The following is a 118545-nucleotide window of genomic DNA, read 5'->3' as shown; positions in this document are numbered from 1 at the left end:
AAAAAACATTCCATCTATTTGGAAGAAGACAGAGGAACTACAACAGACATAGAAGGTTTGGCCAATAATTTAGAAGTAGGCAATTTCAAATGATTTAACTTAGCATCTATTTGAAAAGCTATAGCAATAGCATCATGAATAGAATCATGTCTAAGTAACTTCACATCACACTTCAGTTCAGGCCTAAACCCTCCCAAGAAATAACTCTTTAACTCTTTAATAACAAAGGACTCAAACCAGTTGTTCTGTTAGTTAGCTTTCTAAATTCTAGCACATGGTCCTTGAGAGTACATGTCTGTTTAAGTTTAAACAAAGCTTCAGCGCAATCTTCAAACTCGGAAGAACTAAATTCACGACAGAAAGCTCTTGTAAAATCCTCCTAACGAGGTGTTATCTGTAGCAGTCCATCCATCTGAATCACTAAAGGACTTCACTCTCTAGATGAAATAAGACAACGACCACCTTCTGACGATCTAGCGTGCTATAAAACAAAGTATTGCTTTGCTATGTAGATCCAAGTAAGCGGATCATCTCCTTCAACAAAGAGAGGGAAATCCACTTTTTGCCAATTAGTCTGTTGCATCGTACATTTACTCTCATTTCATTTTAATCTACGAACAGATCGATTCAATCCAGGATCTGCATGATCTTCTTCATCAAGTGAACTGGAATCAAGACGTAATAAGTAACGACGAAGGTGATTAAAAGCCTTCAACTTATCTTATCTAAGAAAGAAAAAGATTAAGTGAAGGTTGGAGGAATTTATGGATGAATAAAAAATGTCATACCTAGTCAACATGACATATGACATACAGAGGAAAGAACTTCCTATCGACAATCCAGAGAATAGTCAAACTAGGAAGTCAACTAAGAAAAAGGGAACAAGAGAATCCCAACAATCACACATGATCTGAGGAAGCAGGTACCTAGGCTCAACCGAAGGAGGAAAGAATCCACAGAGAATTTCGTAACGACAATCTAAGGAGGATTGAAAGTCAAACTAGAAAGTTGTTGGATGAGGACAAATCCTCATATTGCAACAACTTCAACGATCTCAATATGAGGATCAAGAAGGATCCTAATATCACAACACAGGATCAAGAGGATCCTCGTATAACAACCTCAATGTCAAGATCTCAACAAACACATTTTATATAAAAAGGTACCATCCACTTGAGACAAGAGGTATGCACTCTGTATTGCATCATTAGATTATTGATTTTTCTTGAGAAGACATTGATTTGAGCATTGGAGTGTCCCCGGGCCACGAAGGGCCGCACCATTGTTGTTCTTGCAGGTTGGAGATTTCACCGTCTACGTCATAACTTAGACCTCAACTGCTGATATCCAAAGTCATGCAGATTTTTGCAATCACAGTAGTAGTGCAGTATAGTTCACGAGAAAACTTAAGGATCTGTAGAGGGTTCTAAAATTAAGATTTGAGCTAAAAATAAGGAAATAATAAATTTAAAGTGAATATGTAGAGAGTAATTTACGGGTCCGTATATAGACTTGCCCTTTGATAAATTACACTTGAGGGTCACTTATACTTTATAGCACCAACGGATTTTTTGTTACAAAGTCATCACTCATTGTTCCAAAATGAGACAATTTAATCACTCGGGCAAATTTAGCACAGTTACGGTAAGGAGTTTAGTTAATGTGGTATTAAGTCAATAATTTTGGTCAACAAATACTTATGCGGCAATATAAGCTATTTTAAAAAGTGTCGTGTTTGTACTACACTGATGTGGCAATATAGCATTTGGTTAATACCATTAAAATTTTACCAAACTAGCGAGATGAATTAAAACCATTAAATTAATTAATAGGGAATAAACACCAAGTCACCAATGATGTAATAAATTCTCGCAAGTGCACAAGAGTCTACGAATAGTATAGTGTATGCAAGCACGGGGTCGATCCCATAAAGACTAGCTAATCTAATTAATGCACCTAACTTGATGAATGATTGAGAAAAAGTAGGAGAATGAAAGATTGATTGATGTAAAGAAAATAAGAAAGCAAAGAAATACAATTCAGATTTTGTATCCAATAAGAGAAGAGCACTAGGGCAATGATTTCATTTAACAATCCCATCACAAGTATTCAATTAACAAACACACAATTATGGTTCCAATTCAAGGGTTGATTCTTTCTTAAATATGTTGGTTCGTTCATTCACAATGCCAACAAATATTATTAATAATGGATTAATCCTATTCGGTTCGCAGTCATTAACCCAAGGCTAATAACTCATTACGATCTAAAGAACTATAACAACCAATCAATTCCCTAGACCTTGTTCATGGCAGTCAACAATTGATTTCCTTAATTTTGGTTCCACTAAGACAAGTGAATTCGATTCGTTCATTAGTCCAAGCTAGATGAGCCTAATTGAGTATTCAATTGGTGATCAAGCAATCAAATAAATAATAGAATATAAGCATGGTAATTAAAGACAATAATCATTGAACCAAAATTATGCATCCATTAAATTGAAATACTTGCAATACTCATACTAGGCTACATCAAACCCTAGCAAAGAGGTTTAGTTACAACCCATCATCCAAGGGACAAAAACAAAATCAAAAAGAGAATTCATAGAAAGAAGATGAAGGAACCCCTTGAGATTGATGGAATTGTTGTTAGCTAGGAAGCCTTGAGTCCTTGAATGCTTGTAAAAACTTGGAGAAAAGGAGTTTTGCTGCTTGAAAACCCAAGAAAAAGAGTGTCAAACCCTAAACTTGTTGCTTCCCATTTATACTAAGCTTTAAGAATCAAGAAAACCTAATTCTAGACAAATTTAGAAAACTGATCTGTCAGAATCTGCTTGATCCTTCTGGGGCGCTCAAACGACTGAGTTTAGTCCTTCTATTCCTACAAGACATGTACATGGCCGCTCAAGCGATGATATGTGCTCAAGCGGCCATATAACTCTCTCCTAGTCCAGAATGGTGCACCTAGAGATATAGATCCTTGTGCATGGATCCCTCCGCCATGTATAGCTTGTGTGATACAATTTCATTTGTCTTTGTCTCTTTTTATTTCAACAAATCTTCGCGCTAACGCTCTTATGTCAAAAACACAGACAACGCAGGTAATACCAACTCAATTCCATCAAATTTACCAAAAATGATATAGAAAATACGCACAAACGTGTGTATAAATATATGCATATCAACCAACCTTGCAAATTGACATGAACTCGTGATCGGAATTGGACTCGTGGTCGCCGATTCCGAGATGATGCAATTCTTCTCCAAACTCCTTAAAGAAGGACAAAAACCTTTCTCTCGCACTTGTCAAATAGAAACTTCATTTCAGCAGTGTTTTAAAAATCATATATGATTTCGTGGATGGAAACAAAGGAGAGGATAAAAGGCAGGAATGGTCGCATGAACCAAAAATCATATCTGATTCCACTAGAAGCCACGTTAACCAAATGCCAGTAATCAACCATTTTAATTTTACAACCGTTGACCAAATGTCACTTCAGCATTGATCATGCCCTCTACTATAGCAAATCTGATCGAGTCCCTTAAAAGTCTCATTTTGGAATAATATGTGACGACTTTGTAAAAAAAAATTCGATACTAAAAATGTAACAACCCCTATCTTTTGATACTGTAAAGTATAATTAATCCGTTACTTTGATCGTAGTCCCAACTCCCATCTAAAAAAAATGACCCAAAGCCTATTTTCCTCAAATGATATTTCATTAAATCGAGATCTCATTTCAAGATCAACTCCCAGCACTAATTGATTAAACAATAAGGGGCTCACTATCATATTGCAGTTGCCTACCATGAAACCTTTATTTTATTTTATTTCATTTTAAATTTACTCGACTTCTAATGTTTTCAAGAAAAATAAATAAAATAAATGATAAGATAAAAAAATGTTACCTTGTTAAAATGTCTATTATTTCTAAAAGTTGTTGTATTTGAATTAATTGATGATAGACATTGTGAGAAAATAAAAAGCCTCAAACAGAACCTCCTTCCAACAATTAGAGGATAGTATAATAATTATTCAAAAATAAAAATAATATGTTTATAATTATGCCTAGAAATTACTACTTTTTTTTATTAAAAAATAAAAAATAATATGTTTATAATTATGCCTAGAAATTACTACTTAGAAAGCAATGAAATCCATTTTTTTTCCTTTCTTGGAAAAGAAATCGTAAAATTAGGGATAATAAAAAAGATTATAAATTACTATTTAGAAAGCAATGAAATTCATTTTTTTTTCCTTTCTTAGAAAAGAAATTGTAAAATTAGGGATAATAAAAAAGATTATGGTCATTATAGTAAATCACGACCAAATCCAAATGGGTAGGTGCAGGATACTTCAAAAAAAGAAAAGAAGCAGGTGGGCGAAGGAAAGTCCTAGAAGAGCAGCGCTATTTGAAATGACAAAAAAACACATGACCCAATCACACACCATCTGTGTGTATATATATATATCTATAAAACAGTCGAAATCCGGCTCACTCACTCACTTTGCAGGTCAACAGATTCCTCTCTCGCTCTCTCTCTATATATCGCTGAAGGGGTGTTCTGAGGTAAGCTTGTTTATCTATTTTGATTGTATGGATCTTCTGTGATCTCTGTCTCTTATGAACTGTTGATCTGTTCGACTTGTATTTCTGCTTTTTGTTTGGTGTGAAAATTAGCTTTCGCTGTTTGGATTTTCTTTTTTGTTATTTAATGGATCTGTAGTGGATTCTGTGACATAGTGTGATCTTTAGATGTGGATGATTGTCTCGTATGTTTTTCAGTGATTTGTTTCATCGATTTAGCAGCTTACTTGAGAGAGAGTGATCTTTTCCTTGGATTTCCTTTTTTTTGGCTCTGCTGCTTGTGATTTCAACGATTTAATCATAGATCTTTAAAGATTTCATGGTCAACTTACGCTTAGACTACTGATACTATTCAGTATAAAGTCTAGGTTGAATGAAGTACTAGAACAAGTAGTAGAGTAGGAATAGGGGGATGTGGTGTGAGCTAGATGCCTGGAGGCGATAGGTTGTGTCTTGGAGTTGAAGTATTGGAGTGAGATGGAGCACAAGTTCTGCAACTTATTTTGTAGATTTAACAAATAAATAATTTCAATTAGTTGAGTCATGTAATTCTGGTGGTTTTTAATACTGATGTGAGGAGTCGTTTGTTTTCCTCTGTACTTTTTTTTAATCATAGGTAGTACTGCTACTCCTAAATTACTTGTTTTTTGCTGTGGACTCTTATTTATGCAATGATATGAAGTAAATTTTTTTTTTCTGTTTGTTCTGTTAGATCACATAGCACAATGGTGAAGGCTGTAGCCGTTCTTGGCAGCAAAGAGGGTGTCAATGGAACTGTCAACTTTACCCAAGAAGGAGATGGTAGTTTGATATGCTGAGGATTGGCTGTGTTTGTTTGTACTATTTCTACTACCTCATAATGTTTATATCTAATTTTTTTACTTAACAGGTCCAACTACTGTTTCTGGAACCCTTTCTGGACTTCAGCCTGGGCTTCATGGTTTCCATGTTCATGCTCTAGGGGACACCACTAATGGTTGCATGTCAACTGGTATTATCCAATGTCTATTATTTGAACATTTCATTAGCTTTAAGGGTAAGTTCAAATCTTAGAACCATATTTGGGGAACTCTTCCACAGGACCTCATTTTAATCCAGCTGGTAAAGAGCATGGTGCGCCCGAGGATGAGAACCGCCATGCTGGTGATCTTGGAAATGTCAATGTTGGTGCTGATGGTATGCTTCTTATTGCAGTCGTTTATAGTGTTTCTCAACTGCATACATATACCATAATCATTTTCGTTGCTTTTGAGGTTCTTTTCTGGGTGTTTTGTATTTAAACTATACTGCTAGGAGCCTAGGACTCATAAAAAGTGTATAAATAAACTACTAGAGCATATATTTTTTATTTGCAGTGTTGATTATATTGGTTTACCGCAGAAGTTAGAATTGTATTACAAGCGCTGTAGCCTTTTTCTTGCTTTTGGCATTAATGTCTGAGTGTTTGGCACTTTGGCTATATCTTTACTGCTAGGACTCCCAAAAGGATAGAAATAAACTAATATAGCTTATATTTTGATTTCTCGGGTTGATTTTATTGGTTCATTGACTGGTTTATTGTGTGGCTCAGGCACCGTCACATTTACCATTCAGGACAGCCAGGTTAGTGCTGCATTTCCCTATACTTTTTCCCCATGTTCATGTTTCCCTTGTCTGTGTGCTCAGCATGACATACTCAAATTCTTTGTGGTTAAAAGCTCTTAATTGTACGCGCAGATTCCATTAACTGGGCCACATTCCATTATTGGAAGAGCTGTCGTTGTTCATGCTGATCCTGATGATCTTGGCAAAGGTAACCGAGGGTTCTCATCTTTGACCTTTCTTTCCAAGACAGTTGAATTGATTGGTGCCTTGTGTTTTATATGGCTAGCATAACTAGTATGAGCAACTAGTAACAAAATGTTTAATCTTATAAATATTTCAGATTTGTATTAAAATTTTGATTGGCATTGAGGATTATATAGTCACTTTGCTGCTGAACTAGTTGGCTACTGTAGAGAGAAATTCTCTATTACTATTTTACTTTTTAAGGCTGACGTCCTTTTGGTTCTCTCTCACCGTTATTTTCCCATCGTTTTAACATTGTTAAGTGTGACAAAGGTTGATTTTCATTTTCCAATCATAATGGTCTTTGAATGTAGGGTAGTGTTTCTTGCATCACAGTTCTGTTGAAATTGCTTCTGCGATTTTATTACTGACCTCCAAGAATGTGTGGGACATATTCAGGTCAACCTAGTGCTTTTTTGTACTGCATGTCATTTGACATCATTAGTGGCAATTGATGGGAAGAATTTTAGTATGAAAAGCATCTTCGCTTTTCATGCCAATTCTGATGGGAACCTTCATATTTCCTGTTTTATGGACATTTTAACCCTGTGTAATGGGTTACTGATTGCTTTTTTCCCAGGTGGCCATGAGCTAAGCAAAAGCACTGGAAATGCTGGTGGCAGACTAGCATGTGGTGAGTATTTGCTTAACCTTGAAACAAAATTGCTTCACTTCTTTCAGTTGGCGTTGCTTTAGGATTTATTGATTCAATTGCATTTCTTGAGCATAAACATGGACAATGTCTTCCATTTATGAATTAAGATTGTATCTGCCATCTGTCATCTGTCTTGTAAGTGTTGATACCTTCTCTTTGCTTGTTCTTCCTTCTCTTTTTGTGGCTTTCTCCTAGTTTTTGTCTCGTATGGTCGGTTGCTGATTGTATTTGTTTTTGAAAACCGAGTGCATATGGTGTGTACTTGGTTTGAGGTGTGTCAATGTAATATGCTGAATGTATTGGAAACATGGATTATATAGCTTCCCTGGATATTTCTTGTTCTCCATTCCTACTATCAATTAAAGGACTGATGATGTTAATTATCTATGCCGCAGGTATTATTGGTCTACAAGGATGAACTGCTTTCTCCCCGTCGACAACGTGATAAATAAACTGATGCAGTTCAAATATGTATCAAACCTTTTGAGAAACTTAATTAGACATGAGACTCCTTCAATAATTGAGTGTGAACCGCCATGTATCTTGGTTGTGCTGCTTTTGTGATGTTGGATCGTAAACTTCGTTTCCATGTTGTTTTCCTTAATTTGCTTCGTAGCTCTGAATCTGTTCTTCCTGGCTAGTGGTAAAATTAATTATCCATAGATATGCATAGAAACCCCATGGCCAAGGTGATTTGTTCTTTTGTTTTTTAATGCTACTACAAATAAAATTATATGTACCCTTATAAATTTTAATCATTGAAAACCCTAATGTTAGCCCAAGAAGCACAAACAAGGTTTGTCATTGTATTGCTCGATTCATTTTGAGAACTTCTATTCCTTGCGAATGGATATCGTCTTTTAAGCCTAATTGAAAACCTAATTGGCTCCAGGAGGTTGTAACGGTAGATATACAGTCGATTTCTCTTTAACAAAATCCATTCCCTCCTTTCAAAAAAAAAGAAAGAAAGATCGACCTTATTATATGATCCTTGAAATGAGATCCTCCAAATTCTGAAGTCTTATAAATCATTTTTAATAAGAGACAAAATTAAATGAAATATCTTTATGAATTGAATTGGGACAATTATGTGAATCTAAAAATGGTGGAAAAAATTATTTCTTTATTTTTTGGATTATTCTTTCTACCTCCAAATTTCTCCTACCTGTACCATGCCATATTCATGATATCCATAAAATTAAGATCTTCCAAATTCTGAGTATAAAGTATTCTTGATAAGGGAAAAAATGTCGAAATCTAAAAATAGTTGGAATTCTTCATGAATCTCAATCTCTCTTTCTATAAAAAAAAAAGTCCATAATTTGCATTGATGAACTTAATTACTAGTTTTAATCCTTGAGATACATGAACATCTCAACAATTATTATGGATGGCCTTGTGTATATATATATATAAAAACCACACTCCTCTGAGTATGACAAAACTCAGTTGACTCAATATTATTATTCCTAATGGCCATGACAAGAACATTCAACCTGATTTTCTTTGCACTCTTGATCCTAATTTTTGCATCTTGTAAGTATGCTTCTTATTTTCTTTCAATGTTTTCTTACTTATAATACATATATATATATATATAGTACTATTTTTTTTTAATCTTTTTGGTTTTAATTATTAATAAACACAGGCAACCCATCTGGAGTTGAAGCAAGAGATGTGTGTGAAGTCTGCAAGAAAACCTGTGGTTGTCTTGCATTCAAGTGCTATGATGGGCTTTGTGAGTGTCTATGCAAATGACAACCAAAGTCAGAAACCAATGTGCTTGATAGGGATTATCTTGTTAATCCCTCCACACAATTCATTGTTGTAATTTCCCTTTCTGGTATTGAGATTTTAATAAATAAAGAAATAATTTCATTTTTAATGATTTTTATAAATTATATATTTCTTGCAATCTGGGTTGAATCGGTTCATGGAGTTTTAACAAGATATATAATTTCAATATAGCACTAAAAAAAGAAAGTAAACCCATATTACAAACAAAAATAATAAATAAAAAAATAAGACCCTCAAAATGTGACCCCCAAAAGTCTCCCCAAATCTATGTGACATTAAAATGATCATTGATTAAAAACACACATGTAAGATTCACTTCACATCCAACACTCCACATTAAAGGTGGGTCTTTTGGGGTCACTTTTTGAGGGTTTCAAGCATTATCCAAAAAATAAATAGATAAACATAAGATCAGGGAATGAGAAACTACATAAATTTATTGGGAAAAGTGTTAAAATGGTCATCAGACTTTCACAAATGGGTCGAATGAGTCCATAAACTTTTTTTTGTGGCTATTTGAGCCCTTCAACTTATAACTTTGATGTCCGTTAGTCCTTATGGAAATTTTCTGTTAAAAAATGCTTATGTGGAAATTAGAATTCGGAGTTGGATTTTCGAGATTGAATTTTTCGATTGGTTGAGAAAATAATTGGATTGATTGAAGCAAATGGGACAATTTTGTGGGATTTTTGTCGAATTGAAGCTCAGACTAGCTATGGAAGCTCCTTCAAGATAGATGCTATGATATTGTTTTTTTTATAGAGTTTGTTTGAATGATCACTCTCACATCAAACACTTAATGGCATAATGTTGTCACATCAGCATTTTTAACAGAAATTTGCTATAAGTATTAACGGACACCAAAGTTATAAGTTGAAGGGTTCAAATAGCCCAAAAAAAATTCATGGGCTCAATCGATCCATTTGTGAAAGTTTGAAATTCATTTTAACACTTTTCTCTAAATTTATTCTAAAAGACTCAACACATATATTGGTCAAATTAAATAGGTAATATAAGCCAGCACTTTTCACAACATATATGTTTAAAAATGATTTTATCATAAATTGGTGTAATCGATATCAAAATTTTGGGATAAAAGATTTGATAAGATAATGATGAGGATATCTTATGCCAAATAGGATGGTATTGTAGGTGGTTTCTTTGACTCGAGAGTAACCCAATCCTACCGACCCAAATGGAGAAGTTGAGATGGGCTTAATGGCTTAGACGGAGCAAGCCCATCATGAGTAATCCTAGCCCATACCCAATTTTCGAGAATGACTGAAATTAGAGATAAGGGGGTTTAGTTAGTTAAAACCCTGTTGTTACTAAATGTATCTCGATTTTGTTGATTTTATTTTGACTTTATCTTTTTAAGACCTATGATTTTTATACCTCACCCCCTCACCATCTCTTTCTTCTTCCTCATGAGCACCCATGGCCAACCATGATGTTCTCACCGTCCGAGCACCAATATGGTAACCACTACCACCAAATTGAAGCCTAAGCCACCGCGAACTAAACCCGATCAACCTCGATGAGTTTTGTCCACCGTAATCACCGAAAATCACATTCCAAAGTCTATGGCCATCGCGAGAAAAGTCGTCCGATTTGGTAACTGTTAGAGGAAACTGACACCACCTTTGTACTCCTCGTGATAAGGCGCTTTCATTCCGCCCATTTCCACACAAAACTCTGTTGGAAATTGACAACCCGAATTTGATCCCAAACAAGGCATTTTTGGATGATTTTGGTCTCGAATACAAACTCTAAGATAACTATGAGCTGGAATTTTACGTTTGCGACAAGTTTCAACTCGAGAATGAACCCCCAATAGACGACAATATGATTGGCAATAACAAATCTGATTACAGGTTATGTTTGTAAAATGTCTCAGAGTTATGTAATTTGGGTGTATTTATAAAAGTTTAGAGTTATAATGGGTTACTATCAACAGGGGTGCATTTAGTAAAATTCGAGTGTGACTAAACCTTTCCATTAGAGATTGAATCTTCAAGCCCAACCGAAAACAATGGACCAAGTTCAATATATAGCTTCAAACCCATTAACTCACATAGAATTACTGCATCGGAACTGTTACAGAGCAGGGAGAGATCGAGCCCCCGACAGAGGAACACCATCACACCGAGAGAGAATAGAGAGAGAGAGAGAATGGGGAAGGAGGTTTCGGAGAGCTGCGTGGATAGTCTACTAACAGAAATGGTTGCTTCCTATTGCGATCGGTTCTACGCCAATAAGTCTGAGCTCGCCGCCCGCCGGATCGAGGCAATTGGTTACCAGGTTGGCCACCAGCTCTCCGAACGGTACAACTTCACTCTGCTAATCAGAAACCCCCTGTCAATTTTCATTCTCTTAATTTTCTGGGGTGGAGTAGTGCTTTCATTGTTTGTTATATTTTGGTTGAATTTTATTTTTAATCTTTGTGCTGTTTGGACACTGAGAATGTGAAAGGCGTTTAAAGGGAAAAAAAAAAATTAAGGTTTAACTTTTCAAGTTGAATTGCTTTGCTCGAATCTGGCCAGTTGAATTGCCTTTGATTACTCTGAATTAACTGTGGATATTGGGAAAACGCTCATGATTGGACTCTATTTTTCTGTAGTTTGTAAGCTATTTATCTGATGGAGAAATTCAAGATAGGAAGGCACTGCACTCAAAATTAGATACTACTACAGTTACATTATTTACTTGCTTTGAATTGGTTTGGGGTCCTCTGCAAACTTACAATCTTTAGGCATCAGCAGCATACTAGTAATTATTCTCTCCAGTTATGGGTGAGTGTTTGATGAAATGGGACTTCAGCACCTTAAGTTTCGTCACTTGTCACCAATATTTGTAATGAGAAGTTTTTTTTTCTAATGTTATGGACTCGAGTTGATATGAAAAATGCATCGTTTGATATGTATTTGATCCCTGAGGACTGATCTAATAAAATGTGACCTTTACTGCTTTGGATACTCCATTGAGGATAAGATGCTACCTGCAATGACATGGCTTAATTTGTTGGCAGGTATACAATGGAAAGGCCAAGGTTTACTGATCATTTAGAGGCAATCAAATTCATCTGCAAGGATTTTTGGTCCGAGGTTTTCAAGAAACAAATAGATAACTTAAAGACAAATCACAGGGTAAGTTTTAAGAAATGAAAATGGATTTAAACTTGTATTACTGTTCGCCTTGAGCAAGAAGTTTGTGTTTGTCTTGTAGGGAACATTTGTCTTGCAAGATAATCGGTTTCGTTGGCTTGCTCACATGTCGGTAGATCCTTCACTTGAGAATGGCGGGGCATCTCAAGATCCTTCTGATGCTGGTGAAAGCAAGGCGGCACAAGCAACAAGCATGCATCTCTATTTCCCATGTGGAATCATCAGGGGAGCTCTTTCAAACTTGGGAATTCCTTGTGCAGTTTCTGCTGAAGTATCCAACCTTCCTGCATGTGAGTTGCGAGATATCAGGAGCTCAGATTTTAACTAGCTTTTTGATACTTTTCTTCATGCAAATTAAATTTTATTGTGTTCTATGTTCCCTGTTCCCTCTCATACGTGACTTCCAATGTGAACTAAGCTTCGTTCAACATATAACTTCTTTGTTGTTGGCATCACATGCCCTGCACTATAGCAGATGTGCCTTTTGGCACCCTCAGTTGTGGCTGATCTCCATTCAAATTCTGTGATCAACTTCACTGGTATAGTTATTTGATCTGGGAATGTTTTAGGTACTGACTTCCACCATGTGCTGGTCATTTTGTATCCTGGCATATTAGTATGCTTTGCTGATTAAGGAGCTCGAAGTTTTTTAACATATATCCTAACACAACTTCACTGTAATGGTTAGCCATGAGTTTAATTCAGTCATTTTACTCCAAGAATTAATAAATGGTTCTTGCCATCTTCTAAACTCCCAACATGACCTCCCTACCTGCCAGCACTCATACTGTGAAGCAATTCAAGCTAGTTTATTGTTATTTTTCAATCATCTGTAATGGTTAACAGCTTTTACTGGTCATGAACTTTGTGTAGCGCAAACATTCAAAGTCTGTCAGTTGATCTTTGAATCAGTCAGCTTTTATTTTTTAATTTTTAGCTCTCAAGTGATGCTCTCTTTTTCTATGTGGCATTTCTAGTGGTTCATAATTCTTATCGCTGATTCGAACATGAAATTGTCAACATTTTCTCGTTTGGAATATATTGCTGTTTTATTTACTTGTACATTGTTCGTGGCTTCTCATTGTATGTTGCTGTAGAGATATTTCTCACTCTTATCTGCATATACAACTCTAATGTATGTCAATGTAGACTCTTACCTTCTGTCTCATGGTTTCTTGTTCATATCATTCAAATCCAAGACAATTTTGTGGGCTTGAATCTGCATGAGTTAAGACAGCCTTGTGCTATTTGTTTCATAATTTTAGCAGGCCCTTTCTTGCATTTTTTAGGGCTATCATGGCAACCCTTGATCCCTTCTTGTTCCCCAGTAGCAACCCCTGATCCCTTTTTTCCCCAATAGCACCCTTGTTCCATTGTACTATATGTTTCATAGTATTAGAAATATGCTGTATCGCCAATCGGTGGACGACGGTTTTTATTAGTATTTGACGTTAGATCTACAGGAGGACTCCATCCACCCTTGGATTAAAGAAATTTAACACCTGGACACATAGAAGGACGGGAAATATAATCTGTTGAAGGGAAATGTCTTGTATAACTGAAAAACTGTACATGCCTTCTGATTAGTAGTTGCAGGGAGAGATTGAGGCTCAGGACTTATCGGAAATTGTGATAACATATTGTCATTCTTTAATCAATTTTCACTGGATATTCAGGCTAGGATCAGATGTGTCAAGACTCTTTACATCAGATAACAGTTGGCATCTGGAAACAGTTCGCTTTATATCTTCACTCAAGGTCCCTGTATTCTGTAAAGATACTATTTCGTTTGGATGCTCAAAGAAAAAAATGATTATCTTCTGATTTACTTTTTTTGGTACTTGCTTAGGAGCTTGCCGCCGTAGAAACTTCTATTGACTCAACATGTGTAAACAATTGCCGATAACTTGCATTCTTGCTTGAAATTGTCATGAAGTCATTTCTTTATCTGTTCAATAAAGATGCAGCCTTTTATGTTCTGTTTGTTACTTTGATTTCTTCATTTTGACGAACACATTTGACACCTTTGATGGGATTGTTCTTGTGCGTGCACAAACAGGTTCGTTTGTTGTCCGGATAAAGGCCTGAGTACCAGTCTTATGGGAGTGGCGTTAAGGTGGGATTCAAATTTGATGGCAGATTTGAGGTTAAGCACACCGTAACAAGCCGAGGCCATCTGTTTCTTCCTTTTCTTCCTTTTTTTTATTTTATTTTTATGGAGATGTACTGTGATTTTGTTTTTCTTTTACATGGTAATGTATTGGATTGAGGTTCTGAAACCTGATTTTTCTAGTGTAAGACAGATTCTGAGAATGAATCTTTCTGAGGTGGCTTAAAGCCTGAGACATTCTAATAGTTCATCTCATTTTTTATGGCAGCATTATATTCTATACCACAGTTTACAAAAGTTGTTTTTGATCTGCTACGGTGGAAATAAAAACTTTATTAGCTTTTTCTTGCTGTAGTTCTTTGTTCTCTCTTTTTGTTTGGTTTTGAGAAAATTATGGGTCTTTTTCCTTTGCGATAATCAACTTAATATGTAAAATCAACAATTTCATGGATTGATTCCTAAAAGATAAAGAGTGCATAAAAAAGTAGTGTGGAAAAAAAAAAAGGGACCATTTCATTGATTAATTTGTCTGTTCTTTGAAATTCTCTTTCAATCCTCATTTATTCTTCAACATGTTATCCTAATTCCGGGAAAGGGGTTCCAATTGTAACTACAATTATCCCCTAGAGTTATCTAAATCATGAATTAAAATGTGTTTTTGAGTATTTGGGTGCATAATGTTAGAATATAGTAGACTTTGAAAAAAAAAATCATAAATTCAAAATTCTATACTTTATATTCTAAACCTTAAAAACTAAACCCTAAATAGTAAACTCTAAACACTAATTCTTAAATTCTTATACGTCATTTTTTTTTAAAAAAAATCATGATTTAACATATTTTTAGAGGAGAATTATATACATATGACGAGGTTCCAATGTGTCCCTGTCCTACTAGATGAACCTTTTTTTTTAATGAAGGAAAATACATGTAATTGGGATGAGTAATGACATGTTGGAGTCCTTGCATCGTATTGTAGGCTACTCATCCCATGGGCCTCAATAAAGATTAATAGGGTTTTATAACAAGTGAGCTGACAAATAGTCAAATGAGTCGCACTAGTCCTAAAATCTCAATATGTTCCTTGATGATGTTTAGTTGTATCTTCAAAGTGATTTACAATTGCACCCGAGTTATTAATTGGAGTGGTAAAGATGGTGTGTATCACCCTGATAATCAGGGTTCGAATCCTCCTCGTTTCAAAAAAAAAAAGATTTACAATCCATTAGTTTTGTTGGCCAATGGATGTTGAAATCCACAAATTTGTTGGGCCATGGTTGTTATTTTAGCTACAACGATATAATTTTGTTGACCATTTTTTAATAGACCTAGTAGAGCAAATCCATTATCGGTCAATCAACCCATTATCGATCAATCGATATTTTACCATCAACCGACCCACAAAATCGGGCCAATAATGACAACCGATCCATGCATGTATGGCTCGGTCGATGGTCCCTATAATACTCAAATGTCGGTATCGACCAACTGATTATTAAAAGAATTGGGCCAAAATAACCCAAATTTTATAAAACACAAAGTTGAAAAAGCCCAAATATTTAAAGTCTAGAAGTTTCTTCTCTCGAAGTCTCTCTCACTCTCAAGTCTCACCGTCACTCTCTCTCCCTCTCTCAAATCTCAATCTCTCTTAGATCTACAATCTCATTATGTCTCTCACTCTCTCTCTCATCTCTCAAATCTCAATCTCTCTCAGATCACCACTCTCCACTCAAGCGGACAGAACTAGAACCAGAAGAGAAGGCAATGTCTAATCATCTACGACTCTAAGAGACTCAGTCACCCTCAGTGCCACTCTCGCACTCTTGCTATCTCGCAGACTCGTAGTCTCTATTTGGGTCAAACGGGATTTTGTCTTTGCTTTGGGATGAGATTTCATCTTTGCTTGGGATGGGATTTGGTTTTTTCTTGGTGTGGATAACCAGTAACCACCATGAATTTGTGCCATGGTCTTTGACTCTTTTCATTGCCATTTGACTTAGGGATTTGAGATTTCCATTTGATCCATTTGCGATTGTTGATTTTGTTCCTGCTTGCCTTATTTTATGGAGAACTCAAAACTGTATGCCTACTGTAGTGCTTAGTAATTGGTATGAGTTATTGAGGTTGGATGTCAACCATTACCGTCGGGTCGGTAATGGTTTTAAATATGGTGAATAGTCGGTTGGTCGGGTCAGGTCAATAATTGGTCGATAACCAACCGACCCAATCCACTCCCAGCCTTAAGAATAACCACAATGGTACCATTTTATTGGGTCATGAGTATTTATTGTTTTAGAGCAAACACAATGGTGACTTTTTCGAAGGGGAATGGGTAATGTATGAGAATTTGTGTTTTGCTGATGTGGTTGTATTGAGAGACGTGTTTTGTTGATGTGGTTGAGCCAACAAAATGTATCAATACAATGGTATAAATTTGTTAGCTTTATTTTTTATATAATAGAAGTGGAGTTCAACATTGATTTTCATGTAAATGTGATGTGTTTTGTTATGAGACCCACTTTTTTTTTTTTGTCCCGTTATGAGACCCACTTAGAGAGCAAGTATATGAGCCAACCAATCTTTATGTCTCCTTGCTTGACCCAAGAAAATAGGGCCAACAAATTGATATTATTGTGTGCACCGTTTCATCCATGACCCATAAGTTTTTCTAAAAGGTAGACCCATGGACTAATAAAATTGCATTGACGCAAATGCTTTAAAATTTGTTGGGCCATTGATCAAAATATGGGCACAACATTGTCATTTTGGTGGCTTTGTTTTGTTGGACCAAGCAAGCATGGATTTTGCTTGGCTCATATGCTTACTTGGTTTATGGATTTATGTCATGTATGGGCCCACTTTTGAAGAAAAATTTTATCATACTCTTGACAATCTAAGCAAACAAAACTACACCATTGTGTGAAGATCATATCCCTTCCCATGCCATGTTACTAAAACACAATTTCCCACAATTCTAATGACCCAATAGCAATAACACCATTGCAATTGCTTAGGGGACATGGTATTTGGCTAGCCCTATTGTTGGCTTCATTTGGGATCCACTTTGATTACTACTCTTACAACTACACAAAAATTAATATTGGGCCCCACCTATATTACATCAAAAATAAGTCATCAAACTTACACAATTGTATTTATATATTTTGTCGGCTCAGTCATATCAACAAAATACTCAACCACATGAGCAAAACACATTCCTCCATATATTTTGTTGGCACCCACAAATTTTTACCAGTGTGATTGTTATCAGGGCTCGTTTGGTTCAATATATTGCGATATTAATTGTGATCTATTTATAAGTGGTCCCATTGTGATAATGTCATTACAAGGTAATCCATTAAAGTGTTTGATTTATAAAATGGAAATGTATTTCATTTTTAGTGTTTTCAAAAGTTACCCTCCCATACATTTACATATATTAAAAACATTATTGAAAAAAAATCAAAAGCTAATCCTGAAGCCTGGCCCTAGATCGATCCTGAACCTCGGCATGACTCAGGCCCAATCCCGAACCACGACATGACTCGGACTTGGACCCCGACCTGACCCAGCCTGACCTAGTCCTAGATCTTGACCTTAATCTCGGATTCCATATCCCCGCCCTAACCTCGATCCTAGATCTTGGATCCCGATCCCGATCCCAACTCTCAGGCCTGATCTCGACCTCTATCCCGTATCGCGGACACAACTAGACCAGATCTCGAAGCCCGACCCATGCCTGACCTAGAGCCACTCAGCCCTCAAGCCCAACCCGAACTTTAATACGTAAGGATACAACTATAAATAATTTATAATCATTGGAGATATATTTGTCCAAGAAATAAATATTTGATTTTGTAATCACAATACCAAATTTTAGATGGTAATTCTTGTTTTTGTAAGGAAATCATTACCAAGTAATTAGATTATACTATATTTTTAAATTAATGATACTAAACATTATAATGTAATGTGAATACAATTATACCAAACAGGCTCTTAGAGAAAATAGGAGGAAAGTACACTTTTGACCACTAAGAGATGACTCCTGTTATAACTCAGTCTCTCACCTTCCGTTTGTTTCACTTTACCAACTCATTTTACACGCTTCACGGATAAATTTTTTATAAATTCGGTCAGTCAAATAGCTGACATGGAGTAAAAGTCAAAAAAATATTTTTAAATAGATATTTTGCATAGGTGAAAATTTTGTATAAATTTTATTTTTATATATACATGGCACTAGGAGAGAGATGGAAGAGTAGAGAGAGAAATCACCTCCACCCACCATCTTCCTCTATTCCTCACCGACCACCCCACCCCCATTATCTAACCAGGCAAGGGACATATGGTGGTGGATACACATCCACCTTCCGATCCTAAGCCAAACACCCTACAAAACAGCCAGTCATCTATCTTCTTCTCCTATGAGCACCATTGCCGCCTCCAATGGCAACTTCGTCGTTCAACTACCATTTCATACGGTCAACCTATCGAAAAGCTTCCCCAGAACTTCACCATCAAAACCCAACCTAGCCCAGCCGCCAACAACCTCCAATTTGGCCAGAAAGTCGCATAGAAGTCGCAAAAGTTTGTGTAAAAAAAAAGGCCCGATCGGGCCATCCGAGTCACCTGCACCGGTGACCACCACCACAATCAACTCCCCAACACGATGCCGACCATACCCACCCACTTTCCCCCTCAAATCTACAGGTAAATTCACTTTCCAAATGTTTCATGTTTCATGTTTCATGTTGGCGTGGGAATTGGTGAAGGAATAAAGAGAGAAGGTGGTGGCCTGAAAGGATGTGCCAATTCCACTTTGTTGACAGATGAGAAGAGGATTCAATGATGGTAGTGAGGTTGACCGACACCAAAGTGTGTGTAGTTACCCCAAGTGTAGGGTATCGTCAAATAATAAACCGGTGAGTCCGGTATCGATCCACGAGGAAGCAATGCAAATTTGAAGTGAATGATATGCAAATGAATAGCTAACACTAATAAATGCAATGAATATCAAATAAAAGCGAGTAAATGAAATGGGTCGAATGACTCGGTAGCATGAGCAATTTTGTAATCAAAGTAAGCACGAATTGGATTTAAAACAATTAATTAAAAACCTAGTCTCTAATCCGTCCCGGTGGCTACTCGGTTCTCATACTCAAGGTATCATTGCAAACACACACAACCATACACAATGTATTGTATGATACTATCAATCATGCATATGCAAAGAGAATTAGGATATAAGACTTCAATTCATACATGTAGGCCATCGGGTCTCTTAATCTACGATGAACACAAAGGGATAAACACCTAATATTATGGATGAATGTTCCCCCTTGGGGCTCGGCTTGGCTAACACCCTAGTTTCACACTCAAAGATCAATTAACCATAACTCTCCCATGCACATTCCTAAATTAACCCAAAACCCCATCATCAATACACATAATTAATAGCTATGCAATGGAAAACTCAATTAATTAAGGAAATCATGCAATGGATTTAACAATTCTCAATCAAACACATTAGATGCAATTCCTAGACTAGACAATCCAAGAATACAATCAAATATGTCATTCTCATGTATCCAATCACACAACTATCACGAAATTAAAAGAGAAAAATCGAAGCTACGATTCTTTGAGCATACCTTGAGTAATTGAAACCTTGCACCCACCGTTCGGGACTAGAAACTAGAAAGAGAACTTAGCAACTCATTATAATGAGAATAAACATCAATTTTATAGATGAAAACCAATGTTTACAATCAAGATCACAAGAACTAAGTAAAACCCTAGAGAGAGAAAGAGAGAGAAAAACTATGGAGGCTAGATGTTGTAGAATGAATGAATGAGAAAGAAAACCCAAATCTTAGGGTTTTCCCCTTTTTTTACAAGTATAATGACCTATTTACCCTTACAAAGCTTTCTCCCATTGGTTACATTTGAGAAATACCCAAAAACCCAGCTCAATTAATCATTCTCGGAATGCAGAAATCGGGCAACTGTCCGGACGGTTGAAATCTGTGTGGACGATTAAACCTTCTGGTTCCAACAGTCCAGACAGATTATAGGGTGTTTGGACAGTTTGTGCAGATTTTCATTTTTTGCTGTAGCTTCATGATTCTTTGACCTTTTTGCCCTTGGATTCAACTATCCGAACATCCAATGAAGGTGTTCGGACAATTCTTCATCTCTATGCACTTTTTTTCAGTCCCGAGAACTTCCAACTTTGTCGGTTTAATCATATTTTCTACAAAACCAAAGAGAAGTAACTATAAGAGTAAAATTAACTTATTTAAACATAAATACATTACTTAAGATACTAGAACCCCTATTTAGATGGTATTAGGACCTCAAAATAGAGGTCCGATCAGAGATTGAGGCAGAGGAATCGTGGAAGTGGAGGGATGGGATCGAGAACTCAGGTCGGTGAGGGCTGTAGAGTTCATTGGCGTGTGTCATCATCCAATTGAATTGCGCAAATGTATTTTTTAAAAATAAATTGTCCCATTTCCATATAAGCAAGTGTCAATCCAGTCAAGGAAAGAAAATAATTTTTATGTTCAGTCAATATGCCAGGTCAGCGTGTTGACAGACCGAAGTGATAAAAAACCCCAAGAAAAGGAGTGTTTCGCTTTCACTCAAAAACTGAAATTACAACGGAGCTGCACTCGTGATCGCATACCCTGGAGAGGTACAAATTCGTTTCTTCTCTCTTGCGTTATTGATCCTTTAGTTAAGCAACATTGCCTCACTTTAGGGTTTTCTTCTCTTGCATTATTGGTCCTTAAAAGTTAAGCAACACAGCCAGTTTAGGGTTTCGTTCTTAGTGAAGTTGGCATTGTTGGGGATACCGATTTGTTTTTGTGATTCTCGATTTTTGTTTGGTTTGTTTGCATGTGCACATATCTGCTTCTTTTTCTGAACTAGTTTTCTTTTTTTATGTTAGGGTTTCGCTTTAGGGTTTTTGGGGTTGGTAGTTATGGAGGACATTAAAGCGGAGCTAGAAATTGCTGATTTGAAGTTGAAATATCTGCGTAAATCGTTGGATCAGGTAAATGCACAAGCTTCTTCAATTCTATTGTTCACTCTTAAATGGAGAGATTTGGAGGATCACTTTGAGAAGACCAGAACTTCAGTTGAAAAACAAGCACGAGAAGTTTCCTTGCGGGAGAGGCAACTTGGGGAAACCACATTATCGTTGGAACAACGCAGTAGAGAAGTTGAAAGGAAAGAGAGAGATTTGGGTGATGTGCAGAGAAAGGTTGATGAACTTTGTGCAGACCAGGAAAGAAGAGAGAATCAGTTGGTTTTGATTCGTAGTTTGATTCAAGAGTGCACCGAGGATATTCGTCTGAAGGAGGAACAATTGAACGCGGTGCGTAATTCACTTGATGATTCTAATGGGAAGCTTTGTTCAAAGGAAAAGCAGTTGAATAATTTGCTTGAACGTATTGAGGAGTGCACTGGGAAACTTTGTTCAAAGGAAATGCAGTTGAATTCAACAAACAAATTTATTGAGGATTGTGATGGGAAGCTTTGTGCAAAGGAAAAGCAATTGAATTCTATCGTTAAATCAATTGAGGATCACACTGGGGAGCTCTGCTTAAAGGAAAAACAGCTGAGTGGAGTGCATAAATCAATTGAGGATTGTAATAGAGAGCTTGATTCGCGGGAAAAGAAATTGAATAGATTGTACAAATCAATTGAAGTTTGTAATGGGGAGTTTGAATCAAAGGACAAGCAGTTGAGTGCTCTGTGTAAATCAATTGAGACTCGCAATGGCGAGCTTTGTTCAAAGGAAATGCAGTTCAGTGTGTTGCGCAAGTCAATTGAGGATAGTTATAGGGAGCTTGTTTTGCAGAAAAAACAACTGGCCTAGTGCAAGATGAGATTGAGGAATGTCGCAAGCAACTTAATTTGAAGAAGGAGGAGCTAAAGTCTGCAGAGAAATCTGCAAAGGAATGTTTAGGGGAGCTCCATTTAAAAGAGAGAGAATTGGGTTCAGTCAAAAGAACCCTTGAAGAACGTTGTAGGGAACTTTCTGCCAAAGATGAGGAGCTTCGTTCAAACAAAGGACAACTAGGTTTGTGTCAATATGAGCTTGAGGAATGCTGCAAGCAACTTAATTCGAAGAAGGAGGAATTGAACTCTTTGGAAAAATCCTTAAAGGAGTGTAACGGGGAGCTCCAGTTACAGCAGAGACAATTGGGTACGGTGAAAAGAACCCTTGTGGAATGTTGTGGAGAGCTTTCTGCAAAAGATGAGGAGCTTCGTTCGAACAGAGAACAGCTGGGTTTGTGTCAAAATAACCTTGAGGAATGTCACAAGAAACATAATTTGAAGGAGGAGGAGCTGAAGTCTTTGGAGAAATCTGCAAAGGAGTGTTCAGGGGAGCTCCAATTAAAGGAGAGAGAATTGGGTTCGGTGAAAAAGACCCTTGCGGAATGTTGTGGGGAGCTCTCTGCAAAAGATCGGGAGCTTCGTTCAAACAAAGAACAGCTGGGTTTGTGTCAAAATGAGCTTGAGGAATGTCGCCAACAACTAAATTTGGAAAAGGAGAAACTGAAGTCTATAAAGAAGAAATTGAATATGCGCCAGGGATCAATCAAGAATTCTCAAGCTGAACTTCATTCGTTAAAAAATGAACTGGATGGGGTCAACAAATCGAATCAGGAGTGCACTCAAGGGCTTGAGTCGAGGAAGAAACAAATTGATCAAAATCTCACTAGGGATGGAAGAAACTTAAAGTTGTTCTTGGCTAGGCATTTGAAGGATCAGGATTCACTTTATGCTGAAGTCATTGCGACCTTTACAACATCTCCAGACCCTGCAAAGTTGGTCTTAGATGAGCTGCATTCTAGTTCATGGAAGGACAACACGGAGTTCAATTCTAATATCATGAGAAGGACTTCTATCCTTTTGTTGGAGCAGATGATGAAATTGTCACCATGCATCAAGCCTCAGGTAAGAGAAGATGCAATGAAGCTGGCCAAGGAGTGGAAAGCAGAGTTGAGCGAACCGCCAGATAACACTGCCCAAGTGATGTGCTTTATGCTGCTATTAGCTGCCTTTAAGTTGGCGTCTGCTTTTAACATGAATGAACTTCATCGCCTTCTTGATTTTCTCGGCCAGCAGAGGCAGGTACCTGAATTACGCCGGGCCATCAAAGAAGCTAATGAATTACCACGTAAGATTTTCATCAATTCTCTATTTCTAAACTTTCGATATTTTCTCTTGCTACAAAATATGATGGTCGACTCTTTCTCTCTAACAAAAAATAATGGCTAATTCAACTTGCTTCATTAAACTTTCTTGTTGGTTATTTTGCTATAACCTTCTCTTTGGTCTATACAGAATATGGGTGTAGACATATTGTTGGCCCTCCATGTATGTCATGTCAAGGGAAGAGCTCTTACTAAAATTTTAATCTTTAGGACCAAAGTGTTATACATGATCTTGGTTTCTTTTAGCTGTGTGAGAGAATTTTTTTCGAAAGGAAAAAAAATTCATGGTAAGGCACAAATCAGGTGCTCAGCCAAAAGTAGACCAATTGTCAGAGAGAGCTGAAATTGGAAATTGTTCATCCTCATTGAAATTCCATAGTAATTACAATGGTTTCATGGTGTGTTGCCTTTTTGAAGTGGCATAGCTGCCAGCCTGCCACTGTCCTTTGGAGACTTTATTTTTTCTATATTTGTTCTTTCAAAATTTGGAAGATTTAGCCAATGAGAATACATATACCGATATACATTCACTGTAATAGCATCTGCAAAAATTAAATGAATTTTTTTGCCTTGTTTGTAAATGCTTATTATAGTTGTTTCATTGTTTTTGCCCGTCCCTTATCGTACACACTTTCACTAGCAGCAGAGACTGCTCCTTCATTCAAACTGGAAACTAAGTGTATTCCAAAGTTTTGTAAAGGGGGTATGCGCAAATTCAGTCCCAATAGTGTTAAATAGTAGTTGATCCAAGTTCAGGTTGCCTCCACTGTTCTTCCTCGCCAAGTCAATCATGTCGAGACCAGGGAAGCTTAATGACATTGTTCCGGCGTAAGGTTCTCAAAATTCAAAGGATATTGGGGAAGCCTCTCGCGGAATATGGGCCTTGCCCGCTAACACTTTAGAAATAGGAAATGGCCCATCCCACCTTGAGGACCACTTGCCAAATTTTTTATCTTTTGAGCCTACGGGCGGCTGGCTTGTCGGCTAAGAAAGCTTACCTTAGAATTCTTTTCTTTTTTGCTTTCTGATGTAATGCAACACCATGAAAGGCCAACACTTTTTGGATGCATAATATCAGTGGCTTAGAATCCACGTCAGCCTGTTCCAGGTTGTTATACATAGAGAAAATGGTGGGGAAAATCTCGTATGACATTTTAAGTTTTGGTGTATTAAGCAATGTTACAATTTTAAAGTTTCTACCTCTCTTATCCCATTATTTAGGCATCCTCACTCTCCATTTGTGGAAGCTTACTTGGAGTTTTAATTACTCAATAGACGCTAAATGGAACATAATGGCATAGGCAAAAATCTTGGAATTGGAGGAACTTATCTTGTTTTTGCCATCACCGCAGGGGCATCTTTTACTAGTTGTTGTTTACATTTTCCTTTTTCCCCTAAACCCATTGCAAAACTAGGAAACTTTCCCAATGGTACTCATTCAACATTAATCAAAAGATTAGATACATACTTTTATTGTTGTTGCTGCCACAAACTCAAATCTATCTAATTCAAATTACATTATCTTCTAAGCACATTTTTCTTGAGGGTTGGCATCTGGCGATAACTGTTTTATTTAAATGTGTTCTGTGGTTTACAGTTCGAAATTTCATCCACTAACAAATTTTTTTGTTTTGATTTTTTTAATATTCTGACTGCCCAATGAGCGAAATCCTTCCTTCCCAGGTAAAAGTTGGCCAAAATGAGAATTTGACAGTCAACAATAAAACAGAAACTTCGTTTGCAACTCTTCAGTTCTGTACATCAAAAGAAATAAGAGATTTGCTAACGGTTCTGAATGACCTTGATGCGTCGGAACCAAAAGTTTTAGCTGCTGTTCAAATTTCACCAGATCCATTAAAGTTGGTTTTGGATACGATGCAAGAATCACTGTATCAGCAGTGGAAAAAGGGAGATACAGGTTTTCAAGCAAGCTTCATGAGGAATTGCGTTGTTCTACTGGAGCAGGCAATGAGAGTCTCACAAAAGATACAGTTGCAACCTCAAGTGAAAGTGGCAGCTAAGAAGCTGGCAATGGATTGGAAGGAAAAACTTAAGGCCAATACTGATAATTCATTTGAGGTTTTGGGTTTCTTGCAATTTTTGGCTACATATGAATCGGTGTCCTTCTTCAAAAGAGAGGAGATCTCTAGACTTATTGATATTGTAACTCCTCACAGACAGGCTCCTGAAATATCTCGATCCCTTGGTTTTACAGATAAGATACCTGGTAAGTTATATAGAAATCCAACTTTCATTACATGTTCTTTGCCCCTATATATGCTTGTAAGTGTTTGAGGTATAAATGGATAACTCTTTAGCTGAGAGTTTGATCAGTAAAGTGTCTCCGCTAATGACCTTTAATTCACATTTTTGTTTCTTCTCTTGTCTGATTGTATCATGGAGGCACCGACTTAGTTCTTTGTTTGACAAATTTTTTTCTGCTAAAAATAATTAGGTTTCACTTTTTTGCATTTCATCAATCTTATTTCTCGATGTTCAACTTAGGATGTGCTGGTTCAGATTTTATAATTTTTTTTTTCACTTAATTTTTCATCAATGGTCCTAGATTTCTTGACATTTAAAGTGAATATTTAGAAACAATAATCGTGTAGAAATGCCATTTTCTTCTACTAGAATAAATCTATGTTGTCACTTGACCACTTTGGCAGAAGCAAGTGTTATGAGAAGTATAAAAGGGTACTTTGGTAATTACAGTAATAAGTGTAATTCTGTATATATATTGAAGTATGGTAAATAAGGAATAAGATAACACGAGAGAACTCTCTCTTCTTTCTGCTATTCCTTCTGCAGCTGTACTCTGCCCTTCTTTCTGCAGCTGTGCTCTGCTTCATATCACAACCCATACATCTGAATACTTCTTATCTAGTTTCATTGCTCTGTTACATGGTATCGGAGCTTTCCTGGTAGACATCTGCGCTGGTTGTCCACTTCATCAAAATCTGATCTGGTTGTTCATTTCCTCGATCTACGTTGATCCAGCGGTCGGATCAGCAAACCTCATCTTACAAAGATCTTCGTCGGAGGTTAGTGAGTCCCGGCGGAAGGTCATCGACCTCATCGCAGAGGCGCGCACTGTTCACGTGTGATGGCTGGTAGACATGCCGTTGTCGGGATGTGAGTTCGAAAACTTGCTGGAAATCCACATCTTGGTCTTCTTCTTCCCGCTGTGAATGGGGCTATTGGTGTGTGTTGGAATGGTTTGCCCATCTCTGTGAAGTGGGTCTTTGTGTTGATCTGTATTTCAGTTTTGTTTGGTAGTGGAAGTGTAGCAACTGAGACTTCATTATGAGTGAGACAGAACACAAAATGGGATCTATTGAGGTGGTTGCGGCTTCTACCAAGTTGACTGACCAGAAACTGGTTGGTCCTAATTATCAACACTGGCGGAAAATTATTCAAGTTACCATTCGGGGAATGGATAAGGAAGACCATCTTACTGGTACAGCACCTGATTCTACTAATCATGCTACTGACTATAAGGTGTGGATGCGTGATGATGCACGCCTGTATGGTCAACTTTTGAATTCCATGGACCGGAAGGTCTCTGAATTGGTGACACACTGTGATACTGTGAAGGAAATATGGGAATATCTAGGAGTTTTGTATTCGGGAAAAAATGATATGAATCGACTCTATGATGTAGCATTATCTTTCTTTCGACCTGAACAAAAGGACTCGAATCTTAGTGAGTATTTTGCTTCTTTCAAGAGACCTTCCGGTCTGGAAAAGAGGAGACAACAACGAGAGAAGTTGGCTATCATTGCCTTCCTTAGTGGGATGAGGTCCGAGTATGATTCTGCACGTTCCCAGATTCTTGCTAGTGGCGAGACCTCCCTTACAGAAGCTTTTTCGCGGGCTAACCGTTCGGTTAGGCCTACCTCTTTCAACCCCGATCTCTCTGAGAGGTCTGGATTAGTTGGTCATGCTTCTTATGATGCTGGTGGTAGCCGTGGGGGTCGTGGTGGCCGTGGGGGTCGTGGTGGTCGTAGTGGTCGGAGTTCAGATGGTAAATTTACATGTTATCATTGTGGGGGAGTGGGTCACACTCGTGATAGGTGCTGGAAGTTGCATGGCAAACCACCACAGGTTCGCTCTGCAAATGTAGTTTCTGGAATGGATATGGGCATCCAAGATTTGAGTATTAATTCTGAGTCCCCAAGTGAGGGACGGGTGAGTTTGTCTGCGGCTGAATATTCTCGTCTCATGAGTCAGATATCTACTTCTGCTCCCGCTACTACGTCTGCTACTACGAATGCTTCGGCATTCATGTCAGTTTCTCCTCATACTTGGGTGATTGATTCTGGCGCTTCCGATCACATGACTGGGAACACAGGTATCCTTACTTCATATTCCTCTACATCGTCGTATCCTGTGGTGCGTGTTGCTAATGGCATGTTTGTGGAAGTCAAAGGAGTTGGCAGTGCATCTCCTACATCTAGTTTGCAATTGGATTCTGTTTTGACTTTACCTTCATTCCCATTCAATTTACTATCTGTGAGTGCTCTTACGAAGGCACTTAAATGTTCAGTAACATTTTTCGATGATCATTGTGTTTTTCAGGACCGGTCTACGAAGCAGATGATTGGTAGAGGTTCTCTTACTTCCGGGGGATTGTACGTCTTGGATGTTAGACCTTTTTCCTTGTTCGTGTCAAGTCCTTCTTCTCCTATGGAGCTTCACAGTCGTCTTGGTCATCCTGCTCTTCCTAGTTTAAAGCTTATGTGCCCATCTTTATCCTCTTTAAAGCAGCTGTTTTGTGAGTCTTGTCAATTTGCGAAACATCATCGCAGGTCTTATGTGTCTAGGAGTGTTAAACGAGCTTGTGCTCCTTTTGACTTGGTTCATTCCGATATCTGGGGTCCATGTCCTGTTATGTCGAAATCTGGATTTCACTATTTTGTTATTTTTGTGGATGACTATTCTCGTGCTACTTGGGTATATTTAATGAAAAAGCGTTCAGATCTCTTTTCTATTTTTCGTTCCTTCTATGCTGAAATTAATACTCAGTTTTCTTTATGTATCCGTACTCTTCGGAGTGACAATGCGAAAGAATATGTGTCCACAGCTATGTCCACTTTCTTGTCAAATAAGGGTATTATTCATCAATCTTCGTGTCCTGATACCCCTCAACAAAATGGGGTTGCTGAGCGTAAAAATCGCCACCTTATGGAAGTTGCCCGTGCCCTTATGTTCCACATGAAAGTTCCCAAACAGTTCTGGGGTGATGCTGTACTCACTGCAGCCTATTTAATTAATAGGATGCCATCATCTGTTCTTCATTGCAAAATTCCCTATCAAATCTTATTTCCTCACGAAGTGCCTCATCCTCTCCCTGTTCGAGTATTTGGTTGTGTTTGTTATGTTCGGGATATTCATCCTCATATTACGAAATTGGATCCTAAATCTTTGCGGTGTATGTTTTTGGGCTATTCTCGGACACAAAAGGGTTATAGGTGTTTCTCTCCTGACTTGGGTAGATATCTTGTTTCCTCTGATGTCATTTTCGATGAGTCGATCTCCTTTTCCTCCCATTCTTCTTCTTCCTCCTCATCATCAGTCTCACCAGATCTTGATGAATGTCTTGTTTATGATCTTGTCAGCGTACCTGCTCCGTCTTCACCTTCTCCTGGTCCTCCGCCAAGTCCTAGACCTCCAGTGTTGCAAACCTATACCCGTGGCCCTCGCTCGGTGTTTCGTTGTCCTTCTTCGAGTCCTCCGGAAGTGGTCCCCTCTCCATCCTCTGCTCTACCGACTGATCCTGATCCTGATCCTAATCCTGATCCTGATTCTGCTCCTGCACCCGCGGTTCAGTCCAATGTTGATCTACCTATTGCTCTTCGCAAAGGGAAACGTCAGTGTGCCACTTATCCTTTATCTGCTAGTATATCTTATGCAGGGATCTCCCAATCCCTTCGGACATTTGTTCTGGCTATTGACTCTATTACCATTCCTCGGTCTGTGTCTGAGGCTCTTTCTGATCCTGGGTGGCTCACTGCTATGAAGGATGAAATGCCTGCTTTGGAACAGAATCAGACCTGGGATCTCGTGCCTCTACCTCCTGGCAAGAGGTCTATTGGTAGCAAATGGGTGTACACTGTCAAAACTAATCCAGATGGTTCTACTGCTCGCCTTAAGGCGAGGCTTGTGGCCAAAGGGTATGCCCAGACCTATGGCGTTGACTATACTGACACCTTTTCTCCAGTGGCCAAGTTTACTTCTGTTCGTCTTCTTATCTCCCTTGCTGCCACTTATGATTGGCCTTTACATCAATTAGATGTGAAGAATGCGTTTCTTCATGGCAATCTCCATGAAGAGGTTTATTTGGAGCAACCCCCTGGGTTTGTTGCTCAGGGGGAGTCGGGGTTGGTGTGCAAATTGAAGAAAGCGTTATATGGTTTGACAATCTCCCCGGGCTTGGTTTGGTCGGTTTACCGAAGTAGTACAAAAGTTTAGTTTGAGACGGTCTGCCAAAGATCATTCAGTATTTTATCAACAATCTAGTGCAGGGAGTATTTTATTGGTAGTGTATGTGGATGATATTGTGATTACGGGGAGCAATACAGATGGTATATCTGCAGTGAAGACATTTCTTCAACGTCACTTTCAAACTAAGGACCTAGGTCCTCTTCGGTATTTTCTAGGTGTGGAGGTAGCCAGATGTAGGCGTGGGATATTTTTGTCCCAGAGGAAGTATGTCTTAAATTTACTACAGGATACCGGGATGGTTGATGCGAAGCCATGTGATTCTCCTATGATGGTTGGAATGAAACTTCATTCTGATGAGGGTGAAATGTTTGATGATCCTGAACAATATCGACGTCTTGTGGGTCGATTGAATTACCTTGGAGTGACTCGTCCTGATATAGCCTTCTCAGTTAGTGTGGTGAGTCGGTTTATGTCTAGTCCACGAGTACCTCATTGGGAGGCTGTTTTACATATCCTTCGGTACCTTAAGGGTGCCCCTGGTCTAGGTTTGTTATATGCAAATCACAATCATGTACGGATTGAGGCATTTTCTGATGCTGATTGGGCAGGGTCACTAAGTGATCGAAAATCTACTACTGGATATTGTGTGTTTGTCGGTGGTAATCTCGTTTCTTGGAAGAGCAAGAAACAATCGGTGGTAGCTCGATCTAGTGCCGAATCAGAGTATAGGGTTATGGCTCACACGGTAGCTGAAATATGTTATGTGAGACAACTAATGAAGGAGTTAGGCTATGGACAGCAGGCTGGGTCTAACTTATGGTGTGATAACCAAGCTGCGATTCATATTGTTTCAAATCCAGTGTTTCACGAGAGGACAAAACATATTGAAGTAGATTGTTACTTTGTGCGTGAGAGGGTACAAATGAAGAAAGTTGTTTTAAAGTCTGTACGAACCAATGATCAGCTGGCCGATATTCATACCAAAGCTCTAGCTGGTGCTCGGGTTAATTTCATATGTAACAAGTTGGGCATGATTAACATCTATGCTCCAACTTGAGGGGGAGTGTTATGAGAAGTATAAAAGGGTACTTTGATAATTACAGTAATAAGTGTAATTCTGTATATATATTGAAGTATGGTAAATAAGGAATAAGATAACACGAGAGAACTCTCTCTTCTTTCTGCTATTCCTTCTGCAGCTGTACTCTGCCCTTCTTTCTGCAGCTGTGCTCTGCTTCATATCACAACCCATACATCTGAATACTTCTTATCTAGTTTCATTGCTCTGTTACAGCAAGTATAGGTTTTTAAAAGGATTCAAGATTTGCCAAATTTGATTTTATACTTTATGAGAAGAGGGAGCTGCATGTTTAAACTGTGTCAAGTCACCATTTCTTACTCCCAATCCCTGACTTGTATTGTAAAGATGGAAGTGAGAATTATGGTTATTTATTTTGTTTGAGTCCCTAGTTTAATGTAATTTTTCACAGTTTAAACATGCTCCCTCCGGGTTGGAGTTTTTCCAGTAACTGTTTATGTTACTGTTTTGTACAATTTTTTCTATCCTGCCTGCTTTGTGTGGTGAACTATAATATCTTTCCTATTCTATCTCAACTTTGGTGTCTTTCTTGGTGCATATAATTGATATCTCATTTTTTAGAGCACCGTTGATCATAAATTCATAATTTGGAAACTGTCCTCTTCTGATGGAGGGGCTGTCGATGATGCCAGCATTTTGTTCCAACAGGCCTTATTCAGGATCTTATTTTGAGGAGGCAACATCTAGATGCTGTTAGATTTAGTTGTGAATTCAATCTGGTGGGCATGTTCCCACCGGCAAGACTGTTGAAACAATACTGGGAGATTACGGGGAAGGCTGTCCGTAGTATCCCCAAGAAAGGGAAGTCAGCCCGTGAAACACAGGCACATTCGCTTATTCCTTTGCTTTTATCAACTTCTGATTCTTATGAAATTATGCATGTTCAGAAAGTTATTGATGTCTCATCGATTGTTTTTGCAGGAAGCCAGAGAAACAGAGTTAGACACTCTAAAAGCCCTCATTAGATGTGTCACAGATTACAAGCTTGAAAAAGATTTTTCTACCGTGGAGATAAAAAAACGTCTGAATGAGCTGGAACGGCAGAAGACGGGTGGAAGACTGGCTGTTACAGCCCCTTCAACTCTGGCTCAACTTCCGGTGCAGGATAAGCATAGTTCTATGAATGCTTCTATTCCCAGGGATCAACTTCAACAGATAACCAGTAAACGTCTTCGGGCAGATGAACCGATTACTACACCATATGCAACACGACCACGAGTTTCAAACCGGAAGTAACTCATGTATTTAGCACTCCTCAGAGTTATGGTTGTCCCACGAAACCTCTCTTACTTGCTTTTGTAGATAATGAAAGCTTGTATATAAGTAGTAAGCTGCATGTAGTTTGTGGCATTGTAGTGCTAGTCTAATAGTCTATGGATAACTCTAACTTGTCTGTTGATGGACTGGTGATTGTTAGAGTATACGTTGAATAGGTGTTTGGTGAAACTGAATCTAAACATACATATATATATGTATGGTGCCGAAGGAATGTCAGGGTGATTATAAGAAATGACTTCAATTGCATGTGCATGTAAAGGGGGTTTTGAAGCAAAATTAGGGTCATGATGAATTTTCAATTGCAGGAGCATAAAGGGTTCATGCTTTTTGGCTAAGAGTCTAGTACTGGGTGTGGTAGAGAGCCAATCAATTGGTGCAGGTCTCCTATAAGAGGTAACTTTCAATGGTCTTGGAGGCCTATGTGAAGTTGATTTTAGACCTCGGAGAGGAGAGCTGGAGGTCCATGCACGACGAAATTGTATGCGAATTTTTATATATAGTGACTGATATGCAAAGCTGCCTACGCAAACCATGAAGCTCTCTAATCTTGAACACCTTTAATACCTAAAATTTTTGGTTCATGACAATATTCGTATGATACCTTGATTAACATTTCAAAATCACCTACTAGTGGTGATTTTACTATTTGATTTGGTTAGGTGGCCAAAAAAATGTTCTTTAGAATCCATTACATAGTTACTTGTTCTACATGGTGGTGGACCCAGGAATTGTAATAATTGGGGGCACAAAAGCGGTGCGAGTTTCGGGGCCAATGCCCTAGGATTTTATTTTTTTTGAGTACTTTAGGTAATGGACTTACGAATATATACCACAAATAAAAAAAAATTACATTGTAATTTATCACAATTGTTTTCTACAAGTTTTCATATTTAGAACGTGATATTATAACATCAATTAGAGTTCCAAGCAATTATTTTTTTATGTACCGTATAAGACAATCATTTAAAAGTTGATCATCTATTTGGTTGCAAGGTAAAGGACAATTGGGATTAAGGACAAGGTAAATGATACACAATAGAGTTGGGTTAGAGATTGAGGGGCATGAGCAGTTGGGCTTGACAAGGTAAAGGGCACACAATAGAGTGTGGTTAGGGCCTAGAACTTAGGAGGATTGGGTAGAAGTTACTTATTAGTGGGCTTTAGTGGATTGGGGGCCTATACATCAAATTATCAAGAACATATGCATATTTATTGAAAATTTTTGAAAGTCACTGGAGGGTCGTGCCCCCTAGACCACAAGGGTCACCATTTGGCCTGCGGGCTTAGGCCTAACCCTAAATTAGACAGGGTCTGAGCAGCCCGACCCAACACCTTGGGTGGGCCTGGGCTCCATTTTTGGGGTCGGGCCCGGCCCGAAGCCAGACACCTCTGGCCAATTTTGGCCCTGCCCGAGCCCAAGCCCGACCCAGACCCCGACCCAGACCCAAACCTAACTAGACAACATACATTATTTATATATATTTATATTTATATATATATATATTATTGCAATGTATGTGTGTATATATACATAATACATATATATTACACATATGCAAATATAAAATACATTTTCCTCAAAAAAAAATACATATATAAATATTATATAGTCAAAAACTCGGGCCCGACCCGACCCAAGGGCCTGACTAGAAGCTCAATTCTCAAAATAGGGCCCGGGCCTCATATTTTCGGCCCGACCTGATGCCGAGCCCCTGTCCACAAAGCATAGGTTCGCCTTTGGTTCTACATTAAAAGTTCTCTCTTTAAACCCTAAACTTGTACAACCTAAACTCCAATGCATTAGTGAACTAATGAATTGGTTCTTTGACATTCTCTTTAAACTATGTCCCACTAGTAATTATATACTCTTTTTTTAGTGAAGAATTCATCTAAGACATGGTTAAATTGGATATTGTTTAACGTGGTAAACTCCGGGTACATGAGTCCCCCATCCTATATAGTACCTTTGCTCCATAGAGATGGTGATTTCAAAGAAACCAACTTGACATGGGGATCGAACCCGATACTCCTCATTTTTTATAAACATTTATTCTGACAACTTTTCACCTAGACAAATCCTTGGAGTTATTAGCAATTACGTAGTTAGTCTGATATACCTACTATATGGTATTTGGTATTTTTTTGAAGTGAATCTCCAAGATGGGCTTGATCCAAATAGGAGCCGATTGTTTAGTCTACAGGAGATAATCACTAGAATTTATATGAGTTTGTTTCAACGATAACGCTACGTATCCTTAATAAATTTAATCATAATCAGTTATAACATGTAATTAGATAATGTAATAACGAAAGTTAATGTAATTAAACAACGTAAGAACGAAGTCAATGTAATAACGTAATTTAATGTAATTAGATGTCGTAATATTGTTATGACTGGTTATGGAAAAATGTTAGGGCTAGAAAGAGTTTTCCTTGTTTCAAAGATTAAGACTCAACAATCGCAAATAAAATAGAAGATAAATATATTGTCTCCTATTAAGACTCTTTCTCTATTCTCTATAAATAAATAGAGGAGGTTGTAAATAAATAGAGGAGATTGTAGGGGAAAGAACCAATATTAATACAGTGAGTGTGCTATTCTGGTTCAATTCTAATCTTGTTTGGAACCGCGATTCGTGACTTGAAGGCGAAGCGATCGAAGGTATACATATTCCACACTCCTCTTGTATATTTGCCGGACTTAACAATATTCTTGAAGCGATTCGTGACTTGCTATAACCAGATAGAGTCCATATTATTATCACAAACTCACTGCACAAAACTTTTACTAAACTCGGAGAAGGAAATTTAGGGTTGTATTTAGCAAATACTCTTTCCCTTGAGGCAATATATATATACATATACATATACATATACATACATATATACGCATACACAAATCATGATCTTGTTCTTGATCATGGCGTTGATGTGAAAAGCACCTGAGCTTACTGTGTGATCCGGAAATAAAAAGCAGAAGGTGCCGCTCGGTCGACACAAGTCAACGTCAAAACCTCAGTCCAGACGTCCAGTCCATGTCCGTCAAGGTTTTGACTGGTTAGGGTTTCTTTTTCACTAAACAATTTTTGTTGAATATCCGATCTGTCTCTCACTCTCTACAGTTGTTCCACAGTTTTATTATATATATATATGCTTTTACTGTATCGATAATGGAGGATAAAAGTATTATTTCAAACGAGTTGAAGTACGCCGACTTGGCACAAAACGGTATTCAAGAAACAATCGATAACCTTCACAATCAGGCATCTTCGATTCTGCATTTGAGTCTTCAATGGAAGGACTTGGGCCGACACTTCTCTGCCATTTGCGATTCGGTCGAGTCTCGGTACAGAGAGCTCGAAGAAAGAGAGAAGGACCTCGAGTTGCGCCGGGAGTCGCTCGAGAGGAGGTCTCGTGAGGTTGAGGGGAGAGAGAGGGAGTTTGACTTGAGATGGAGGAGGGAACTTGAGGAGGTGAGGGGCGAGAGTGAGAGGGTGGCCGAAACGGCGAGAGGGCTTGATAGTGTGAAGCTGGATGTTGAGGGCAAGTTGAGAGAGCTCAGAGAAGAGGAGTCGAGGCTGAAGGGTATCCTTAAAGCAATAGAGGACCGAGGTGAGGAGTTGAAGGTGATTGAGAGGGGACTGAAGGAGAGAAGTAGTGAGTTTGTGCTCAAGGAGATGGAACTCACTGAATGTTTACTGGAGTTCAATTTGGAAGAGGGGAGATTCAAGGAAAAAGAGAGGGAGCTTGGGTTGATGGAAAAGAATTACCAAGGAAGGATCAGCGAGCTTGAGCATAGAGAGAAGCGGTTTGAAATGATAAAGGAAAATTTTGATTCAAAAGAGGATCGATTAGAGCGGGAACAGAGAAGATTCAAGGAGCGAAAGAGAAAGTTTGAAAGGAGATTAAGAGATCTGGAATCAAATAAGAAGCGATATGATAGACAAGAGGAGGAATTATGGGAGAGAAAGAGGGTGTTGGAGATGAAAGAACAACGAGTTGAGGAAAGGAGCAGAGTCCTTGAACAGGCTGAGAAGGAGTCTGCAAAGAGAATCGAAGAATTGGAATCGAGAGAGAGGCAATTGAATGAGCGATGCAAGGACCTTGAACTGAAAAAGGAACAATGTGAACAAATTTATCAAGCATGTAAAACAAACATGGAACCCATTGGATATCCTTATGTTGAACCTGAATGTAAAAAAGGAAAATTTTGTAGTACCCCTGATAACAGAGATAAGAATGGTGTAGATGGTTCAATGGATGCCGATCTCCATTTTTGTGTCACTATGGATGGAAAGGCCTTGCAAATCTTTCTTAATGAGCGCTCGAAAGATCATGATATAATGCGCGATGAAGTATTTGTGGCTCTTCAATTATCTTCTAATCCAGCAAAGCTTGTTTTGGATGCAATGCAATGGTTCTATCCTCCTCATTTGAAGAGGGAAGATACGGAGTACGACGAAAATGTTGTTAGGAGGAGTTGCATTATCTTGTTAGAGCAACTGAGGAAAATTTCACCTCCAATCATGCCCAATGTAAGGAATGAGGCGATGAAACTTGCGTTTAACTGGATCACTCGAATGAGAGTGGACGAAGAGCATTCTTTGCAGGTTTTAGGTTTCTTGCTACTTTTGGCTTCTTATGGACTGGCCTTTGCATTTGACTCTGATGAGCTCTTATCCTACATGGAGGTTGTCGCTCGACACAGCCAGGCTCCTGAAATATTGCGCGCTCTTGGTCTTGCAGACAAGATCCATGGTAAGAATTACGCTAAGTATTTATTCGCATTAAATGTCTGTCTGTATCTATGTCTGTGCATATATGATTGAATGGTGTTTTTTCAAACAGGCAAAAAAGGGAATGTTGGATTTATAAGGAACCTGGGAATGAATGGTGTTACCAAAATATTTTATTGTACTTCTAACTATATTCATCAATTAAGCGCTTGCCCTGCATGGAGTCAACAAATAAGAGTTAAAAAACTATATAGAAGATGATTTTCAGGCTGTTTAGTGTTTACATGGTTACTGCATTTGTATTCTGACGGTGAGGTCTGGTATCGCTGTAAGGTTCTTATCTGAACCTTCTCTTTCTAAGATGGGGAAACAACCCCTCTACAATGAAGAGATAGAGCTTCTATACTCTACTGTTGTAGGACTGAAATACATTGTTTCTTTTATAAGAAATTATCCGAGCATGCGACATGTAATTTACAAGATTCCGTCTGTCCATGGTTTTGAACTACTTTACTTCTATGTCAAACATAGTTATATAACTTATATTTATGAATTTGATACTCAAAAATAAAATAAGAAAGGAAAAGACATAATTCCATTCATTCTTTTATATTTGTCTCTTGTTTTCTTAATCTAGTCTGTTGTTTTTTTGGATCGATGTAGATCACCAGCATTTTGGTCTATCTAATATATGTTCACATTTTTTTACTTTTATTGACTTTTCACCCCTCAACATTCAATTTAGATGATTTGAATCTCACACTGTTCTTTGTTTTAACTTATTGAAAAAATTTGTTTTATGAGCTTTTGGTGCCAATGTCATTAAGCCTCGATCTTAATTAGTTAATACTCATTGTTTGAAACGTTTCTTTATATCCTCAATTACTTTGTTTTCTAGGATTTTTTAAGGGGCAGTTTGATGGAACGCTTATTATTGCTAATTTGTAACAGATGTTATTCAAAATTTTATTTTCAAGGAGCAGAATCCTGCAGCTGTCAGATTTATTTGTGCATTTGAGCTGGAAAATGAGTTCCCTCCAGTGCCCCTGCTAAGAAAATGCATATATAGTTGCAAGAAGCTTAGTAGAAACTTGAACAGTAAGGACCACATATCTCTTCAAGAACAGGTATCACTGTTACGTTTGCCATTCTTTTGTGTCCTAGTTTAAATTTATTAAGCCATCATTTGTGTCTAACTAATCACAAATCATAAACAACTTTCCTACAGGATGAGGCCTCAAAGAGAAGACTAGATGATTTGAAGGGTCTGGTCAAATGCATAGAAAAGCACAAGCTTGAATCTGATTTCTCCTTTAAGATCCTTAAAGAAGCCGTTGCAATGTTGGATGAGAGAATCAACAATGGCGAGCCAATTTTGCCACACCTTGGAGAAATTGGTAGGAATGCTCAACTTCTAGTTCTAGATGAGGAAATGTGTATAACTCCTGCCCTTGGCCCAGAAGTTTCTTCTATGCCAGCATACACTGTTGTCACCTCCCGGACAATCAGCCCAGATGCTGCTGCACCTCCATCCAACGCTGCATTCCAGCTTGACAGATGTAGCGATTGTCCTAGGGATGTTGATACAGTAGAAGATTATCTGAATTCAAATGATGGTGCTGCCCCAACTGTTCCCTCAGTTCGAATAACCTGCCTATCACCGACAATCTTTCCTACTGGCCAAGGTATAACATTCTTTCTGCAGCTTGAAAGACTTCTAGTGTTTTTTTTTTTTTTGCAACTTCTAGAAAGGGAAGTCATTTTTGAACACTATTCCTTTAGGATACTGCACTGTGTCTTCAGACCCAATACGAGGAACACGGTCCAGACTTGAGTGTTTTATATCTTTCGATTTTTAATGCAAAAATATATTTTTTGAAGCGAAAGATATTCTCACCTTTTTTATATCTTTGGCCCTTTTAGCTATGTTTTCGCTTTTCTTTTACGTACATCTTAAAAGGCAAGTAGAGATTTTTACTTTTGTTGGCAAAAGATGTTTTGCAGTCGAATCTGATTGATTTGAATATGAGAGAGGAATTAACACTAATTGCATGAAAATTTTGAAAATATATTTAGCAAGTACTTGAATGCCTATAATATTTTACAAATCATAGGAACACTTGGTAGCCACTCCTTAGGATTTCAAATTGGTTGAAGATACCACGTGCTAAAAAACAACTAATAATAAAATGAATATAATTCATCAAATCCATGGGAACTCTTATCTGTCCTTTTTAAAGCAAAATTTTCGGCTTGGTCTTTTAAATTAGCAATAAATAGTTTGGATTCCTGCACGTTTTAAAACGTTGTATTTCCAGAATGTCATGCTGTTCTCAAAATTATGTTTGTGTATCATATGACATTAGGAATTTCTTTGATGAATTATGATTATAACTCTTGCAGGAAATGCTGCTGAGGTATTTGGGACCTCTAGACCTGAAGAGAAAGTTAATCTACTTATGAACGTGACTGGTGGGAATGCAGGTGATGCAGCCAAGCCCAAGGAATCAGGCACTTCAAACAGCATGGGTAGAAAGAGGAGGAGGAAGTCAGCGGAGGAATCTGGTGATAGTTTCGAGATTGGTATTAGGGGTGACAATGTATGTACGTGTAATGAAGAAAATAGTGATGATGGCTCCAGCCATCAACCAATACAATCTAGGAGGCAAAATCAGGATTTTTGTTATATGAGCTGTCCAACGATGAAAAGAAGGAACAGATCATCCACCAGCAGGGAAGAGAAGAATGAAGCTACACTAGATGATGGGGCGCATGAGAAATATGTGAAACAAAAGGCAAGTACCCCTCTTAAAGAAATCTCACCAAACGAGAAAAGCGGAACTGGGGAAGGTGAAGGCAAGGATGAGACTCTTACCCTTGCAAGTTACAAGTACGGGGATGATTCTGAACAGAATGATAACTTCACCAAAGAGCCAGTGGTGGTTGAATTTCCTGATCCAGAATTTAGTGATTTTGACAAAGGGAAAGGAAAAAACTGCTTTGCTGTTAATCAAATATGGGCTGTTTATGATGAGAGAGACTGCATGCCGAGATATTACGCTCGTGTCAAGAAGATCTTCTCACCTGGTTTTAGGTTACAGATAAGTTGGCTGGAGCCTAATCCAGATGATGAAGTTGAGCAAGAGTGGCATGAAACTGACTTGCCAGTTGCTTGTGGTAAGTATGCTACAGGTTCTACTGAAGAAACCGTTGATTTTCCAATGTTTTCTCATCAAATGTATGTAAAACGCACTGGCGGAGGTTCATATTTGATATATCCCAGGAAGGGAGAAACTTGGGCCATCTTTAAAAATTGGAATATAAATTGGAGATCTGAACCTAAAAACCATAAACCACCCAATCAAGTCGAGTATGTGGAGATCCTGTCTGATTTTTCTGAGAATTTTGGCATTGCAGTTGCTTATTTGTGGAAGTTGAAAGGGTTTGTTAGTCTGTTTCAGCGAACTGACGAGCTTGAGGTTATTCCAAGAGAACACCTTTACAAGTTTTCACACCATATTCCCTCATTTACAATGACTGGCAAGGAGAAAGAAGGTGTTCCTGTCGGGTCTTTTGAACTTGATCCTGCTTGTCTGTTACCCGATCCTGAGCTTGGCATTCCTGGTGAAGAAATGGTGGAAAAAGAAAGCTTGGAGGCTGAGACAAACCAAACAAGCTAACGTCCCGTTCCCCTTTGATATCAGGTATTGTATGTTGCAATTTGTCCCCTTAGGTTTCTTATACAGCATTTGTGGGAATGCTATATGGTAGACCGGTAAATTGTGTCTCTGCCAACAAATTTTTGTTTGGTTTCAGATCTGTTGTAAGTTTAAGGTGTGTGATAAATGACATCTTGAATTTGGATTTGGACAAATATTGCCAAAGCTTATACAGCATCTTGCCTCTCTCTTAAGGAAAAACCTGAATTCCTGAATGCAGAAGCCAGAAGCCAGAATGCAGCTTCTTCCAATTTATAGATTTCCTTGTTCATGGAGAAATCTGTGGTTAGGTATGAGGTGTTTATAGGGAGAGAAGACTGGTTTCCTAAGCTAGTTTTGACAAGAACTCCACCTTTCGTCGAAGGTATGAGTGTCCTGCATGAAAATTGTCTTGTTTATTTGTTTATAAATGTTTCCGGTTAAACTGGTTCTTCAATGCATGCAATAGCTAATTAAAATGCTCTCTTTCTATTTGATTGGAGAATTGAATCCAGATAAAGTTACTCCCAAATCAAAGGGTATCTATGTTTTGAGATTTGATTAATTTTCATAAAACCAATGAATTGATTGATATGGTCTTTACGTTAAGTTTTCTTTCTAAATCCCTGCAAATTAGAGATAAAAATGAGTATATGTCTCAATAAATAGATCTATCTTTTTTTTAAAAAAAAAAGAAAAGGGGAAAGGGGTGGGAGACTTGAACTCGAAACCTTTTTGATATACCACACATGTGAGTATCATCTGAGTTACTTTTGGTTTTCATAATAGATCTATCATTAATGGTTATTTTAATTATTAATACATAATCAATCAATCATCAATACCATTAGCTAAACCTAAGACCTCGAATGGAAATGGACCAATTTTGTGCTACCAAAACATCAAAAGTATAACCTATTGTTGGTCTACACGTGACTTGAGTTGATATTCTTCCTCTGGTTACGCCTCAGACTAGGTACATTTTCGTCGTTTTCAACTGTAGTATTCTATAAAGGACAAATAGTTATAAACATTTACTTTATTTACTGAAATATCCTCATCTTCCCCATTTGATAACTAAAATCGAATTCTCATCCTTCGGTGACTATTTCGACGAGACAATGGGTGGGGATGGTGCACCTAAGTCTAGAGAACGTTCTCGTGATGGTGGCTTGAGGCGACGTTGTCTCCGACAGTCGGATCAACCTATTTTCTTTACGGGTGACGACGACTTCAAGTTCAAATTTCAGTGGAACCAACAACTAATGAAAGTAAATGATGGATAAGGGTTGGCCGTGGTGCTCCGGTGCTTCTATTTAGTGGGTTGGCGGCCTTGATATGTGGTTGGATAATAGTAGTCCCCTTTACCCGTGGGCAGCACGCAGGTGAGAGGACATAAAAAGAATTTAGGGTTTGGGGAGGGGGAGGATTCGAATCCATGACCTAATGGGTGGGTGATCCCTTATATACAATGTGATTACTGTTCTACCAATGGCTCACTTGCAAAGAAGGAAACTTAGGTGTGGTAGATATGAATAATTAGGAAACCATAATAGGAAGACATGTAATGTTGACATCTTATTGTTTTTGATATTTTTATTGGATTTTATGATTGTATTCATCAATAGAAAGTTTTTCATTATGACAGATAATTTTCTTACACACTTTTTTTTTTTTAATTCTGAATTATTGATGATATATGTTATTTGGTAAATTTTAGGCAGGTGAGACTGATTTGATTTAATTTTGTCATTTTTTTGGATGTATTTCATTTAAAAATTTATGACATGAAATTATGATGAAACAAATAACATTTTGGGAAATTGATAAGTGATAACATATCAAAACAGATAAAATTTCAATAGATCCCAAACAGATAATATATAAACATATCCAAAACCGATCCATCATAACCAAAATCAGAAGAGAAAGAAAATACGAAAAAAGAAGAAGAAATGTGATGTGTTTCTTTAGAATTTCAACAGATCCAAAACATATATGATATTAGATATGTTGATGGCAATTGAAAGACGACATTTTCTTTTTCGTTCTCTATTTCGCTCTCTAGATCAAAAGATCTGCTTGAAGATCTGTCTCTTCTGCACTCGTAGATGTGATTGAAGAAGAAGAATCTAAAGGAACCTTCAATCAATATAAGAGATAAAGAACTTTCATTGGTTATAGCGATGTAGGATCTAAAAGAGAAAGAGATTGATGAAATAGACAGAGGGTTGATTGACGAAAGAGATCTGATGGATGGCAAGTTTTCGTCGGCATGAGGTTCGTCTGGTTCGTGATGAGGTCTCTTTTTTTAAAGCCTTGGGTTTGTTATCAAGGCAAGGAGAGTGTGATTTTGGTTTTTTACTAAAGGGTATTTTTGATAAGTTTATAACTTTTGTCATTATTTCTTTTTTTGAGGTGTCGTTATTGGAAAAAAACCTTCGACATTTTGTCTTATGTGTAAATCTCTTTAAAAGCAGACTCTGCCTTTCTTTTGGGAAAAAAGAAGGGAAAATTAGGGATAAGTCCCTCAGCTAAAAATTTTGTTTCAATAAGGACACTAAATAAATTTTGTTCTATAAAGTCGATCAAGTTTAAAATAATATTGCATAAAGGACAAAAAGTTATAAATATTTGTTTTATTAATAGAAATATCATCATCTTCCCCATTTGACATCCAAATCGGAGCTTCCTCCTCTTGCGACTATTTCGGCCAGCCAGTTGGTGGGATTGATGTGCCTAGTTCTGCATTACACTCATGTAGTGGTGGCTTGTCGTGACGTTGGCCGGTCGGATCAGACAATTTTCTTCACGAGTGGTCGAAACTTCAAGGTCAAATTCTGGTGGAATCAATCACTGATGGCAACGAATGAAAGCTGGGGGTTGGTCGTGGTGCTCCAGCACTTCTATTTGGTGGGTTGACAGTCTTTATCGGTAGTCGGACAATAGTAGTCCGCCATGCACACGAATCAACATCATATGTTATTTGTTTTATTATGTTTGTTTTCTTGTATCTGTTTGAATACTGAAATATGAAAATTTCAGTTGGTAATGTCGTTACAATGAAGGTTGAAATACAAAAAATTCGTTTAAACATATATAATATCATCAGATCCAAAACATATATAATATCAGCAGATCTGAAAACGATATACTATCAGCATATCTTAAATATATAACATATAATCAGATCCAGAAACTAGAGTGATTTTCACTCATTTTACTCAATCGAATTTCAAATATGATGCACCTTGGTTCGGTGATTTTATTGGTGATGGTGGGCGAATTGGATGGATCAGTCTATTTTTCAAATGGTGGGTCGTGATTTCATCAAACTTTTCTAGCGACTCAAGTGATCATCGACAATTAGTAATTATTAGACTTTGGTCGGGTTGCCATGAAGCTTCATTTTGTTGTTTTCATTCTCCGAAAACGATGGTCGAACGATAATCTTCCCCTATGGTGATGCAAGGAAGAATAAGAAGGAATGACATTTTGGTAAATTTATAATTTTTGTCCTTATTTTTAAAGTTTTTTTAATTGTCTTTATTGGAACACAACTCATATATTGTCCTTATGTGTAAAAAGTCAAAAAAAAATAGTCACGTGCTCACATCCTAACCTAGTCACAAAGCTACCATGGCTGATTGCTTCTCCTAGAACCCACTCTATCGGAGCTGAGCAAATTAAATTGAATTGTTTCAATTCACTGAAATTCAATGGATCTCAAAAGTGATCACATGCAACCTGAATCGCATCCAAACAATCGGGTTCCACTAGATGAAGCGTTTTTCTTTCAATGTAAACAAGTAAACAATCATTCTAAAATTGATCTCCCATGCGGTTGCGCAAGCGACTTTTCACAATTGTCATAGCATAAAGGCCTTCTCAACAGTAGTTGTAGGCTTGCAGCAACTAGTAGAAGTAATGTCAATTTCAACAACCGAGAAACTAATATATACACACCACTTATTCCTATCTCAACCATTTTTTCAACTAAATCGCCAAGTCTTTTTAATCCTGAAAATTGACTGCTAGAACACATATCAAAAATATATCCATAAACCTGATAAACTAATCAAGTTCAACAATCGATAAACTAATCATTATCTTTAGGATGATAACTAGTAATTTTCTTTCTTTTTCCAGGATCAGCTTCAAGTTCATTAACATTAACTTCACTCTATCTTTGTTTTGTTTTGTAGGAATAGGGTCTTTTTTTGGGGGAGATGACTCTCTTTTCTTAAAATATCTCAACATATATATTACAAAAATAAGTAAAACTTCTTACTAACAAAGGTAAGTAAAACTCCTAATATTCAGCAATCAACAAATTCAACACTAACCCATAAGCCGTAACTTTAATCTTTACAAAGTTTGAGTCATACCTCAAATTTGTGTAGAGCGCCACAATCTGAAAAATCAAACAATATACAGCAAAGTAATCCCTTAATACTCTCAAAATTGTTGAAATTGATTAAAAAAATAATTTTTATTTTGCATGACTTTGTTGGCTTGTGTGGGGACCACATGAAGAGAAAAAAAAGGAAGTAAAATCGTGTTTTCAATGGAATTAAAGAGAGTGTTTCAATTGTCTTTGGTTTTCTTTTTGTTTGTGGTACACACGGCATGTTTCTTTCTATATAATTACTAACTAGTTGACAACCTGCACGTTGCGGCGGGACATCAGTAATTTCATAATTTTACATATTTTTTGATTATAACCCAAAAAGATATGAAACATGTAATGGAGAAGAAAGCGAAATCACAAATTTTATGTTCTCAACTTCCAAGTGATAAATCTCTGGTATGCCTACAAAATCGTTATTGAAGTCCTGGCTCCTGCACCTATCTATTGGATAACCACACGCTTGGTAACAGTTGCTTCCAATATCCTATATCTGGTCCCTATATCTTACCAGAGATGTCTCAAACCACCTCAACAGCTGGCCAAATGTGACAGAGAGCAACATAGAGGCCTAAAGACACCATTGAAGCATTGAACCAAATGTCAGCGTGTTTAAGGTGATGGTCAGCATTGCAAGTGTTTCAAGATTTGGAGATGAACCAATTGTAGGTGGTGGATGGATGTTTGAGAGAGGATGAAAATAGTCAAATGAACAACTAATTAAGATATGGCATAGGGGGCAGTGAAGAAAACATTCCAAAAAAAAGGGAGATATAGCTTCAACCGTATGAATTCTTCATATATGCCTTGGATTTTTTGAGTGCCACAAATCTCCAGAAAACTATCAATGTGATCACTAGCGTCTTGATTTTCCGCTCCTGAAAAGGATGGAAGCATGTTGATCACATGGCATTTAAGCTCATAAGAGAGGTTTGGAGGAATAGTATGATAGACGATGCAAGATTGTCTAGTAGAGAATTGTGGCATAGAATAATTCATGATGGTGACAGGAGCATTTGCATTGTTGGCATTGTTGCCAACTCCTTCATGATTTTCAGCCATGCTCACTTGTTCAGTATGTTCTCCCTAAGTTCTGTCACTAGACGAACTAGAGCTGGATGTAGGAGAGATAGACCGAGTGGGAGAGTGCTCCCCAAGAGGGTCCTTGTCTCTCTTGTTCCTTCGCGCACGTTCCAAGTCTAGATCAACAGGAATAATTTTTGTGTCTTGAGAACGCCTTTCTTGCATGAACTACAAACAAGAAGGAATAGTATGAGGATCACTAATTATCAAGTAAGTAAGAACTAAGCTAAGTATGTAAGTATCTATGTATACAAACTAAAATGGATCAAATATAAGCAACCATCCCCGGCATCGGCGCCATAAACTTGTTGGGTCTAAATTAACCTTACTAGCAAGTGTACTAGTCGGCGACTACAGCACAATGATAAGCAAGGGTCGAATCCACAGGGACAGAGTTATGTATAATCCAAATGTATACTTGTATGTATGTATGGACAATGCAAAAGAGTAAAGTTCCACTCAAGTTTGTTCGGTTTAGTAATTAAACTAAAGACAAGCAAATAGTGAAGTGTTTTTGGTATTTTCTTGGAATAAGGATGCAAATTACGCTAATGCAAACTATCACTAATGCAACTAACAAGAATGAGACGAGTTAATATGAGAAGAACACCAAGGCTTTGGAATCCCCCTTGCGAAATGACTTGCAAAGAGACAAATTCACGCACATATTTGCTAATTCGGGCATAACGAATCCGTACCTAAGTCAGTTTTAGCGCACTTAAGCCAAATCTCTCTAAAATCGAATACTAGCCATCTTATTGGTCTAGGTTGGATGTTCCTAAATACATTCTAACCATCTTATTGGTCTAAACATGCATCGGAATTCATGAAGTTCCATGGAGATTAGGATTCATACAAATTGTCACCTAATTAAAGAGAGACACATTCATAATCAAGAGTTTCAAGAAGCATAATCTACTTTGCACATTACCGTCTAAGCAAATTCTTCAAACAATTTCATCCAAAAACCTGAAGTGTTGGCCAAACACAACAAACATGAAGAAATTACAATCAAACATAGAAAGACAAGATTTATACCCAAATCAACTCATATATATGTAAATCAGGTCATACACAAAGTCATCAAACCCAAGGCTTCATCCTAGCCTTGGCAAAAGTGGTTTAGTTACACATAGAGAGAGAAAAACACAGAGAGAGAAGAGAGTGGCATGAATAAACCCCAAATATTGAGATAATCCAAGTTGGGTAGAAGAATTCCTCCTCCAAGCTCCAAGAATCCCTTTTCCCCTCTGTTTTTGCTCTTCAGAAAGTCTATTTGAAGTGTTAAAAGTGTCCTGTGGCTATGGCAAATCGCGAATTAAAGCTGGCCCAAAAGTTGTTTTTTGCGCCTAGGCGTGTTGAATTCATGCCTAGGCGCAACCTCATATTTCTGGTTCTCTTCAAATCAATGCTCCCTGGACTGGGTGGATGGAATTATTCTAGGCGTGCATAAATGCTACGCCTAGGTGCACCTCGCCTAGGCACACTTTTTCACCAAAATCTCTGGATATGTCCTGAGAAACTTCAAATGACCATAACTTCTCCATATGACCTTTGATTTGAGTGATTTTGAAGTCTATGGAAAGCTTGAGATGTCTAGTTTCCAATTCCTTTTGTTTCGCTCGATTCTAATAACTGTAAAGAAAGTTATGACCATTTGAACACACAAAGGTCGGTGGACATTTTCTCCAATTCAGCCCCTTTTCTGCCGCATTTCATTCCAATCCGCAATCAACCTATCAAAGTACAAATCAACACATAAACACATTCATTATTTATCAAAAGGAAGCCTAAGAGGGGGAGATTTCTACCAAAAACAATAGGTATTATCATACCTATCACTTGACAAAGGCAATAGGTCTAAATAAAAATTGTTGATGCAAAATACTATAGCCTTACCTGTGATTGTTGTGTGAGGAGATTTAAGAACGTGGGGAATGGCTCATAGCTTCTTCCGCATTTTGTCTTTGCGTTTAGAGTCTTTCACAATTTGTCTTTCTTTCAGATTTGAGGGGACACTTTTCTTTTTGACAATTTTGGCCCTCTATCGATGTATATTTTTTTTAAAAAAAAATTTTGAGGTGCGGCACATGCCCACCCTGATCCTCAACTAGCTACGCCACTTGTGTCCACATCAATTCCCCACCATTGTGACTCTGGTGGAGGTTAATTGTTGAGGGCTTTAGGAGGTTAAAGAAAGTCAAAGACAAAACTGAGGTACTTTTCATGGTTACTGCTCATTGAATTCATTTAAGATGCGTATAAAGCTGACCTACCACTGAGCCTCTTCTTACCTCTCAATTCTCCACCATGCGACCCTGTTGTAAAGTCTTGATTAGCTCGAAAACCTCTTTGATTTTCAGATTGGGTTTTTCTAAAAAAACCCACCCTACTTACTATTTAAACCCACCCTAGGTATAGGCTACAAGACACATGCTCTTTTACAATTATTGATATAGCGGCGGGACTATTCTCACCCTTCATTTTACTTCTCTCACCCCCCTACTCCATAAAAAGGTAGCCTAGCTCTAGTGAAAGTACAACTCACATTTGACTAACTAATTAACCGGATTTACTTGAATTTTTCAAGACAGACTTTTATATATATATATATATAAATGGGTCATTCAGAAATAGTTTGCCTTTTTAATTTTAATAATAAAATAATTATTGATGTGACAAAATAGGAGATGAAGGGATGTTTTTGTCTTAATTTTTAAAAAATAGATGATTTATGTGATGGCTTAAATATTCAATGTAAGAGCACTTGTATCAGTTTCCCTTAACAGATTCCCTAAAATATAGACAAAATGTCACTTTCCCTTATTTTATAGATTTTCTATCTAACCAACACTGCATCAAATTACCTATCATATTCTTTACTGTATTAAAATAATATTTCTTTCTCTTTCCTTTATTTATTCTATTCATATAAATTACTTCTATTTAAAATAATAAATTAATTACATTTAAAACAATAGATTAATTATATTTAAAACAATAAATTAATTAAAATAATAAATTAATGTTATTAAAAATTGGAGAAATTTAACTTTGTTTTGCTTGATTTCATGATCTGGGAAGAATAGATGTTGCTGGAGAGAGATGCGGAGAGAAAAAAATTGAGGAGAGAGAAAGATAGGAGTGAGGAGAGAGAAAGAGGAGAGAGAAACGGATTGAGAAGAGACATATGAATGACCCTCCATATATAATGTCGCGGAATGGTCATGCACTCCACATACTACTCTTACCATCTAATCATCAGCTGTCTTCAATTTCATCATTTTCACTCTGAATGGACAATCTCGTTTTCTTGTGCCAATTAACCTTGTGGAGGTTTTCTTACTATTGTAAGTGTCATCACGATCATATTGTAACAATAATTTGTGTTCCCTCCCGAATCCACTAATCTCTGACATTTTAATAACAAGAACAAACCAATGATACAAATGCAGTGTACCATAGTCTGAAATTATAAACATCCATGCACTTGGACGCAACATTATATCAACCTAGCTCATCTATATCACAAAGAAAAAGAAAGGAAAAAAAACCAAGGAAGAACACTATAAATAGATGCATCATTATAGGGTAGCAGTAACACAAGAATTTCCACACAAAAGTTCAAAAACTTTCGGCCAGGGGAACGGAAACGACGGTTGAACGGAAATATATCTATATTTGTAGAGGCGGCCAGAGGGATAGCTACTGGTAGGGGACCAGATAACTAACATTTTGTAAGTGATAAGACAAGACATGTTTTTAATAGGGGTTTATAAAGTAAAATAGGGGGTGTTAAGAGCAACACCCTTGATATAGCTTTGAGACTGTGGTTTGTCTCCCAACTGGGCCAATTCCCAAGGTAGGTTTGGGTGTGGGGCCTTTGGGCTGCATCTCTTGGACATAACATGATAGTTTTGTTATTTTGGAGAAACTCAGGGCTATGTCTCGATGGCAAAAAGAAGACTGAAAAAGCTATTTCAGCCAAGTGAGGGATGGCAAGTCTAGCCATGTCTCTCTCCCATGTTCCTTGTCTTGGATTTTTCCCTTCTTATAATCCCTTTTTGCGGACATCAAGAGTAAGTTTGGAAATGGTTTTGGTTTTTTGTTTTCAAAAACTGATTTTAAGATTAGATTTTGAAAACAATTTTAAGAAATAATGATGAAAACAAAATTCATTTGATAGAGGATTTTGCACGGAGAAAGAGGAAAGATGAAAGAGAAAACAGAAAATAATTTTACAAAACTTCAAATAACAGTTTTGGTTTTTTAGTTTTTAAAAACCAAAAACAGTTTTCAATTTTACAAAACAGTTTCTAAAAACACCCAACCAAACGAATTTTCAATCCCATTTGAATTTTCAAAAACAGAAAACAGTTTTAAAAACTGTAACCAAACAGGCCCCAACAATTCGTTGAATTCGATTGAATTTTTGATTTTTCCCTTTTTGTATGAGTTAAAATCAAATAACACAAAAGTCTTGGATATTTAAAACAAATTTATTCAAACATATTAACACATGTTACATTTCTAATCTTCCAACACAATGGTTTCAGAAGGAAACCTAGGACGCATATACTACATGTACGCATGAATTCGCTCCGCATACGGGGTAGCCCATGCAATTACACAATCATGACCGAAGTGAACCCATTGAGGCATAATGGGAGGCATCGGGTAACCCTCTATCAATGCAACCTAGACGTAGTGATTATTATTTTTGTACCCGATAGCAATAGCAACATGTTGATACGACAGTGGTGGAGTAGATCGAAGTGGAAAATACGTGAAGTTCTGTGCAACATTTAAAACGTGTAATATCACATTGAACTTTGAAGCAATCAAGAGACCCATGTTTGGCATAGTCATCCAATGCTTAATCGGTGCTGCTCCATCTAATGCAAAGAAGTTCAGTGAGTTGTAAACACGAGTCCATTGGTCATCACTGCCAAATATTGCAACATACTATGTCCTGAATATGTGCAACTCTTCTATTAAGTTATATCGGATAGTTGCCCATGCATCTTCATGAAGACCAAAACGGTTAGCTATCGCCCGAAAGCCACAATTTTCATCAGGTTTTATGTCTTGTACATGCATAATGTAAGGATGAAGTATAGGTGGAAACTGATGAACATAGGCATCTACAGAGTAGTTGTAAGTAGAGGAGCAACCTTGTCTCGCTAGTTCCTGAAATTGGAAAATATCTGGCTCAACAAACTCAAATGTAGTCGTATTAGCACGAGTGAATATGTCTTCCCCGCTCTTCGAGTCGGGGCCTCCAAACGAATAACTGTGTCTGCTTAGTTCCCGAAAATGAGGGGAATCAGTCTCAACGAAAACTAATGCAGACGGATTAGCACGAGTATTTGATGCAAATTTTTTCTTCGAGGAGGGGCGTCTACAAGTGTTTGTCTTAACAACAGGTTCACGAATTAAAGTTGTTGATGGTGTGATTATCTCCCTCAACTTCCTTAAAAAACTGAATTTACCATGCCTTGGTTGCTGCTTAAACTGTCTCGTGAACACTTGCAGATCGACGTCACAATCGATGTCATCGTCTTTAAGAGACACATACAGTGACAAGTCAAGTTTCCTCTAAAAATTATCTATGGAATCAATTGGTATGGGACGACCATCATTCAAATATATTGCTTGCTCGTGCGCACATGGCAGTCCATAGCTCATACGAAGTTGACTTCCGCATTTGTAGGAAACTTCTCCGGCATTCTTAGATCGCTCAAATTCCTTCAAAATCATATGCAATGCGTGGAGTGAAATGAAACCACATAATTCCTGGAAGTGTGGTATATTGAATTGATGTTGGACGATAGTTTTGCTCTGCTCAATACTCGCTTTGATTGCTATGTCCTGTGATTGGATGACTTGATGAATAAACGACAATGATGTCACCAAATCTGAATGTGATGACTCCAAGCATCGTTTCAACTTAGCATGCTGACACTCGACTCTATTAGTTGTTTGGTTTCCAAAATGCATATATTTGTCGGTCCATGCGGATATAAACATCTCCTTATACGGTATCAACCATACATCCTTAAGATAATTAATAATACCTGGAAAGTTTTGTAACACTACCTCAAGGTCCGCCAAATTGCACACCTACGCATTCACAGTTTCAGATTCCAGCAACGTAGTCCACATTTTGTAGAATGCATTCCAAGTTTTGTTGTCTGTTATTGATGACCTGCATTTGCTCAAAATACTCCTATAGATGTGCCATCTACAAAGTAATTTCTTAGCATCAGGAAATACCTGGGCAGATGCATTCATCAAGGCCAACTCTCTGTCAGTGATAATAACTCATGGACCAGTGCATCCATCCATTGTTGACTACAGACACCTTAAAGCCCAAGTATAATTGAACATTTTTACTGAGTGGAGGAACACGAATGCTATGCAAAATGTCATATTAGTTGCAGTCACGCCGACAATCTCAAGAAGAGGCATCCTGTACCTGTTTGTTTTATACGTTGCGTCTATCAATAACATGTGCGGGAATGCACGCCATCGCTCTAATGATCCTGGATGTGCGAAGAATAAATCTTCAAGCTCATTGGTTACAACATTTGTTCGACTCTCGAAATTGTATCCTTCACATTGTAGGAATGACATGACAACTTGCATTTGGGTTTTATCGGCTTTCTCTACAGTTTGAAATTTCTGGCATGCATTATATACAGTCTTAATGGTAGACACGTTGTCCGGATTCTGCTTCTTCAGCGATGTCAAAATATCTCGTGGCTTCACATTTTTCGTAGATAGATGTACCATCAACTAGGTTTCAAATTCAGAGAGCCGACCGGGGTATGGATGTCCCTCCATATATGTTGCAGGGGCATGATTATGTGTTCCACATACCACCCTTACCATCTAGTCATCACTTATTCGCATTTTCACCCCTTTCAATATGAAAGGACAATCAATTTTTTTTGTGCCTGTAACCTTCGTGGAGGATTTCTTGCTTTTGTACATGCCATCGCGATCATATTGGAACACCAATCTAGGACTCTTCTCGATTAGACTAGCCTCTGACCTTTTAATGACAATGATATATCCTACACTGCGTCCAGTATTTTGAATCCAATCAATAAGAGATTGGCGCGAATTGAATACCTAAAATTGTATTAATATTGTTAGAAATTAATAATTTTTTATTACTAATTGACATAATAAAACATATATTAATTGAGTTAAATATCATACCATGTCGGTGAAAAATTCCTCCACATTTTCGTCCACATTTTCATCAACATTTTCGTCCAAATTTTCGTCCTTTTGTTTTATTTCATGTCCGAGAATATCATCCTGAAAACAATAGACATTCACTTGAGCATCTGCAATTAATGAAAAAAAATTTCTAAAACAATTAAAAAGTCGTATATTTACCTGATCACTTGAACCACTTGACAATCGCAGATCATTGGCCCAAATCTTCAATTGATCTAAATTCATATCTTCTGTTGATATGTATATTGCCAAGAACAACCATATATATGTATATATAGATTAATGGTTTTAACCTTGAAGTTGTTGATGAAACTAAAGAGTTACACCCTTTTACAGAGAATATATTCTCTACAAAAAAAGAGTTACACCCTTTTACAGATAATATATTCTCTGAAAAAAGAAAAGAGTTACATCCTTTTACATAGAATATATTCTCTACAAAAAATAGTTACACCATTTTACAGAGAATATATTCTCTTCAACTAAAGAGTTACACCCTTTTACAGAGAATATATTCTCTGCAACTAAAGAGTTACAAACTTTAACAGAAAATATATTCTCTTCAGACAGATAACACAGGACAAGACAAGAAATGAGCATGCTTATCACTAGGCTAGGTAAAAACCCAAGATTTTTATAAAATTCAATAATAAAATAAAACATATGAAAAAGTAAACTTCGAGGTTTGACTATAAATATGAGGCCCTAAACGAACTCGGATGGCCAAAATCCATCGAACGTCTACGCCAAAAGGTATAGTGTGTGATTTCTATCGTCGTTCCGCTTCCGACAAGGTATGGTTCGCCCGAAGCGGAGCTCGTCAACAATTACTAAATACCAGCTACGTCCTTTTTTAATGACAACTATGTCCTTTTTGTATTTTAAACTTCTTCCTCTCCAATTTTATGTAGAGCCGACTAATACGACTCGGGCGGCGTAATTGAATGAGTGAATGTAAACACACGCTGACGGCATTCGGATTAATACTCATCAATTATTATTTTATGACTCTCATTAATTAATCATTAAATTGACCGATATTTTTCCAACAATTTTGAAGAGGTGTGACTCTTAGGTATCTATCATAGATGCTAGAGTGGGTCTAAATGGGGGCCCCACACTTTATGCATTGTACACACATAAAATATGTACACAAGTATATACATTGATACACATGGGCTGAAGTGGTCACATCATAAGTGTTAGGGTGAGTTTCTCTAACAACACCCTTTCAGATTTTCTCCTGCAGGAAGTTTGTTGAAATCATAATTTGTCAAAGTCATAATCAGAACTAGTAGTATTTGCAGATTCTTTTGTTGTCATGTGAATAGGTGTGTGATTGGTTAGGATCAACGAGCTCTGTGTGTCTTCGGTTCAAATCTGGGGACAAAACTTGAGGTATGGACCCAGTAACACACCACTACTCTTGATCGAAGAGCTTTGTTCCCCCGATCTCCGCTGGCTGCTCGTTTAAAGAAGAAAATCAACAAGGAATGGGCTTCTCTCCTCGATCAGTAGTTAAATTGAATTGATAGAATCACTTCGGGAGGTGGGATCTCAAAAATTCATGAATGGATGCCTTATGCTTGCTCTTCCGATTAGGGCAAATAGAGAGACGTTAATGACGCGATTTTTACTAGCGTTATTGACATTTTTTAGATTAAAAATTGCTAAATATTTTGTTATATTACTAATTAACTATGGTTATTTAAAAACAACAAAAACTCCGATACAGACTCACATTCTTTCAAATCCGATTTTCCTTTTTGACTGGGTTAGGGTTTTCTTCATTAAAATATATTGAGATTCTCCTTTTGACTGGTTAGGGTTTTTCTTCATTAGAATATTCAATGGAAGAAGAAACGGTTTCAATGGAGTTGAGACACGCCGAGTTCAGTCAACACTCCATCCGAGAGACTCTCGATGAACTCCACAACAAAGCCTCGTCGGTTCTTCTTTTCACGCTTCAATGGAAGGATCTCGAACAACACTTTGTTCGAATTCGGGACTCAATCGAGTCTGGGGCCAGAGAAGTTCAAACGATCAAGGATTCTCTCAATGTGGCTCTTGAATCAATCGATTTGCGCCTCCAAGAGGTGGAAGCCAAAGAGAAAGAACTCGAGCGGATTAAGGAGGCTGTTGAGGAGAGATTTCGCCAGATTGAAGTTTTAGAAACGGAGTTTGGTTTGAAACGGAGGAGAGATGTTGAGGAGAGAAGTAGAGAGATTGAGAGGACGGAGGAGTCGGCGAGAGAGGTTGATAAGGCGATGATGGAGGTTGAGGAGAAGTTGGGAGAGACTGGAGGTAAGGAGGAGAGGCTTCAGGGTATAAGTAAAACAATAGAGGAGCGATGTGGGGAGATGAAGGGGATTGAGAGTGATATGAAGGAGAGAATGGGAGAGTTTGAGGTCAAAGAGAAGGAATTTGAGGATAGAGTGAGAGAGTTTGGGTTGATTCAAAAGAGATTTGAAGAGAGGAGCCGAGTTCATGAACAGAAGGAGCAGCAGTATGAAAAGAGATTGAAAGAATTGGAATCAAAAGAGAAGCAATTTGAGGAGCGATGTCAAGACCTTGAATTGAAAGAGAAACAATTTGAAAAGCGGTGTAAAGCATTTAAAGCGAAGGAGGAACCAATTGGAGAATCTAAATCGATAAATAGAAAATTTGCTGAGTCACCTGAACCTGGTAACAGGGATATGAACAGCATAGATGGTTCCATGGATGCCAATCTTCATTTTTATGTCACTATGGATGGAAAGGCCTTGCAGATATTTCTAAACGAGCGCTGGAAGGAGCATGATGTGATGCGGAGTGAAGTATTTGTTGCTCTTCAGATGTCTTCTAACCCAGCAAAGCTTGTTTTAGATGCAATGCAAGGGTTTTACCCTCCGCATTTAAAAAAGGAAGGTAAAGAGTTTGAAGGGAATGTTGTTATGCAGAGCTGCATTCTGTTATTGGAGCAATTGATGGAAATTTCACCTCCAATCAGACCCAACTTGAGGGAAGAAGCAATGCAACTTGCATTTGATTGGATCACCAAAATGAGGGTGGATGTGGAGCATTCTTCACAGGTTTTAGGATTTTTGCTGCTTTTGACTTCTTACGGGTTGGCCTCTGCATTTGATTCTGATGAACTCTTATCATATATGGAGATTGTTTCTCAACATAGTCAGGCTCCTGAATTACTGCGTGTCCTTGGACTTACTGATAAGATCCCTGGTAAATAAGAGAATAAGATTTAGTTAAATATACGTTGCATGTCTGCCTGTGCATTTAAATCGATGGTTTTCTTATTTTCAGTTGTGAGTTTTCTTATTTTCAGTTGTGAGCAGCATATATGTGAATGATGTTATTAATACTTACAAGTACTTATTAACTCTTATCCATGAATTAGGTACTTGATCATGGAACAACTTAAGGCTTTTGACGTCAGTTAGTATTGACATGCTTAAAAAGATTTACAACATGAAATCTAATGCATATTGAGTTCTCCATGGTTTTGGCTTTAAATGTATGTTTAGCGTAGTTATATTTCTTAAGAAATAAAAGGACATAATTAATTTTTTGTCTTGTATAAATATATTTTCAATATTGTCTGCTTTTTTTTTTGGATGCTTCCGGATCATCTATATTTGGTCTATATTTAACATACATTAATGTTTACAATGCTGATAATCTTTTTGCCCTTGACCATTCAGTTTAGGTGATTTTAATCTTATTTATTTAAACTATGAGTTCTTTGTGACGAATGTCGCCATGCCCATGGCAGGAAGCTTATTTGAGTTGTAGTTGACCACTCTTTTTTTCCCCTTCAGTTGCCTCTACATCAGCTTCCACCCTTGTCCCCTCCCAGACAATTAGTCCAGCCTCTGACCCTCTGTCCAAGGCTCCATTGCAGCATCAGAGCAGTAGCAATTGTCCTGGGAATGTTGATACAGACGAAGATCCTCTGAATTTGATAGGCGGTACTGTGTCTTCTGTTCCCTCAGTTCAACCAACTTGCCTGCCACCAACAATCTTATCTACTGGCCAAGGTATAATTTACTTCTTGTACCCTGCAAGAAGACTTAGTTTTTGCACCTTCTAATGAAAGCAGTCACCTTATCATCCCATTGCATGATCATACATGTGGTAATTCTACTTCGAGGATTTGACAGACTATTCCTTTGTTCCATAGTCCCTTAGCAATTAGTGTAAATGTTTGTACATGGAATTTAATTGCTAACATGGCCTGACTATGACTTTTTTTTCCTTGAAATGAAAAAGATCTAGTGATTTGCTTACTAACCTCATTTGATTATGATTGATTCTTTTTTTTCTTTTTTTTTGTGCTTTGCAGATCCTTCCCATCTAAAGATTGTGCAACCAACTCCCTGCAATTCACGTTCAGACAGCACTTTGACTCTTTCATCCCCAACTTCTGAACCTGAGCCTAATTATTTTCCAGTTGACGTGGAGGGAAAGGGTTTGAGATTGATACTTAGTGAGAAAGAAAATGACGATTTAACACGTGACAAAGTTTCTGCCGCTCTTCAACATTCAGTAGATCCTGCTAAGCTTGTTTTGGATGTGGTAAAGGGCGAGGGCTTTAAGTTTGATGTTTCTAAAGAGCGTTGCATTTTATTGTTGGAGCAGTTAAGGAAACTCTCTCCTCTGATTAAGCCCCATGTGAAAGAAGAAGCCCTGAAATTTGCTAATAGCTGGAAAGAAAATTTGCTAAAACAGGATCAATTGGAGGTTGTATGTGTTCTACATTTTTTAGCTACGTATGGGTTGGCCTCTTCTGTCAATGGGAATGAGCTTCTTGGCCCCTTAGGTGCTGGATTTTGGGTTAAAATGGGCCCTAATTTACGTGAAGTCATTGGGTTGGCTGATTTGACCGAAAGTGAGCGCCTCTTTTCTGTCTCATGAAATATTCATACCACTTTTTTGCTGTTTTTTGAATTTTTTTAATACACATTTACATGCACCATGCTTTGGCATTTTTGGTTTTTTTTCATAGTCATAACTCATAGCTGTCTTCACTTTTAACTGGGGTTAAGATCTATTGATATTCCTTAGCAATTTTGAAGCACGTTCTTCTTGTTGTTATCATTTTAATTTGTTGGTCTTACCACTTTTTTGAACATTATTCCTTTTGGAGGCTGAACTGTTGTCTTTAGAAAAACGAGCGTGACTGGGTTCTCTCTATCTTTTTTGTAGATATATTTTAGAAATCAAGTAGATATTTTAGCTTTAAAAATTCCAAATAAATACCATAGGATGCTGATAATTCGGTCTTACCACTAACATAGTGTTGCAGTCAAGTGTAAGTTTAATATGATAGAAATTACACAAGGGAAACTGCTTCAGAAAAATTGTAAGAAATTTTTAGAAAATATAGGAAACACTTGATTGCGTAGAAAATACATCACATACGATGGGAACACTTTTTGTTTTTGAAAGAATTATCTACAGCATGAGCTTTCTAGTTATCAATGAATAACATTGGCAATCTATATATTTCCTGTATATTTGAAAGATTTCATTTCATAGTATGTAACAAGCGTTCTTGTACTTTTCAAGAATGCTTGCAAATAGATTCCCTGATTGTTATTTTCACTTTGCATCCTGTACTGGCAGTCATGTTCTGGTGCACCTCATGAAATTAGGAATTTCTTTGACAAATTATTGTTTTCTAGTTCCTTTCTACACTTTTCGACATCATATGTGATATGTGGTGGTGATAGGCAATTTACATTTTCTGCTCATCTCAGACAAGTATATTGAGCTTATATTCTTCTGATATACTGCAACAGATTATATCCGAAGTCTTATTGAAAAGAATCAGCGGCTTGAGGCAATTAAAGTAATCCATGCTGTAGAGATGATTGACAAGTTCCCTCTTGTAATCATGCTGAAGGATCATTTGAACTACATCAAGAATAAGGCCAAGATATCATGCAAGACGAGAAAGATAGCTGGGGCCATAAACAATCAGATATCTCAACTAAGAGATGTGACAAAATGTATTTTGCAGTACAAACTTGAATCTCAAATCTCAGTTAAGGCCGTTGAAGAACAAATCCTGCAGCTGGAGAAGCAAATAGCCAAGGAACCGCAGGATCTTGAAGAATCTAAACTCAAACGTGAAGCGTCTACTAAATCTGAATCACTGCAGAAGAAATGTAAGCAGCAGCAGTCTACTGCCTCCACCACTGCCCCTGTTGTCTCATCTACCTCTGGCCCTCCCTCCATTACTGCATCCGCTTCTACTATCAGACGGCTTAAGTTGAGACAAAAAAAGAGGAAGAAAAGTAAGTATCCTTGTCCAACTCCATCACAGCATTCCCAGCTCCCAGCAGGTCAAACTCCATCGCATCCTCACCTGTGGCATGCAGGTGGAGCTCCCCCACATAATTACCATCATCCAGCAGGTCCGTTTGGTTATGCTGGTACATCAGACTGGGAGAGATCAGCCAGACCCCATAATTTTCCAGTAAATGTGCATCCAAGGTCCTATTATGAGCACGTCAGGCCTCATTGTCCCCAGAATGGAACGAGGGTACCCAGTCCTGACATGCTCCTGCCGTTTGGGAGGTTCTAGGGATGCACCTCACAATAACTAGTCTCTCTGTCCTCTCTCTCTCTCTCTCTCTTCATAAAGTCATTAGCAGCACTCACTGTCTTCGGATTTTAATCCCGGATTATCCTTTTGGAAGATGTCACTGTCTCTAAGGATTAGCTTGTCTATAAAATCATTATATGTACAGTGTAGCATTAGCTGCATAATTTTGAGTGTTAATGAATTTTCTTCCTTGTGATGGAGTCCCCGTTGTGCTTCCAGACAGTATGGTAGACTCTCCATATCATATAATGATGCTTGCACTCAACTGCTGGCCTTTGGAGGAGAAAGCTTGTTCTTATGTGAAGGATCTGAAACTGTCTTAGCATTCTTCCTTTATAGGCAATTAGGAATAGGGTTTATATTGTTCTTATGTTTGGCCTCTTCCTTGAAAGGCAGAGTACATTTCAGCGTGATTTTTACATCCTCTGTGCAAGTATATGCATAAACTTCTTGGCTTCACAAAAAGTGTTGGACCAGCTAGACACTTGCTACAATATTTCTTCAAGTTTTCACTCTGATTTTAATAAATGCTTGATTGCGAGAGATTGAATTTTAAATTTTTACTTATTGATAATTTATTGTTTCTTCCTACATTTCTTAACAAACGATCCATTTCACAACTCGTCATTTAAAAATAGAACTACAAGTCTACAAATGAAAAGAAAAGAATCAAGGGATAGAACAATGGTGTGCTTAGTGTTGGGCCGAGTAAAATTCTTATTCAATTGGACCGATGTTGTGTTGGGCCCAATAGAGTGGGTTTCTCCGCTCCTTCATCTTCTCCCACTTGTGTGAATGTAAATGTTGAAGAAACAAATTGTACAAAATCCAGAAACAGTGGAAAACCTAAACGTTGAGTGAAGAGAGTGAGGCCTGACCGCCTAAGGGGGGCTTTTCAATCACTGTCGACCCGCTTTTCCCAAAATTTTCATTTCTTTTTCCCGCTGCACACCCATTTTTGCGCTTTCCCTCTCTTTGTTATTTCTCTCTCTTTCTCTGGTTTTCCCCACCAAAACAACGAAAAGGCAGTACAGAACCCACAAACGCAAAATCCGAGTAAGCTCTCTCTCTCTCTCTCTCTCCTATTCTATTCTATTTTTTATTTCCGATTTCAAATATTCAAGTTTTGGATCCATGATTGGGGTTTCTAACTCCATGCCACTGCGTTGACTTGTGAGTATATGTATATTTGTTTGCTTGATTTCCATTTGGGGTTTTGTGGGCTGTTTTGTCTGGTGTTGTGTTGTATCAATGTGTTGTTTTTGTGGTAGACGTTTTTTTTTTTTTCCTTTTTTGTATTTTGGGATTTTAGGGTTTTTTCTGTGTATGTTTGCTAGTTATGTTTCTTGTTTGAAATGTAAGGAATTGATGAGCTGTACTCTGTTTGGTTTGAATTTATTTGGTGGGTTCTTCGGCTTGACTGAATTTTGTTATCTGGTTGTTACTGGTATGGGTTTGATTATTGTGTATGTTATGTGATTCCGGGTCGAAAAATAGACGATACGTGGTGCAAATTGATTTGAACTTGTTTGTTTTTGTTGATGTAGATTGAATGAGTGTAAAATGGAGTGCAACAAAGAGGAGGCTATCAGAGCAAAAGAAATGGCAGAGAAGAGGATGGCTGCTGGCGATTTTCTGGGGGCAAAGAAGATCGCATTGAAGGCCCAAAAACTCTATCAGGATCTTGAAAATATAACTCAGTTGTTGACAGTGTGTGATGTTCATTGTTCTGCTCTCAACAAGGTAAATGGATCAGACATGGATTGGTATGGAATTCTTCAGGTTGAAAGGTTTTCAGATGATGCAGCAATCAAAAAGCAGTATAGAAAGCTTGCGCTCTCACTTCATCCAGATAAGAACAAGTTTGCTGGTGCAGAGGCTGCTTTTAAATTGATCGGAGAAGCAAATAGGTTGCTGACAGACAACACACAACGTCTTCTTTTCGACATGAAGCTCAAGCATTCGGTGATTACTGCTGCAACAAAGCAACCAACCCATCAGAAAAATATGAATCCATCTGTCAGTCAGCAGTCCACAACATCAAGAAGTTTTGCGTATGCTCCTTATACGCAGTTCTCGAGCTCAGGCTTCTCAGGTCCTTATGCTCCGTTCATGAGCGCTCCTTATGCGCAGTTCACACGTGCAGCTCCAGGATCTCAACAGAGTCAGCCTCCTAACCAGAAAGGAGTTGCAAATCAGGGCCCCTCAAAAGTAGCCTCACAGGGTAATGGTGCAAATCCTCCTGGCACATTTGTGGCAGTGAATTTCACTGGTGTTTGTGGAATTTCTAAGCCTGGAGAGAAGGCAAATCAACACATGAACGTAGCTGCTGGAAATGTAGGCCATGCTGCCAGGCCCAAGGAATCAGGAACTTCATATGGCATGGGTAGAAAGAGGAGGAAAAAGTTAGTGGAGGAGGAATCTGATGATAGTTCTGAGACTGCTAGTAGTAGGATCAGTGAAGATATGGTCAATGAAGAAATTTATGACACAGGCCATCAACCTAGAAGATCCAGGAGGCAAAGGCAGAATGTTTCTTATAAAGAAAATGTAAGTGATGATGACGATTATGCGAACTCTCCTGCAATGACAAGAGGCAACAGTTCATTTTCCAATAATGAAGAGAGGAATGAAGCTCCTCTTGATGATGGGGTGCATAAAGATATTAAATCATCTAGTTCTACAGGTTCTATGGCTGGGCATGGGGAAGATGTTAAGAAAAAGGCAAGTACCATTCATGAAGAAAGCTTGGCAAATAAGGAAAGCAGAACTGGGGAAGATGGTGGCAAGGACGAGAATATTAACATGTCGGATAACAATAACTCCAAGTCTGAGGATGATGCAGATCTAAATGAACACTTCCCTGAAAAGCCAGAGGCAGTTCAATATCCTGACCCAGAATTTGGTGATTTTGACAAGGATAAGGCAAAACATTGCTTTGATGTAAATCAAATATGGGCTATTTATGATCCCATAGATGGCATGCCAAGATTTTATGCAAGGGTGAAGAAGTTATTCTCACCTGGTTTTAGGTTACGGATAACTTGGCTGGAGCCTGTTCCGGATGATGAAGTTGAGCAAGAATGGTGTGATGCTGAGTTGCCTGTTGCTTGTGGTAAGTATGTTACTGGGTCCACAGAGGAGATTGATGCTGTTCAGATGTTCTCTCATAAGATTTGTGTGAACCGTAGTGTCAGAAGCTCATATTTGATATATCCCAGGCAAGGAGAAACTTGGGCCCTCTTTAAAAATTGGAGCCTGAAATGGAGATCTGACCCAAACAAGCATAGGCCACCATATCAATTCGAGTATGTCAAGATCCTGTCTGATTTCGTTGAGAATGTTGGCGTCACGGTTTCTTATTTGAGAAAGGTGGGAGGTTTTGTTAGCTTGTTTCATGGCACTAATCAGCTTAGGCTAATTCCCATAAAGGATCTTTACAAATTCTCGCACCGGGTTCCCTCATTTATAATGACTGGTGAAGAAAAAAAAGGTGTTCCTGCAGGGTCTTTTGAACTTGATCCTGCTGCTCTGCTATTTGATCATGGGCTTGATGATCCTGGTAAGGTGAAGATGGAAAATGCTGACAGCCTTGGTGCTCAGACAAAGCAAACAAGCTAAAAAAAAAACCCTTTTTCACTTGTCAATACTGGGGTGCTGTAATGTGCTTTGGTTGAATGAGGATGCAGCACATTGCACATAGACATGGTACTTTCTTCCTCACCTTTGGTTACTTAATGAACAGTTACTGGAATGCTATATATATATATATAGTATATATAGTAGTCAATTACAAAGAAACTTTTCAACTGTGTTGTGTTCCCCCTTTTCATGTCTGGAACAATTGGTGGCATCTGCCTCAATCTTTTGTTTTGTTGGAGATATTTTGCAAGTTTCTTGAGGGTGAATTAATATAAATGACTGCATTTCCATACTATTAATTATTAATGATCTATTAAATAATTACTAGTCACAATTTGATTAATAATTAAACATAATAGGCATCATATTGGATCTCACGGAGCCCTGATCATGCATATTCCGGATAAATAAAAGCTTTAATTTTCAGAATCTTAGAAAAAAAATATCAAACTGGTTCTTCAAATGTCATGTTTCTTTGTTTATAAATGTTTGTGGTTGAACTTAGACTGGCCTGACAGACACATGGAAATTCGACAATTTATTTCTAAAAATTAAACACGTGGAGCAATAGGATCATGACAGTTAGAAAGACCAACAAACTCTTTTAATTTATTGCCATCTCCAGCATCATCAACAATCTCATGATCTTGTTCCATAAGCCTCTTGCTTTGTTCTCCATTATGTTTCTTTAAATTCCCTTGCCCTTCTATGTTGTCCATGTAAAATTCATCAAGAAATTCACTAAATTCATCATCGTCCACTCATGAATAAAACCCACCGGTGTGAACAGTGAGTTTTTGGGGCAACCCAGTTGAAGACGGTGAAGAAAACATCCTCACCGGCAAGGGCTTCAGACTTGTAACTTGTAAGGCTCTTTGAGGCAACTCCTCAGCAAATCACGTTGTGTAACACTGAAGAGGAAGATCAGATAGAGCTAATAACAAGGTATACGCAATCATCTTGGAAATCAAACCAACATTTCCTCATCATATCATCCTCCTCCCCCATAGATTAAACAAAATCATCTACACAAATATCTGTGATCAAAAATAACATTTACTCATGCAATGGCTGCAGTATCTCTTTGACAGCATTTCATTTTAAAAACTGTTAATATTTGTAGAGTTTAAACTTGGGTGGCAACAATGACTAAGCCCATATTTGGAACCATGCTCACCGTATTATTACCTTCACACATATAAAAGTAATTTTGTTTTTAAGTGCTAATAAAATCCATTGCTCTGCTAACGGATCATCCAAGGAGCTGCCAAAATGGGCCCAAAAGGCAAAAACAGGGGCCCAATCTTCCTCCACTTCGCTTCTCCCAAAAAGTAAAAGGAGCCCAATACGACCCAAAGGCCGGCTACGGTTCTTGTACTTTTTGACCAGCAAGGGTTGTCTAGACGACCGTTCGAATACACGTCGTCTTCAGTTCTTCTCCTGCCGCTTTCTCCTTCTCCAGGCTCAGTTCAAAGCCTCATCATTTATGCTTGTTGCTTTCTAGTCTTCATCTTCAGAAGAACAATTGCAGCCCACTCACAAGGATTACAGATTCTGAAGACTATTGTTTTCCGCAGATACAAGACAGGTATGTCATCGTTTTCTTCAATTTCTAGCGATTTGTTTGCAATCTCTGTCAAAATCGAAGAGCTTAATTTCTCCGATGCGCTTGGCGACGGACAATACTAGAATGATATCCTACAATTTCTCATGATGCACCTACACGATATGCATAAAGTCGAGAATTCCCGATAAGTATGATACATACAGGGCATCGTTCGATGTTGACCACTGGCAATGTGAAGAGTTGGAATCTGACTGCAACCTTTCTCTTTTGCTGTGTTCTTATAAAAACTTAATTTTTTATGCTAATTTTAGGAAAGAAAACATTTGGGATATTTTCCCTGTTTTCTACCTCAGTTGTTCTCATAAGCCATTTGTACTCTACAGTTACTTTTGTTCGATGGCTATGAACTTATGCTATATTTATGTTGCCGATGTATTTAATGTGTTATTGCGCGGTTATTATAGTTTTTAACATTGAAACATATCATTGAAGTATGTCATTGTAGGATATTTTTATTGTTTTTGCATTATATTATTGATAATTATACTTGGAATACCTAATTTCTTACGATTTTACGAAACTATTTTAAGATTCCGATTTTACACTCCCTTCATGATTTTAGGTAAAATCTCTATGTTAACTACCTTGCTAATTAAGCTTAAATTAATAAGTAATTAACTAGTAATAGCATCTTGTTCCAAAACTGTGGCGTAGCAACACCCCATCCATTATTGCAAAAATTGGTCAAATCGCTAGTCGAGGCGTGCCGCTTCGATTAAAGGGTATTCGGGTCACTTAATCGGTGACCCGATTAAATACCAATTAATTGGGACTAGTCTTTTTTTTTTGCCCCATTTTTCTTCTTTTGGCCCAGTTTCTCATTCAAGTCCAAGTCATAACAGCCCAAAAACTCCCGCTTCTGGTCTTCTACGCGACGCGACCGCACCTTTCAATTGCAGATAGCTTGAAACCCTAAAATTTGCATTTGTATGTTCGCTTGTTGCTGCAACCGATTGCTTCGGGGAGTACAAAACGACCGAGGCGCTGGTGATTTCGACTCGGTTCTTTGCTATTCGCTTGTTCTATTCTTTGCTGTCGCTTGTTCTAGTCTCTGCTGGAGCTATTCTGTATTCTCTTCATTGGTTCTAGAGGTGTTCCTGTTCGTCACTTGTTCTAGTCTGCTGGTCGACTCAGGTTCTGTATTCTATCTGCTATTCTTGTACCCTCTCGTGTTCTGTACTCTGTCTGCTAGTCTCTGCTGTTGTGTTCTTCGATTCAAGCTGTTGTTCTGTACCCTCTCTGCTGTTGTGTTCTGTATTGAAAGGAGGAATGCCCACAATCAGTTCAAATAAGATGACACCGACAGACCACCAATCTGCCGTTGTGCCTGAAGAAGATAGAATATAATAGTTAATTTCTAGACATCTGTACGTGAGCAAGCGTTGTAACATGTCATGGTATTGAAAATTATGCTTATTTTTACGTAGTATGTAAAATCTTACGAACATGTGCCCCCACTACAGAGTACAGACATGCTCTGTCTTCAACTATTTTTTTTTTTGTCAATTAATGGCTTTATGTCTTTATGTTTCACACTGGAGTGTTTAACTTTAATTTGTGTTTGACTCTGTTAGTATTGAATTTGGTTTGGTATTGCCTATGATGATTGCTTAATTTACCTTGAATTTGTTTTTGTGATGAAATATTTGATCTGGTTGATAATTTGTCATTAATCGGTATGTGTTCAAGGTATTATTTTCATTTATATTGTGTTTTTACACATATATATGATATGTATTGCACATATATATATTTTTAATTAAAAAACTCAAAACGATTAATCCGATTAATCCCCGACTAGTCCCCGATTAATCCAATTAATCCTTAGTCCCCAAGAACCGCCTAGTGGCCGACTAGCAATTTTTGCAACCATGACCCCATCATTCCACTTCCACCACAGCCCTTTTTTGTGACAGGATATGTTGGATTGCGCAGGGTATCTTTCCCAAGTGTCGATGATGAACTTTTTTACGTTATCAAGATTAAATAGTAGATGTATGGGGCTCTTAATCAATACTGGTGTGTGTTTGATGTAAGTTTGAGCTAGGCATTTTTTCTTTTTGTTTTCTTTGCTCTCAGATAATTGAATTTCCCGAGTACTCGCAGAATTTTGGGCAGTTTTCCTCGTCTTTATGTTTTGAAGGTATTTCCTTGCCTGCATGAGTGTATCTGTAGTAAACCTCAAAGCATTATTTTATACCTAACAGTTTAGAATGATGTATAGACCACTGAAAAAAAAAATACTCACTCTAGAAGTAAAATGGATAGAAATTTCCACGTAATAGCATTTAGTTGTTAATAATCCGTCAATTGGTGTGAAATTTGTTGATGTTGAAATTGGACGGAAAGATCTTTTGGATGCTTTATATTGTCAAGAGAAACTTTCTTTCTGGCCCATATGTGAATGGCGTAAATTGTCCACAATTTGTCTGTCTGAGTTTTGGGTAATTTAAATGATAATGTCTTAGGAAAGGAAGGTAGTAGTAATGTAAAAGCTAAACAACTCCCATGCGCCTACAATCCAACTGTGGACTTAGGGTTGGGGAATGGAAATATGTATGCAGCCTTTCCTCCACATCAATGTGAAGAGTTTGTTCTAAGATTTGTGTCAGTATATCTTTCTATGAAATACCATATTTTTCTCGTTGGGCGCATATCCTGATTGGTTCTAACAGTTTTTTTCCGTTGTTTAAAACTAGCAGAAGAAGGTTTGGGGCGAGTTTCTGTATTTGTTGAGATTATGTTGAGGCATGCAGTTGGCAAGGTGTGGAACAAAGGGGTTCTTACGCATGGACGAGATAGGCTTAGAACATTCCTGTTGGTGCCCAATGCTTGTTTCCACAATGGAAAGGTAACTAAGATGAACCCGTTCCTCTGCCAATTGCATTTTTTCAATTGCTTGCATTATCCAATGATTCTGACTGTTTACATCTGGGAAAAACTATAAACCTTAAACTAAATATTTAACTGTCAGACAATGTCGTATTGGAATTTGAAATTTAACTGTGTAGACATGTATTTATATGCTTTTGTGGATGTTTGAGTTCACCTGTACTTCTTTTTATATGTTGAAAGAGTTTAACAGAGATGATTAATTTGTTTCACAAAATCAAGCAAATTCAGCTTTGCCAATCTCAATTTTTGTTGATGGATTTGTTTTAATACTAATGGTGCAAAACCTTTGGCTTAGCTCCCAAATTGTGGAGTTATATGAGTTTTCGGAAAATAGTGGAGTTATCTCAATTGTGGAGTTATCTCTTTTCCAGACTGATACGACTCTTAGACAGTTATATGTATTATATATATATAGGCTGCTGGTGAATATGAGAGGTTGGTGTTTGCTGATATTGGTGAACTGGGAGATAGTAGCAATGGGAAAGAGTAGAGAAAGTATCAAGAATTAGGGATTGAGAAGAGAAAGAGTTCCAGTCCGAAAAAAATACAAGGAGTTGAGCAAAAGGGAGGTCTTGCGAGGTTGAAGGGCTGAAACAGTACGTGAAGGGGAGAGATTGTGGGATATGGTGAATGATGAGATGTGATTTATATAATGACACCATTTATGAAGAAAACCTGAAACCATGATCAAGATCTCATTTTTTCTGGTTTTAACTTTTAAGTTAAGACTTTCTATATTACAGTCTTTTGATAAGCAAATGAACAACATGCAAAACCCTTGCAGTCTCTTTATAATTTGTAGAATGGCATTGCTTGCTTCGGACATCCCTGTTTCTCCCAATTAGACTATATTCAACTCGCTAAGCAATGCTGCAATAGTTCTTTCTTCTCTTGATAATCTGACATGAAAGGCTTCTGAATCTGTTGACATACTGAGTTGTGATTTTCATCATATCAATTGCTTAGATAGCATGAATTAAAATATCGAAAACCGATGACGTTTAAATATTTTCATCCTTATCATAAGTATGCTTCCTTTTAGGTTCACTATTCTCCAAGAAGCTTTTTTGGGATAGAGGATTTTGTAGATGATGACAACAGCCGACCATACACATACCAGAAGGGTAAAAAGTCCAAGAATCCCACCAAACATATCTCTTTCAAACAACGAACCGTAGCCTTCATGGAACCATTTACACTCGATGTTTTCATCTCGAAGCGCTTTGTTTCGGCTTCACTTACCCATAGAGTAACATGTAAGCAGGTTGCGGTCGCTGGTACCAACTCTAAAGACGTTAAAGCAGCACTCAAGTCCCGGTCTGATATACCAGCTTGTATAGCGGTTGGCCGGATCCTCTCTGAACGGGCAAGAGAAGCTGATGTTTACACTGCTTCTTATACCCCTAGGGATAGGGACAAGTTTGAAGGAAAGATCAGAGCAGTGGTTCAGTCTCTCATTGACAATGGGATTGATGTCAAAATTTATCTGGAGTGAATAAGCTTAATTCTTTGTAATAGACTTAAGATAAACTTTATAGAACTTGATTATCGTTTTTGGTTTTGAAATTATATTTTTTTTTACAAAAGAAATTGGAGTCTAGTTGCCATATTTGATGAAGAAAATTTCTTTTTAAATCTGTACATGATGGGGTAGTCAAGTTAAACAAAATGAGGTTTCTTCTGAACCTAGTACGTCTACTATTGTTTTACAAAATCAAGATGAACTTGTTTTCCAACCAAGGAGTAAAAAAGCTAGGGTTGAAAGGACTTTTTATTCTGTCTCGTGACCCTTTTTTCTTGTTGTGTTTGATTTTGCTTTCGTGTTTCTTTGGTTTTTTCCTCCTCAATTTCAATTACGTTTTCTTTATTTGTTACATTTATGGGTTGTCATTCATGTTTTCTTTATTTGTTACATTTGCTATGCATTGAAGGTTTAGGATATGTTGTTCCTTGCTCAGTTGAATTTAAAGTTTAGACTGTTGTAGTTAGTCTGGATAGATTTGTGCAAATGCTTACGACATCTTAGTTATTCCCCAAACAACTAATACTTACATACATGTAGTAGTATCTCGTATTGTATATCGTTATGTTTTTTACTAGGGTTTATTTAGATTTAGATTGGGGTGTACTTAATTAAAAATGGGATGCAACTAGTGTTGATCCTTTTTGTTTCCATTTTCTTTCTGGCTAAAAGAATTAAGTACATGTGTCTGGTGATTGTTGCATCATGATTGTAAATTGCCCCAATAGCACAAAATCATGCCATGGTATCTGATATCTGAGGCTCTGAGAGGCTACTTTTTGTTGCTCTTTCTGTGTTCTTATCGTTCAGAGACGTGGTAGGTGATTGTGGTCATTTGAATCGTTAATGAGTATGTGTTTCATTACTAGCTACTGCTGACAGCAACAGACGGCTAAGTATCTATGTGAGTTTGCTTACCGATTATTTGCATTACTGCTATTTTCGGAAACCAAGTCAATGAGCATGAGCAACTTCACCTATATATTGATTTTCTTCCTATTTTTCTTTGCTTCCTCTACCAATTTGTTTCTCTACTAAGTCTTAGAAGAATTTAATCTGTGCATAATATGCTCCAACTCATATGCTATAAGTAGAATCGTATGGTGCGTTTGATAAGTATATACAGTCAGACACTTGATCATGACTTGAAACCCGGTTATAGATTTTGGGCGAAGTTCATACAAAGATTGAATACTGGGATCATAGTATCATCAACCCAGTTGCAACTATATATCTGCATCATTTATACTGTGACTATGATGTCAATGAGATATCTTATAGATTTTCCAGTGGACATGGCTTCTGCAAGTCTTGCTTGCGCCATTTCATGGTAACGCGCAAAATTAAGTGTTCTGTACAGACCATCTGACTTGGAGTATCTGCTTTCTTCTGCGTGAAGCCCCTTTTGAGTAATATATCCAACTGCCATTAACAAAGAAGGGGGGAAAAACAAGAAAGTGGTAATGTCTGTTCATGCAATACTCTGTCAAGGCAGGAATTTTTAAGCAAATAACAGAATAGATAAACTATGCAAACATGATTAATGTCAATGGACATGATGAAAACTATTTTGGTCATCAAATAGAGTGAGATTCACTTTAAATTAGGTACTCACACCAATACTCCTTCCCCACACAAAAAAATAAAAATAAAAAAGGAGAGTAGAACAAACAAACAACAGCAGCAGAACAAAGAACCAAATGGTGAAATAAAATTATCCATAAGAAACCACATACTACTTCAAGTAACTCAAAGTCCACAAAAGTTGTCCCCACTTGAACATTCAGAGATCTTTCCTTCTTGAAGGTTTCCAAACTTGATAGTGTATAACCCTTTGGAAGGATACCAAGCAAGCAGGCAATCAGGAAGTGCCCAGCTTCACGCTGCACCCAGAATAATGTAGACGACTTTAAAGTTAGTTCTCACTAATGCATCAGACTTGTCAGAAAATACAGAGAACTAATAATTGATAAGCATTTTAAGGAATAACCTCCTTGAACATGAAACATCATTTGAAGCAGGAAAGTACCACGGACATTAGCATGTTCTACAACATATAGCAGTATGAGACAGTAAAGTGCATGACACCTGAGAAACTGCATATGAGAGTAAGTGCACAAAAGGAGTCTTACTTGAATGACTCTAATATGGTCCTTCTGATTGAAGGTGTGACCGATTGTGTCAAGAACCAAGCTGCAAACTCCACCATTAAAAGCCACCTACAGACTTAAGTTCAATTAGCCACCAGGACGTTGTAGACTACTGCAAATATCTTCTGGTGCAAATGAATTAAAAAAAATTTGAGCCAGCTGATGCCCAATCAAAGGAAGCTCAGACCAAAATAGGGTAAAAGGAAGCAAGCTTACAGATCAAGAATGTGTGAAACAAACATGAACCTACAAAGGACAAAATTTGACTAAGGTAACTAAAAATAAAAAAGCACTAGAAAATCTACATTCAGAAATATAAGAACATTTGAGAAATGCTTAGGCAGCGACTTGTATTCGATTACATATGGATTAGATATGGTCTCTTTGAGACAAATGAAGATAAGCCGAAGCAACTTACAGAATCCAATGTCCGTAAAAACAAACAAACCAAAAATGAAGAAGACTGGTTGTGGGTTGAACCCAAATGCATTCAAGCAGAAATCCCTCCAACAATTGCAGCAAGCTGCAGATTCCTTTCAACAGAGCCACGGTAGTATCCCACTGGAGATAGAAATACTTGATTTCTATTTCATTCAACTTCAATTCATCCAAAGTGTAAAACCTTTGGAGCACCTACAAGTACAGACCAAAATCAGGCCACAATAACTAAAAGGAGACTCAAGGCGCATATAACATGCCATCAAATAAAGATAATCGTAATCTCACAAGAACATGAAAAGATTTACCTGCGGAACCACACCAAAACAACCGAGGCCGAACCACACCAAAACAACCGAGGCCACAAGGTTTGGCTCGCAGGACAGTGCTTCCCTAACATTTCCATTCTTTAGCTCCTTATCACTTGCTCCAATACTTCTCAACTTGAATTCCCAAATTTGAGAGGAACCCAAAACCCTACACCAAGAATTCTTGCAGTTGTGGAAGAGTACAAAATAAGCTGCTTTTGCTATAGACCACCACACTGCCCATCATGCAGATTCCAAGTTCAAAACATAACCCATTTAAATTTGTTTGTATATATCTTGGAACCATACCACGTTTATGCGTTCACCCAGAAATTCTTGCCACAATTGTATAAGGGATCCCCAAAGACATTCAACATACATAACTTCTTGGAGGACTCGAATCAGAGGCTATAAATCAGACCATCAGATCTTTCGCCAATAGAAACATCATTTCATTAAAAGAAAAATAAATCCAAAAGAAGGAAGACAATAAAATATTGATCTTGATTTCCATTAAGTCTGCAAAAAGTTGCGAAAGAAGTACAAGAGAGTCGAATACTACAACTGTAGAATTTATAACCAAAAACCATTAACAGACAAACAAAGATCTAGAACTCTTGGGATGCAGATCCAATTTCGCCTTTGCCCTTGCCCATCTTCTTGGGGAGAAGAGTCTGGTGAATGTTGGGCAACACACCACCATTCGCGATTGTCACCGAACCCAAAAGCTTGCTCAGCTCTTCATCGTTCCTTACCGCAAGCTGTATGTGCCTTGGCACTATACGATTCTTCTTGTTGTCTCTGGCTGCGTTCCCTGCAAGCTCCAGAACCTTTTCACAAACACGATCATAATCAAAACCCCACAATCAAAACACCAAAAATAGAATTAAACCAAAAACATATTCTCCACTCATAACCCTAACCAGATTCAAATCCCCTCGATTTGCCCAAACTCAAAAAACAAATTTACGTACAAAAGTAGAGTGACACGAGAAACGAACCTCGGCCGCAAGGTATTCAAGAACGGCAGAAAGATAGACCGGAGCTCCAGCCCCGACACGCTCAGCATACTTTCCGGCCTTAAGAAACCTGGCAATCCTGCCGACGGGAAACTGAAGCCCTGCCTTCGACGATCGCGAAACCGACTTCGTCGCCTTCGGCTTTCCTCGTCCTCCCTTTGTCGAGCCTCCACCGGTGGAACTCATCCTTCGATCGATTAAAAACACGAAATAAAGTATAAACCCTAGAAATTCTCTCCCTGTCAAGAACGATTGGGCGTATGCGCTTTGCTTGGTTGAAGGAAATTAGGGGTCTCGGAGAGGTTATATAGAAAGTCATTGTGCGATGTGATTGGTCCAACAAGTATCACGAGGATCGCCTACGTGGCAGTGATTTAGCGGGAAATGAGTTTTTGCAGGATTTCGTGGTATTCGCGCGGGTCAGGCATAAAACGGCGACGTTTGCTATAAATTGTGCGATTAGGAAAACCGGTGCGTATTAGGGAATAAATCCACACAAATTATTTTTATTTGAAATCAAATAATATAAAGAATGAATAATAAAAGAAGAAAAACTAATATTTTAATAATGTGGAGATTAAAAAATTATATTGAATAGATAAAATAGAAAATATGTGAATAATAGATATTGTAAATTGTCAAGTATTTTTGTAAACTTATTTCCCACATTTGAGTACCTGTGTTTAGTTTGATTGCGGCCGATTAATGATTTAATGCCACGAGTGAAAAAAAAAAAAAACTTATTTTGAAATAGATATCAAAAATTTTTGATGACTTTTACATAAGAGTTGAGATATCTGGGTGGGGAAGAAAGATACTTGCCCATAAAAAAAGTTGGGGAAGAAGATAGTTCAGAACAAATGTTATCTATGAAAGGATAATTTGGGAAACTTGATGTGTGTATTACAAAAAAAAATTGGGGTGTATTGAATAGGTATGTGTCGTGAGTCCAATTTCGTGTACAAATTGCGGATCCCTTTAAATTATTAGTCAATTAAAATATAGATCATGTATGTAATTCTTTCACTTTATGTGAGACCAAATAATAAGGATACACTTGTAATGAGATATCACTTTTGATACCAACGAGTGGTGGCTTGGTTAACAATCAGTTGGGTTAGGCATATGTGTACCCAAGATTTGATTTCAATGAGATGGAAAAGCAAATTTCTCAATGGTATTTCAAACAAAATGATACCACTTTTGATATTCCAATTTTTCGAAGTGATGATTATGCACAATTGTAAGTCTGCCAATATCAGACGTACAAATTAAAATTTCAATGTTAGACAGTGATAGTGTAGAGCTCTCCATGGTCATAGGTCACACAAATCCAATTCTTACCAAATACAAAATATGCTATTCTGCTAACCATGATCTTATTCGGTAAATGTTCGGGTTTCGGGCTCCTTCAGCTGGAATTTAGCTCACAAAATTGGGCTTCTGATCGGGCTCAGTCCAATCCAAAAACTAAGGCTCAGGCCTGTTCATAAGTATTTTTGGGTTGCCCAAGCCTGATATCTTTTCGAACTTGAGCAGGACTTTGGCTCGTGGGCCGTTTGATCCTATGTGGGGTGAAGTAGCACAAAATCGCAGTACATGTGAAAGCAGCAGGGAGTTGCACTGCGTTTGATGCCGAAAACATGCATCATTTTCATTTTTGTCCAATCGACTCAAACTCTGGTCTTTAGTGGCTGTTTTAGTTGGTGAAGGGGCTAAACATGTAGAGTTCGGGTGGCATATGATGGTTGGATCATATCTTTTTTATCCTCACGGTTGCCGCACTACTTCAAGGCATGATTTCGATGAAACATGCAACTTTTGATGGCGATTGATGGATGGAAATGATTTTATGGAGGTAATGTGGCCAGACGATAGAGAAAGTTGGTGACCGTGTGGGTTATTGAGTCGAGAGAGAGAGGTTGGGTGAAAATTTTAAAACAATGAGTTTCTTTTGCAATTTTACTAAAAACTTCTGAAGCGCCAAATATTTTTTTTGCACGACTCGCCTTCTCTCATCACATTTTTGTAGGTGTGTCTACGATCGATTTTTTTAACATAAATTTAACTAAAGTTTGATTGATGATTGGAGTTTTGGTCAATTTTTTCAATTTTTCAACCGATCCTCGCTAATATATATTTGATAATAACCGATCAAACAATTGATTTGATTTGATATGATTTTTTTTGACATCTTTACAATTTTTCGAACTCACCTCATCTCACCATACCAGGTTAAAATACAACATACTCACAAAAGGAACCAATAATATGGGCTTGACCTCTTGACCATCGTTAAAAAAAGGAAAAGAAAATAGAAGAGTGAGATGTGTAGTGCTTACATTCAAGTCCAATCCATAACATGACACGTGTAAGGTGACATGAGATAGAAGATTGTCCTTATTATCTCATGAGAAACAAATATATGACAAAGCCAAGCACAAAACAGGGGGCTTGTAGTGCTGGCTGAAGACCAAAATGGGCATCCTCACTCAATTAGCCAAGTTTATAATAATGGGTATATGAGTAAATTGATGTTTAGTGGGGACAGCAATTCGTCCTCACGTGCCTGGCAATGCCCCCCCGCATGCTTGAAAACCTTTTTTTTTTTCTCTATTTGTTAAATTAAATTTTACAATGGCGGGTCCCACCGAACAGTTATATCTAAGCCTCTTGTTTTGTCGGCTCCCTGTGTACGTTAGTTTTTTCACTGGGTGTGTGCTAACATGTGCCGATATTTCTTATACTTCTCCTCCATAAAGGCACAGCAGTGCTCCGAGTACTTTGTTTTCGTGGCAGTAAAAAAACTCCCAGTTATCAGTCTGCGAAGCTTCATGTGAGTGATGTTTGTAGATGTAAAGATCGCGTCTTTATTACTTGTTTAGGGTATTTGATGTGAGTTGCGGACTGGGTTTATCTCCAAAGGAGTATTTAGTTTTGCTTTTGATTCTTTCAACTGAACAATTGGTTTCATGGCCGGGAGCAATGATGTCAACCTCATTGAGTGCAAGGTACCCTTTTGTTTTATGGGTTTTTGTTATTCAAGATCGAGGCTTTTGATGGATTGGTGTTTTGGGTAATTTGTTTTATGCTTCCTGGAATGGTTCATTTTGAGTTTGTTTTCTGTTTTCATGACTTGATATTGGGTTTCTGTAATGGGTTTGGGAATCAATTATGGAGTGGCTGGTCAACTTATTTTTGGTCTTTGGGGAGATAAAAATTTGTGGTTTTCAGTTCTGATTCTGTTGAAGTTCATGGAGCTTATCAGTTCCTTGCTTACTTAGTTTCAGTCTTTGTAATTAGGGTTTTGGGCTAATGGTTTGGAACTCTTTTTTTTTTTCAAATCTGGACTATCTGATTTCTTAAGAAGATGATTTATAATGGCCAATTCATTGCTAAGTGTGGGCTTTCTTTTCAGCTGATTTGTTTCGCAACTAAAGATTCAACTTCTCCATTTTATAGTGGCAATCATCTTCAACTTAAATCTGATTAACATATTTATCATTTGCAGTTTTGAAGTACTTGTGCTATTTATAGTCAGTGTTATCTTGTTGTAATTGAAATATGAGAAAAGGCTTGATATTTTTTGTTTTTCTGTAGATGGTGGTTCCTCTGAATACATGGGTTCTCATCTCCAATTTCAAGCTAGCTTACACTCTTCTTCGACGTCCCGATGGCACTTTTAATCGCCATTTGGCAGAGTTTCTTGACAGGAAAGTCCCAGCAAATTTGAACCCAGTCGATGGGGTTTTCTCATTTGATGTCATCATTGACAAGAGCACTGGCCTACTTAGCAGGATCTATAGACCAGTCGATGCGGATGAAAATCCACCAAGTATTGCTGAACTTGAGAAGCCTGTGAGCCCTGAGGTTGTTGTCCCTGTGATAATTTTCTTCCATGGTGGAAGCTTTGCCCATTCATCTGCAAACAGTGCTATATATGACACGCTATGTTGTCGACTGGTCGGCATTTGTAAGGCTATTGTGGTTTCTGTGAACTACCGGCGTGCACCTGAAAATCCATACCCATGTGCATATGATGATGGATGGACAGCTCTTAAGTGGGTTAATTCTAGAACTTGGCTTCAAAGTAAGGACTCAAAAGTACATGTATATCTGGTTGGGGATAGCTCTGGCGGTAACATTGTACACCATGTTGCGCTACAAGCAGTGGAATCAGAAATTGAAGTGTTGGGAAATATTCTGCTAAACCCAATGTTTGGAGGGAAAGAGAGAACCGAGTCTGAAAGGCGGTTAGATGGGAAATACTTTGTCAGCATCCAAGACCGGGATTGGTATTGGCAAGCCTTTCTTCCCGAGGGAGAAGATAGGGACCATCCGGCATGTAATCCATTTGGTCCCAAGGGCAAAAGCGTTGAAGGAGTGAAGTTTCCAAAGAGTCTTGTTGTTGTGGCTGGTTTAGACCTTGTTCAGGACTGGCAGTTGGCTTATGCTGATGGGCTCAAGAAGGCTGGTCAAGTGGTGAAACTCATGTATTTGGAGAGAGCAACAATCGGGTTCTACTTGTTGCCGAATAACAATCACTTCCATTCTGTCATGAATGAGATAAGTGAATTTGTGTGCTCTAATTGTCAGTAGACCTAACTTAACCAGCAGGCCACGCCATGGAAACGAAGCTTGAGATTATTCTTTTGGTTATTATGAACTTGCAATAGATATATGATTCTATAGTATAAACTGCTGTCTACTCAGTCGATCGTGCATTATGGGTTTCAGCATTCATGGTGTTGGTTCTTGATTCGGAAAACTGTGAATTGGTTTGGATGCGCTAAGTGAAGTTCAGCATGTAGCTGGACGATAATGCGTTCATGGTGCAGAAGTTGTGTACGGACTAAGAATCTAGGTAGCATCCATTAACCGTGTTCTAAGTTAATGCACTAAATCTAATAGATTTCCATTCCGACTTCAGCCAGAAGAAGATTGAAGTCAGAAGTCAGGGTATATAAGAGCATCCATATCAGATTACCTAAACATAAATCTGTCTGTAAAATAGGGAAAGATTATAGAGATTTTGTCAAAATAGAGCTCTGCATCAGATTACCTAGAGGTTCCCTATTTTACAGAATATGAACAGTAGTTCCCTACATCTAGAGAACCACTATTCACTTCCCTAAACATAAAATAACATTTTTTACTACTTTACTTTCTCCTCTCTCCTCTCTCCTCATTTTTTCCCTCCTCTCTCTCTCTTCACTCCTCTCTTTCTCACTCCTCTCTCTCTCCTCACTCTTTCTCTCTCCTCACTCTCTCCTCACTTTTTCTCTCTCTCCTCACTCCTTTCTTTCCCTCTCTTCTTTCTCTCATCTATTTCTCTCTCATCTCCTCACATTTTGACTCCTTTCTCTCTCTTCTTTCTCTCTTCTTTCTCTCTCCTCTTTCTCCCTCTTCTTTCTCACTCCTCACTCTCTCATCTCTCTCCTCACTCCTTTCTCTCTCTCTTCTTTCTCTCTCATCACTCATCTCTTTCTCTCTCCTCTCCTCACTTTTTCACTCCTTTCTCTCTCCTCTATCTCTCCTCACTTTTTCTCTCTCTTCTTTCTCTCTCCTCAATTTTTTTCTCTAATTTTTAATAACATTAATTTATTATTTTAATTAATATATTGTTTTAAATGTAATTAATTTATTATTTTAAATAGAAGTAATTTATATGAATAGAATAAATAAAGGAAAGAGAAATAAATATTATTTTAATGCAATAGAGAATATGATAGGTAATCTGATGCTGTGTTGATTGGATAGAGAATCTGTAAAATAGGGGAAAGTGGCATTTTATCTGTATTTTAGGGAATCTGTTAAGAGAAACTGATGCAGATGCTCTAATCTGGTGCTTAATGGTGTGGCACTGGTATCTCTCTACTGATGCTATATAAACTAATTTTATAGTGTGCATAGGAGAAAAATGTGATGTTATTGTGTATGGCTTATATACATATATATATATATATATAGTTCAATGCTGCAAGGGTGTTCTTATCTAGTTTTTAGCCAGTATTTCCCTTCATTGGTTCTTGATTGACATTATTTTGGCAACTGTAAATGAAATGATGTGATTAGAACAGCCATATTTGTGATTGATTTTACTTATTCTTTATAAGCTCATAAATGCTTTTGAATGGCAAAACACAAAAAGACTTGGATTGTTTGTGTAACGGTCAAAATTTGTCAGTGTTAGAAGGGAATACTAACACTGTCAACAGGGCGGGTTTGGAGCGGGGACCTGTGCCCGTGTGGAACCACATTAAAACCTTGTAGCTGCTGCAATAGCTTGAAACAGCTAAGACTTTGATGAAGACATAAATAAGATGAGAACCTATTTAATTGACCTTTTCCATTGTTGAGGCCCTACAGCTACTTGAAAGAAACTGAATCAAACAAAACTAACATTGCTGACACTAGTAAGACAAGAGACTGACATTATTGTATCTAACAAGAGTGGAAACAAGGACTTAATGCATGTATTAAAGGAGGAGAAAAAGAAGTGGAAGTCAGTTTCATCAAGTGAGCTGTGTGCAATGGATAGGAATGCAACCTGTACCAAGGAAGGTCCCCCCACTGTACTTGATTCAACTTCAAGGATATGAGATCTTATAGATAGGGATCCAAATGAGCCAGAGCCACATGAGTTTTCTAATGGCGATATGAGCTATATTTTTTCACTGTTTCGAATCAAGGCTCCTTTGACCCTCTCTATCAAAGTAGCTTCAACGCCATTATAAAAGATTCGACTTGTTTAGGCCGAAATGCAAAGTAGAAAGACTTGTTTAGCCTAAAAAATTATACAATAGCTTGTTTCAACTTTAAGTATGAACAAAATAATTATGTTCATACCAGAATATTTCCTATTATGTTCTACATTCCAACATAAATCATCCAAATCGACTTCTAAAATGCCTAATTATGTATAAATAAGAAGCAAATGCATACTCAAGGATGAGATAGTAAAATTATTGAGATATTTGGGGGCAGGAAATTTCACACTCCTACCTAATTATACACATTATAGAAATACTCAGCAAATCTTCCAAATCACCATTCATATTTCAAGTTTGATACCCATGATAGCATGATACAGTATTGTCCTACAAATGCTCATTGATCAAATAATAAAGGTAAACAACTATCGTGTACAAGGATCCTGTGATGGGTGGGGTCGGGAGCATAATATGTTATGTGTGCAGAGGCTGTTCCAATAATTGAATGTTAATATTCACAAATGGGCCTAGAACCCCGAAAAGTCAAAACTTTGCATTCAAATACAGATGCAATCAGGTATCGAAGCACTCTCACACATGCACTCTAGCTTAGTTTTTCCAGGCAAGAGAAATTTATGGGAGACTCACACATGCACCCAAGCATCAATAAGTTAAAAGAATCTAGGCAATATCTGCTCATAATGTGCTTAGAAAGCTATGCCAAGGGACGGAAATTTTATGGGGTAAGATGCTTTTCCTGGCTTCACAATATGGTAGAGACGTAGAGTTACCAATACATTAAACTTTATTCCAACAATGGCCAATTTACAATCACAAACAAAAGGCAGAAAAAGAAAATCAACAGCTAGACCACTCTGCCTTTGAAGTTGTAAGTCTCAACCTACTGGTAAAGGTTTCGTGAGAACCATAAATATAAATAGATAGATATATCACTGCAAATCCATGAGCTAAAAAATTGAAATTGGATCTGTCATTTGATATTTTGCTAAAACAGTACTCAAATGTGACAAATCCTCTGTACAGTGAAAGAAAATGCACAAAAGCCTGAGATTATATAAGTAGCAATACTCAGTTCGTTCTCAAGCAAACTTGAACCCCTCACCCATAAAAGGGTGGAAAAACCCCTATCTATATCCTCAATGAACAGATTTTGTCTTAAATCATATATCGGAGCAAATACTAAACAAATAGGTCTTTCACAGATATCCAAATGTACATCTCAAAGCCATCAAGCAGAATATCTAATCAAGTGGATGCATAGAAGATATCGACTCCTCTTGAGATACTCACAGCCTTCAATTGTTTTTCACTTATTTAGGATCCACAACTAATAAGAAGAACAAGATGTAGGAGGCAAGTGAGCAGCAACGAAAGTATAGATACAAATACGAAAAAGCACAAAAACTAAGAAAATCAAGAGAGAAATAGCTAACATCACAAGATAGGAATAGGTAGATTTATAATAGAATTATCAGAAATTTCTCATCATTCAAGAAGAAGTTGACAATCACATATAAGTCTGTGATTTCATGAATGATTGAAAAACATTATTCTCAGGCAGAAGCTCAAAAAGTACCAAAATGGCATTATCTTTCCCATCAAGTTGATCTAAAAAAAAGTTGATTCTAAAACTGAAAGTACCAAGTTCTAATAGCAAAAATTGAAGGAAAAACCAAATTACTCAGCGTCCTTTGGCAGCATATGCAACAGATGCTGCAGCAAAAATAGTTGTGGCTGAAGATATCACAGTCCATAAGCTCTTCCTCTTATGTGCCCGCGCAAGAGAATTCTGCATACACTCAAGTTGCTGCTTTAAATCCTTCACTGCCATCTCTTTGTCTGTGAATGCATCCTTGATGGCTTCCAGCTCAGCTGCATATGACTCCATCTGATCTGCCAGCTTCTGTTCATTATTAAGTACTCCCTCTCCATTCTTTTCTAGACGCACAAATGCAGCAGTATTCTTCAACATGGTCAATGCCCGCTCTGAACGAAATTCAAGGGCTTCCATTTTAGCCCTTAAATCACAAATTCCTTGTCGAACCTCCAATAGATTCTTTTGCAATAAATCCTTTTCCTCACAAACCAGTCTCATTTGGTTTTCCATCTCCCCCTTTTCCTCAATTAGCTTCTCCCGTGAACTGCTTACACAAGCCAACTCTGCAACAGTACCTTCCATCTTTTTTTCTATTTCCATAACCCTTGACCTCAAATCCACTATGTTCTTTCTCTCCTCATCCAGAGCCTTTTGAGCCTCATCCCTCTCAAACATTACTTGAGCATTGACATCTCTACAGCGGCTGATTTCAGACAACAATTGATTATTCCCCTCTTCTTGGTTTCTGCACGACTCTTGCAATTCAGATATAATGTCTCTTAACTCACCAACCTCTTTGTGTAACTCAACAGCTTCACGGTCTTTGCCAAGTTTCGCCTCCTCAATTTCATTTTTCTCTTGAATCAATTTCTCTCTTGATTCCCTAAAATTCTCTATTTCCATTTGTGCCATCCTGTACAACGTCTCACATGAATACTTGTCCTCCCTTAACCTCTGGAATGCATTTTCTTTCTCTTTCTTCTCTGCAACCAAAGCATCAAACTCATTCTCTCTTACCCTTTTTTGCTCCATAGCCTGACTATAAATCTTCTCCAAATCTAGAGCCTTCTTGTGTACAACTTCACCTTCCTTCCCCAAATTCCGTATTATCTCATTCAGCTTCTGTACTTCTTTCTCCAACTCAGAAATCACAAGTATCTGCCCCTTTTTCTCGCCCTCAATTTCCTCCTTTTCTTTCACAATACTTTCAATCTCTCTCTTCATATTTTCAGTAACTATTTCCATTTCCCCTAAGTTAATCTTAACCACTTCACTTTCCCTTCTAATGGCCTCAATATCTTCCTCCCTCTCTAGTTTCTCCTCCAATAGCAGTTCATATTCCCTATTTAACTTTGCCATTTCCCCCTTCAACAAATCCCTTTCTTGGCAAACCTGCCTCAACTTGCCCCTCTCGCTTTCCAGATCACTCATCACCCCGTTCATTTCGCTCTTCAGCAATCCAATCACACTCTCACTCTCACTCCTCTGTCTCACCAACCCATCAAATTCAAAACCCATCTGGGTCTCCACAAAAACCAATAACAGATCCTTCTCCAACATCAAACCCACATTTTCCTCGCCGGCTAGAGTCAACCCAGCCTGCAACCCCTCTTTCGCCTTCACCAGAGACTCAACCTGCTGTCTCTTCTGAACGGTCTCTTTAAGAATAAGAGAGTTAAGTGATTTCAGATTTTGAAGCTTCTCCTCATGATCGTCCATGGAGGACTGAGTGGATAAGGCTTTGGGTTGGTCCAGAACGGCGGCTTCTTCTTGGTTCTTGAGGTGCTTAGATTGTGGGTTCGATTTCTTTTTGGTCATCTCTAAAAAATTTGTGGTAAAGATTAGATTTTTCGGATTGGGGATATGAAGGGTTGGGGTTCGGCTAGGGTTTTGATGGTGGAGAGACTGAGACAACTGTTCCGGAGTGTGCGTTTTGGGAGGGAGAAGAGTTGGTGGGTCTCGTGAATTCAAATATTTGGAGGAATTTGGAAAGCCACACGACGCTTTGTTGTGGTGCGTAATAACTAGAGTCACAGCATGATTGTCTAGATTGTGTCACTAACATTAACGTGGCAAGTTTTAATTTGTCCAACAACAAACGAAGCATAATAAGCCATTGCTGCCTCACACGATGATATTAATCCAACAACAAATGAAGCATCACAGCTTCTCAAATTTGGAATAGTCTTAGCATGTGAATAGACAATTATCATCAACCATCCCACTTGTTTTGAAAACTAAATAAATTTTGAAAAGAAGGGCAGGTTCCTAGGGGAAGAAGTTGTATTTTAATCTTCAATTGTTCATCTTCATGACTTTATAATAAATGAACAACCTTATCTAACATGTTTGAAGAATAGAAGCGTTGACATTGAGAATGGTAGATCAAGGCATAAAAGGTTTTTTGTACACTAATTACAACTACAACACAGATGGAGATGCAGAAAGACAAGGACAAAGAGGAGGAGGAGGAGGAGAAGGAGACGGAGGAGGAGGAAGTATTTCATATCAGTCACATTCATTTCTTGATCTTTAAGGGTATTATTTCTCATGGTTGGTGTGGTGCTTGCAATGAACCCATATCTAATACTCCAACATATCAATGTAAGTTCTATCCCAAATGTGAGTTTCAACTCCATAAATCATGTACACAAGTGCCTTTTCATCATTAGAGCGTAAACATCCCTTCCACAAGCTCTTTGTTTGTGATGGATGCAGAGATATTTGCTCCGGCATTGTCTACCACTGTGAGCTCTGCCTCTTTAGTCTTGATGTCAAGTGTCCTACTGCTACCTCAAAAACAAACATTCATAAAGCCAAACCATCAAAAGAGAAAAATATAGAAATCAAGAAGCATTTCGGTCATGAACATAGACTGGTTTTCTGCAATTGTAAGGAGGAATTAAGAATCGTTTGCAATGGTTGCGAGCTACCTCTCTCCGGTGCAGCTTATTGTTGCCCAAATTGCTGTTACTTCCTCCATCAGTCATGTTTTGAGATGCCAAGGGAAGTGAAATGCTTTTACCATCCGCAACACGATCTTTACGGTTTAGTACCTTTGGAGTACTGTTGTTGCAAAGCCTGTCAATGGCAGATCAGGGGTATTGATTATACTTGTTATGGATGCAAACTTGATTTCCATATCCAATGCGCAAAGACCTTAACGCCTCCGCTAAGGCATGAGCTCCATGAGCATAGTCTTTTTTACTTTGAAGCTAAATATGTGAATGGAACTTTTCACTGCAATGCAGGTAATCGGGTTTGTGATGGTTCTTTCTATCGATGTTTAGAGTGCAATTACAGTATACATCTGGAATGTTTACCAATACCGACTACTGTCAAACATAAGTATCATTCCCATCCCCTAACGCTTATTGATTCGTTCGTGGAAGATGATTCGGGAGATTATTACTGTGATGCTTGTGAGAATGAAAGGAATCCAAGACATCATGTTTATTACTGTGAGAAGTGCACATACGTTATTCATATTGAATGTCTGCTATCAGAGGTATGTTCATCTGTGAAGTTTAGAAATTTCCTTCCCCCTCTCTTATATTCGAATTCGAAAACAATTGACATGGCTACATTGTTTGCGTTATCAGGAACGAAAAGGACTTGAAGCATCTACATCACAGTTGCCTTCCGACAGCATAGTTGAGGGCAAAGAAATAGAAGATGAACCGAGAATTGCAGCCCCGGATTCTGACAGAACTAAAGGAAAAGAAATTGAGTCAGGAGAGTGGAGCATTGCGAAAATCGATGAGGCCATCGCAAATTACTGCATGGAGATCACGGAACTGGTTGAAAAGTTGAGGCCACTAGCAGCAAAAGTAGAGGTTCTTCAGAAGTTACGAGCGAGCATGTTGAATCCAGAATAGTTTGATTTTCAGTAGCCTATTATTTTAGTCCATTCTGTTTAGTTGTGTTGTTTATTATGGATTTACAGATTGTGTTTCTGATACCAAATGTTTCATATTTAATGGCTAAAGTTGTCTAATGTTGCAACACAGTTCCAGTGCTTGTAAGTTTCTGCTAAACTCTGCATAAATTTTTTACCCCTAGAAACAGAATATATTAGTTGGATAAAAAATGGTGTTGAAACTGTAAACAAGATAAAAGAAGAGACAAAAATACCATTTTTCACTCTGTAGTATTTGACTATTAATGACAATTACCCATTTTGCATCATTACATGGACATAGACCCCTTTGCGACCAAAACCTGCCTCTCAAGCTACAGCTAAACAAGTGAAAAATTATTCTTGATCAGTATTTGGAATACAAAAAACCATAAATTCGTCTAGTGACCTTGAAGAGGGTTTGAAGCTTGCTTTTTTCACTAGAAAATACTCCTGCGTCACTTGCTCTAGACATCTTAGACACCTATACATACACAAACACACACCCTTTTAGTTGGTGAATTTGTGCATTCACTCTTTTAAAATACCCTACACTTTTCTGTGTTGGAAAAGGCCATGTGTGAATGACTCCCAAAGACAAGTGTGTGTTGTGTGTACAGAAAACTACATTGGAAAATTAGCATTTGAATTGCTAGTTTATAAGTGGATGTGTTGGACTCATCGTTCAATCGGTTATCAATAGTTTTTTGTTTTTTCAATTTTTCAATTCATTACTCGATTTTTCGATCAGTCCTCACTAACGTATATTTGATAATAACCTCTCAAATGGTTGGTTCGGTTTGACATGATTTTTTTCACAACCTTAGTATAAAATATAAATATTCTTCTGTATGGTTTCATTGAATCTAATTGAGAGGGCCTCTTGTCATTTGTCAATCACATAAAAATGTGACCTTTCTTCTTCTTCTTGGGTTGTTATTCTTTAGTTATTTTATCAACTCTACTTTTTGCTTAGCTTAGTCACAATGGAAGAAGAAACCTAGTGAGCAGCAGCAACAGCAACAACATTATTTGTCCGCTGAACTTCGATGCTCAAAGGGAAATAATGCCAACAAGGGGTCCCTTACCAGTGATGTATGTTGATGCCATTGTTCTCTCAACTCGTTTGTTTCGATCAATTTATCTTCAAAGCACCAGGTACTTCTATCCACCCAATAATGCCTCATATTCATGTTGGGATTCATATGTTGATTTGATTCACGAAGTCAGACCCGATTCTGATTTTCTATCCAGTTGTGGGTTTAATGCCGGTTTGATGACACATAGTTGCTTGAACATCAAAAGTCGAATGCGGTTTGAGAGTCTAACTGGGGGTTCTGAGTTACAAGATATTAGGTTTGATTGGAGTCATTGTTTTGAGGATAACTCCTTTCGTGCATCGTGTATGAGTACATTGGCTCTGGTTCAGGCAGCTTAGTTTTCTGGCACTGATGTTTCAAATGTTTTGGATTGTGATTCGTATCCAAAGTTAATGCTGCTGGAGTGGTTAATAGGTACGGACCTATGGATTTCTACACGGCATTGTGTTTGTTTTCATTTGGTTTTAAATGCTAATGAGAGGGAGAAACACAACTCTGTGATATGGTGGGGAATGATAGGTTTTATCCATGGCTTATGTGGGGCCTTTTGATGTTCTTGTTTATTTTGAGAAGAAACAATGAGGCATGGAAAAGAATGAGATGGGGGAAAATAAGGAGAAATGCGAGCTCAAAAGTGATTTCTTTACATTTGGAGATGAAACTGAACAGCACAATTGTTAGCTTGGTTTAAGCACATGATTGACGAAATCTGGAAGGCTACAAACAATTTTTCTGGGGACAATGTAATGGGAATGGCAGGATACGGAAACTTATACAAAGGGGTATTGCAGGATGGGACTAAGGTTCAAGAACTGTTCTTCTGCAGCAGATAAGATTTTTGCTCAGAAGAGATGTTATTGCCATCCTTAGGCATGTGAACCTTGTTGCTTTAAGAGGCTATCGTAACGCAGAGGTGATTTCAGAAATCATCAGGACACCAGAGAATCATTGGTTGTGATTTGGTGTAGAATGGGAGCCTCCATGGCCATCTTTTTGGTCCGGTAAAGAGAAAACTGAGTTGGCCTGTTCGTCAAAAGATTCTCCTTGGAAATGCTCACAGGATTAGCTTATTTACATTTTGTTGTGCAGGCATCAATCATTCACAGAGATGTTAAAGCTAGTAATCTACTGTTAAATGAGACATTTGAGCCACAACTGGCTGATTTTGGTTTGCAAAGTTTACTCCTGATGGATTATCGCATTTGAGCACCACCGTAATGGGTAATCTTGGTTACGTTTCCTCAGAGTATCCTTTGCATGGGCAATTAATTAACTGATAGGGCGTCTACAGTTCTGGGGTTGTGCTTCTTGAGCTATTGTGAGGGAAGGAAGCAGTTATTTCACTTAACAAGGACGAAACTTCGCTTTTGACAGATTGGATTTGATCACTAGTAAGGGAAGGTAGAAAATTTGATGTTATCGACAAAACCATGCTCGAATTGGGTCCTCCTGAAGTTATGGAGAGAAGTATGTTCTGGTTGGAGTTCTGTCTTCTCATCCACTATTGCATGCTAGGCTGACAGTGGTCCAGATTGTGACGATATTGGAGACTGACTCTGCAATTCCTTCTATTCCCATCATCCGTTTTCAATCTTAGCAACAGGGAAGATGGTGTAGACAAAAGCTTTGCTGCTTCAAGTGTAAGGTTTAGTCCTTGTGACCTGCAATCATTATTAGCTATGAGCAACAATCCACTCTAAATGGTAAAGAAAAATGTAGTTGATTAATATAAGACATTGAGCTCTCATCCATTTACAAAAAAACCAGAACAGGAATGTGCAGAATGATTCTTTTGATACTGATATAACGGTAGGGTATTCTTTGAGTTGTTTTTCCAATTTATTTGTTTTGTAACTTTAAAGTCTGATAATTTTGAGAAAAAAAATGCAAGCAGACATACAAATAAGAAACTGCAGTGCTAGAGTAGCTAGAAGTTGTTGCTCATTTCAGTCATTTGTAAGAGCAACTCCAAAGGGGAGGTGCTATTTTGGTAGTTAAAACCATATAGCACCCCATCTAGCACTCCCCTTGGAGTTGCTCATTTGTAATTGAATAGTAATCGTTGTACTAGCCTATGTTTTGTCAGACAGCCAGGTGGAGTATTTAATTATTTTAACTTTTAACAGGTGATCGATCAGACATTCGAAGTGGTCTTCATTCGGCTCCAGGTTCGGCTCCGCTCATAATTCAGTTTCACATCTGGTTTTAGTTCAATCCTGACAGTGAAATATATAGGGATCAATAATGGCTTGAATTTAAGTGCAATATCTGATATCAATGCCAGTTCTGAAGTGGAGAGTTTCTGAATAAAAGTGTGTTTCACTTGTGATTTGGTTGGTGCTAGATACTTAATTGAACAACTAATGCTTGTAAAGGTTGACTTAGTCTTTTACTTTTCTTTTTGGTTAACCTTGTAATTTGACTTAAACAGAGTATGTTCACAGTCTCAGCTTCTGAAGTTACAGTGCCTTTGTCCCATTGACCAAATCTTCCAGGGAATTATGCCCATTTCAGATTTTACTATATTTTTCTTTCAAGCAAACAAAATAAAATGGTCGTTGACCAGAGGAATTTAGCACTAACAGAAAGGAAAGAAACTGTGTTAGTGCTTGTCTTTGAACCAAAATTATTGCCTCCTTGACTTTGGGTGCTCTTTGTCATCAGAAGTTGAAAGAAACATATTTCGTTGTTTTGTTTTCCATTATAATATTTAGCTCCCTTCAATGACAACCGTTACATTCCATTTGTTAAATACAGAAAGTATAACACCTCCACAAGCTCTGAAAAGAAGGTCAGAATCATCAGTTCCAACCAAGAAAACATAGGATCATGAGCATGCCATATTTGATGATCTTTCTTCTTCTTGGGAAAGGCTTCGGTTTCTTTAATGCTAGTTTTTGCTCAGCAGGTGACAATGAAAACCCAAGAAGACAACTCAGCAACTTTACCTGTCCCTTGGATTTCAGGTCTCAACGAGAATTAATGATCAACAACCTCCAGCGACTTGCTTTTGTTGATGTTCCAACAGAGTGCCAAGCGATTGTTCACTCAACTCGATTGATTCGATCATATTACCTTAAATCGACCGGGTACTTCTATCCACCTTTTAATACTTCAGATGCATGTTGGAACTCCTATCTAGATTTAGTTCACGAGTTCATTCCTGAGTTCAACTTGCAATCCACTTGTGGATTTAACGCCGGTTTGATCGCACAGGGTTGTTTGAATGTTTCAACTCAATCACAATTTGAAACTCTAATTACCAATTCTGAATTACAAGATATTAGGCTTTCTTGTAACCAGTCTTTAGCGGATAACTCCTCTTGTGCTTCATGTCTGAGCACTTTGTCTCGTGTTCAGACAGCTCACTTTACTGGTCCTGGTGTTTCCAATACTTCGGATTGTGCTTCATATCCATACGTATATGCTGCTGCAGTAGCTAATAGAGATGGACCAACTGATTCAAACACTGTTAGATGCTTGTTATCGATTAGTTTTGATCCGAGAAATTCTCATGCAAAGAAGAAACATCTGACTGAAATGTGGTGGGGTCTGGCATGGTGTACCTGTGGCTTGTTTGGGGGAGTTGTGATTGTCTGGTTTATCAGCAGAAGAAAGAAGAGATTGATAAAAAGAAAAAGTAAATGGAAAAGAAACATGGCTCATGATGAGATGGTTTCACATTTGGAGATGGAAATGAGTAGTGTAAATAGTGCAATCACTAAGTTCACAATTGAGGAAATCAAGAAAGCTACAAACAATTTCTCAAGGGACAAAATTATTGGAATGGGAGGATACGCGAATGTTTACAAAGGTATATTGGAGGATAGGACCATGGTTGCATTGAAAAGGTTCAAGAACTGTTCTGCCATCGGTGATGCAAATTTTGCACATGAGGTTGAGGTTTTTGCTAGCGTAAGGCATGCGAATATTGTTACTTTGAGAGGATATTGTACCACAGCAGCACCTGCGGAGGGATGCCAAAGAATCATTGTTTGTGATTTGGTGCAGAATGGGAGCCTCCACGACCATCTTTTTCAACCGGGAAAGAAAAAACTTAGTTGGCCAGTTCGTCAAAAGATTGCCATCGGAACTGCTCGTGGGTTGGCCTATTTGCATTTTGGGCTAAATCCTGCTGTCATTCACAGGGATGTCAAAGCCAGCAACATTCTGCTTGATGAAGCATTTGAGCCAAAACTGGCTGATTTTGGGCTTGCAAAGTTCACTCCTGACGGATTTTCTCATTTGAGCACAAAGGTAGCTGGTACTCTTGGTTATGTTTCCCCAGAGTATGCTTTGTATGGTCAATTAACAGAGAAAAGTGATGTCTACAGTTTCGGGGTCGTGCTTCTCGAGCTATTGAGTGGGAAGGAAGCATTTACTTCTGCTGACAATGGTGAAACTTCACTTTTGACAGATTGGGCCTGGTCGCTAGTAAGGGAACATAGAACCTTAGCTGTTATCGATGAAACCATGCCTGAATTGGGTCCTCCTGACATTATGGAGAAGTATATTCTGGTTGCAGTTCTATCTTCACATCCATTATCACAAGCTAGGCCAACAATGAACCAGATTGTGAAGTTATTGGAGACTGACTCTCTAATTCCCTCCATCCCTGACCGGTGAAGATGGTTTGGAGAAAAGTTTCACTGTTTCACATGCGTCATTCAGTCCCCGTGATCTGCAACCATTCTTAGCTACAAGCAACAGCACATTCTACATTCTACAAGCAACACAAGAAGGTGAGAATAAGGTACTTTGACATGCATGTTTGAGTTACCTTTTTTGGGTTTATACATAAATGAAGAAAGAAACCTGAACAGAAAAGAAGAGGTTGATTTTTTTGAATTGCTGAGAATAAATGGGATCTTGAGTTGTAAAGAAGTTGAAGATCTTGAGTTTTTGCAGTTCCTTTTGTTGTTGTGTAATACAAGCAATCATAGTTTAGATCTTCTCGGTTGTCGGCTTCAGAAAAATGTATCAGATTAATGGTATGGCTATGGTTTTTCATTTCATTAGAGGCTACGGATGTTTTTTTCTGCTTCTAATTCTTGTTTGTGCATAAAACTTGATCTGATATTGTACTATTTGTCATTATGCATATATCCTTTTTTTTTTTTTGTCTAATAAGGTTAAAAGTTTGGATGATCAAACGTGTTTTCAAGGTAGTTTTCTGTTTTCCGGAAATGAAAGCAGGAAATGCATGTAAAACAAACATACCAAACATACTTTAATGATCAAGTCTAGTGTTGAACACTTTCTCCTAACTGAATTCGTTTTTCACTAATGCTTCTGGTTAATACGGAAGCCTTCCAGGATAACACAATGGAAGCAGTAAGTTTGTGTGTCTCGGATGAATCAAAATGGCATCATTCTCTTTTATGAACTCTCTAAAATGCTTTTAGAACTCTAGAATGAATGAAAAGATTGCATAAACTAATTGCAATAAATGATTTCGACGGGGAACTCTATTTCTAGATTTAGTGTCTAACACCGCTTGGATAACACAAGCGATGTAAGAAAACACATCTCATACTCTTTTATCTGTCAAACATACAAGAGATAATACATAGATTAGGCATCTTTCATACTCTTTTATCTGTCAAACTCCAAAACAGACCTTCTAATCTCCTGCAACTTATGCAGCACGACTCTCATGGTTAAACGCTCTTTCGCAGAATGAGAGGCACAAGAAATACCCACTTTTATCACCGAAGCTAAACACTCTTCACGTTTGTTGTTGCTGCTGTTGCTGCTGGTGCCATTGCTATGGCTGGAGTAACTAGTGCTTATGCTCTGCATTGAACTTTCTTCATCCCCGAACAGCCTACGATCAGCGATATTCAAGATTTGGTTCTTGTCCACTGCTAATGCAAATTTGTTTAGGCTCAAACCTTCCTCGAACAATTTATCTGTCGGTTTCTTTGCAATGAATATCTCGAGCAGTAGGATTCCGAAACTATAGACATCACCACAAGTAGAAGCTTTGCCACCCATACCATACTCTAAAAAACAAATCACAAGAAGTTAAGGCACAAACATTTTCACAACTTTGGCTTGCATAAAATTCAATGTGGAAAGTCCTTTTACCTGGAGCAATGTAACCGATCGAGCCTTTTAATCCGACTGTACTACTCTCATTTTCGGATGGATCTCGGGAAATATACCTAGCCAATCCGAAATCTGCAACATGAGCAACCATATTGCTATCAACAAGTACATTTGCAGGTTTCAGATCACAGTGGACAAGTGGTGGATCACAGTCATGGTGCAAGTAATCCATTGCTGAAGCTACATCTATCGCGATATTTAGTCGCTGCAACAAAGATAGACAGAGCTCGGATTCAGCGTTGTCGGGGTACAACCACTTATCCAAGTTGCCAAATGACATGAACTCCATCACCAAGGCCTTAAATTCATTCCCACTATGATCAATGCTAGAGCATGAAGTGACCACCTTCACAAGGTTTCTGTGCCTAACATTTCTAAGAGCTTCGCATTCCGCGTTGAATCTCTTAGCAGCTTTTCTTTGTTGCAAGTCAAGTACTTTCACTGCAAGGATAGTGTCAACAGCAGAGTCACTGTTTAATTTGCTGCTGAATACACCTTTATAAACAGACCCAAATCCTCCCTTCCCAATCAAATTTTCTGCTGCAAAATTCTTCGTAGCGAGCTGGATATCCGCGTAGGATATCTTCGGTGGCAATCCCTTCCGAGACAAGGAACTGAATTTATCCTTATTGTTTTTCTTCTTTCTGGACATCAATGACCAAACAATGCACATCATGCTGATCAACAGAGCGGCACCAGCAACTGGTGCAAAGATCTTGAGGAGCAGATGTTTTTTAACTTTCTTTGCCAACAAACACTGAGGGAGTCCTAACTCTTCTGCTACCTCTTGTTTGCTTGTAGTGCAGAGTTCATTGTTACCTTCGAGAGATAGAGCGCTAACGTTCGTGAACACGCCTTCTCTTGGAACTTCTCCTTCCAAATGATTGAAAGAAAGATTCAAGCTCAACAAGTGAGGAATGTCTTCCAACTCTTCAGGTATTGAACCAGAGAGATTGTTTGATGAAAGGTCTAATTCCTCCAGCGACTTTAAATTTCCGAATGAACTTGGTATGGAGCCACTGAAATTGTTTCTTCCCATGTAAAGCCCCTGCAAACTCGAACAACTACCGATTGATGCTGTAAGATTTCCTGATAACCGGTTAGCAGAAAGATCAAGATATTGCAGATGCTTCAAGTTACCAACTTCAGCAGGAAGTTGACCATGGAATGTGTTTTGTCCAATGTACAAGTTGCTCAAGCCAGAAAGCCCAAATATCTTCTTGGGTATACTACCACTGAGTTTGTTTGCCTCCAGGACTAGCGTGCTTAGTTGATGGCATTCTCCGATACTCATCGGAATTCCACCGGAGAACTGGTTGTGCCCCATCGAGAGTTGAAAAAGTTGTGTAAAGTTCCCAAATATGTCCGGAATTGCTCCGGAGAAGTTGTTTTCGAACACGGCAAGATTCTCCAGATTTTTTAGTGCTCCTATGGACTCGGGTATCTTTCCTGTAAAAGAATTTTGTTCCACAGATAATGATATTAGATCAGGATACCCTCCAATCTCTTGAGGGAAAACACCAGTGAACATATTGTCTGCAATGCAGAATTGTTGGAGACTCCTTGAGAGATTGGCAATGGAGTTTGGAAGCTCTCCGGAAAGTTGGTTTGAGAAGATCATTAGAAGTTCAAGCTGAGTAGAATTTCTGAGAGATTCAAAGAACTGAATATTGAGAGCTGTATCAGAAGTGAGACCATTCATACCAAGAACAAGCTTAGTGAGTTTGTTATTGTTGTTGAATACAGGAATTGGTCCTTCAAACTGATTTGCGGAGAGGTCGAGAACTTGAAGCTGTGAAGCATTTGATATGGAACTTGGTATCATTCCTGAAAACATATTTTTTGCCATCAAGAGTTGTTTGAGATTTGGAAGTTTAAGGCCTATGTCTTCAGGTAACTTCCCTGAAAGATTGTTCACTGTTACAGACAAGAACTCCAAAGAAGAAATATTGTAAACAGACGACGGAATCTCCCCGGTGAAGTGATTCTGAGAGAGCTGAAGATGGAGCAGATTAACGAGACGACTTCCCAGATCACTTGGAATATCACCATGAAATTGGTTTCTTGAGAGGTAAAGATGAGTGAGAGAGGAGAGGTTCCCAAATGTTGGAGGGATCACACCAGTAAGATTATTGACAGAAAAGTCGAGAATTTCGAGCTTTCGCAGAAGACCCAGTTGTGATGGAAGGGTTCCAGTGAGTTTGTTGAAGCCTAAATGGATCTCTGTGAGGTTCTTACAATCAGACAGAGAGACTGGTATTGTTCCATCAATGGAGTTGTTTGAAATATCAAGCCTTTGGAGGGAGGTGAGGTTGGTGAGGTGAGGTGGTATTGAGCCTGAGAGACCAAGCCCTGTGAGGTTGAGTGATTGAACTCTCTCATTGTTTGTGAAGCAGGAAACACCATACCAAGTACAGTGAGAAGAATTTTGTGTCCACCCAGAGAGAGCATTTTGAGGGTCTGAAATTTTGAGTTTAAACCATAAAAGGGATTCCATGTCTGTGGTAGCATTCAAGCCTTCCACTTCAGTTAGGCTACTGTGAGCATAGATTTGAAAGAAAAACAGTAATAGATGAACAATCTTCATGGGTTTTGGCTGATTCTGAATTATGGACTCTGGTTAGATCAGCGAATCTTCCCTACATGGATAATTTTATGCAGAGTCTCTCAAGTCTATTTATAAGAAAAAATAACAGCATTGTCTTTGGAAAATATGACCAATGTTAAAAATATCGTCTCGTTAAAAATAACACCAAATTTTTTTACATGTATTAAGGTTCCATTACTGTAAGACTTCATAACATATACTTGTTATTTGCAGATGTCCCTGCTTTTCCTTTTGGATTGTCTCTGTTTTTTTTTTTTTGGAAATACCTTGACTATTCGCCCGTGTTAATGTGGAACTTGAATTCTTGAATTGAACGGATTCATCTCCAAGCCAACTTAGCAAGTAATTCGTCAAAAGGGGTAGATTGTTTGACTTGAAATGTTTGCCAACAAATTTGATGACTTTCTGACTCAATATAAAGATAGAAGTAATTCGTCAAAGGGGTAGATTATTTGACTTGAAATGTTTGCCAACAAATTTGATGACTTTCTGACTCAATATTTAGATAGAAGAAATGTTTTTAAGATGTTTTTACATAAGTTTTAAAGAAACGAAAATTACGTGTATCCCATCAGTTTAATAACTCATGGGAGCTCAATAGATTTATTTCATTGATTTAATTAATGGAATAGCTTTATTCCACTCTTTTATCTCAGAATTAATTGTCCAAAATTTATTGTTTTAATATAGATTCCATTGTTTTTTAAAGCACAGTATTGAATTCATTGTTTTATTTCTGAATATATTTGTTTTTGAACTTTCATTGAAAAAAACAATGTAATTAAGATTTATCCGATAAAACTCATCGACAATGGATCATATTAGAAAGAGCTTTATGCGCTGATTCCGAATATGTAATTTTTTTAAAAAAATATAACATGTAAGAGTTAAAATGTTTTAAAATTTCGTTAAAGAGACTTTGGCTCCCATGACTTACCACTATTATGAGCTACCTAGTGCTACTGAGAAAGAAATGGAGAGAATTATTTTTGAAGAAAAGTATTAGAGTAGTTATGTTCACTGTTAGGGGTCAAAGTCTAGCGATTGTGAACCCAATTAATTAATAGATAATGCTTGACACCCCCAAAAATTAATCTCAAAAGACTCTCACTTAATGTGGATTGTTGGATTTGAAATGGACCCTACATGTGTATTTTAAATCAATGACTATTTTAATGTCATATAGATTTGAAGATTTTTTAGGGTTAAATTTTAAGAGCCTCTAGCATTGTCCTATATAGCCACCGAGTTTGTTTTGGGTACAAGTTTTTTTCTTGACAATTCAAAGATGTGATGATGGCCTTATCATCTTAATAGAATTGAGTGGTTCCTACAGATTCCATGAGCCCTAGGTTAAGCTTCTTCTTAATCACTTGTAGGTCCCTTTAGTTTTATTTTTTATTCTTTTAATAGGAAGAGAAAATATTATTAAACAGGGCAATTTATTTTTTAATTTTCTTTATGACAAAGATAAAGATAAAACTATTGATGTCATTTATAAGTAAAGATTCAATCTCTCTAAACTAATAGGGACAAAACCGTACAGTCTTAGATTCAGAATGGACAATATCTCTTCAAGTTTTACGGACACATTGAAACGAGTCAAATCATTCAGTGACCCAGTTGTTTTAAGTGCTGATTTTTTTTTATTCCGTAACAAATTTGATTTCTTCAGATTCTTAGATGTTTCACATCAGTTTGAAAGAAATACCATGCAATTTGGTAGTACACATCATCAGGCCGCCCCTTGCCTTGAAAGAATTCACACGCGGCCACCAGCTTTCCCAAAATAAAATAAGGGGAGATCCGCTGCTTACTGCTCACGGAAATATCCGACCTATACTATAGTCAAGTCGTCCGCGTATCTTTCTGGTCTCCTTTCCTTCTATTCATCAGATTTTTTGCTTTGACCCATTCAAGGTGAAAAATGGGGTTGATGATGTTGGCTAAAAAAGGGGGAGAGAGGAGTGGGGTGGGTGGGGCTTAACTATTTGGAGAGTTGAATAGTCCAACTCCTGTTGAGTATTTTCTCAAGCCTAATTTCTCATATTGGATTGATATAATTTAATTGAGTGGTATTAGTATATAAATAAAGGTATTGCAACTTTTAAACACGAATGAGGTTTTTGAGCCTAACACAATTCTAATGGCCATTCTAAAATAGATTCATACGGACACATAGCTGAAAGAGGACAATACACGTTTAATTTTATCAATATTCCTTAACTTGAATGATTCATATACAAATAACTCTCGATCATGGCATCTTTATGTGGTTTTGGTAGTAAGTATTTTGTCAATTCAACGATGTGAGTTTTGAAGATGTTAGAAATAACTTAAGAGGAGGGGTGGTTCGCTCTTCTCAATGAAGGTCGGCTGGATCTGTTGCAAAAAAAAAAAAAAATAGCGGGATCCCTTATGGTTTATGTCATTTTGACATGCACCCCCTCCAAATCAAATTGAAAGATTACACTCTCTATACTTTGTTTTTGCATTATCGTTGGTCCTTCCATCCATTGCACCAACAAAAAAGCATAAAACACATCATTTTAACTTAATAAAATTTATAAAAAAATCAAAATAAATAATACAAACGACACCGCATCTAATCCGGCCCACAAAAGCGGGGGAAAGTTAAAATACCACATCAAAAGATGTAGGTAAATAATCCCCTTTACAAGGGCAAGTCCCCCCACTCTACCAATAATGCATTTTTCTAGGCTTAAATGAGTTGGGTTTAATCCGTTTACTTGGGCTTAAGTAGAAACAAATCCGAGCAGGCCTGATGTATTCACGAGAATTGGACAACCCAAAGCGGGCAATATTGTTGGTATGAGTGGGATGAAATTTACAACAGTCAAAAACACCAATTGAACTAAGAAACCCAAAATTCAAATGTAAGAACAACACATACAAACATGCTTTGGAAAATATTGAGTGAAGTTTGATGGTGAATCAGAGAAAGAGACATAAGTGAGACATGTATTCTTTGAGGAATTGGTCGTCGCCTAGATCGAGATCATCTTGAAGGTCCTCGAGCTCTTCATCCATGTTCTGATCAAGGCAATTTTGGTCTCTGGGGAGGGAGTCTGGATTCGGAGCACTTGAAAGCTTGAAGGCGGGGGTTTTAATTAATAAATAATACTTTATTTGAGTTTTTTTTCTTCAATTGTAATAAGTTAAAACGTTGTCGTTTCAAACCTGTTTTACATAAAGATCAAAACGAGGCCGTTTTGTCATATGTTAGTCAAATGACGAGCAATGAATAAAAAAACCAACGATGATACAAAAATAAAGCATAGAGATACAAATCTTTCCATTTGAATCGAATGGAGTGCATGTCGAAATGGCCAAAACCAAAAACACAGGAAGTGTTCATTTTTTTTTATTATTATATTTTTTTTAAATCAAAAGGGAGGAAAAACTTTATTCAGATACCAATATGAGATAGGCAACTCCTACAATATCAGCCATGATTAGATCATTACAAGAGGAGGAAGTGAGAGGAGTGATGAAATAATGGACCACTCGTCCTCTTAATCACTTGTATTTCCATTTAGCTTTTCCGGACTACTACTCATGCCTCATGGAAGATATTTTTTTAGGATTAAATGCCAAGATATTTCTTAATCACTTTGTAGGTCCATTTAGCTTGTCCAGTTGTCCTTTTCAAAAAAAGCTTGTCCAGTTGTCCATTGATTTTTCCAATGAATGTCAATTTTTTTAAAATAAAAATAAATTGATTGTGGGGTCCATGAACTATAAAGAGGGCATTTCTGGTATTTAACTCCTTGTTTTTTCCCCTATAAATATTACATATCCATTGATATGTTATTTATGTCCACACACAAGTAACCCAGTAAGCTTGCCTAACAATCAAAATGGTTATCTCCAGGACCCCTCAAGCCATCGCAGCGCTACTCCTCCTACTTCTCATCACCTCCTCCGAGGTTGCCACTGCCACCACCACCGCCGCCAAAGCATTTCCAGCAATTACACTTGGTTCGTATACATCCATCACTCAAAATTTATCAATGCCAATTTTGTTTCTTATTATACATATATATATCATGCGTCGTGGATGTAAATCTATATATATATATATGTATATAATTATATGCGTATTTGTGTTTTTTGTGGCATGGCGTAGGACGGAGAGCTCTTTACATACCCGAGGGAATTAGAAGGATACTTCAAGGAAATGGTTATCCTCCAACATATGGAGATTGGCCTGGTACAGGAGGTTGATTCACCAGCCCCTACCTGGCTCTGCCTTATTCAATATTCCAAACAAGCCCTCGACGAGCATTTTATGCACTTTTTATGTATTGAATAAGAATATTGAAGGGAAAGAGTCCTATGTATAATTAATTACACATCAATGTTGTTATTTTCTGCATAAATATATACTAGCTATTATTCGCAACAGGAATAAATAATTATTTATGCTTGAAAATGATATTTAACACTTTCCACGAATTAATTAAGGAGATCTATTATATAATTTTGTGCAAGGAATAATTAACTATTTCTTGTTAAGTTGAAGAACTCACTATTCAACTTCACATCAATGATATTGCTCCAGAGGCGGAAATTGGTTGGGAGACTATAGTAGGTTGTGGTCCCATAAATTTTAAAACTATATTGTAGAGAACAAAAACTGATCACCACATTGGCCGAACACTCCTTAATGTTGCTAGGGGCTGTTAGGCTAACTGCTCTTCCGTGATCAGGCTGCCCTTATTCTGAAAACAAAGGTTGTCAGTGTGAACCCGACGATCATTGGTCGATCGTGGGCTCTCCGACTTTCAAGTTAGTCTCCATGATAATCACTAGCCAAAATAATCACAAATTAGAGCCCAAAAAATACATTGAGGCTTTACCCTCCTTTTTATGTTGGAAGAGTGTGAATACTTGTAAAACTCACTTAGAGTAATTTTAGGGATTCCTTTTCAATCAGTTAATTACTTGATTTAATGGTAAATTAATTTATGAAATTATGGTCCCGTCATTAACGACTTGGTGAAGGACCAATAGGCTTACACCACATGTCCTTCTTGGAATATTCCCCCACATATATGTAGCCTTTTTTAATGACACAAAAAATATACATAATCGAATAGTAATGAACAATATATAACAATAGTAATCCTAATATTACTCATTCCATCATTGTTAATATAGACGACAATACATAACCTTTTGAAAACAACAATACCTAGCAATATTTTTTTTGTTTTAAAAATTAGGTTGAAATTGAAATATGACTTCTAGTTATATATTTATATATAATTTCATATTCTACATGTTATTTAATTAGTTCTCATTAATTTTAATATATATTTAAGTTAATTTTTAGATTATTTTATGAGACCAAACATTAAGATGAATGTTTATCCATAATAGGTCTGAAAAAAGATTTCAGGGGGCAACCCTCGCTAATTTGAACTGATCAAAATACTATTGCTTTAATATTAGTCCACCCCATTATCACTTCCTAGTTCAGCCCCTGACTGTCTCTAACTTATTATCAAGAGCAACAAGTCGTATTTTTTGAGAATTCATTTGGATAAAACGGAGTAAAACGAAATACTTTCTCCTTATCAAAATCTAAGAAGGAATTAACCGGACTCAAGCAAGCAAAACATAAAAGCAACTCAATATTCACTTCATTAAAATGATTGTTGAGCTCTTGAAGTTGCAAATCAATAACAATATTAAATAATTGAACCTGATAACGATGGATGTTTACCACTTTTTCAAGATTATGTCGTGACAATCTCCGAACAAAAAAAAAATCATCTTCGATAGGGATTTCTATATCACGCTTTCTACAAACATAAGAAAATTTTATCTAACAAATTGTTCCATCCATCATCTTGCATCAATTGTAGGTTGTCTTGGTTACTGTGACCAAACTCACGACATTCGTAATATTTGTATTTTTTATTTGCAATGCTTTTGAAGATTCATAAGTGATTTCTAAAATTCTTTTCATCAAATTAACAAATTTGATGACTTTAGATTTTTAGATGTTTTACATGAGTTTGAAATAAATGTAGTTTTGTATTACATATCAATCAAGAAAAGTATTGAGTTTACTTAAATAGTCAATGTTGGTGTCGATGGGCTTTTTACAACGTGGACCCAGATTCTACAACTTTGTAGAATAAAAATCTGTATTGTTTTTCCAGTCAACGTTTTGGAGAGTTGAATAGTCCAACACTTCTCGAGTATCTTGGACAAATCACAGTGTGTTACTTTGGTACGTACGTTTGATTTTATCACGTTCCTTCACTTGAATGATTCATTTCCAATCAACTCTTATCGTTTTTTAGGTCATTGAGTCTCTGCAATTGTTTCACATTTATTACGTTTTAAGAGGAGAGGTGGTTCGACACCTCAATCACTAATTGGTGTGGTTAGGATGGTGTGTAAAACCCTGGTGACCAGGGTTCAAATCTCTTCTCCTCCGTTTTAAAAAGATGAGAGGTGGTTCGTTATTCTTAATCACTTGGTAATGACAAGTCCCACATCAGTAAACATAAAATTTGAATGAACAATTTATAAGCTCATGCGTATTCTTGACTTAGTAAGACGTGTTTTAAATCTATCACTTTGGAAGGTCCTCGACTCCCTGTGATTGGATGGACTTGGACTTAGACTTGGGAAAACATATAGTATCTTATAATGATAGTCAAGTTTAGGTAATGGAATGCATTGGTGTTTCTTAACAAATAGTTTTGGATTTTAAACACAGAGAAATTTCTTAATATATGGCTTGTAGGTCCCTTTAGCTTGTACATTGTGTTTCCAAGCTAAAAAAAAAAAAGAAGGTACAAACATGGGTGTGTTTGATTGTAATCTTGAAAATAGAAAATAAAAATTAACATTACATGATTATGAACAATATAATATTGATTTTTTATGTCACATAAGAGAGTTGAGAATTCTACCCGAGACACAATTTCAAACATTCAATAAATAGATTGGCATTTTTGAATTTTAGATGATTAAGTTGAAATGGGTCAAATTTTGTAGTGCCCAAGAGTCCAATTAACTGGTGATTTTTTCTTCCTTAACAAATTTGACGAGTAGATAGATTTTTAGATGTTTTACATGAGTTTGAAATAAATGTAGTTTGGTATTATATATCAATCATGAATAGTATGAGTTCACTTAAATGGTCAATATTGGTAGGTTTGGTATCGATGATATTTTTATAACGTGGTCCCAAAGTCTAGAACTATGTAGGGAAAAAAAAAATAATGGTACCAACTCCAAATAAAAAATTGTTAGATTTTATCAACAAATTTGGAGTCAGAAATTTTTTTTTGATTATTTATTAATTATGTCTTCAAAAGTATGAAAAACAACCTTAAAAATCAAAATATAGAGGTAAGTAAAAGTTGAAAGTTGATCAACAAATGTTATCGATAATTTTTATATTTTGAAAGTGAATTATCAGGTCTTTTTATAAGGACTCTATCATGACTCTATTTAAGGATAAGTTATGAGTCTTTAAAATATAATACTAAGGACTCTATCAAATGACATGTTATGAACCTTTAAAATATAATACTAATGGTGTGTTTGGTACAAGAGTAATGGGGTGTAATAGTTACAAGGGTAATTAAATTTTAAGTTTACTGGTGTTTGTTATGTCAGTATAACTTTTACTCCTGTAATAAATTTTAGTAATTGAGCTTATTTTTTACACATAAAGTTTACTAGTGGGGGGACCTGGGTAATAAAAAGTAATGAGAAGTTTTACTCCAACCTATTACCCCTTTAAATAAAAAATTCTAAAAGCCCATAAGTTATATATACACATATATATTATATATATATACATATATATATATATATACATATATATATATATATATATATACATATATATACATATACACAGACACACACATATATATACACACACATATATATATACACACACACTCACATATGCACTGTCTGTGTGTATATACACACACACATATATATATATACACATATACATACACACACACATATATACACGCACATATGCACTGTCTGTGTATATATATATATATATACACATATACATACACACACATATACATATGCTCTGTGTATATATATACATATATATATATATATATATACACACACATATACACACACATATAAATATATACATATGCACTTTCTGTCTATGTGTGTGTATTATATATATACATACATATTTTATATATATATAAATATAAATACATACATATTATATATATATATATAAATAAATAATTTCGGGCTTGGGTCAGGCTCGGGCTGAGTCAAAATTGGCCTGAGATGTCTGGCTTCGGGTTGGGATGACCCAAAAAATGGAGTCCATGCCCGCCCAAGGGGTCGGGCAGGGCCGAGCTCAGACCTAGGCCTGCGGGCCAAATAATGACCCCTACTCTTGTGTTACGTCTTTGTCATGGATTTGAATGTTATTAGATTATTTTGTTAACAATTGTTATTATATATATATATATATGTATGACTGTGTGTGTATATATATACATATGTATCTATATTTTTAAAATTTTGGTACATGATAGCCGTAACAATAAAAAACATAATCTCACTTTTTTCTAGTTTGGTTCATTACAATAATAACAAACAAGGGTAGTGGTATTACACCAATAATGTATAGTCGTAACAAACAAGAGTAATGAATACTTGGGTAAATTTTACCCTTCTTTACCAAACAAGGGTAACACTTATTCTCCATAATTATTATTACCCTTGTAACATTTACATGGGTAACAAATTATACCCCCAAATTCTTACCCTCATACCAAACGCACCCTAATAGTCTACAAGAATAGACTAATCCTATGATTGAGCCCTTTTATATTTTTTTTATGTACTTATGATTATGGCCTAGTAAAATTTTAAGATACATATATATTAGTGGTCAAAATCAAATTTATTATATATATATATACGAAAAAAATTGAGTGGGATCAATTGACCTCACTCTCCAAGGCGTGTGTCCGTTCCTACACTTGCGTACTCACTCTTCCACCTCTAGGAGATCATTGGTTCAAATGGGGAGACATAGACTATCCATCTTGTATTAATGTGAAACTTGAATTCTCGAATTGAAAGAGTCAATTCAACAAGTAATTCGTCAAAGCCGGTAGATTATTTGACTTGAAATTTTTGTTAACAAATTTGATGACTTTTTGGCTCATTGTTAGGTAGAAGAGATGATTTTAAGATGAGCTTTAAAGGAATGCAGATGACTATTTTTTCAAGGAAAGTATTAGAGGAGTTATGGTCAATGTTTTTAAACATGGTTAGGGGTCAAAGTCTAGCAATTGTGGCCCCAATTAATTAACTATTCAAGGAATCTGTACTGTATAGCCACTGCATGTAAATCTATATATACATGTATATAATTATATGCTTATTTATGTTTTTTGTGGCATGGCGTAGGACGGAGAGCTCTTTACATACCCGAGGGAATTAGAAGGATACTTCAAGGAAATGGTTATCCTTCTCCAACATATGGACCTTGGCCAAGTATAGGAGGTTGATTCACCAGCCCCTACCTGGCTATGCCTTATTCAATATTCCAAACAAGCCCTCGACAAGCATTTTATAATATATATATACAGAGAGAGACTATACGATTCATGCGAGAACGTGACTCATAGCGGTCAATATCCTTATGTGTTTGGACTTAAATCTCCAACATTTCATGACAAATCATAGAGTATCACGTTGATTTTTATCAATGTTCCTTAACTTGAATGACTCATGTACAATTAACTCGATCTTTGGGTCTTCAGTTGTTTTGCATTTATGTGGTTTTGGTGGCAAGTATTTTGTTAATTCAATGATGTGAGTTTTATAGATATCATAATCATCTTAAGAGGAGGGGTGGTTAGCTCTTCTTAATAATAAGGGTTGGCGGGTTTGCCATAAAAAAATTAGAGGGACTCCACTATAATTTATTTTAAAATCAATACAATTTTATTTTTTTTTGAAAAAAAATCAAATTAACGTGAAAAAATTATAATATTTCGGATTTATATTCAATGGTCAAGAATTTTCATATATTTTTCACGTTTAATTTGATTTTTGTTTGAGATATTAAAAAAAAGTTATATTCGTAAATCCGATCAAAACACATCCATGATTGTTTTTTTAAAAAAATTATATTGGCTTTAAAATAATCCTCTTAATCACTTGTTAGCCTTTTCAGACTACTACTCATTAGGGGTGACGAAAAATCAATTCTGGATCTAACAATAACACATGTTTATGAAATATTTAACATGTCCGGATATTACTTAATCACTTGTAGGTCCCTTTAGTTTGTGGCCTTGTACATTGACTTTTCCAATGAATGTGAAAGTTAACAATAAGAAAAAAAATTAATTGTGGGGTGCATGAACTATAATGAGGGCATTTGTGGTATTTAACTCGTTTTTTTCCCTATAAATATTACATATTATATCCACATTCCACACACAAGTAAGCTTGCCTAAATAATCACAATGGTCGTCTCTAGGACGCCTCGAGCCATCGCAGCGCTACTCCTCCTACTTCTCATCACCTCCTGCGGAGTAGCCACCGCGACCACCACCGCTGCCAAAGCATTTCCAGCAATTACACTTGGTTCGTATATATCCATCACTCAAAATTTAGTATTCCAATTTTGTTTCTTATTTTATATATATATATATATATATATATATATTGTTTTTTTAATCCAAAGGAGGAAACACTTCATTCATTAATCAGTCTGGGGATATATATATATATATATATATATATATATATATATATATATATATATATATATATATATATATATATATATATAAAGGAATTCTTTCATGAGGTGTTAAAGTGAGTTACTAAAATGAGGTTTTAACTTTTAGGATTCTCTTTTAAGGTCTAATTTTTTTTTTCAAAAATCTAGGAAAAATATATTTTTGTTTTTGATTGGTTTTACGAACCCAACGATATATTTTTTATTCGAAACAATCTAATGTAACTTAAAATGTATATGAGATGTCTTTTGTTTTATATCCAACGATCAACAATTATCATGTACTTTTCATGTTGAATTTTATTTTTGTTTCAAACAAAAAATATGTCATTGGGTTTGTAAGAATGATCAAAATACAAATATATTTTTTTTAAAATTTTTTAAAAAATGTTTTGATCCCTAAAAGTTAGGACCTCATTTTAAGAGTTCACTTTAGAACCTCACGAATATATATATATATGCGTATTTATGTTTTGTGTGGCTTGTTGTAGGACGGAGAGCTCTTTACAAACCCAATGAAATTAGACGGGTACTTCAAGTAACTGGTACTCCTCCTTATGCAACATATGGACCTTGGCCAGGTATAGGAGGTTGATTCACCACTCCCTACCTGGCTCTGCCTTATTCAATATTCCAAACAAGCCGTTGACAAGCATTTTATGACATTTATATATATATATATATATAGAGAGAGAGAGAGAGAGAGAGTTTTATGCACTTTTGTGTATTGAATAAGAATATTGTAGGGAAAGAGTCCTATGTATAATTAATTACACATCAATGTTATAATTTCCTGCATAAATATATATATAATAGCTAATATATATTTGTGGCCACAACATGAACAAATATTTATTTAATGAATTATATATGCTTGAAAATGATATTTAACACTTTCCACGAATTAATTAAGGATATCTATTATATCATTTTGTGCAAGGAAGAATCAACTAATTCCTATTAAGTTTAAGAACTCAATTCAACTTCACATCAATGATACTGTCTCTAGAGACGAAAATTGGGAGGAGGGAGTACACTAGGTTGTAGTCACCTTAAATTTTAAAAAATATCTATAACCTTTTTTAATGACACAAAAATATACATAACCGAATAGTAATGAACAATATATAACAATAGTAATCCGAATATTACTCATTCCATTATTCTTAATATTAAACAACAATACATAACAATATTTTTTGTTTTAAAAAATTATATTGAAATTGAAATATGACTTCTAGTTATATATTTATATATAATTTCATATTCTACATGTTATTTAATTAGTTTTCATTAATTTTAATATGTATTAAAGTTAATCACCAAGACGATGTTCATCCATAATAGGATTGTACAAAATTTCAGGGGGCAACCCTCGCTAAAATATTTCAAGCTGATCAAAATACTATTGTTTTAATACTAGTCCACCGCTCCGCCCCTGATTGTCTCTAATTTATTATCAAAAGCATCAAGTTGTATTTTCTGAGAATTCATTTGGATAAAACGGAGTAAAATGAAGTACTTTCTCTTTATCAAAATATGAGAAGGAATTAACCGGACTCAAACAAGCAAGACATAAAAGCAACTCATTATTCACTTCATTAAAATGATTGTTGAGCTCTTGAAGTTTGCATATCAATAACAATATTAACTAATTGAACCTGATAACGATGGATGTTTATCACTTTTTCAAGATTATGTCGCAACCGTCTCCAAACAAAAAAAAAAATCATCTTCGTTAGGCATTTCTATATCATGCTTTCTACAAACACAAGGAAATTTCATCTAACAAATTGTTCCATCCATCCTCTCGCATCAATTATAGGTTTTCTTAGTTACTTTGACCACACTGACTTATTTTTTATTTGCAATACTTGTGACGATTCATAAGTGATTTCTAAAGTTCTTTTCATCAAATTAATAAAGTCCAAATGCAATATTAAAATATTACAGTAAATCTAATTAAGTGCAAGCTTCAACTCTTTGCTCATATTTTGAAGTTTCGCTAATGAACTCAAACACATCAACTTATTAATCAAGGTATTAAAATGTGAACCTAACGTATATCACCGGCTCATTTAATTGATTGTTGATTTTGACCACTTCCACTTGCATGTTCACACTTAATTTTTATTTTTTCCTCTCTCATGTTTAGAATAGATAAAAAAAAGAAATAAAAGAAAATTGGTTTAATTTATTAATTTATCCTTATTTTTATGTTAAATATTATGTACAACGCTAAAATAGGTTTTTAACTTATAAATTACTTAATTAATTATCAATTTCTTCCAAATGACTCTATTTTGGGAAGGAAGAATTTTGACAAAAATTTAATAAAATATTCTTCCCAAATCCCCTCAAATTAATCCATCCCCTTAATTTTTTTTATAAACTATCAAAATAAGACAAATGAAAAGAAACTCTATTTCTCTTATCCCCAAATCTCTCATTCCAAACACACTCTTAAACTTTGGATGACTGAGTTAAAAGGGTCAAGTGACCACGCGTTCTATTAACAACTGTTTTTTTTTTCTTTCTCAACAAATTTGATGACTTTAGATTTGTAGTTGTTTAACATGAGTTTGAAATAAATGTTATTTGGCATTACATATCAATCAAGACAAAGTATGAGATTTTTCTAACATGGACCCAAAGTCTACAACTGTGTGGAATAAAAATCTGTATTGTTTTTCCAATCAACGTTTTGGAGAGTTGAATAGTCCAACACTTCTTTAATATCTTGACAAATAACAGTGTGTTTACTTTGGTCAATATTGGTATCGATTACATTTTCATAACTTTGGACCAAAGTCTACAACCGTGTGGAAAAAATTTAATGGTTCCGACCCCAAATAATTAGTCCAAAAATTATTAGGTTTGATCAATAAGTTTAGAGTCGATTTGGAATGTGTGGAGGCAAATTTTGTTGCTGAAATATTGTTTCTGGAGTTGCCATTTGGATGGGGGCTTATAGTCGTCTGGACACCTCAGGTGCGCGAAGTTGTTAGATGTATGGATCGAGGAAGGATGAAGATCCGTCCGAACGGGTGATAGAGGTTTCATGACAGGTATGCTGTAAAAACATGTAAATTCTTGTGTTGTGATTGTTGCTATTCTCGATTTCAATTTTTGTACTGTTGTGTACTATTTATGTTAAGTACATCTTGGACAAATTTCCCAACAAAAATCTATATTGTTTTTCGAATTAACTGTTTAAAGAATTGAATAGTCCAACCAGTTCTGCTACTTGTCCCAGAAACCGGAATCACAGTGATCACAATTGTTGAGATGTATGGACTAGATTTAAAGTATATGTGGACACTACGATCCCAATTGCTGGGACGAATATCATTTTCGTAGTCCAACCGTTGGATATGTTAGAATCGTCTTAAGAGCATCCACATCAGATTACCTAAACATGAGTCTCTCTGTAAAATAAGGAACAATTGTAGAAAACTCATCAAACTATAATTCTACATCAAATTACCTGGAACTTCTCTATTTTACAGAATATTAACAATAGTTTCCTAAATCTAGAGAATCATTATTTACTTTTCTAAATATAAAATAATACTTTTTATTACTTTATTATCTTTCCTCCCTCTTCACTTTTTTTCCTCATCTCTTCTCTCTCCTCACTCCTCTCTCTCTCTCATTCCTCTCTCTCCTCACTTCTATCTCTCTCAGGCGACATCTCTTCTTCCCCAGATCATGAAATCAAGCCCAAAAAAATAATAATTAATATTCTCTAATTTTAATAGTATTAATTTAATATTTTAAATAGAAGTAATTTATATTAATAGAATAACTAAAGGAAAGAGAAAGAAATATTATTTTAATACAATAGAGAATATGATAGGTAATCTGATGCAGTGTTGATTGGATATGAAATCTGTAAAATAGGGAAAAATGACATTTTATCTGTATTTTAAGAAATCTGTTAAGGTATTCTGTTGCAGGTGCTCTAAAAGGAGGGGTGAGTCTATCTTCTTAATTTATGTGTCTTGACCAATGTTATTAAACCCAGCCCGGCCTGTCAAACAGACCGAGTTTAACCGTATTTTACTATAATGTCGGGTCGAGTCTCTTATCCACCCGTATAGACAATTGACCATTGACTTCCATTGTAACCCGCAATCTAACCCATGAATGATCAAGTCAAACCCGCGAATTTCACGGGTTGTATTTAAAAACTAAATTAAACAGGCCTCTCCTAGAGGCCCTCTTAAACTTGTTTAAGTCTTTGCCATATCGAACAAGTCATTACTTTTTCTTGTTTTGTTCAATGTGGGACTGTAAAGTGTAAACACAATTATCCTAGTATGAACATCGGAATAAAGAGCAAATTGGAATTTGAAACAGATACAATACAAATGGAAATAAAATGAAAAATTTGACTTAACTTAGACTTATTTTATGGAGTTTTAGCTTTGTATAAAATAGCAAAAGTTATTTCATTTTTACCACTATTATGATATTACATATTACAATCCGATTAGATACCAGCAAACTAAACGTATTCCGGATTTGGTCTGTTTGATGAGAGAAAGACATAATAATCAGAAAAACGAAAAAGTTGATTAATATTTCATTTTTCATCGATTCAGTTAAAAAAAAGATTCGCATATAATATAAAGGGGACCCACATTATGAAAGTACCAACCAACCCGTTCTCTCTATATCATCTATTTTTTTAATCATTTTTCTTATTCTTCTGATTTTTATCATCTATTTTCAATTAAATTTTTTTATATAAATTCAAGTTTCACTAAAAATCCTTAATAAAATTTTTGAACTATGTAATTTGTGCCCTTGGTCATGTACACATAACTACTTAAGTGTACAAATAAGTGAAATTTTGATTTATATATAAAATGAATTATTTAAATAAAACATGTGGTTCAACCCATGACCCTTCGGATGAACCGGTTGACCTTCAAAAATTGTGACCATGAGTCGGTGCACCACCGCCATTAGGGGTCACCATTTGGCCCGAGCCCGGCCCGGCCTTGTGGGCCAAGGCCTGACCCCAAATTATATCTGGCTTAGATAGCCCGGCCCGATGCTTCGGGCGGGCCTAGTAAGAGTATACACCGGGTTTGGAAACCCAGACCGACCAAAGGCTTATCGGGTTCATTATACAATGTTTTTATCAGACCGGGTCCACCACGCCCGAAGAGTACTTAACAGGATCGGGTTTCGGGTATTTTTTAAAGAATTTTCGGGTTTACCCGATAACCAGATAAGAAATTTGTCTGCTTCTTCTCTACGGTCCACTGGTGAGTGGAAAAGTGTGATTGGCAATAGTTAATCAGATGGAGAAGACAATAAGGACTCAGAAAAGTTCTACTGACGAATCCATGATAGGCGCAGAAGAAGATGAAAGAACTAATAGCATGAGAGGCATAGGAAGAATGGATGTTACAGTGGTATTGATAGGAGAAGTAGCAAAATCGACTTGCTTCTGAAAGATCGGTAGCCTTTGAGTAGATCTTGGCAATTTTCAACTTTGATTTGTGTTTGAGCGATTCAACAGTGGCTTAGGGCTTGATTGAAGAAGGTTTGGGTGGATTGAAGAAAAATGTTTTAGTCAAAGTATGGTTTAATTAAAACCATTAAAACCATTGTTCATTACTTCATTATATTAGTTTTTAAAACTTATAACAGTAGTGTTTGAAGTTTTAACACACGTACATACATGTCTACTAGGCAGTAATATTTGAACACATGTATATATACATGGATATTAGCTTTTGGATCCACTAAAGATCAATGAATTACTTCGTACTCTCCTCCCTCTGTCTGCAACTCTGTGTTTGTATCCAATGAATTAATTCTTTGTCTTCCTTTCTTCTCCCTCTACCACACTCTCTCTCTCACTATATGCAACTCTGCTATTTCTTCGACTTTATGATAGACGGGGTCAACAACGTTTGGTGGCCGATAACTCCTGATGTGATTGACGGAGATATAAACTCTAAACCTGTTAAGAGTTTCCGGGTTACCCGGGACCCAGACTCGATAATTCAGTGACCCGAAACCCAATAACCCGATAATCCTTAACATGGTTATCGGACCGGGTCCTTACATCTAAAAAGTTATCGGGTTGGGTCAGATCCGGACCGATAACCCGGAACCCGACCTGATATTCACCTCTAGGGCTTGGGCTCCATTTCAGGGATTGAGGCCTGCCCGAAGCCTGACACCTCGGGTCAATTTTGACCCGGCCCGAACCCGAAGCCCTGCCCAAGCCCAAGCACGATTAGGCACAACACATTTTATATATATATATATATATATATATATATATATATATATATATATATTCATAAATTCTCCTATGTGGACAAAAAATGTGGACCAACTTTGTGGACTTATTTTTCAACCATAGATGTGATGAGTCCCATAATAAATGTGTGGCCCCACTTATGTTGTATTTTATTACAACCATTGGATTTTGGTCCACAAAGTTAGTCCACACTTTTTGATCCACATAGGATAATTCCTCTATATATATATATTGCCTGCATATATATGTATATATATCTCTGGGTGCATATATATATATCAGCAAAATAGGAAGAAAAAAAACTCGAATAATCAAAAAAAATATTAAATAATCAAAGTCGGGTTGGGCCCGATCCAAAGACCCTAGATCTGGCCCAAAGGCCCAGCCTTAGAGTCCTGGGCCGGGCTTGGGCCTCATTTTAAATGAACTAGAGGAAGACGAAGACGTTAATTCTCATCATATCTTCTCGTCTGCTGAGGGATTACTGGCTAGCTTACGGGTCGGTGAATCCTCGCCTCCTTTCAGCCGGGTATTAACTCCTCCTCCTAGTTGGTGAGAGAAGCGTGGAGAGGTAGGCAAAGAGGACCAAAAAAGAGCTAATATAAGAAATCAGACTCTAAACACAGACTTTGGAGAGACGGACAGTCCTCACATCACATGTAACCATCAGACAGGATGAATATCAAATTGTTCTTATTCGCTACGTGCATATGATTGTATGCATGTATGTGTGTATATATATATATATATTACTATATATATATTAATTACTATATATGTATATAATTATATGCGTAATTATGTTTTTTTGGGATGGCGTAGGACACAGAGTTCTTTATATACCAAAGGGAAGAGAGATACTTCAAGGAAATCCTTATCCTTCTCAAACATATGGACCAGGTTGGCCAGGAATAGGAGGTTGATTCACCAGCCCTACCTGGCTCTGGCCCATTCAATATTCCAAACAAGCTCTTGACAAACATTTTGTAATTACACAAGAATGAGCTTTTTTGGGCCTCGTAAGCAATTATGACGGCCCATGTAAAATAAATTCATACAAGCATGTGGCCCATAGCGGTCAATATCCTTATGTGTTTGGACTTATATCTCCAACATTTCATGACAAATCACAGAGTATCACATTTAATTTTTATCAATGTTACTTAACTTGAATGATTCATGTACAAACAACTCGATCTTTGGGTCTTCAATTGTTTTGCATTTATGTGGTTTTGGTGTCAAGTATTTTGTTAATTCAATGATGTGAGTTTTGTAGATATCATAATCATCTTAAGAGGAGGGGTGGTTAGCTCTTCTTAATCAGGGTTGGCGGGATTTGTTGTAAAAAAATTAGAGGGACGGAACCCCGCTATAATTTATTTTAAAATCAATACAATTTTATTTTTTTAAAAAAAATATATATTTGTTGTGATCAAGTTTAGGAGTTCATCGGTATTTTTTTTGTCCAAGACAAATATCAAATTGAACATGAAAAGGATTATAACATTTCGGATTTATATTCAATGATCAAGAATTACCATATCTTTTTTATGTTTAATTTTATTTTTTTTGAGATATAAAAAAAACTGTTATATTTGTAAACTTGATCAAAACACATCCATAATTATTTTTTAAAAAAAAGTTAAAATAATCCTCTTAATAATTTGTTAGCCTTTTCAGATTATTACTTATTAGGGGTGGCAAAAAATCAGTTTCGAGTCTGACAGTAACATGTGTTTGCGAAATATTCACATGTCCGGATATAACTTAATCAGTTTCGAGTATGATAGTAACACGTGATAGCAATATTTTTTCTTTTTAAGAAATTAGATTGAAATTGAAATATGACTTCTAGTTATATATTTCTATATATAATTTCATATTCTACATCTTATTTAATTAGTTTTCACTAATTTTATCATGTATTTAAGTTAATATATGAGATCAAATATCAAGATGAATGCTCATGCATAATAGGCATGAAAAAAATTTATGGGGGTTCTGCCTTGAACCCTGCTAAAATTTTTTGAGCTTATTAAAATACTATTGTTTTAATATCAATCCACCTCATTATCAATTCCTAGCTTTGCCCCTCACTGTCTCTAACTTATTATCAAGAGTAACAAGTTATATTTTCTGAGAATTCATTTGGATAAAACGGAGTACTTTCTCCTTATCAAAATATGAGAAGGAATTAACCGGACTCAAGCAAACATGACATAAAATTCAATTAGTATTCACTTCATTAAAATGGTTGTTGAGTTCTTGAAGTTGCAAATCAATAATAATATTAAACAATTGAACCCGATAACGATGGATATTTGTCGCTTTTTCAAAATTATGTCGCGACCGTCCCTGAAAAATATATTCTTCAATGTATTTTGTTGGTCCCAATAAATTTTCATCATTGTAGTTGTTCTAAGCTGAAAACTTACGAGCCTAACAGAGCCTTGCTCGTATATAGAGTATTTTTCAATAAATTCAATTGCCCCTTACTTTAAACGTGCGTCCGCCAGCCCGCACCTACCAATAATTTGTCCGGCAATTATTGTCTACCTAGTGACCAAATTATTATAATTTCACGTACCTATTAAAAAATTGGAGCTTACTATTGCGTGAATTATTTATTCAATTTGGTCAATAAGAACGCACTGCAAGTTATTGATAAAATCATTACAATCATTCACAATTATATATATTATGATGAGACATGATAATGTGTGTCCTTATAATTTAGTATTATTTTTTGGGAAAAAGTTCTTTCTACAAAGATATGTTGGTGATTGAAACAGAATATGTATACATATGTATGTATATATGTAGAAGCAGACTACTATTGAAAATTAATTTTCTTTGTCCAACAAGCACATGGAATTCAAGTTTCAACAACTATACCTATAATTGGTCCCCCACACAAGCACCAGCAATGAATGGATCAGAGATGCTATTGAATCCTTATGAGAAGAAAATATATTGTTTTCCTGTTTATGTAGAGACACAATTATTCATGGTGATTATTTTTATATATAAAAGCTTAAAAATAGTTAATTCTAGTAAAAATATGGATTGGGTATTTGGGTTAATTATTAAGTAAAAGAGAGAATCTTTATTCTGATATCCTTTGAAGTAATAACTAATTAAGTCCTGCGATCTATCATCATCAACACCCGCTTGGCTTAGCTATATATATATAAATCCTCTTTCTCTGTCTCTGAAGCTGAACCTATCCAAACATAATCTGATTAGGGAAAACAAGGTCATATATGGAGGAGCAAGGAATCATGGAGAAAGGGCTAATGTTGAAAAAGCCTTTATTGCAGGTTCACAATCACAATGACCACAATGTTACTGATGAAATGCCTCAACCAACTGGGGATTCCTCCTCCGCCTCCTCCTCTGCCACTCCTAGTGTTGTCTTCAGCACCTTTGTTGCTGTCTGTGGCTCCTTCTGCTATGGTAGTGCTGTAAGTGCATAAACAATTGACCAAATCAAGTCCAAGTTATCTTATCTTTCTGCACTAGTTTTTGAAGTTAAGATTATTGAAGTTTACATTCGCCTCTGACTCTCTGTTGTACTGCTTTGTTTCGATTGCAATATTATTGTGTGCAGTTGGCTTACTCATCTCCGGCCGAGTCTGGGATCATGGAAGACTTGGGTCTCTCCTTGGCAGCAGTTCAGTACTATTTCATTTCTTTCTCTTCCTGTCTGTATTATTGTTGATTATTGAGAATTGTTGGCATAGATTACTTCTGGGCATATCTTCATGTTATCTCTCCAATCTCTTATTCCAGATTATTTTGTGTTAACCTTCATTAAAAGACAAAAATTGACAACCCATTCATATTCTGGCATTCAATTATTCGTATGTGTATGCCTCTTCTCAAATTTAACCCTGTTTTAGGCAAATTATATACGATTTCAGTTCAAAATTTTTATATAGTAACATCCATTGTATGGTTTTCATGCTAAAAGCGGTTAGTTAATATTGAAAAATAGTTAATGAAGCCAATGATAGATACATTGTGACCATATCCAAACAAAATTTTGCTGACATATAATGAACATAGCTTCAGTGGCATATCGGTTTTTCAATTGTACATCTGAAGCCTTTCATGTTACAATTTTTATTTCAATGAATTTATTTTCTATTTATTCTCTCTTTCATTAATTTTACAGTCATTGTGCAGTACTCAATTTTTGGTTCAAACCTGACAATTGGCGGAACAGTAGGTGCATTAGCATGTGGGAAGATAGCAGCACTTATCGGTCGAAAAGGGGCAAGTTTTCTCTTCATCTATCAACCTCAATTTTTTATTAAAATTTAGTACGTATATATATATTTGCTCAACAAAGTATAATTTGGTTGATATTTTTCAAGCAGGCAATGTGGCTCTCTGGAATATTTTCTATGATTGGGTGGCTCACAATAGCTTATGCTAAGGTTCTTTCCCTGATAATTGGATCATTGAATGCTCTTATGTTCTGCATTTGATCTCTTTTTCAGCAGTACTTATTTTTCCAATCAAGCATTGTGATTTTACAAAATCAACTTCGGTTTTTCTGCAATCTAATTCCTTTGAAGCTCGAGAACATTTTTTATACCTACAGAATAAATTGCAGCATGTTGATTAAGATTCACTTTAATTTTCTCTTTTAAAGGGTGCTTGGTGGCTTTATATTGGGAGACTGCTGCAAGGATTTGGTGTTGGCATTACTACTTACGTGGTATATAATCGATTGAGTTCACTCAACCACTTTTCATATTTTGTTGACTTATCAAATCCACCTTTTAGCAACAACTGATTTCTTCTTCATGAATATCAACAGGTGCCTGTGTATATTGCAGAAATAACACCTAAAGATATTCGGGGCACATTTTCATTTTCAAATCAGGTGTTATATATATATAATAAAACAAAAGTCAGCTTGTTATCTTGATGAATCTGTACATATTTAATCCTCAAATATTGCAGCTGATGGTAAATTGCGGATTAGCGCTAGTTTATTTCATTGGAAATGACATTTCATGGCGCACATTAGCTTTAATTGGTAAACTTCTATGTTCTGTATCTAGATACACCGTCACTTTGTGTGATAAAACACACACTAATTAAACTAGAGTTAAATGTAGCTTACTTGATCTTCTTAGTGTATCAGGTGCTATTCCATGTATTGTACAAATTATTGGTTTATTTCTCATTCCCGAGTCCCCTAGATGGCTGGTGAGTCCAGTCAATTGCTCAAGTCTATTATGTTGTTAAATGTAATTCATAAGAATGATACGATGTAAATTTAAATTTCTACAGGTAAAATGTGGTAAAGAAAAAGATTTCGAAATTTCATTGCAGCGCCTGAGAGGCAAGAATGTTGATATATCTCAAGAAGTAGATGACATCAGAGTAAACATATGCAATCAACTTCTTCTTAATTCTGTTACTTCCACTTGAATTTCCCTTTGAATGATATAATCCTTTTTTTTTTTTTTTTTTTATCGTTCAGGATAGTATCGAAGCCTTAGAACAGCACTCAAGAAATACAATCCTAGATTTGTTTCAGAGGAGATATGCTTATGCTATTTTTGTGAGTTGTAAAGACGTAATTATTAAGCTTTCTTTCATGAATATTCAACTGATCTTCTTTATTGAACACTTAAAATGATATATCCAGATTGGAGTAGGACTTATGTTACTTCAACAAGCTGGAGGGAGCGGTGCAATTTCATCCTACGCGAGCAGCATATTCAAGGAAGCTGGTAAAATTTTGCACTCGTATTATTATTTTGACGTAAACAGCAGTGATTGTTGAAACCTAG

At 36.9% G+C, this 118545-nt stretch overlaps 15 protein-coding genes, 2 long non-coding RNA genes, 1 other non-coding gene and 2 pseudogenes across 22 annotated transcripts in view; 14 read left to right on the top strand and 6 right to left on the bottom strand.

The window, feature by feature from the left end:
* The first annotated feature begins 4443 nt into the window (after positions 1-4443).
* Positions 4444-7695, top strand: LOC120009766 (superoxide dismutase [Cu-Zn] 1). Its single transcript, XM_038860462.1, has 8 exons — positions 4444-4570; positions 5301-5389; positions 5478-5579; positions 5669-5764; positions 6159-6190; positions 6305-6380; positions 6996-7049; positions 7466-7695. The coding sequence occupies exons 2-8, from the start codon at positions 5314-5316 to the stop codon at positions 7486-7488; spliced, it is 459 nt and encodes a 152-aa protein (XP_038716390.1). The 5' UTR covers positions 4444-4570; positions 5301-5313; the 3' UTR covers positions 7489-7695.
* Positions 7696-10934: 3239 nt separating this feature from the next.
* On the top strand, positions 10935-14411 carry LOC120008875 (trafficking protein particle complex subunit 6B-like). The gene is made up of 4 exons (XM_038859242.1): positions 10935-11191; positions 11896-12013; positions 12093-12321; positions 14091-14411. The coding sequence occupies exons 1-4, from the start codon at positions 11040-11042 to the stop codon at positions 14117-14119; spliced, it is 528 nt and encodes a 175-aa protein (XP_038715170.1). The 5' UTR covers positions 10935-11039; the 3' UTR covers positions 14120-14411.
* A 6309-nt stretch (positions 14412-20720) lies between these two features.
* On the top strand, positions 20721-32427 carry LOC120008791 (annotated as a pseudogene).
* A 2846-nt stretch (positions 32428-35273) lies between these two features.
* LOC120009120 lies at positions 35274-41118 on the top strand. 2 transcript variants are annotated; one of them, XM_038859582.1, is made up of 5 exons: positions 35274-36956; positions 37886-38061; positions 38163-38619; positions 39338-40638; positions 40751-41118. In XM_038859582.1, the coding sequence occupies exons 1-4, from the start codon at positions 35369-35371 to the stop codon at positions 40612-40614; spliced, it is 3498 nt and encodes a 1165-aa protein (XP_038715510.1). In that variant the 5' UTR covers positions 35274-35368; the 3' UTR covers positions 40615-40638; positions 40751-41118. The 2 variants fall into 2 exon arrangements, with proteins under 2 accessions (XP_038715510.1, XP_038715509.1); XM_038859581.1 differs by having other exon boundaries at positions 39338-41118.
* Positions 41119-49377: 8259 nt separating this feature from the next.
* On the bottom strand, positions 49378-52918 carry LOC120008789. Its single transcript, XM_038859160.1, has 7 exons — positions 52488-52918; positions 52400-52430; positions 51793-52246; positions 51111-51684; positions 50948-51068; positions 49728-49850; positions 49378-49635 (listed from the first exon to the last, which is right to left on the bottom strand). The coding sequence occupies exons 1-7, from the start codon at positions 52916-52918 to the stop codon at positions 49378-49380; spliced, it is 1992 nt and encodes a 663-aa protein (XP_038715088.1).
* Positions 52919-55143: 2225 nt separating this feature from the next.
* LOC120008405 (FRIGIDA-like protein 5) lies at positions 55144-60181 on the top strand. Its single transcript, XM_038858706.1, has 4 exons — positions 55144-56593; positions 57190-57408; positions 57714-58259; positions 59173-60181. The coding sequence occupies exons 1-4, from the start codon at positions 55225-55227 to the stop codon at positions 59958-59960; spliced, it is 2922 nt and encodes a 973-aa protein (XP_038714634.1). The 5' UTR covers positions 55144-55224; the 3' UTR covers positions 59961-60181.
* Positions 60182-60783: 602 nt separating this feature from the next.
* On the top strand, positions 60784-63922 carry LOC120008980. Its single transcript, XM_038859391.1, has 2 exons — positions 60784-61037; positions 61529-63922. The coding sequence occupies exon 2, from the start codon at positions 61545-61547 to the stop codon at positions 63600-63602; it is 2058 nt and encodes a 685-aa protein (XP_038715319.1). The 5' UTR covers positions 60784-61037; positions 61529-61544; the 3' UTR covers positions 63603-63922.
* Positions 63923-64541: 619 nt separating this feature from the next.
* Positions 64542-64620, bottom strand: LOC120010010. The gene has a single exon (XR_005470797.1). It is a non-coding gene; the product is annotated as a small nucleolar RNA Z102/R77 (small nucleolar RNA).
* A 403-nt stretch (positions 64621-65023) lies between these two features.
* On the top strand, positions 65024-69711 carry LOC120008981 (50S ribosomal protein L18). 4 transcript variants are annotated; one of them, XM_038859396.1, is made up of 4 exons: positions 65024-65211; positions 67330-67393; positions 67953-68101; positions 69188-69711. In XM_038859396.1, the coding sequence occupies exons 3-4, from the start codon at positions 67991-67993 to the stop codon at positions 69638-69640; spliced, it is 564 nt and encodes a 187-aa protein (XP_038715324.1). In that variant the 5' UTR covers positions 65024-65211; positions 67330-67393; positions 67953-67990; the 3' UTR covers positions 69641-69711. The 4 variants fall into 4 exon arrangements, with proteins under 4 accessions (XP_038715324.1, XP_038715322.1, XP_038715321.1 ...); XM_038859395.1 differs by lacking the exon at positions 65024-65211 and adding an exon at positions 66248-66384; XM_038859394.1 differs by lacking the exon at positions 67330-67393.
* A 1038-nt stretch (positions 69712-70749) lies between these two features.
* LOC120008788 lies at positions 70750-72933 on the bottom strand. Its single transcript, XM_038859159.1, has 7 exons — positions 72890-72933; positions 72564-72732; positions 72266-72450; positions 72005-72092; positions 71800-71886; positions 71407-71550; positions 70750-71089 (listed from the first exon to the last, which is right to left on the bottom strand). Exons 1-7 carry the CDS (start codon positions 72931-72933, stop codon positions 70943-70945), a joined length of 864 nt encoding a protein of 287 aa, XP_038715087.1. The 3' UTR covers positions 70750-70942.
* A 112-nt stretch (positions 72934-73045) lies between these two features.
* LOC120008982 (histone H2AX) lies at positions 73046-73862 on the bottom strand. Its single transcript, XM_038859397.1, has 2 exons — positions 73565-73862; positions 73046-73393 (listed from the first exon to the last, which is right to left on the bottom strand). The coding sequence occupies exons 1-2, from the start codon at positions 73766-73768 to the stop codon at positions 73172-73174; spliced, it is 426 nt and encodes a 141-aa protein (XP_038715325.1). The 5' UTR covers positions 73769-73862; the 3' UTR covers positions 73046-73171.
* A 2491-nt stretch (positions 73863-76353) lies between these two features.
* Positions 76354-78543, top strand: LOC120008406 (gibberellin receptor GID1C-like). Its single transcript, XM_038858707.1, has 2 exons — positions 76354-76593; positions 77183-78543. The coding sequence occupies exons 1-2, from the start codon at positions 76555-76557 to the stop codon at positions 78179-78181; spliced, it is 1038 nt and encodes a 345-aa protein (XP_038714635.1). The 5' UTR covers positions 76354-76554; the 3' UTR covers positions 78182-78543.
* Positions 78544-81997: 3454 nt separating this feature from the next.
* LOC120008787 (meiosis-specific nuclear structural protein 1-like) lies at positions 81998-83731 on the bottom strand. Its single transcript, XM_038859158.1, has one exon. It carries the CDS (start codon positions 83729-83731, stop codon positions 81998-82000), a length of 1734 nt encoding a protein of 577 aa, XP_038715086.1.
* A 539-nt stretch (positions 83732-84270) lies between these two features.
* Positions 84271-85922, top strand: LOC120009764. Its single transcript, XM_038860460.1, has 3 exons — positions 84271-84517; positions 85165-85421; positions 85516-85922. Exons 1-3 carry the CDS (start codon positions 84346-84348, stop codon positions 85789-85791), a joined length of 705 nt encoding a protein of 234 aa, XP_038716388.1. The 5' UTR covers positions 84271-84345; the 3' UTR covers positions 85792-85922.
* A 1491-nt stretch (positions 85923-87413) lies between these two features.
* On the top strand, positions 87414-88188 carry LOC120008786 (annotated as a pseudogene).
* LOC120008785 (probable LRR receptor-like serine/threonine-protein kinase RKF3) lies at positions 87700-91900 on the top strand. Its single transcript, XM_038859157.1, has 5 exons — positions 87700-88551; positions 89038-89079; positions 89669-91533; positions 91583-91664; positions 91820-91900. The coding sequence occupies exons 3-5, from the start codon at positions 89741-89743 to the stop codon at positions 91898-91900; spliced, it is 1956 nt and encodes a 651-aa protein (XP_038715085.1). The 5' UTR covers positions 87700-88551; positions 89038-89079; positions 89669-89740.
* A 365-nt stretch (positions 91901-92265) lies between these two features.
* Positions 92266-95795, bottom strand: LOC120009881 (probable LRR receptor-like serine/threonine-protein kinase At3g47570). The gene is made up of 3 exons (XM_038860607.1): positions 93002-95795; positions 92511-92916; positions 92266-92455 (listed from the first exon to the last, which is right to left on the bottom strand). Exons 1-3 carry the CDS (start codon positions 95607-95609, stop codon positions 92452-92454), a joined length of 3018 nt encoding a protein of 1005 aa, XP_038716535.1. The 5' UTR covers positions 95610-95795; the 3' UTR covers positions 92266-92451.
* Positions 95796-99445: 3650 nt separating this feature from the next.
* LOC120009874 lies at positions 99446-100066 on the top strand. The gene is made up of 2 exons (XR_005470755.1): positions 99446-99632; positions 99781-100066. It is a non-coding gene; the product is annotated as an uncharacterized LOC120009874 (long non-coding RNA).
* A 6069-nt stretch (positions 100067-106135) lies between these two features.
* Positions 106136-107312, top strand: LOC120009896. Its single transcript, XR_005470760.1, has 2 exons — positions 106136-106286; positions 106935-107312. It is a non-coding gene; the product is annotated as an uncharacterized LOC120009896 (long non-coding RNA).
* Positions 107313-115909: 8597 nt separating this feature from the next.
* LOC120009771 (sugar transporter ERD6-like 17) overlaps positions 115910-118545 on the top strand; it is a 4245-nt gene continuing 1609 nt past the window's right edge. Inside the window, exons 1-11 of the mRNA XM_038860465.1 lie at positions 115910-116196; positions 116343-116405; positions 116921-117010; positions 117115-117174; positions 117393-117458; positions 117561-117626; positions 117707-117782; positions 117891-117955; positions 118040-118132; positions 118233-118313; positions 118401-118485. Of these exons, the coding sequence (XP_038716393.1) occupies positions 115996-116196; positions 116343-116405; positions 116921-117010; positions 117115-117174; positions 117393-117458; positions 117561-117626; positions 117707-117782; positions 117891-117955; positions 118040-118132; positions 118233-118313; positions 118401-118485 (946 nt within the window). The 5' untranslated portion in view covers positions 115910-115995. The remainder of the gene's footprint in view (positions 116197-116342; positions 116406-116920; positions 117011-117114; positions 117175-117392; positions 117459-117560; positions 117627-117706; positions 117783-117890; positions 117956-118039; positions 118133-118232; positions 118314-118400; positions 118486-118545) is intronic.

Source organism: Tripterygium wilfordii, chromosome 11 (genome assembly GCF_013401445.1).
Source record: "Tripterygium wilfordii isolate XIE 37 chromosome 11, ASM1340144v1, whole genome shotgun sequence".
Lineage (NCBI taxonomy): Eukaryota > Viridiplantae > Streptophyta > Magnoliopsida > Celastrales > Celastraceae > Tripterygium > Tripterygium wilfordii.
Note: the sequence above shows the minus strand (reverse complement) of the source record. Positions and strands in the feature narration are given on the sequence as shown.

Bases quoted from the DNA above. Each gene is read 5' to 3' on its own strand.
- LOC120008981 (XM_038859393.1), top strand. From the start codon at position 66,180: ATGTTCGCTTGTTGCTGCAACCGATTGCTTCGGGGAGTACAAAACGAC. The intron at 66,385-67,952 runs GTTCTGTATTCT...TAAAACTAGCAG, and splicing joins TAGTCTGCTGGTCGACTCAG to AAGAAGGTTTGGGGCGAGTT. The intron at 68,102-69,187 runs GTAACTAAGATG...GCTTCCTTTTAG, and splicing joins CTTGTTTCCACAATGGAAAG to GTTCACTATTCTCCAAGAAG.
- LOC120009766 (XM_038860462.1), top strand. From the start codon at position 5,314: ATGGTGAAGGCTGTAGCCGTTCTTGGCAGCAAAGAGGGTGTCAATGGA. The intron at 5,390-5,477 runs GTAGTTTGATAT...TTTACTTAACAG, and splicing joins CTTTACCCAAGAAGGAGATG to GTCCAACTACTGTTTCTGGA. The intron at 6,191-6,304 runs GTTAGTGCTGCA...TTGTACGCGCAG, and splicing joins TTACCATTCAGGACAGCCAG to ATTCCATTAACTGGGCCACA.
- LOC120008789 (XM_038859160.1), bottom strand. From the start codon at position 52,918: ATGGTACATCTATCTACGAAAAATGTGAAGCCACGAGATATTTTGACA. The intron at 52,431-52,487 runs GTGTCTGTAGTC...TATCACTGACAG, and splicing joins AATTATACTTGGGCTTTAAG to AGAGTTGGCCTTGATGAATG. The intron at 49,636-49,727 runs GTGTTACTGCTA...TAGATGAGCTAG, and splicing joins ACTTTTGTGTGGAAATTCTT to GTTGATATAATGTTGCGTCC.
- LOC120008982 (XM_038859397.1), bottom strand. From the start codon at position 73,768: ATGAGTTCCACCGGTGGAGGCTCGACAAAGGGAGGACGAGGAAAGCCG. The intron at 73,394-73,564 runs GTTCGTTTCTCG...GTTTGTGAAAAG, and splicing joins TTGAATACCTTGCGGCCGAG to GTTCTGGAGCTTGCAGGGAA.
- LOC120009120 (XM_038859582.1), top strand. From the start codon at position 35,369: ATGGAGGATAAAAGTATTATTTCAAACGAGTTGAAGTACGCCGACTTG. The intron at 36,957-37,885 runs GTAAGAATTACG...AATTTGTAACAG, and splicing joins TCTTGCAGACAAGATCCATG to ATGTTATTCAAAATTTTATT. The intron at 38,620-39,337 runs GTATAACATTCT...TAACTCTTGCAG, and splicing joins AATCTTTCCTACTGGCCAAG to GAAATGCTGCTGAGGTATTT.
- LOC120008787 (XM_038859158.1), bottom strand. From the start codon at position 83,731: ATGACCAAAAAGAAATCGAACCCACAATCTAAGCACCTCAAGAACCAA.
- LOC120008405 (XM_038858706.1), top strand. From the start codon at position 55,225: ATGGAAGAAGAAACGGTTTCAATGGAGTTGAGACACGCCGAGTTCAGT. The intron at 57,409-57,713 runs GTATAATTTACT...TGTGCTTTGCAG, and splicing joins AATCTTATCTACTGGCCAAG to ATCCTTCCCATCTAAAGATT. The intron at 58,260-59,172 runs GTGAGCGCCTCT...ATACTGCAACAG, and splicing joins GTTGGCTGATTTGACCGAAA to ATTATATCCGAAGTCTTATT.
- LOC120008785 (XM_038859157.1), top strand. From the start codon at position 89,741: ATGAGCATGCCATATTTGATGATCTTTCTTCTTCTTGGGAAAGGCTTC. The intron at 91,534-91,582 runs GTGAAGATGGTT...TGCGTCATTCAG, and splicing joins ATTCCCTCCATCCCTGACCG to TCCCCGTGATCTGCAACCAT. The intron at 91,665-91,819 runs GTACTTTGACAT...GAGTTTTTGCAG, and splicing joins CACAAGAAGGTGAGAATAAG to TTCCTTTTGTTGTTGTGTAA.
- LOC120009764 (XM_038860460.1), top strand. From the start codon at position 84,346: ATGGAGATGCAGAAAGACAAGGACAAAGAGGAGGAGGAGGAGGAGAAG. The intron at 84,518-85,164 runs GTAAGTTCTATC...ACTGCAATGCAG, and splicing joins TAATACTCCAACATATCAAT to GTAATCGGGTTTGTGATGGT. The intron at 85,422-85,515 runs GTATGTTCATCT...TTGCGTTATCAG, and splicing joins TTGAATGTCTGCTATCAGAG to GAACGAAAAGGACTTGAAGC.
- LOC120008980 (XM_038859391.1), top strand. From the start codon at position 61,545: ATGGAGTGCAACAAAGAGGAGGCTATCAGAGCAAAAGAAATGGCAGAG.
- LOC120008788 (XM_038859159.1), bottom strand. From the start codon at position 72,933: ATGTCTTTGGGGATCCCTTATACAATTGTGGCAAGAATTTCTGG. The intron at 71,887-72,004 runs GTCTGAGCTTCC...TTAAGTCTGTAG, and splicing joins CTTCCTTTTACCCTATTTTG to GTGGCTTTTAATGGTGGAGT. The intron at 71,090-71,406 runs GTAGTATGTGGT...TGTTAATGGCAG, and splicing joins TGGACTTTGAGTTACTTGAA to TTGGATATATTACTCAAAAG.
- LOC120008875 (XM_038859242.1), top strand. From the start codon at position 11,040: ATGGGGAAGGAGGTTTCGGAGAGCTGCGTGGATAGTCTACTAACAGAA. The intron at 11,192-11,895 runs GTACAACTTCAC...ATTTGTTGGCAG, and splicing joins GGCCACCAGCTCTCCGAACG to GTATACAATGGAAAGGCCAA. The intron at 12,322-14,090 runs GTGAGTTGCGAG...GTGCACAAACAG, and splicing joins AGTATCCAACCTTCCTGCAT to GTTCGTTTGTTGTCCGGATA.
- LOC120009881 (XM_038860607.1), bottom strand. From the start codon at position 95,609: ATGAAGATTGTTCATCTATTACTGTTTTTCTTTCAAATCTATGCTCAC. The intron at 92,917-93,001 runs GTAAAAGGACTT...TTTGTTTTTTAG, and splicing joins GATCGGTTACATTGCTCCAG to AGTATGGTATGGGTGGCAAA.
- LOC120008406 (XM_038858707.1), top strand. From the start codon at position 76,555: ATGGCCGGGAGCAATGATGTCAACCTCATTGAGTGCAAG. The intron at 76,594-77,182 runs GTACCCTTTTGT...GTTTTTCTGTAG, and splicing joins TCAACCTCATTGAGTGCAAG to ATGGTGGTTCCTCTGAATAC.